Source organism: Tetrao urogallus (assembly GCF_951394365.1).
Source record: "Tetrao urogallus genome assembly, chromosome: 13".
NCBI classification, from domain to species: domain Eukaryota; kingdom Metazoa; phylum Chordata; class Aves; order Galliformes; family Phasianidae; genus Tetrao; species Tetrao urogallus.
Window position 1 is genome coordinate 16,992,133 of NC_136826.1, and position 130,178 is coordinate 17,122,310.

Below are 130,178 nucleotides of genomic sequence, written 5' to 3' on the forward strand. Positions count from 1 at the left end.
AGAGACGTGGTGGTTGGTGGGGGGAGTTGGACCTGCCCAACCAATTACGATTCCTTGGATTTGATGCAATCTTCTGACGCGTTTGTCTCCTCTTACGGATTGGGAATTGGAGCCTTTTAACGTTTGATTTGGGTACTCCTGTTGGTATACGTGTGGTTCTCCCATGGCGAGATTTCCAGCTAGCGAGTGTTGCTCCCTGCATTCATTTCTAAACTGTGCGGACTGAAGGGCATATTTGCTGGTGTAGTCTTTTTTTATAGGTTTTATAAACCACTTGAGCCTATATCAGCCTTTCAATGTTTGACCTCTGTTTTGGAGCTCTGTAATGTGTTGGTTTAGATAAGGACTTCGTTTTTGTTTTGTTTCTAAGCTTCTCCAATAACTCAGCTAATTGGCTTCATGATGGCAGCTCCTCTTCTGTTAGAAAACCAAATTCGATTTTAAATGAATCCTCCCCCAAAGTGTTTGAGGTAAAACACAAACTGGTGCCAAATACAGATCTTTCAGGAATGATTGTTAATTATATAGAGAGGGCGCAGTCCTACGTACTGTAGCGAAGACTTCAAACAAAAAATAAAGCTTTGGTTTGCCAGTTTGACTGTCACGTTTTTGGCTTCCCTCCTCGTGCAGCCAGCAGCGCTGTGTTCTCAGCTGCTGCCTTTCCTTCCATCTTCCTTCCTGTGACTTTTGGTTCCAGTAGCGCTGGTTATTCCAGCAGCGATCACAGCTAAGTGTGGTTCTCAGCCACAGGATGGAAATGAAAACGTTCCGCTGCGCCAACCCACCCGTGGAGGCTGCGCAGGGCTGTGTGCCGAGCTCACAGAGCGTTGGGACCCTTGCACTGATGTTTCCCTCTCCTTTTTCTCATCTCTGGTCCCACAGTGCAGTAATTATAACCGTGTGATTGCTTTTGCGCTGGGTAAACACCGCAGCCGTTAACCGTAGTGCTGGCCGAGGGCTGCCCTTTGAAATCGGCCTCGGCCTTGCTGCTGGTGCCTGTGGTTACCGCTGTGCTGCGGCCCGCTCCGCGTACGCAGGGAACGCCGCGCCGCCCCCCATCACCGCAGCGCCTCTGGCCTTCATGAGCGCCGCACTGCGCATGCGCCCCGCCGCGGTGCCCCGGAAGCGGAAGTGGGCATTGGAGGCGCGGGCGCTTCGAAGCGGAATGGCGGCCTTCAGCACCCCGCTGGGGCCGGGCCGGCGGGGAGCGGCGGGGAGCAGCGCCAGGTGAGGCGGCTCCTGTCCGTGTGGGGAGGGGTTGGAGCTGGTTAACCGATCGCCTGAATGGTTTCTCTGGGTTATGTTCCCGTGCAGTTCTGGCTCAGGCCACCCGTCTTCAGAGCGCTGCTCTGCGCGTTGCGTATTTGTCTTGTAGATGTGAGCGACACGTGTAATTAAAAGAAGCCATCTTCACGTTGCTCGGCAACCGCGCAGTGGGTTTTCCGGGTGGATAATTTCTGCTTTTTGTCCGAAAATAGCATAAATCGGCCGGCAAAGCAGCGTTCTGAGAGCCTGGAAGCACAGGTCTACATTAAATCCCCCACGTGAGACCGGAACCCAGCTCTGTTCCTTCTGATGCCCATCACCAGCCTGAACTCAGCCCCACACCTCGCAGAACTGATGCTTCCAAATGCTTCCAGCCCTCAGATACTGGCAGCCATCGATCACTACACGACTATTTAACACGTTGTTACAGACTTTAATATCCAAGTTCAGCTTCTCAGCCTATTTCAGACATCTGGTGTCTTTTCACCATATCTTTGCTGTGTTTTCAGGATGTGTTTGGGATCTCAGCCCAGCAGAGCTGCAGATCTGTGTGTTCCTGATGTTCCTTTGCTTTTCATGTTTTTCAGCCATGCTCTGCACTTCTCATCCAGCAGCGATGATGAATTTGAAATGTGTAAGTAACAGCACACGTTGATTTGTTTGCTGGATGAGTGCAAAAAGGAAGGATCCATTTCTATCTGGGTGCAACAAAGTAGTATTTTAAGGAGATTTTTCTTCCGAGAGGTCACTGCTTCTTTGCTACAGTGCTGTGCTGTGTCAGTGCACCACAGTGACAGCTTTTGAATCTCCTGTCTCAGTTCTGGATGCTTTTTGCCTTGCGTTGTGTGTGAGGCTCTTTTTGTTCTTCTCAGCTGTTGGCTGTTAACAGCTCCTAGCATGGAGCTTTTTGTTGCCCCTGTTCTGTCTGTCCCCTGCCTCTTTCCCAGTCTGTAGTGTGTAACCATTTTCTCTGAACATTATCTGTTCCAAGCACGTTCCTAAACTGCTCAGGATTCCCTCAAGTCACAGAACTTGTGTGAATCTTAACCACTCAAAGGGATGTTTTTGGCTAGGGATGTATTTTGACCTATATACGCTGGGTTCCACAATGGTGCCTTCCTAGCTTTATAGCGTGAGAGTGAATAATGAAAGAAATTCTGTCATCATCTTCAAGGGTTTGAGAGGTGGTTGGTTTGGGGTGGGTGTGTTTTGTTTTTTGGGTTTTTTTGAGACTACAGGCTGAATTTTTACCAGCTGTAAGCTTTCCCTGGTAAAAATGCATAGCAGAATTATCACTGGAATGTCGTTCTTCATTAATTGCTTATCGTTTCAGTTTTAGCAAAAATGAAAACTCCCAAATCGGTCTCCAAAAAGGAGGATTCAAGGTGGGTGCTGCAATGAAATGCTTTCCGTTTTCACTTCTTGGTTTTCTCATTATGTCTACTATTCTGAGCATAGAAAATCAATCAGAAGTTTTAGTAATTCAGAGGCTGATAAATCCATGGGAGTGAGAGCAGACAGAGGAACTGGTACCTGTTCCATCTGTGTGCGCTCAGGTCCTGTAAGATGGGATGTTTGGAATTGTCCATGTTCTCCTGTTCCTACTAATGGGATTAGTTGGTAACTCTTGTGAGCAGCTGGTGCTGTTTTGGTGTTAGGTGGCCTTTCTGGTGGCTGCCTTTCTAATAAGGCAAAGTTACTCCCCTATTTTGCTGCTTATGCCTACCGTTGTTTTATTATTGCTTGTTTTACAGTTTGAAGGACTTCATCAATGACTCGATGGATGATTTCTTCTCGGACTTTAAAATGAAAAAGAGCACAGCAAAGAAGGGCAAGTAATTGTGCAGCAGCAATACAGAGTAGGACTTCTCCTGGGTCAAAAGGTAGCATTCATTGCTGAGGTCATGACTGCTGCAGGCTGTGAGAAGCAACGGAATGATTTCTGAAGGAACAGCCAGGGCAAGGGAGAAGGGGGAGGAAACAAAATGGCCTGGAATCATAAATAGTCATCTGTGTTAGATCTGATCTGAGCTATTGCTCTTGATTAGTCAAAGCTGAGGTGCCAGAAGCCTCATTGGCAAGCATGTGCTCTATGCTGTAGGCTGTGTTCTGATCAGCTATAAAGGTTGAGCATTTCTTAAATCACTTGAATTACCTGTTTCTTGTTCTTAATTTCATAAGGCTTTAATATTCAAGATCCAGCTATATTCTTACATGCATTTTATTACCAGGAATAAAGATGATGCTAATGCTTGCTATTTGCATCTGGCAGGATTGCCAGGCCTGATGGCAGATGTGTTGGAAAAATAAAAAGTCACAGTTCAGTTTCCATGAATTTACATCTTTCAGTGATGTGCAGCATGTAATAAAGGCACTGCAAACTCTGTCCTCTGTTTTCCTATCTTTCAAGAATTCTTTTAGTGCTAAGGCAGAGTCAGATACCTGACGTGCCAAAACCTTGAGCAGTTTCTTTTGAATTACAGCACCAAAAGATCTTCAGACCCCAAAGAAGCTGACGACTTCAGAGAAGGAAAATGCTTGCTGCAAAGAGCTGCAGTATCCAGAGGTTCTGAGCGACACTGATGATTCTGTGTTTGTGGACAGCCCCTGGCAGGAACACCGACATGGAGGAGTGAAGGACCTGAAAGAGAGTTGGAAGTGCCTAAAAGTGCCACCTCCACAAAGTGGGGAAGAATCGGCAGCCAGAGGGAGTGTGGGCTTCCTTGCTGGGAGGGCAGAAAGAAGCTGTGAGGGGAGCACAGGAAATAAAACATCAGCCGCGCCACCCCGACAGAGTGCAGAGTTACAGTCAGATAGCTCAGATGGTGAGTTTGAATCATTAATAGAAAGGATAAGGAAACGGAATACGCCCCGGAAACCCATCTTAAGCACAAGTAAAGCTGTCTACCAGCCGAGCACAAGAGGTAAGAAATGGTTCCTGGCTGACTTGCAAGCTGTCTTTTTGAAGCAATGATTTCTTTCATCAGTGTTTGTCACTTGATGGCTGCGCTCCTGACTCTGTGGCCATGAGAAATGTTGTGACTTTTCCCTCTGAACTAGAGAACATCAAGCCGCTCTGTGAAGGTGCCCAGTCCTTGGATGGAAAGGGAGTCAAGATACCAACATCAAAATCTGTTTCACTTCAAGAAACGCCTTCCAAGATAACGGCTTCTGTCAGAATTCCTAGGAGCGAATCTGTCGGTCGCTCACAGTCAGAGAGAAAGTAAGTAGTTCTCCATCTTTCCTATAATCTAGGACCATTATAGATGGATGACAAGGTGCTGAGTGCTTTGCTTAGAGTGGCATTCTGGTTTTTCTAGTAATTACAGACTTCTGCTACCTGATCAACATTTGTTAATTGGTAATTAAGTGGAAGCCGAGGCCATTAGTCTCAGGTATGACCAGAAATAATGAGGTGTCTCCGACCTTCAGTGCACGATGGCATCTTTTCTTGCAGGCTTAACGTGTGCTCAGTGCCTGGCTGCTTCTTACAAGATCTCTCAAGTCCAGATTCCCAGTATGTGAAGTATTTCAAGAAGAGTAAAGAGGAGCTGACACAGAAGCTTTACCGTCTCTATAACAGCACCATCTTTGAGCAGAAGGTTGGCTTTAAAATCAAACAAAAAGAAACGCAAAGTAACTTACATTTTTATAGCTAGGAAAACCTAGTCAGTGTTGCTCCTCACTTTCTGATGCGATTGCTCTGTGCCTTCTTCAGTTAATAGAAGTTCTGTGTTACAGTAATGGCTTCTGATTCTGTTAGTTCAAGCAATTTCTTTGAAAGGGATTTTTCAGCACTGTGATGCAGCAGTTTTCAGCTTGGCTCACTTTCCCAGCTGTAACAGTGCCCCATCCTTAAGTGAGCAGATTGGGTGGTGTCCAGCAGGATCCTTCCTTGATGAGACAGACTGCAACATGAGGCTGCCTTGGATGAGTTTCATCTTGGAAGAGGTGACTGATGTTTGCGTATTTTGTAGCACCTGCATGGTCGTGATCTCCACCTGCCAGGAACAGGCAGCTGTGTCCTTATGCTGCTGAAAGAAGCTCAGAGCCACCTCCCATCATTGCTCAGTCAGCCCGTGGTGAAGGAGCACGTGCTGGCAGACTGCAGCATTGCCACATGCTAATAGCTAGTGGTAGCACAAGCAGGTCTGCTAGCTGTCATCTCTCTTGCTGTTACATTCCCAGCTTCCCACCATGTACTTGCATGGTGCTCAGCTGAGCTGCTTCAATCTGCTCAAAAAAGTAGAGTGTGAGCTGGAGCTGGGAGACAAGTCTGCAGCAGGCAGCACTTCGTGTGGCTCGAGCTGCTTCAGAGCTGCTGCAGCCTCTTCACCTTCCCTAACATGGCTGTAACAGTTCCCAGCCACAAAAGGAAGAAATGCTGTTCCTTGCTTGCAGCTGACCATGGGCACGTGCTGGGGAGCAACCACCAGAGAGCTGAAGGATAGAAGCACTTCCCTTTGGTGTCAGGGCTGTTGCCTCGTGGTTAAGTCATGCTGCATGCATTTCTATGGCACGTTCCTGTCTGCTATCCCAGAACAGACTGAAAAGCTGCTTATCAGTTCCCATAAAGCTGAGCTGAGCTGGCTCACCGTTGCTGAAAGACTTCCAGTGCTTCAGCCCTGTCCCTGTGCTGACAGGAACCACTTACTTAAACTCACTTAACTAATTCAGATGTGAGAAAACTGTCAGCAGAAGAAAAAGAGGTAACCAAGATAGTTATGATGAAAGCTTCTAAAACCAGGAGCAGCACAGAGGATAAGCAGAAGGTGATTATTCATCCTGCAGTGTGAAGGTACACCAAGCAAAAATAGCACCTTGCAAGTTCAGAACAATCAAAGGCAGATGGTACTTGACATGTAAATTAAGCTCCAGAACTTCTGATCACACTATTATGGATGCTACAAATTCATGTATATTGAAAAAGGGCAATGCACAAGAAAAATCTGGGAGGCTGTTTAATGCAAAAGAGCCACCTCAGGCTCAGTGAGGCACTGCATTGCAAGGGGCAGCAGCTGGGCAGAGGCTGGGAGGGGAAGGCCTGAGGCATTCCTCACCTGTCCCTGCGTTCCCTTTAAGCAGCATGTTGGCCACACTTAGAGGCTGAAAGGGGGACCCAAGGGACTCTTGTCTCATCCCACATTGCGAAAGTCCCCTGCTGGTTGTAGACATGCAGATGAGAGAGGAAGAAAGCCATGGAGAGTAGATGTCAGCCACGGCATTGTGAAAGGCACGAGTAGAGACGTACTGTGCTGACCACGTAGTACATATGAGGGGAAGCCGGAAGGCCTGAGAAAGAGAAAAGAGGTAGGAGAGGGTGAATTATACATGTACTGCTTTGTCTTTCAGTTACCAGAGAAAATGGTAATAAACTGGAACAAAAAAATGAGAAAAACAGCAGGATACTGTGTGACTGGGCAGACAAAGGGCCCCGAAGCACAGCGTTACGCTCGGATCGAGCTGTCAGAGAAGGTCTGCGATTCTGCAGGTAGGTAAAAGAAAATCGGTGCTGATTCATCTTTAGGAAAGCGTGCTGCAGAGATTAAAATGTGAATTGGAGGAGACTGAGCCCTGCTATGAAATGCATTGCCTTAAACATCTCCACTAATGGTATTGCTTGTCCTCAACACCCTTCTAAAAGCCTGGGCCGATTTCAGAAATGTGAGAGCAGAGATGTTTGTGCCAACCTCAGTGGTTTGTTGATCTTATTGACTTAAAGGCATCCAGTAGATGTTCTGTAATGTCACTCTAAGAAACTGATGTCACCCATCAATGCTAGGCACCTCTCCTGTGCTGTCATCTAAGACTGAGCTTTGCTAGCTGCGTTTCAGCTCAACGCATTTTACCTGTTATTTTTAGAGAAGGCTCTATTGTGGGTTTATTCTCGTTCTGGCAGCTACCAAATAACATCTGTCAGCAAACAGAACATGGAAAGCTGCAGTTTGGGGCTCTGTGCCTGTAGTTCCGTACTGAATCTGCTTCTTTTCCTTCACCTCTGAAGGGAGAGGCCCTGCATAAGAGAGGCAGTGTCAGAAGCGTGAAGCAGCGAGGTGGGGATGGAGGTTCAAGATTCCCCATTCCTGGCTGACATCCGTGTCTTTTCTTCATCCCAGATCGCCTTCGAGACACGCTAATTCATGAGATCTGCCATGCAGCCACCTGGCTGATCAACGGCGTCCGCGATGGGCACGGCCGGTTCTGGAGGTTCTATGCCAATAAATCAGCTGTGGTTCACCCAGAGCTGCCTGTGGTAACACGATGTCACAGTTATGAGATCAAGTACAAATTCACGTATGCATGCGTTGTGTGCAAAGCCACGTGAGTAACATTTTGATCTTGCATGTGACTGTGCATTAACTTCTACCTCTAATTTGTTTTCTGGGCCTACAAGTTGGTTCAGTTGACATTGGGTAACCTTGTGAATTTATTTGACCAGTTGTCCCTGATGATCAACACCGATTCTGTTACAGGCTTTTTGTTAGAGGATGCTATCTCCAACTCTGGGCATGTACTGAGACAGGAATAATAACACTTATGGGCCTGCACTGCCTGCGTGTGGCTCATCCCTGTGGAATGCCTGTCACCAAACCCTATGTCGCTGCAGCAATAGGTAGAAACAAGGCATTCCATTTTTCACTTACAGGGTGGTGAGGCACTGGCACAGGTTGCCCAAGGAGGCTGTGGATGCCCCATCCCTGCAGGCATTCAAGGCCAGGCTGGATGTGGCTCTGGGCAGCCTGGGCTGCTGGTTGGCGACCTGCACACAGCAGAGGGTTGAAGCTGGAGGAGCATTGTGCTCCTTTTCAACCCAGGCCATTCTGTGATTCCAAGCTCTTCTGAAATCAAACCGCTCTGTGTTTAATTAAGTCTGATTCTATGAAAACACAGAGACCAACCTCCTGGTGTCAGACTCTAGAAAACTGCCTGTAGCTTTTATAGCACTGCCTGTAGCTTTCATAGTGCTTCCTGCACGTGAAATCCAGGCACTTCTTCCTCTGTTTCAGGATTGGCCGCCACTCCAAGTCCTTGGACACGGAGCGCTTCGTGTGCGCGTTCTGCGGGGGGCGGCTGGTGCTGAGCCAGCCCAAGGATGGCACCCCTGCCAGGACCAACCTCACACCCTTTGCAAAGTATGTCAAAGAAAACTACAGTCTGACTAAAAGAGAGCAGCAGGGTTTGAGCCACGCCGAAGTGATGAGGAAACTCAGTGCTGATTTTGCTTTGAAAACGAGGCTTGAAGATTCCTTGTAGTGGTGTGCTACATTTGCTGCTTTGATGCCACTCGGTTTTTCTGTGTGGCAGGAAATAGATGAGCCTATTGTGGAACCTGTGAGTGTGTGTTGTAGAGGCTTCCAGACCACTTGGATACTTTGGATTTCGAAACCTCCAATAAAGACCCCGAGGCCTTTTCTAAACTGGGCAAAAGTGAGTAAAGAGTAACGATGATGATGATGGCAAGTCCGTGGCAACGATGCACAGATCAGTCAGGCTCCCCCTCTTAGAAGGTGGACCCTTCCTTGGACACAGCTGTTAATGTTTGTGGTTTTCTGATCAATATTTATGCTCAGTGCTTCACAGCACGTCTTCCTTGTGAGCCATGGGTTTATTTTTTCACCTGCTCCGTGGTACAGATGCTGTACAACCTTCTGTGCGCTGGCCTGCCTGGGGTCTGCCAGAAGAAAACCCAGGAACCTGAGCAGCCATCTGATTCTGTCTGGGTGACTTCTGGGCAGGGTAAGAGGCAGACCTGAAGAAAGCTTCAACATGAGTTCAGTTGTCCTCCCAAGGAGAGTTCATCTGAGCGATCCTTGGCTGCTCTTGTTAAAAGCCATAGCTAAGCAGTGCCTTGACTCTGGTAGCAGGAGGTTTTGCAAAGTTGCCTGGTTCCTAGCGAGATCAAAATGCTCTGATTAAATTTAGACTTGAGTTTTGTCTCTGTCACTATTGTTTGTTTTTTTTTTAACCATAGAATGTGAAGATCCAGTCTGATGATGTAAGTTTTCATGCAGAGCATGATTAAATTAGTCACGGTGTTTGTGTGTGCTGTGAACAAATCCCTCAGGTGTTACTTTGGAATAATCAATAAATGGCTTTTCGTAACGACGTGTCAAAGTGAAGTAGGCTCTTCTGTTGCAGTTTAACCCAGGCTGTGTAGCTTTGCTATGTGAGGTTTTTTTCTAGGTCACCCTGCTAGCTGAGCTGGGCTCTGACTGCCTCATGTGCTCTGTGAACACCCTCATCTTGTGTGCCTGGAGGGCTGCAGGAGGACAGAAAGCAACTTCATTCATGCTTGTTTCTGGCAGTGCCTCACCTTTACTGTGTGTGTATGGGATTCAGGGCCTGAAATACATCTGCCAGGTTGCACTTCCTTCCTTGGAGGCCAGGACAGTCCTTCCCAAAAGCCCTGAATACACCTGAGCTGTTGCCCTCTGCCATGCAGCAGTGGTGCTTAGGGCTGTGGCTGGAAGGGGGAAGCCACACAATGGGACACATGCTCTTACCAAGGACTCTAAGCTATTTTGGGCAGAAATTTTGCATTGAAATAGAAATGTGATGTACAAGTTGGGGGGTGCTCTGAACTCCAGCACCAAGGACATTTAAAAAACAACAGCGTATGACAGCCTTGTACATCTAGCAGTTATCTTCCCAGCACCTTCATCACCTTCTCTCTTGGAAAGAACCACAATCTGTGCCCCTGAGCCAGCAAAAAGAATCCATTTTGTAAGAAGGTTCTGTGCTTAGTGTGCAACAGCACTACATGAAATAGAAGAAAACAGATCATGGCCAAGAAGGGCAGCTACTGGCACTGAATTTGGCGTAGCAGCCAGTTCATTTCTACTCCAAACAGCTTTTGCTTTGGAATTTTTTATTTGGGTTGAGGTACACTGAGCATAGACCCTATGTCAAAGCTCTTCCAGGTCTGTTCCCAGGCTTCCCTGTTACCTAACCAGTAATCCAGAGCCATTACTAGCTGTACAATCGTGGTCAACTGAAGCTACTAAAAGAGGGCATAAGTTGGCAGCATCAGATAGAACAGCAGGGACATTAAGTCCTTCCCCCCTCTGTTCCTCCTGTGCTAGGCTTCTGGAATACAGATAAAGCAGAAAGACTTCTGTCAAATTATAGGAGAGGGAAACAACACGTTCCCTATGTCTGTGCCCTCCAGAACTGAAGTCTTCTCTACCAAGAGATGCTGTCTAACCCGAGCGCAGAGCTAGACTTGTGCTGCACGATGCAGCACCCACAGAGGTATTGCTGCTCTCCATCAAGCTGGAGTAACACAGAACCTTTATCCCACAGAAGTGCTCTTTGCTGCAGGGGGCAAAACAAGAGGTACAGCCTCGTATCTTCATTGAAAGGCAACGTGAGGCCACCCTGCAGCCACAGGTAGGTCCAGTGGAGTTGATTATTCGTGTCTTTTTTTTTTCCCCCCTGAAGGATCTGTATTTCTTCCTTCAGTCCAAAGCGGCCAGTTCCTCCAGGAGCTGCTCCTTCTCCTGCTGCAGCTCCTGCACCCGCTGCTTGTTCTGCTCCAGCCTGTCCTCCAGCCACTGAAGGAGGGGCCCACTGATGGCAGACATCTGGCTGCAGAGGTTCTTCGTGAACACTGCAAAGAGCGAGAGCACACCATGCCAGTGCAAGCACAGAGTCCATGCTACAACTACCCCAAAGCCAAGGGTGCTACAGAGAGCCAACAGAGCTTCCCAGCATCCTGGCTAAGGCAACCACTGATCCCCACAGGAGAGGGTCAGAACCAGCAGCTTCTGACTGGGTTATTTTACAGCCTTTTACATCTTCCTTTAAGATATCGCATTATTTTTTTTGACCTGACTTTATGCAACACAGAATCCATTTGGTTACACGGAGTGTGTGACTGAAAACGAACTGCGTGGCAAAGAAGGAGAGAGAAGTTTGTGCTCTTCTATTTTTGTTTTGTTTTTTTTACAACTGCTCTTTATGCCAAAGGAAGCACTGGAGCTCACAAGGACTGTTATACAGCTGTGGTCTATTCTCTCCTGAAAGCAATGCCAGAACAGCCACTCCAGGCTCTGCTGTTCAGCTCACAGAGCAGCATCCTGCACTCACACAAAGGAGGAATCCTTACCTGAGCCGTTGTGAATCTTGGTTACAGAGTCTAGATGGGTGAGGCTAAGAGAAGAAAGACGTGGGTTAGTTACAACAGCAGTGAACGGCGCATTAGGCAGTGCAGAACCAGCCTCCTCCAAGCTGCTGACACTGCAGGTGCTTTTAATCTCTTCACTTGTTAAGAGCCCCTGCACATTCATAATGATAGCAGACTTTGCTCCAGGTAGGAGTAGAGGTAGAGCATCAAAAACCCCAATGCTGGTACTTTTCCTCATTTTTCAGACTTCTCAGTACTGGTGCCCTAATTGAACACGGACACAGCTGCACACATCACCATCAGCTCACACACACTTCAGTTCCTTTTCTGCACAGCAAAGGAGCAGATCACTGGGCACACGGAAAAATACGAGGTCAAGAGCACCTGCAATCCATCACGTGAAAGTAATCAACCCATTTTTTTTACAAAGGCATACAGATTACAGATGAGATGCTTCTCATTTTCTCTATCTCTGCCAAGGCTGTGCTCTTGAGGTAGAACATGTCAGCAAAGACAGGGAGGCCTCAGGGAGGCCTGCAGCCCCAGCGTTACCTGTGAATCCTCCTGTAGGCATCTTGTTCTTCTTGGCACAGGATCTTGGGCAGCTCTACAGCTGATTCCAGACACACTTTCCCAATAGTTTCATGGGGGACAACGTGAATAGGAATTTCAATCCTTTCGTATCTAAAAAGGTATCAGATACAGTTAACTGCAAAGCAGCAGAGAAAAAAAAAGGAAAGAAAGCCTTTACCAACCTACAAGAGTCTGTTAAACTCATGGGATCAAACAGGTTTACTTTTGAGAACATGTGCTACAACTGACAGGCAATGGGAATCCTTTTATAACCACGCTCTTCTCCCAAATGCCAATGATAGAAATGCTCAAGTAACGAAAGCACCATAAAGCACCAGCACTGACAGCACAACACACGGCACGTGCAAAGCTGGTGCAGACTGGATGCCATGCAAGCTCAGAGCTTTGAGTGCTAGAGTTGAAAGCAGAAGGGTGAGCCCTTACACAACAGATTACAGCACAAGTTCATCTGCAATCTGTAGTGCTCCACATCAGATTCTAAGCTGTTACTAAGTTCTAGACAAAGTCAGTCAACCTTCTTCAAGCAGCCTGCATTAACAGAGAACCAGATCAGGCATCTCTGTACAACATCTGCTGCTCTTGACGAACCCACAAACCACTTATTTGAGACAAATAAGAAAGAAGGGATTTAGATGAAACAGAAGAACATAAAATTCTTTCTTTGTACTCACTCTGAGCTCTTCTGGGCCTGAATGGACTGGAAACAGGTGTAGAGAATCCTACCTGTCTAAGAGAGACAGCACAAAGTCAGATTTCAAGTACCAAAAACCATCTGGAACTCCAAACTCCTTCAGGAAGAAGAATGGGCTTTCAAAGAGCACTCGAGCACTTTGCAAAGATGTACACTTTGGTGCAAACTCCGACTGGTATGCTAGAACTGTTTTCAAGCTCCAACAGATCCATTAACTATGAATAAAAAAATCCCAGACCAGAGCTGCTTGGGAAATCTGGACAAGACACCACTATCAGCTCATCCCACCCTGTAACAGCCTCATGAGGCTGCAAAAATGAGCTGGGCAGAACAGCTGAAGGGCATCTGAACTTCGCAATGCAGGCACGTCTCTTAAGTTACCTACCTTTGTGTTTTTGTCCTCAATGAAACAGGAGAAGATAAGCCCTACAAAACCCTGGTCCATCATCTGATACATAGCTTGCGTCCGGACATCTGTGGACAAAGAAACAAGATAGTGAGAATTGCACAGGTCACCTGAAGGTCTGCAAAGAGATTTTCCATCTTTTGGAGGCTGATGCCGGAATTTGTAACAGTCACAAGCTTGATCTTAAAGTACACACTCCAGGACACAAAGTAAAAATCTTGCTCCTACTTAAAATATAATTAAAGAGCGTGTCTTAAATATACAAGATGAGTTAACAAAACATCAGCACATCCAGATAGTCCTCTCCTACCAGAGGGAATTTGGGAAACCAAACTTTGATAGCTGGGATCTGCAGCTCTTAAGAGTCCAGTAAATTAAGTCATTTCTTTGCCGAGCTGCAGGCTTTTGTACAGAACCAAGACTGCTCTTACCCACATGCGATGGCCAGACGGTGATGTGAGGGTGAGAATGGTACCAACCCACAACTCTCATCGGACGTCCTGTCATCTCAGCCAACCTGTGTGTGAGTCAAGGTGCTTCCAAAACCAAAGGAGCAAATGCAAGAAACCCATCATACAAAGGCAACAGCAAGCACGGGGCAGAGCTTAAAAGTCTCACAGCTCAACAAAACCTCAGATCCCTGCAGAGAGGTGACAGGACACTTGGCAAGAAATGGACAGACACTTGAGGCAGGATACCACAAACTGGATTTTGCAGTTCCACCCCCACCCTGCCCATCAGAAGCACGGTTCTGCCTCACTTGTGACTAAAAAAGAGGAAACGCAAACGCTGTATCACAACTCCGGCACAAATGCAGGGCCGAACAGCAGCTCTGGGGAATGACGAGCGCCAGCTGAGCCCTGCGGCACACAAAGCGCTCCGGGCTGAGGCACCGCAGCGCTGCCGCCAAAGGATATCTCTGCTTCGGTGGACGCGGCCGAGAGCTGCTCGGGAGAGATCTCCACTCGGTCCTTCCTCTTATCCGAGCGGCGCAGGATGATCACGGAGTGGATGTGGACGATTCTGCTGGTGTCGACCTGGTAGAGAGAAAACGGCTGTTCCTCCGCTACAGGAACGGCCGCCTCAGGAGGGGGGCGCTGGGCAGGGCCGTGGCGGGACGCCGCCCGCTGCAGGCGGCGCTGAGGGTGACGGCGAGGGCCGAGCGCGGTACCTCTCCGATGCAGAGCCCCATGACCTCCTCCTTCTCGGTACTCAGCGCGTGGTTCAGGCACACCAGGAACGCGTCGGCCTCCAGGTGCACGGCCTGCACCGCCATCTTGCAGCCTCCCGTCTTCCCCGCCGCCGCCGGAAGTAGGCTGGCCCCCCCCCCCCCCGGAGCGCTGTGCGGACCGACCAATCCTGGAGCGGCTCCCGGCCTCCTTCAGCCAATCGGCGCGGCTGACTTCCGCTGCTGGGGGCGGGCGCTGCTTCGCTACGGAAGTTCCGTGTGGACCACGCGAGCGGCGGTCCCGGGGTTCCGCGCGGCGTTCGCCGCCCGCACCGGGGCGGGGCCCGGGGCGTGGGGGGCGGGGCGGGGCGGGGCTCGGCGGCGGCGGCCATTGGGGCCCGCGAGCAGGAGGGGGGCGGCGGCGGGGTCAGGGGGGAGGGCGGGGAAGGCTTCGCCGGGCGCGCACGGCGAGGGCTGTCAGCGGCGCGGGGCCGCAGGTAGGTGACGGGCGGGGGGGCGGTTGCTACGGAGACGCGCCGCGCCCCCCTCCCCGCACCATCGGCCTCCCCGCGCTTCTCCCCCCGCCGCGCTCCCGGCCCCGTTTCGTCTCCTTCGGATCCCGCCGAGCCGCGTCCCGGCGGGGTACGGGTTGGCCCCGGCAGCGGCCTCCGCGGTAGAAGCTCGGAACGCGGCGCCTTCGTCACGGGACGCGCTCCTCCCGCACGCCGCTCCGCGCTCGGGGCCGGCCCAGCTCCGCGCTGCGGCCTGCGGGGAGCGAGGGGGGAAAGGCGGGCACCTGGCGGGCTCCGGAGCCCCGAGCCGCACGGCCCGGCACCGCCCGGGTTGCTGCGTGGTGCCGAGAGGAGCGGCGGTGCCGTCGGAGCGTGACGCTGCATTCTGGGTGCTGCCCGGGGGCTGTTTGTAGGTGCGCGTTACGAACGGGGCGCTGGAAGGAGCGGTTTGTAGCGCTTGTTTGAGGGCTCAGCGAGCTGACTTTGTTTTTTTTTCAGCCCCGCCTTCCTAAGGGCTCTTTTGTTGCTTGCTGATAAAATCGGTGACAAAGTAGGAATTGGAGACGTTTTTCCCTTCCTGGAGTTGCGCTGTGGCTCTCAGCCTGCATCTGGCCGCGGCTCCCCTTTCCTCGCTGTGTTTGGATCGCTGATATCCCCGTCCTGCTCCAAACCAAAAGCGGTTTTGCCTGACCTGCAGCTTGTCTGGCAGCACAACATTGAGCCTTCCACCCTGAGCCCACAGCTGTGGAGTTTGGGGGAGGTTTGGGTCTGATGGAAGGGGTGAAGGCTGAAAAGAACACTGCAAACTGCTGCCTGTTCTGCTCCGGGTCCTCAGGGTGAGACCTCACTCTGTGCACCCATCCCACCACCATGTGTGTGCACAGGGGGCACAGACATACAGTTGTGCTGTAGTCCTCTTGCCTGCAGCCTAATCAGCAAGCTTGAAGCAGGCCTGTGTTGGGATAGGAGAGGTTACCTGCTGTAGGACATGGTGGTGTTTGCTGACTGATGTTACTCTTCCACTGCTGAATCAGTGCTGAGCTGACGGCGTCTCCTCTTTCTGTAGAAATTCCAGCTTCGAACAGGCTGTGAAAGCAAAGTTGTTTTGGGGGCATGATGGAGCTTTTGGCATTTTACCACAGAGTAGGAGAGTGTCCTGGCCAAATTCCAACCTGGGTAATTACATTCTGCTGACTGAAAATGAGCAGCGGCGATTGCTGCCTTTCACTGCCGGGCAAAGCACACATAGGCTTGAATTTGTGAAGCAAAGTAGGGTGAAGCAGAATGACTCGGGCTTACAGAAACATCACTGTAACTCTCATAGCTCGTTCCTGAAGGCCTTGTGAGGTTTGTTTGGCTGCTGTTGCATTCCTGCTGATGCCAGTGCTGGGGCACTGCTTGGAATGGCTGTAAGGCATTGCAGGATGGCAGCGGTGCTCTTTGCGTCACACCTCCACATTCCCACACATCAAGCAGGGGAACAAACAGAACAGGAGAAAAAAGAAATATTAAAAGAACGTTCCAGTCCTAAATTGCTGTGACAGTGCTGCTGGGGCTGACCTGTGGTTGGTGTTTTGTTTTCAGAAAGGCTGAGTGGCCCTTTGGTTCCAAAAGGTAGAGAACCACAAGTGTACGGTGTAGAAGGCAACGTGGAAGTGTGTTTCCTGTTCTGTCTGTATAACAATATTTTTCTCTCCCTGACCTTCCCTGCTTTATTTTGTACCCAGATGTTCTTGCCTCTGTCTGAAACATGCCTTGTAACTTCACACGCTTTTGGAAGATCACTGTGTTTCGCTGGGATAGGAATATTGCATCTGCTTCATAGCAGGAAGATGTTACATGTATTGCAGCTTAATTCTGTTCTACTTTAAACCTAGATAAAGAATGAAGACTGTCCGTACCATTTTGATTACCTCTTCTAGGGTTCAAAGAGAGAATCATTTTCCCAGACCTCCGCTTGCTAATGGCTCAGCTTGATCTAAGCCGTGTACAGACAAACTGGCTGATAAACCAAAACCCTTTTGGGAAGAGCCACCTCCATGTCCCACATTCAACTCCTGCTGATGTTGTTGGCTCTTGGTAAGCACCTTGAGTCTGAACCACACGACGTGACGAGAGCTGCTCATGAGAAGATGGTGTGAGTGCGGACCACGCTGCCGTGCCCATAAGGGATGAGAGGAAGGACCTGCACAATGACAGCTCCGCGAGTTCCCAGCGTGAGAGTCCAGCATCTGGAGTCTCATGCTTTATCTCCAGATTGATCTCCGTTCTCTTTAAGCTGTCACAAGTTTTGCTTTCGGGATTCAGACCGCCGTTAACCGCAGAACTCCTGCCTCAATCACATCTTTATTTTTCTTCCCTCCCCCCCCATCGTTTTACGCGAAGACTGTTAATAGGACCGTTAGCGGAATAAGCAAAGCCAATACTCACAGGGTTTAACCTACGGCACCTTTTGCCCCAGAATGCCTTACAAACGCCGCTCAGCACACGCCTCCCACAGCACAGCCCGCCCAGAGACCTCCTTCCACCCGGCCACCACCTTAATTTCCCAGAGCCACTTCTAGGGACGCTTCGGCGCGTCGCATCTCCCACCGTAGGCCGGCCGCCCCCCGAGGTGCCTTTCAGCTCCCAGAGCTCTCCCCACGGATGTCCTGGGAACGAAGGAGCTGATGCCACACGCCTGACGGAGCGCAGAGGAGTGACGGGGGATGGCTGAAGGAGGGCAGGCCGGCGCTCCCCCCGTGCGGCTGTGGGTGCGACGCGTAGGTGTGTACTGCGATGAGCACCGCAGGACGTGGCTCGTGGCTGCGGAAGAGGCAAGTGTCCTTTGGGCTTCGCCGGGATTGTAGCTTTGCTGTCGCAGGTGCCTCTCCTGCGTTGCCAGTAACTGCCTCCTCTCTTTGTTGCTTTCCACCAGGAGGAAGGTATGCTGAGGGCTCGGATCCAAAGAGTTCAGGTTCCCCTGGGTGAGGCGCTGCGACCCAGCCAGCTCCCCCCATCCCGGCTGCCTCACATGTGGCAGCTGTCCCAGGGTGAGCAGTACAGGGATAGTAACTCTCGCGTTTGGGAGATAGAGCACCATCTCATGGTAAGGATGGTGGCGACAATAGACCATAGTCATTCCTGTTTGTGAAGTCATTTGAGATCCTTGAGGGACGGCAGAGGACTGTTATTGTATTGAAGTCCAGTAGCTCTCAGCCACAGTAACTGCAGCCGTATTGAACTTTTCCTTGTCGCTTACAGCTCGGTGGTGTTGAAGAACTGCTGCTTAAACTCGTGCCTGGTGATTAATCTGGTATGTGGAGACATTACCCCCGCTTTGTACTGTGCTCTGTTTATTCCTCGTCATTCTTTAATATGAATTTTTGTCTTTCAGGAGCAGTGGCTCTAGGAAGATGTCCTTGTATGTTTTGTACAATAAATGATTCTCTCTCCACTGAAATGCGGCCACCCCTGAGGTGGAAGCAGTTAAACAACACACAGCAACATCACATGAGTTTAGGACAGGCAGTGAAGAGGAGTATCGTGTCCAATTGAAACGTCAGGGGGAGTTCTAGGTAGGCAGAATGTAATTGCCCTACGTGGAGCTTGGCCAGGATGCTGGAAATAGGCAGTAGAAGTGCCGTAGGGCAGAGGCTGGGCAGGAGGCTGACAGCAGCCCCAACTCCGGGCAGGGCTGAGCTGTGGCACTGCAGGGACTGAAGTCCTGTGCTGTGTACGGCCACGGCAATGCTTTCATTCCGGGCTCTCCTCCCCTCTGCTGCTCCCCCCACTTTTTGTTTGTCTGGTGGTTTCTCATGAGATCCCGGTGACGGGTGGGTGCTGCAGCTGCAGAAAGTCAAACTGATGGCCTGATGTCCGCTTTCTGGGAATCTGATAATGGCAGAGCTGTTTCTTTTGGGGGAATCCCAACAGGATTTCTCTTGCAACAAAAAATCCCCCCTTGTTGTTTTTCTGGGACAAACATAACGATGCTGTTCTGCTGTTTTTTCCCCAAGTTCCTCCTCCAGATGCAGTTGCATGGCTGTGCCAAACTCCGGGATGCACAGAGCTCGCAGAGAGGGCTCATCTTTTAGCAACAGGTTTAAAGGCATAGAGCTGTTAAAAGAGAGCCGTGTTCATGTGAGTCATTGTTGGAATCTTTGTGCTTCCAAGTGGAAAAGGACACACACTGCAACCAGGGGGCAAAGGGAAGGGCCTTCAGGCATAGCTCCTACAACTTCCCTGCGCATATGGCCAACGTTGATGGCCTCCAGCCAGGCCCAGGGGTGCATTGGGAGGCAGCTGGCAGGTTGCTCCCCAGGAAAGGAATGCTGTGAGCATTTTATATGTTCATTGGGAGTGTGGGGAATCCCATCTGTTGGCAGCAGGTGCATCCTGACCACCTGCAGTAGGGAGGGAAGCCAGGAGCTCTTTGCTCAAAGGCGCAGTTTTGCCCCCCCGCCTTCCCCAAACATTATTTCTACAGTAACATTTTCCTGTCGTTTTAGTTCTCTGAACATGTCCCAGAAGGATCCCTGCCAGAAACAAGCCTGTGAAATACAGAAATGCTTGCAAGGTACCGAGCATCATTTTGTCTTTTTGGTGTCTTGAGTTTTGGTGGAACCGAGTTCTTTTCACATCTCCCTGTTCTCCTTTCACTTGAGGAGGAAGCAAGCAAGCGCACGAGCGTGACCTGAGCACAAAGCCAACCAAATGGCAGCGACTGGTTTTAAAAGCATTCCTTTGTGCTTGATTGTAAGGAGCGAGGCACCCTGAGCAGAAACACAGCGTTTCTCACAGCTTTTCCAAGCTGAGCATTCTCTGTGCCGGAGCGAGAGGCTGTGTGTAGTCTCAGGACTGAGCTGTAGGCGGGGAGAGCCAGACTTGTGAGCTGTGTTGGAGTGGGAGGTGAGGCTGTGGGTGGGTGGAGCGAGGACACACAGAGCTTGGAGCTGTGGGCACAGAGATGCGTGCAGGAGCAGCCAGGTATGTGCCTGGCCTGGGGGCAGCAGGTGGGCTGAGGGCCTCTGGGAGGCCTTGACAGCTGTTTCATGTTAATTGAGCAAAATAGGCAGTGGGAAAATGGAGGTTTGGTGATAACGTGCTTCAGGTGCTTGAGCTGGGGAAGGCCGGTTGGTGACTCGCAGAGACAAATATGCTTCTAAACAATGCAGTTGCTAAAAATGGGATGAATAAGAGAAAGCATTTCTGTGTGTGCGTGCAGCTCGGGCACGTTGGGAAGGGTGTTTTCTGAGTCACCCAGCAGAGCTCTGTGTGTGTGAGGAGCTTTGCTGGAGGGTGACTGGCTGAGAGCCCAAGGCTGAGGGTAACAGCAGTGCTAGCAGCAGCTGGGCATGTTAGCCAAAATGGAGCAGAGGGATGGCTTTGCTGCCTGCAGCAAGTGTTGTGGTGCAGCTGGTGTGGTAACAGCCCCCGATGGCTGGGGGATGGCATGGGAGGAGAAACACGGGGAAGAAGCAGGGAGAGGCAGAATTCAGTCAGTGGATATCTGTGTTCTCCAGGATTGTTTATTTGGAAGCTGGGTTCAGCTCAAAGGAAGGGCTCCGATAATCCTCTCCTTGTATCCCCAGCACTTGTAAACAGGCTTTGCTTTTGGTGTTTGGCCCTCTGCGGGTCCTGTTACAACAGTGCTGTTTTCATGGCTTTCACAGAGGTTATTCCAAGTGATGCACTCTCACAGGTCTGTGTACAGATGTGATCTGGATGGCTCAGTGTTACCAAAGGGGCTTTTCCTCTGCTGCATGCACACCTCGCTGCGCCACCACTTCTGTGGCCAACATGTTGGAGAGTTGTTGTTTGTGCTGTGATATTGCCCGAGTCGCACAGATGAAGCAGCTGAGTTGACAGCAAAGCAGTTTTCCCTGCAAGAATTAATGCAGTAGAGGAAGTAAAGCAGAGCCTGAAGTGACCAGTGCGCACAGATGGTGTGGAGGATGAGGGAGGAGGAGGGCAGGACAGGGAGGTGCAGCTTCTCAAAGCCATTTTGCAGAGGATGACTGTTTCAAAAGATGTTGCCTGCTTTCTCTGTGAGACTGAATGCCCACTGTAAACCATAAACTTGATCTGTGTTTTGCCATCCATCGTATGATTGCCTTTCTGGAGTGATCCCTGATGGGTAGCAGGGCATAGCTGTGGAAACAGAGCTGCACAGGGATGGTTAGGAGAACCCTTGGAGCACGTGTGGTAGGAACATGATGAGGTGTCAGCTCTCCTTCCCAGGTTTGTGCCTTCTGGGCTGCCAGCTTCCTCCTGAACCCCCCCCCCCGAGCAGCTGGGGCTTTGGGCAGCAGGTGGAGCTGAAGGTGTTCTTCCCAAGGCACCAGCTCTGTTGGCCCTGCTTTCTGAGGGCTGGGCAGAAGCCCCGGTGGGGCTGAGCCCCTGCTGTCACTAATCAGTCAAGATGGGCGTCTTCCCCAGGACAGGGCTGGCAGCTCATCCCATCTCATAGGGTCTGAGAGCATCCTCCTGGGAAGGAAAGGAGAGGTGAAGGCAGCACTGAGACGTGGCTGAAGGCCTCCCCGAGCCGGAGGTGGGAGCTCAGTGCAGGAGGGCTCCCGTTGGTGCTTTGGCTGCTGGCAGCAGGATGGCTTCCTGTGAGCAGCGCGTGCAGAGCCGCATCCTGCCCACAGCAGGCTGATGGTGGGAGGGCTGCAGCCACACGGCCCACCTCTTCCTCCCAGCCCTCCGTAGGGAGGTGCACTTGTCCCCATTTATATCAACTCCACTTTGCAAGCTCTTAGTTGTACTGCTGTACACCTTGCAGTGATGAGGCAGCTGGGCTGAGCCAGCTGAGAAGCACTCAGGTTAAAAAAAGTACGGAGCAAAGGGACAGCAGATAGAGAAACCTCATTGCTGCTGTAGTGATGCAATAGATGCAAAACCAGGGGACTGAACGTGCTCCTGGCCGTAGCAACAGGGCTGACAGCTTCCTATCCAGTTGACAGCAAAGGGAGATTGTAGAGCAGGGGAAGTGGTGGAGCATCGGTAAGCAGGGTGTGCTTTTCAAAGCAGGGCACCACCCAGCATCCCAGGGTCAGACACATCCCCTCGGGGAACGAAAGCAGCTCTCCTGTGTAGACTCGGTGTCTCCTTCTTATTTTCCAGCGAACAACTACGTGGAGTCTAAGTGTGAAGCTGTGCTTCGAGAGATGAGGAGGTGCTGTGCCCGGTACCCCGAGGGCAGATCCATCTGTTGTTCAGGTTTTGAGAAAGAAGAGAGAGAAAAGCGTAAAGCTACTTCAGGAGGAATTCCCCCACCACCTCAGTAACACAAAGCAGCTCCAGCAGGTGCCAGAGCACGGACTCACCTACGGAGCCCAGGTGTGTGTTTGTGAGCCTTCTCTAGACTTTCTGGAAAGCCAGAGGGCTCCTAGAACACACCACCCCGCGCACCAAAAAGCAGTACCAAGAGATGGCCTGGTTGACAGACTTCATTTTCTGTACCAAAACATCATCTACGTTGTCCTCGCGTTGCATCCGTATCTGTGAAAAATCAATCTGATGCGTTTAGAATGCTTACCTTACTCTAACCCATCCCTGCTCTCAAAATGGAGGGCTGGAACCAAGTTACTGTGGCTTCTGGAGGGGGAGGTACAGGAAATGTGCTTTTAAGAATGAGTGTAAGTGTGACACATGAAAACAAAGCCCATTTTGACACAGCAAAGGTGTTGCTGCCGTCAGGCAGCAGTTCCAGGCAACATTCACCTGTCCAGGGGTTCAAGCTCAAGAATGGGAATCAGGTCTGGGGTTTGGTCCCAGGTCTTGCATAGCTCACGGTGACCAGGCGTCACTCTGCCTAAGTGCCTCACTTTCCCCCTGGACAGAGTTTAGATGACTTTCTATTTGAATTGCCTACACGCTGCTATTTGCATGACAATAAAGATGTTACAGGAACATTATTTCAGGGATTGCTACAGGAATAGGATCTTTTTTTTTTTTTTTTTTAAAAAAAAAAAAAAAAAAAAAGAAAAAGAAAAAAGAAAAAGCAATATTCGTTTGGAAATCCTGACTGTTGATATAAAATTTATAAATTTCTGTATAATTGAAGACCTTTAAGCAATACGTTACCAATCCAGCATATCTGGCTGTGCTGGAACCCAGAGGCCTATCACAAAGCCCTGGGCTAGATCCAAGAACCGATTTAGGTGCCACTTCTGAACACACAGTTGTAGGCACCCTCTGTCAGTACAGCACTTCAGACTCACACACAACCCGATCCGTCTGCGTCTGGACCCCAGGGAGAGATGGCTCTTCAGAAACTCTCACCTGCGCAGCAGAATTTCCTGTGACCTGTAGGAAGAGCTCAGTAGTCAGGTTCCTGCATCACCCTTCAGAGCTGCCTCTGTCTCTCCGTCCACTGTAGCAGGAGTCCAGGCACCTCAGTGGGTGCCAAGTCCATTGCAGGGCCCAGGCACCGAAATACCAGACTTCGAACCCACTAGGCTCCTAACTCTGTCATTAGATCTAGCCGTAAAGGACTTTTGTGCTGTGATAATTAACTACAAAGTACAGCTTCTATAAACAGACCACTGTAGTCTAGGCACAATAGTTGAGTGTATTGAAGCCTAGAACGGCAAACCATCTGTACCTGCTGCTCTGAAATACCATAACACAAAATAAATGACTGGAACAAACTGCAGTCTGTGTGGTTGTTTACTGAGAGCAGCTGTAAGCTGGGCTGCTTGGCTATGTGTGATATCATCAGGTTGAAATAGAAGCTGCTTGGTATTTTTATAACTGGGACTCGGGCTCAGATTAATTCAGGGCTAACAAATGACAATGACAGAATGGGGGTGATGGGGCAGGAGGTGCTTGGAAAGCAGAGGCAAAGGATGACAACGATGAGAAGCAGCTCAAACACTTCACTAGTGGCTCATTTTTCCCTCCTGCCCTAGGAGCAGCAGGAAGAAAATCATTTACTGTACATCAAACAGTTGTTCAGGCTTCTGTTGCACCCACTGAAAGGAAACCTCTGTCTCTGTGCCCAGTTCTGCTCAGGTGGAACGAACTGGGTGAGCTGTGAGATGAAGACATGCAGGTCCCCAAGGAGTCAGCAGATCTCACACAGAAATTAAAGCAAAACCGTTTAATAAAATATCACTTCAACAAGCATTTACATGTAATATATAAAAAGACTTTAAAAAGCCTAGTGTGCTTTAAACCCTCCCTTGCTGGCATGGATGCCAGAAGTGGCTGACACAGAACAAAAGGGACGTGTGGGTTGGCGGGGTGGGGTGGAAGGACCTCACCTTGGCACCTGCAGTAACAGAACTGCATCCCCAGGGGCTGATGGGGCACCAGAACTCGCAGTGTGGGCACACAGCATCCACCACCACCAGCCACGAGTCTCACAGTGGCACAGCAGAAAAGATCTGCCAGCTCCCAGCTGCTCCCTGCCCACCTTCACACCCACCAGGATTTGCCTCAACTGCCCTCTTCCCCTTGCAGCAGTTGCTGAGATGCTCTGGCTCCCTCTCTGGGCCATTCCTCTCTGCAGCAGCAGCTGAGGACCCCATGGAGCAGAACGCAACACCTCCCACCCTGGGCAGTGCCTGACCAGAGGCTGGAGGGCAGCCCTAAGGCCTGTTAATGATTTACCTTCATTCTGTCCCTGGAGAAAGGTTTGTAAAGAACAGTGCAGCCAGTTGGGTTGCTCAACACACCAGGCAGAGGGGAAGCAGCACTTCCCCTGCAGGAGCAAGAGATATCCTGCAACACAGATGTGTTAATTCACACAGTTCAGCTATGCAGGTTTCCTACAAACACCTGCTTTTTGGTTTTTTTTGTCACTCCACTCTCAAGCATGAATTTATTGAGGACCTATTTGCTGCATCGCTTCACTCCTGCAGCTCCTGATGGCTTTCCTAAAAGTCATCATTAAAAGGATGCGAGCCCAGCTGCTCCTCCCTTCACCCCAGAAGCAGAGATACCAATTTCTGCTTCTTGACTGCCTGCAGTGTGAGAAAAACACCAACCAGACCAAAGCATCGCCACAATCACACTTCAATCAGAGGCGAAACGAAGCTAATGGCTGTCAGTGCTCATCCCAAAACCTCTGGAGGCTGACCCCACACTCCCAGCTCTTTCAGCAGCTCTCTGGGGACGAGCCCCCCTTCTACCCACACCAGAAGCAGCCACGTATGTTCAGAATGGCGTCACACAGCACAAGAGATGGGCTGGGGCACCTCCTGGTCACTCACACACATCACTGCTCTCCAGCTTGTTCCCTGTGAAGGCTGAGCTGACCCACATCAAAAACGTTCTGGGGAAGAACACCTATTTGTGCCTGCTGAAGGACATCACCCCAAGGTCATTCAAGTCCCCACGCTGTGCCAAGTGCTAACGCCAATCCAGCATGGCCACTGCAGAACACCTCTAAGATACATAGATTTCATTTTTCTTGAGGGTTCGAGTTCTGCTCTGCACACAACTGCCCCAAGAACAGCTGAGCCCTGCGCCAGGCTACTGCTGGCAGAAATATACAAGGGGATTAAGCAAGCAGCTTTTTTGGGAGGGGGAACAGTAAATTCAAAGAAAGGAGGAATACAACCAGGGCAAAGAGCATGGAAACTGCCTACTAATACAGGGGAGCCATACCCTGGTTTTCCCCCCAGTTTTTATTGTTCAGGCACAAGCACCCTGCTTCTTGTAAGCAGAAAGGTCAGAGATGGTGCTCAAAGCAGTTCTAACCAGATTCCTCCTCCTCCCCCTTCCACTCCAATGGAGCTGGCAAAAAGGAACCCGGATCAGTGCGACGTACCCTAAACAGGGATGCAGTTCCTACCTGCAATCCCACCCCAAGCAGTTACAGCTTTAAGAGCATCAACATTGAAGCAGCCTGAGGTCACAGCAGACCTCAAAACACTGCTCTGAGCCCCAAGGTGGCTTACAGTAAGTGGCACAGCAGAAATACGCACTGCTCGTGCCAGCCAGCCTGCCACAGGCAGGGGAGCAGCCTGGGACCAGCCCACCACAGGAACAGAGCACCTCAGCACACCTCAGAAGCTGGCAGCCAGCAGCTGAGCAAGGTGCTGTATGGAACAGGAAGCTGGGAGACTTTCAGAACACAGCAGGGCCCCGAGTGCCACAACACCGCGCTCAGTTTCCATCAGCAGCACCAGAGCTGCACTTCCAGTAAGGGCTATAAATAACAGCAGAGGGAAAGCCAAACAGCCACCTACGTGCAGTGCAGAGGCAGGGAAAGGGAGAGAACCCCCAGCACACAGAGTGTGGATGTGCTCCTTACCCACCTGCCCTGGGCACAGCCCACGCCGTCCCTCAGCACCTCTGCGGCCGCACCAGGACAGCCAAGCACACCTGCACTTCACACACCAGTTCTGCACAGATGGAAGCTCAGGCTTTCCAGAGACCAGGGCAGAGAAAGTGCAAGATAAATAGCAGTGAAGAGCTGACAGCTGGTGTACAAATATACTGGCAGACAAACATACAGGTCCCAGGCACTGGGGAAGAAGCATGTTATAGAGATTTCTCTGCCATTACGTGTTTATGAGGCTGCAACTCATCCAGCAACTCGAGGCTAGGCATATTCAGTGAGGAAAGGAATCACTATGATACACTGAAGTCAAAAGCTTTCAGGCCAATACAGCACCCAGACAGTCCAGACAGGTAAAAGTTGGAAATCCAAAGCAGAGTTGTAAGAAATAAGGGCTGGGACCTGCGAGTGTAGGGGCTGCAGAGGCCAAACCTGCTGGAAACTACCACAGACTTCTACATGAGAGGAAGAAGAGGACAGGGGAGGCTGGGCACGATGAGTCGACTGTAGTTCCTAGGAAGCCATTCCAAGCAGAAATCCTCCAGCAAACCCTCCAGTCAGGATAACATTCTTCTTCAGAAATATGATCACCTAAGCATGGGAGAGAAGAGCCAAGAGTGTTACCCCCAACAGCAGCAGTCTCTCATCCACCCTCCCCACAGTAAGGCACCTCAGGCTGCTCTCTGTGGTGGGTAATGCTTGGAGCAACACTCAGCCCCAGTGAAGTCCCCCCCCCAAGCTCCCCACTGTACACACAGCTCCTGAGCTGTGACACAGCCCCAGCACAGCCCAGACCCTCCAACAGCTGTCACACAGCTGGAGCCCACTTGCACCCCATATCAGACATGTGAGGCTCTGCCACAGGCAGCACACTGTGACAATGGCAGAAGGGCTGCTGACAGCACACGCATGCTGCACCTCGGTGCTGCAGAGCCCAGTGCAACCAGGCCACTCTGCTGCTAGACCTGCTTAGTTTTCCCTCCCCACCCCTGCAACTCCAACACATTTTCTTTTAACCCCAAGGAATTTCCACAACACACGGTGAGCTGGCATCACACCGACATGCCTCAAATACTGTTTGCCATCTCACTAGTTTTGTTTTTACACAAGCACTCCCCCTTTGCACGTGCGTAACAGAAGAACCCAGGAAACCATCCCATTTCTCGCTGTCCCTCCCTGCTGTGCAGGATACCTGCACACACCTTGAAAGAGTTGTCTCACCTCATCCACTTTGCTTTTCACTTCTGGCGACATTTTGTTACTGCTGCTGTGAAATTTCAGCTGCTGCTTGGCTTTGTTCACGTCGCGTTCCACGAGCTTCCAGTCAACTTTGATGTATCCTGTATGGTTTGCAATCTAGAATTTCGAGAGGTGGAATGAAAGACTGGAAGTTTTGTCAGAACAGAACCCTCTTGGCTCACCCACCCACCCCTTCTCACACCCTGGACCAGGAGGTCAAGAGAGGATGAGCACACAAGCTTAAACAGCAGCCCAAGCATCACTCGTGTGGCTGTATTAACTGTCCTGCAGCATCTGCCTCCCTCAGTAATCCTCTAGAAGGAGGGCACGCTGCAGCTCACCCCGTTTCAGCCCCTCCTCTACCACAAAGCTGGCATCCCCTCCCCCTCACAACTGCCACGTCCGCTGCTGGGACGCTCTGCAGCTCTCCTGCTGCTGTGGGTGGACTCTGCTATTAATAGCCAGTTCCTCCCTAAGTATTTTATCTGGTCAGGATGATTCAAGGGTGAAGCTCTCCGGGCTCAGAGCAAGCTTCAGGCTTTCAGCAAAACAAGCAGAACAGGAGGAGCGAGATAGAGCTCCTCAGGAGCAAACAACCAAAGATTGCTGAGAGAGCCTCCTGTGGGAGCTCCAAGCTGCATTTCAGGATATCCAACAGGTTCCCCTCAGTTCCAGAGTTCTTAGAAACCAGAAGGACCAGAGTTTCCTCCTCCTCCTCGGCACATTACAAAGATCCTCATCTGTTTTAGCCTGACTCCTCAGGTCAGAGACACAAGTAAATGTTCTAATTAACTTCATAAGCAGCATCTCAGCACAGCTCCAGTTCTAACAGGCTGTGGTTACAGCACCTGCGGGGATGGGGCTGCCAAGGAACGTGTGCCCACAGCATCCAGAGCTGTGCAGAGCAGGGAATGCCCCACACGGCCCAACAAGCAGCCATCAGACACAACCCATCCTCACCACCAGCACTTTCCAGGAGGCCTGGCCCACCCTTCACACCCACCTGAAGCAGGAAAAAACCGCCTCCCACCGCCGTTGCTGCCAGCTTTCCAACCTTCTGGAAGATGAATCCAGTACACCTGCAAACCAACCAGGATCCAGTGAGAACAGGACACCACTCACATCCCTCAGAACACATCCCACAGACAATTCTGCCTTTGGTGCCAATTGCTCAGTGCTCAGAGACAGCCTGACTAACAGCACAAGCAGAGAAAAAGGGAAAGAATTTGTGCCCAGCCAAGTGGGACGCTTTACAACTTTCTACTCCTCACTATGGCATTTCAGGCTTTCCACAGTTGTGACTCTTCTCTCTTCAACACCAGTGCTCTCCCAAAAGCAAACTGCAAACACGTGATTTAACCAAAATCAACACGTGATTTTGGCAGGGTGCTTTTTGTTTTTTTGAGTAGCAACATTTGTGAAGGAATTTCTTCACGGTAACGGAGCACTGGAACAGGCTGCTCAGGGAGGTTGTGGATTCTCCTCTGGAGATATTCAAGACCCAGCTGGATGCCTACCTGTGCAGCCTGCTGTAGGGACCTGCTTTGCAGGGGGGTTGGACTCAAAGATCTCCAGAACCCCTTCCAGCCCCTACAATTCTGTGATCATCTTCAAAAGGAGAGCTGGCAGCACGCCTGCTGCTGCTCCACAGAAGAGCACAGAAAGCAGATCACAAGGCTACAGCTTCTTCGTTGCCCAAACAACTTTTACTTTCATTTCTCAAATGAGAAATTTCTGATGCAATGGTTCAAAGTTACACTAGTCTCAAACATGGTTTTACACTTTCAGCATTGCTGTAGCCACCAGAGCTCCAGCAGGCAGCACCCTGAGTGCAGAGCTGGGCATATTGTGTCACACAAAGCAGCCTTTGCTTTGACCACAGTTCCCCCATCAGCACAGCAAAACAGCACAGCAAGCTGCTCTTGCTCATTTTTGAACAGAAACACTTGGTGAAGTTACCGAAGAAGCCACCAGCTTGGATATGCTAGGACAGAACAATCCATCACACACTTTTATTTCTGTGTCACATAAAGACGGTGACAGCAAGATGCTGTGAGCAGAGCCACAAGCTCCAGCCAGAGCACCCCGAGCCCCAAGCAGGCAGCGTGCCCACAGCACCAGCGTGCAAGGCACGGCCAGCTGCTCCCAGTGAGGCATTGGCACAGACCCCACAGCCACCCCTCAGGGAGAACGCTGCTGGAAGAGCGAGGACTGCCTTCACCACACAGAACTGCCACTCACCATCCCGTCACCCCTCCGATCACCAGCTGCGTGGCCACGTTGTACTTCTCGGCGCTCGACCCGGAGCTGGGAGCAAAGACCTTCTTCCACCACGGCCGGCTCTTGGTGTACTCGGCCAGGTCCAGCACGTTGAAGGCGTCCTCCTTCTTTCCTGCGGGAGGGCAGGCACGGAGCTGAACGACGGAGCCGCCAAGCCTCCCGCCTCGCAGGACTCGCCCTCACACCCCGCCCAGGCCTCACCCCGCCGCTCCCGCGCTCCGGGCCCCTGAGGGAAGGCGGCGGGCTTCTGGGCCCGGCTCCTCAGCGCGCACAGGCGCAGGCCGCACCGCCCGCCCGAGGCGTCGCTAATGGAAATAGCGCCTCATAGACCCCAAGGGGAACGCCGAACCGGACCGCCCAGCCGCCGGGATATGGGACCGGGAGGAGGAGCCGCCCCGGTGGGACGAAGCCTGACACCGCCGCCCACCTCCGCCCGACGCAGCCATGGCGCCGCTCCGCTCTGCCACCGGGCCGGCCTCACTACGCATGCGCACCGCCACGCCCCCTTTTACGCCTCATCACGTGGTTCCGCCCACGTCGTAACCACGCCCACCTCGTAACCACGCCCACCTCGTAACCACGCCCATCGCGTTGCTCCACCCCCACGTAGCCCCGCCCACTCGCAGGTCCTGATCTCCGGGGCACCCGCGTGGATGCGGGGCACGTGGCTGTGGCGTGGACACGGCAGTGTGGGGCTCACAGCTGGGGGTCACAGCGAACGTCGGCTTTCCATAGGGCACAGCAGGTCTGGCTGAGCTCTGAGCATGCAGTGCCGAGGGCTGGATAGGGGTTGGGTATAAATTTAGCCCTGTCTGGGACTCGCCAGGATAGGGATTGGTGGCTGGGTAGGGTGGCAGTAGCCCCATGCCCCCAGTGACCGTGCTCTCATGAACACAAAGAAAAGGAGACAGCACTTTGTGAAGGTTTATTGACTGTCTTGCAAACACAAAGTTCCCGTGTGCTCTTCGGGTTGCCAAACCCCGCAGCACTGCTCGGCATCCCCCGCCATGCTCCCAGCAGCTCCATTCATCCCATGTCCAAGCGCAGATCCTGTGCGTGCAGCATGGTGGTGGCCCTTTGGTGACCCAGTAATCAGATGTAGCTGTTAGTGAGACTGTCGGACAGATCCTACACCGACTACTGAGTGGCCAAGGGCACCGTGTCTCCGCTGGGGCTCCATCCTCCGGGCAGGGCTGGTGATGAGCAGAGGGATGGCTGTGGCAATGGAACAGCTGGCTGCCCTCTAGCAGATTCTATCTTGGAAATCCCACACCAACACTGATGTCAGGCAGCGTCGGGCTCCTCTGCATGTCTGCTAGCTCTGTATCCCTACGTGCAGGGCCTTCCCTCATGCCCCCCCGGTGCCAGCTGGGTCCCCCCTGAACATCTCCAAAGTCCCCACTGTCCCCAGCATTGATGACATGGCCACGTCCTTCCCCACGCGCGTGCACTGTAGCCTGAGATGGGCACTCAGCTTACTCCTGTGGTGGGGAAGGAGCAGTGCTGCCAGCACTGGGGGTCCCTGTGCTCCAGCTCAGAATGGAGGGTGGCACCTGTGCAGCCTGCAGCCATCAAGGCTCCACTGCCAGGCACCAGTCTCACTCAGCCCAGGGAGTGCAAGCCCAAAAGCCGTTCCCTGTCTCAAATACTTCCTGTCCCTCCCAGTGCAACTGCCACCTCCTAGCCCACATGGCCGGGTGACCCAACGCTCAGTGTGACCTGCACCAGGCAATGAGCATCCAACAAAACCATCTTCCCCCAGCAAGCCCCCTCTTGCAGAGCCCCTCCAAAATGCTGGGACCCCCCCTGGGTGCCCCACTGCTGCACCATACCTGGCCATCTCCACCAGACAGCGTGGTCCTCTGCCAAAAGCACGTGTCCTTGGTGCATGGGCCATGGAAGGCTCCAGGCTGCTACCGTGGTGGCTCAGGGGGACATCTATGTGCCACCACCCTCATGGCCATCGTTCACTGCTGAGGCTGCAATGGAGAGATCTGCTTTTAGTACGGCGAGAAGCGACGGCTGAATTCCCCTTCCCCTGGCTGGGACGTCCGTGGTGGTGTCACACAGCTGTGCTGGGACAGCCCCAGCACCGCGGCTGCTCAGGGACACGCTGCAGTGCTCAGAAAGGAAATTTGCAGCCCAGCCCCGTCAGAGCAAGAGCACGGGGATTTTCAGCGGGGTTTCTCTCTCTGCCCCTGCCTCTCATTCTCTCTTCTCGTTTTCTGGAAATGAAACAAACTCAGGCTCCGGCTTTTTGTGTCGCTTTGGTGGGGGTGACGGCCCTTCTCCTTCATTCCCCTGCGGCTGCAGTGGGGATTTTTGTCTCTGGATGGCTCCATCTCACACGGCTGCTCCCTCTCTTGCCGACCCCACGGGATGGGATTGGGCAATGGGGATCCCTGTGGTGCTGCGTGCTGCATCCCAGCAATGGGCAGCAGCTTCAGGCTGCGCGGGAGCTCTCTGTACATCTGTTTCTTCTCTGCAATGATTGAGGGAGGATTTTTCTGGGACAGTTCTGAACCAGCCATCCCCGTGGAGTGACGCTCAATTGCTGTTGTTAAATTTAGCCCTGTCTGGGACTCGCCAGGAGCTGCGCTGGTGCAGGGATGCCTGAGCTGAGAGGTGGGGGACGGGGAGGAAGAGCAGTGTCAGGCCCTGAGTGCAGCCATTGTGAGGTGGAGAGGATATGTGTCTGAGTCCAATCACCTCTGGAGGTCTGGGGTTTACTTCAGCCTCCCATTTTGGCATCTGAGATGATAAGCTGGGCACCAAAACCTGCTCAACTCAGTGTATGTAAACCCATCTCCAGGCTGACCCAGCAACAGCATCCTGCAAAGCAATTGCTCCGAGCTTCATTTAATCAACCAGGGTAATTAGGTGATTTAGGAAGGACTGCGTGCCTGGAGGCTGCTCTGCTTCTCCCAGAGCTGAACTCTTTTAGCATCGCCCCTGCAAAGGCAGTGGCTGTGGGAGCATCCTCTGGCAGTGGGCCCCCCTAAATGCACGTCCCCCCTTAAATACATGTTCCCTCTAAATGCACATCTCTGCCTAAATGCACATCTCCATTCAACTCCACAGGTGCATTTTGGGAGCACAGCCACAATGCTCCACCATCCGAGCCATCCAGAGCTGCCTCCAACACGGGAAACAGGAGAGGAGAGCCGCCTTGCTGCCCCACTTACTGCAGGGAGAGGAGGAGGGGGGGGGACCCGCTTTGGGACCTACTCCACGTTGCATTTCTGCTCTGGGGCTGTGCTGAGAGAGCTCAGAGCTGGGTACATGAGCTCCCACAGCCGTGGGTGGGATGCTCAGTGTGGGGCTGCATCCCTTTTTTTGGGGGGTTGGGGCAGCAACTGCACCCAGGAGGGCCAGGTGTTTCCCCATAACCCAGAGCTTTGGTGCTAAAGGAAGAACTTTTGCCCACAAGGACGGAGGAGGTCGGAATCCCCAACAGCATCCTCTGCTTTGGCCGAGGGACTGGGATCCGCCGTGGTGTGCAGCACCGTGAGTCAGCATGGCCTGGCTCCAGGCAGGCATGACCACTGCATTGGGTACGTGCCAGCCAGCAGCGTGTGCCTGCGAGCCCACGTGGCGAGGCTGTGCCCTGGGCACACAGGAGGAGAGATGGGTATCACAGCCCTCATGTCCCTCGTTGTCACTGTGCCCTCTGCCCATGCGAGTGCTGGGAAGGGCGCACTCCATTCTCTGCATTCCTGAGAAGCCACTGTGAGTCACTCACACACACACACACACACACATAGAGACACACACAAAAAGTCCCAGGAGAGATTAGACACCGTGCACCGTGTTCTGAGTCATTTCTACCCGCCCCAGCCCTGAGATGTGAGCAGTTCGGAGAAACAACTGGCGCTTTCTGCCTGCACGTGGGTCCCTGGCACACCCCAAGCTGCATTCTTCTGATGCCAGGAGTCAGGCCTGGCTTTCCCACCCCATCTGCACTGCAGGATGCTGCCCTGGAGCAGCTTCTGAGGATGTTTGGGGTGGGTGGATGTGCCCAACAATGCACCCCGGGCAGGATGCAATGCCGATGCCATTCTCCAGCATCACCCATCCCAGTGCAGGCGATGCTGATACTCTGCAGTGGCGCTGTGCAGCTCTGCAGAGCCCTCAGAAATGCTGAGCAGTGGTGGGGCCGCTCCTTTGCTCCTTCCCCACATCGGCCAGGTGGTTCCTAGCAACTCCCTGTCTAGTGCCCCTGCATTACTCATGGCAAATAGCAGTGCTGTTTGCTCTCAGACAAACCCTCCTGGGGCTTTGTCTGCAGATCACATAAACCATTTGGCAGCAGCAGAGCACCAGGTGCCCTTCGGTTTCATTTCTGGATCCTCTTTTGATATTACAGATCATATTCCTTCTGCAACCTCTTATCGGACCCCATATCCTGCCCACTCTTCCATCCCTGGGACAGGAATCTGGGGCTGCATCCTGGTCGCTGGAAACGGTGAAACCCAGCAATCCATCAGCACCTGCCTGTGCCAAGAATGTAACTTCCGTCGGTGCCTGGGCTGCTGCCACTGCAGCCCAATCTGTGATCTGAACGCCCAGAGCGTCCCTTCCCATCCCTGACCCCAACCTGCACTCTGCCCCCTCACCGTAGCTCTATCTGCTTGGTGACATTGTTCCTTTCCAGCCTTTCCGGGAGCACACAGTCCTGCAGCTCCAGGAGATTCCCAGGCAGGGACGACTGGAAGGGAGTCACGTCCATGCAGTGGGGAGCGGTGCCAGCAGCACGGCTGTCTGCTCTCTGCCCATCTCTCCCAGACCTGGCTCTGCCCTTTCTCTCCCAGCACGGGGTGATATCCCTTATAATTCCTTGCACTGAGCGGTGTGACAGCTCCCCTGTGTGAGCAGGGACCCCACGTTGTCTTGCTCCAAGTTGTGGGGACATGAGCAGGGGTGAGCAGTGACCAAGGTGATGGAAGGATGGGAAGAGTTTGTCACGGAAAGCCACAGCTCCGCTCAAGGACGTGGCTGTGGGGCCAGGTGCAAAGCACCCATCTGTGACACACTGCTTGTTTTGTCCCAAAATATTGTCTGGGGATGGATTTTCCCCTTGGAGTTGCCATAGGGAGCAGGCAGGATGAGAGGGGATGTCCCCATTGAGAAACAGCCCTGTGCTGGGGATGAGGATGGGAGGAGACCCCAGCCCTGTGTGGAATGGGATGGGGCTGGGATGGTGGAGGTGCCAGCAATGGCAGTGGGGATGTGTTCCCCCAGCCTCACCCACTTGGACTGGCCTTACCCAGGGCACAGCTCCCAGCTCCCATCCCATCCCTTCTCAACCTCATGCCAAGCATTCCCATCCAAAACCCCAAGACACCCACACCTCCATCAGCCCCATCTGCATGCCCCAAACACCAGCCTGATCTCAGAGCCATCCCACAGGCGTTTCTGCAGTGCTGGGGCTGCCATTGCTTTCCTCTTACCCTGCAGTGATTTATAGGGTGCTTCCCACCTCTCTTATCCCACAGCTGCCAGGATGGCACAGAGCACTGTTCCTCATCTTCCAGCTTTTCTGGGGGATTCTGGGAACAGAACAGAGGGAAAGGAGCTTCTGGAAGGGGTGTCCCGGGTGTCTCCCCATCATTTCCCTCCCATGTGGCTCAAGGTGAGATTATGGGGCCAAATCATTGCCCAGGGGACAAAGAGACAACCATGCATGATCATGAGCATCCCTCACCTGCTGTCTGCAGGACACGGAGCCACTGCTGCTTCTCAGCAACAAGTCACCTAGAGCTGCATCCTAATGACAAACCTTAAATTGCCATTTGGGATCTTGCCCTAAATTATCTTTTCCTCGAGCACCGAGGGCTTACAGGTCCAGGAGGCAGCTGCCAGTCCCTCGGGCTGCCTGACCCATACTGACCCACGGGGCACACACGGCCCACAGCCCCAAAACCACTCTCCTTTCTGCCCCATGCGGTGAGAAAGAAGGTGAAACCAGGCAGGGACCGCACCTAAATCTCCCTTCCTCTGCAACCCTCCCTTTCCTCACCTCGCTGCCGGCTGCTGGCCAGGACGTGGAGCCAGCTGGGTCCTGTGGCCGAACTCCGCGCCGTGTTTACCCTCCCTTTCCCTTTGTTTTTTCCTCTCCTCCTGTCATTGCCACCCTGGAGGAAGAGAGGGAGAGGCCGTGCTCACACGCTCCGTTAACCCGCGCCGTGATTCTCCCCCTGATGCCTTTGGGAACGGCTCCAGCACGCTGACGGAGCGCTGCGGGTGCCGCCTCGGGATCACCTTCTCCTGCAGATTCCAGCTGTTGGATGAGCATTTCACCACTCGGCTCTCTGCACTCCAAGATGCTGCTGGGAGCCCTGCGCTGCCTCGTGCTCCTCTCCCTGCTCAGGGAAGGCATCGGTGAGGTCAGGAGGTACTACATTGGGGCCGTGGAGACCACCTGGGACTACGTGCACAGCCAGCTGCTCTCCACATTGCAGGCACCTGTGGGGTAAAGCTCTTTCTGTTGCCATTCTACGCAGGGCTACTGGCTTACACGGGTCTGGGTGGGTGTACATGGGGCAGAGCAGGAAATCCCTAAGTGCCATCCCTTTGGGATGGGATAAAGCTGCAGGGAGAGCACAGAGCTGCCCTGCTTTGCTTTAACACCTTGTGCTTGTGATGTGCTGGGAGCTGGGAGCCGCCTTTCCAGCTGCACTTTCTCTCACCCCTGCTCTCTATCTCAGCTGCTTTGGGGAGATAGAAGCAGAGGTGGAACTCCATTGCCCTCTGCTCTGGGAGCAGTGTTCCCACGCTGCAGCTCACAGCATGAAGGCTCTGTGCTGTGCCTGTCCTCACCTTCTAGCTCTTAATCTCTGCCTGAACTGCATTGCTGGGGCTGAGGCTTTTTCCTTTAGGGAATGAATAGAATTTCGAGTGTTTGGGCATAAAAAGGTGTTGGTATGCAGCAAGAGGAGGGAGGAAGGCATGGTGGCTTTGCCTAAGTGCTTTGCAGTGGGAAGAAGTGGCTGTCGTGTTGTTTGAGCATTGAGATGGTGGTATTTGGAGACAGAAAGCTATGTGTCCTCTCACTGGATGGGCTCTCTGAGCCTGGGGTGGGGAGTGGAGCTGAGAGATGCACCACTGTGGGTCCATCTGTACCCCTTGGAGGTGCTGTGGGGGGGTCGAGCTGGTGTCTGCTCTGTTTGCTTGTGTGATACTGATGGGATGAGTGTTTGGAGCTGATGGGAAGCCAAAGCTGTGGGTGGTAGGGGGCTCTGCCCCATGCTGCTCCACCAGCACCCCTGTACAGCCTCAAGCCGCTCCCAGGCATGAGTCTTTCCTCACCGATGAGAGAAGAAGAGGGACACAGGAAAATACCCAAAGTGCAGAGAAAGGGCAAGCAAAGGAGAGCCATGAGCCTCTGAGCTGTGCCCCGCACATCTCTTACTCCACTGCTTCTCCCTCGTGGGATCAGCACTCCACAGCATCCCTGGGAGTGCACCTCCAGGAGGACACCTGCTGTTGCTGTGACCCACCGGGCTGAGCTGCTTTCACCTTCCCAATGAGTTCCATTTCTCTTCTTCCTCCCAAGCACGAGCACAGTGGCCCCGGGGGTCCCAGCTCCGGCTCTGCGCCGCCGGCCACGTAGCACCGACCTGTCTGAGCGCTCCGGCAGCACGGGGTGTTGCCTTTGGCCGTCTCCTGGCTCCCAGAGATAGTGCTGCTAACAATGCCGCTCGGCCGAGCCAGGAACCTCTCTGCTCCTCGGCCGCCCCGGGGTAGGAAGTCGGCTGGGACTGAAGTGCGGGGAGCTGCCAAAGCGTTCCGGCCACACGTCCCTGCGCTGAGAGCGGCCCTTTCGGTCCGTGCAGTGGTTCTGTCACCCTGGCTGGGATCCCGTGCTGAACCGTGGAGCCTCAGATCACAGAGAGAGCTCCGTGCTGGGCTTTCCGAGAGATGACTGAGGATCCAGCCCCGGGGCGGGCAAGGAAGGGTCTCCCGACAGCAGTGTGGGGGCGAACGCATTGCGCTGTCCTCAGTTTCTGAGTCAGTCTGGCTCCTTCCTCTTCCCCTCGAGGAATAGTCAGGCAGGGAACTGCTGCTGGGCTCAGACCTTGCTGTTTCTTCAGTGGAAAGAGAACACCACCTGGTCTTTGCTCCAAACAAAGCAGGGCTGGAGGCGGTCTGTCCGCTTACTGGAAATGGGCTCAGTGCTGGGGCTGGGGCTGATAAGCAGCCTCTGAAATCCCTGGAGAGAGGAGTGGCTTTGTTATCCTGATCAACGTGCTGGACTCCTTCTGGAAAATGAATTTGTGAAGCTGCTTACAGATCGAAAGTGGCCAGTGGAGATAAGTGGGGTGTGAAGTACACTCAGGCATCTTTCATCCTCCAGCTCCAAGGAGTGTTTTCTCAGGGTCTGGCTGGAAATGCCACTTTGGGCAGAGAAGAAAGGCATGTAGGGATGTTGCCCTGCAGTTTCTCTGAGGGAAGCTGAGGAGGAGGGGAAAGTGGCACACATACAGGTGCTGGGGATGTACAGAGCACAGTGGGCTGTGGGGCAGAGCAGCCCTGTATGGCACTGTGCCATGCACCACCGTGTCTTCTTCCCCTGTGATGAATGCCACGACATTAATCACTGCCACGTCGGCATCCGTGAGCTGAGAAAATCCTTTCCAAACACACCTGTGGTTGTCATCAAACAGAAAGGATGCGACAGTGAGCAATCCCAGGCGGGAAAGGGAGGAAGAGGATGGCTGCAGCTGGTCCGTATACTCAGCTTTTCCTTCCTCCTGCAGTGTGTCAGGGCCCCAGGAACCACAGCCCACTATGCCCGGTGCCCTCCCAAGGTACAGGAAGGCAGTGTTTGTGGAGTACCTCGATGCATCCTTCACACAGCCCAAGCCCAAGCCAGCGTGGATGGGTAAGAAACACCTACGGTGTGCTGAGCCCAGTGGCCAGACTCATGGTGGATGCTGGTGAAGGCCATCAGCTCCTCATCCAGCAATTGGATCTCAGGGCCCGTGGGTGGTTATGCCAGCCCTGCTGCTTGACCTCATCATTTTTCCCCTCCAGGTCTCCTGGGTCCCACCATCCGTGCAGAAGTCTATGACACAGTGGTCATCACCTTTAAAAACCTGGCATCCCACCCCTACAACCTCCATGCTGTTGGGGTGTCCTACTGGAAGGCATCAGAAGGTAAGTTGGGCGACAGCCACGTGCTGCACCTCCTGCTCTGTGCCTGCCTCCCAGGAGGGGACACGTCCCTCACCAGCATGGAACTAGATGATCACTGAGATCCCTTCCAACCCAAGCTGTTCTATGATTCTATGACCCTGCTGCCCACCTACTCCAAGAGAAAGGGCTGGCACAGAGTTGGCTTATCTTGGGGAATAGCAAGACAGTGCTCAGCCCAAGGCGAGCCTGTATCGATTAGAGAGGTAATATGTTGGTTAAACCTAAGGTTGGATGCTTAGGACCAGTAGGACCATGTATCCTCCAGCAGTGGGGCAGGTGGTGGTGTATGCCCCCAATAAGCATAGCTCTGCTCACTGCCCTGAAACCAGCCATTGCCTGCAGAAGTTGGGCTAGCTGAGGGCTTGGGGTGGGGAAGAAGCACTTCTGTAGGCTCTTCGTGTTGGGGATGATGCTTTGGAGAAATCAGACTGTTATTCTGGCTGCAGGTGCAGGGTATGAGGATGAGACCAGCCAGCCAGAGCAGGAGGGGAACAGAGTGGATCCAGGGAAGACGCACACCTACATCTGGGAAATCCAGCAGAACCAAGGCCCCACAGATGGCGACTCCCAGTGCCTGACCCACTCCTACTCCTCCAATGTCAACAGTGTGAAGGACACCAACTCCGGTCTGATTGGAGCCCTGCTTGTGTGCCGGCCTGGTAAGGGCAGCACGGGATGGGGATGGGCCAGGTACAATCCTGAACTGAGAGGCAAAAATACCAAAGATGCCTTCCAGAGGCTGTGTGGCAGTGGGTCAGTGAGCTGTGCTCAACGGCAGCACTTTGGGGGTTCGGCCCTTTCCCCAAAGAGTCTCTTACTGGTGTGGTAGACAAACACTCAGATTTCCTTGCTGGAGAGAACCTGGTTACTTCTTTTCCTTGCGAGATTTTAGACTAGAGATGAAATTTTGCCCTGTAGCTGAACCTCATTTATTCATAAGATGAATTTCTATGGAAGCGTAAATGTTTGTTTTTCCTTCAGATCTCCAAGCTATGATCATTTATTGCCAGCCAAGGCACTTTGCCAAACAGGATTTAGTTGGAAGACCTAAAGGGAAGTTTTATCAGCAAGGGGAGAGGCAGAACACCTGGGGCACTGCCTCAGCCACACTAAAGCTGTCCTGTGTCCTGATGAACACGGAGATGACATCTCAACTGTTAACACTCTTTAGGGTGTAAAAAAGTGAACTTGGTGTGGGATTGGCCCTCTGTGGCTGAGCAGTCTCCCATAGGTAGTTGTCCAGACCCCTCTGTAGTCACCAGAGAGGAATGAGCACCTGTGGGGTGCGACTCAGCTCCCATGTGCTGTCTGCAGCCCCATGACTCGCCACGAGCAATTCCTCCAGCGACAGAGCGATGTCTAGACAAGCAGTGCAGACAATGGGGATGATGAAGGGGATGGATGAAATGGATGAAACGGGCTCTTCCAGGTGACTAAGTGATGTGAGAGCCAGCGAGGGGAAGGCAAGGCAGAGTGACCTTTTAGAGCCTGCTGGAGGAAGCTACTGCATAGCCACTGGGCTCGGGGGACAGCCTGGTCTTGATTTAACAGTTCTTGGAGGGCAGAAAGCGACTTCCCGTGGGAGATGGGCATGCTACTTGTTGACTTGTAAAGAGACCCATCCCATGTCCTGTTGCAGGGACCCTGGTGAGAGATGGGGCGCAGAACATGCGGCAAGACCTCGTGATGCTCTTTGCAGTGTTTGATGAAGGTAATTCTACGCTAAGTGAGCTGAGCACATTGGTGTCACTGCATTCAGCCTGCTCTGAGGCATATGCTTTGGCCACGATGTATGTGCAGCCAATCGGCTCCTACACTGAGCTCCTACATCTCCTTCCTCCATGCTCCAAACTTGCACCCACCACTCATTCCCTTCACATGGGCTGAAGGAGTAACATCTTGTTGTGTGCGGTGCTCAGTGCCACGCTCATGCAAAACCATGGCCAGGCCTGCTATGAACTTCCACCAACCACTACACCCCCTCTGGATTTTGGCTTTCAGACTGTCTCACCATGGTGGGAAGGTTGCATTTTTCTTTGGAATACTCTCAAGCAAGAGCTAACTACATCCTCCTCTCTCCACAGGGAAAAGCTGGTACTCGGAGCCCGACTCCCCAGCCCACAACAGGACAGAGCTGCATACCATCAATGGTTACATCAACAGTTCACTGCCCGGTGAGCGCTGCTGTGCTGGGGACAAAGGGGGAAAGTGGCACTTGAAATAGCAGATAGACCATCATATCTCATCTTCTTTACCTTGTCCAGTCAAAGTGAGGCAGGACCTGCTGCCTGTGTTCCAAGTGCAGCTGACCTCCTTGGATTTCTCCAGGAGTGGCACTGGTGGCAAAGTTGCATCTCTTATAGCTAGGCTGGGGGTAGCACAGAGGGCAGGATCCAGCTCTCACTGGCCTGGCTCTGGTAGCACCTCTGTAGGGTTTGGAAAGCTTCTATCAAGGGAAAGCAAAGGCTGTCCATGGTCTCAGTGAATGTAGGAAATGGCAGTTTCTGGTGTTCTTCTGGAAGGGTAATAGAATCACAGAATCGTTCAGGTTGCAAAAAAACACTAAGATCATCTAGTCCAACAGTCAAGAAGATCTAGAGCTGCCTGATAGTGAGGAATCTCCAAGGGAAACTGGGAAATATCATCAGGAGACACATTACCATCAGCAATCACTCCCTGATGAACCCTTCCCTGAAACCTCCCACCTGGATCTGGCCTTTCTCCAATAAAAGGCAAAAGCTAAACTCCCCTGCATTCCCTGGCATCATGGACACATGGAGAGCTGAGCAGACCTCATGGTCTTCCCCTCATGAAGGTGCTCACCTTCACCAGCAGCCCCCAGCTGATGGGCAGGTCACGATGGAGAGGTGACAACAGAGAACTGGTGGCCTCACGACAGAGCCTCCACCCTGTCCCTCCTCTGGCTGCTGGGATCTATTCCAGTCACTTGAGGTGCTCAGTGCTAAAACTGTTTGACTCTGGTTGACTTTGTTTGGCTTCAGCTTCCAGGAACTCGTTCTCATTATTCCCTTCCCCATGAGATTACTGAGCTCTTTGGCAAACGGTGATTTCTCTCCAGGAGAATCCTTTTACAAGTCATTTTTTTTTTCCCATTTCCTAAGTGTGCTCAGGTCTCTGAATCTCTCCGAAGAAGGAATTTTCTCCAGCCTTCAAACCATCCTAGTGACCTCTCTCTGCCCTTTCTGGGGTATTTAAACTCTGCTGAAGACATGCTGGAGCCTTGTCCCAGCTGTCCTGTTGGAGCATCAGGATTGCTGGTGCTATGATCGACAAATATGTCCCATTTCCCAGCTCCATGCTTCTCAGAATCAGGCTCTGCATCCTTGACACCAAGGGTGTGGGGTTAGGGCTAGGGTTAGGGACATGGAGATGACTGCTGAGTGCTGTCCTTCCCCCTGGCAGGTCTCACGCTGTGCCACAAGAAGCAGGTCCATTGGCATGTGATTGCCTTGGGCACTGGGCCAGAAGTCCACTCCATCTTCTTCGAAGGCCACACGTTCCTGGTGAGGGGCCACCGCCTCAGCAGCCTAGAGATCTCCCCTGCCACGTATCTCACAGCCCAGACCACGCCAGGAACAGCTGGCTCATTTCGGATATTCTGCCAAATGCCGTCCCATCAGCAAGGTAACCTCAGGGCTTAGGGGAAAAGAAGTTCAGGGGACTGGCTGGGCTCTGTGCAGTGCTATATCTCCAAGGCCATCCCTGTTCAGCCATGTTCCATTGGCGTGCAACCTGGTCCCTGGCCAGTATGGCATGGTTGACCATGTGATGGTACATTTGATGGAGATAGCAGTGGAGAGATCATCTCCCAGAGGGCCTGGGAATTACCTATGCAGGTAAGTCAATGCGGCCCTTCCTATCCAGCTGGCATGGAGGCTGTTGTGAAGGTAGAAGAGTGCCCAGACGAGCTCCAACAGAAGATGGGGCACCCCTCAGACGAGCCAGAGTACATGGATGAACCTGAAGAAGAAGAGGAGGAAGGTTATCATGTCATCCAGGTGCGCTCTTTCGCCAAGAAGGACCCTGTGACGTGGACCCACTACATCGCAGCAGAGGAAATGGACTGGGACTATGCCCCTGTGAAGCCACCATCTCTGGATAGGTGAGAGTGAGCTCCTGTGGCCATGGGGCTGCTCCTCAGGGAGGCAGCTCTGCCAGTTCTTCCCCTTCTCCCCAGAAGTTTGTTTTCCTTCCCTGCACATGGGCCCATGTGCAGCCTAGCTTAGACTTTCTCCAAAGAAGCACTGGACACTCCTCTAAGGCACTGGGGTGTCTTGGGGTGATGCTGTAAGAGCATCTAGGTAGAACAAGATAGAACAAAAGGCAATGGCCTTATGTCATGCCAGGGAAGGTTTAGGTTGGATATTAGGAAAAATTTCTTCTCAGAAAGAAGAAGAGGTGATGCACCGGCCCTGGGGCTCCTGCACTGCCAGTATCACTTGCAGTGTTATTCCCCAGTGTGGTGAGATTGCAGGGATGGGTGTCCCACTCCATGCACCAACAGGTCCTGGGCAGCTGGTCCTTGGGGAGTGGAGGTCTTGATGAGGTTCTGGCAGCATCCTGCATGTGGCTATTTGCTCCTTCTTGCCTTCAGAAACACCAGCAGACTGTTCCTGGAGGCTGGCCCACAGCGGATCGGTTCAAAGTATAAGAAAGTGATGTTTGTGGAGTATGAGGATGCAACCTTCAAGAAACGCAAGGTGTCATCCCAACCAGGCCAGGGAATTCTGGGGCCTGTCCTAAAGGGTGAGGTTGGAGATCAGTTTAAGGTAAGACAAATTGCTTTCCATGCAGAGATTGGAAAGGGTACTCTTCCTCCTAACAGCTCTTACTTGCTACTGGTAGCTTTCCAAGAGCTTTGCATTGCTGCTCCCTGCCCCTGTGTGTTTGTGGGCATGGAGGTAGAGGTAACACCTTTGGCAAAGCCCTAAGAGAGCTATTTAGGGAAGTAAATGAAGGGCTTCACGCAGGGAAGTGCTTTGAGGCTGTTGCCTGCTGTGTGTGTGCTGTGCCCTGGTCCTCTGGGGCCTCCTGGATTGACAGAGCCCTTCTGTCTCATATGGAAAGTTAGACTAAGGATAGTAACCTGCCTTTTATAAACCTGACATTTTCATGCCCTCCCAAAATGTGCAACGAGTGGGTACCTCCTGGAAAGATGGGCAGAGCAGATTGGTAGAAAAGCAGTCATTTCTTCTATCCTGCCTCCTGCTTTGTGGTCCTGCACATATCCAGGCTCCTTTTAGGTGCTGGCAGATTCCAATCCCAGTGCACCAGGGTCCAGAACTTCACCCCTACACAGGGCTCACAGCATCCAGACAGAGCTCAACATCCCCAATGGCTGTCTTTGTTTCAGATTGTGTTCAGGAATCTAGCCAGCCGACCATACAACATCTACCCTCATGGCCTCACCAGAGTAAACCCATACCATGCCATGAAGCCCTCACAAGGTAAGGCTGTAGGCAGGCGTTGGGAATTCAGGACATCAGTTGATCAGTACCATTTTCCTGGGCCAGGAGAGCTTTCTGCAGCCCATGTTAAGATGAGCTGCCCAACTAACCCATCCATCCAAGTGCTTGAAGCCTCCAGACACAGTTCAGGACCTTCGTCGTCAAGCTCCCCCGGACTGCTCAGAGACCAGACAAACCTTCCAGTTTCTGAGGGTCTCAAGGGCTTTCAAAGTCAGGCACATGGCTCTCCATCCTCACTCGACCCAGGGTTGCTCCTGGGTTGGCCCTGGGTTTAAGAAGTTTTCTATGCAACTTGTGCCATCCAGAAACCTTTCTGAGCTCTTTTATGAAGTGGGATAGAGGAGCAGCCTGGAGGAGCAGCCCAGAGCTAACAGACCTGCCCTTGGCTGTGTGTTGGCAGAGAAGGATGTGAAGGACATTCCCATTGGCCCTGGTGAGTCCTTCACCTACAGGTGGAGCATCACAACAGAAGATGGGCCAACGCAGGCGGATCCTCGCTGCCTCACCCGCTTCTACTACAGCTCCATCAACCCGGTGCAAGACACAGCCTCAGGCCTGATTGGGCCCCTCCTGATCTGCTTCAAGAAATCCATGGACCAGAGAGGAAATCAGGTGGGTACTCCCTCCAGGTGTGGCAGAGAGAGCATCCCATTTCCTTAGCAAGCTGGTGCTTTGTCACTTTAACAGGCTGAAATAACGCTGAGAGGAGAAATACTTGGGTAAAACCAAATGTGACTGTCCTGTTGTCTTCAACCCTAACATCAGTTCCAACCCTCTGCCTTCCTCACTCCTTCTTTCCAATCCTGGATCCTACTTTAGTGTAAAGCAGTGAACGGCTCCCCAGGCACCCAGACCAAGGGGCCGATCTGGACAGACCCCACTCTGGGGCTGATCTGGATGGACCAGCAGCATCCCCTTCCCTCTCTGCTCCCAGATAATGTCGGACGACATGAGGCTGGTGCTGTTTTCTGTCTTCGATGAGAACCGCAGTTGGTACCTGGAGGAGAACATCAGGCGGTTCTGCACTGATGCAGCCCATGTGGATACTCAGGACCCCCAGTTTTATGCCTCCAACGTGATGCACAGTGAGTGCAAAGCAGGGAGACCCAAGCTGCTCCCCACCCCAGGGAAAGGGAAGCTGCATGGTCTTGACGAACCTCTCATCCCATGCTCTCTTCCAGCTATTAATGGCTTTGTCTTTGACAACCTGCAACTGCAGCTCTGTCTGCACGAAGTCGTGTACTGGTACGTGCTGAGCGTTGGGGCCCAGACAGATTTCCTCTCAGTTTTTTTCTCTGGAAACACATTCAAGCACAACATGGTCTTTGAGGACATCCTCACCCTTTTCCCATTTTCTGGAGAAACTGTTTTCATGAGTGTGGAAAAGCCAGGTGAGTAACATGGGCTATTCTATAAACCATCCCAGCAGGGTGGATGGAGCACTTCCAGCAGGGCCCTGCTGGCCATTGGGACCTGACCACGTTTTGGCAGCCCCAAAAACAGAGGGATGCACAGCTGCTGGAGCAGCAAAGTGAAAGGCAGTGATCAGATTTCTCTGGTGCTGCTCATGGCATCTCATTTACCCACACCACTTTGCAAGAACAGCCGCTCCGGCTGCAGAGCAGTCCAAGGAAGGTTTTGGGAGTTTGACTCCTTTGAGGTTCGATAATTTCCCCCTGTTCAGCTTTTCTTTTCCCCTCGGCATTTGCAAAGTGGTGCCGTTAACCATTTCCTTACCAATGGAGGAAGCAGGCTTTACCGTGTGGCCGCACGCTGCTCACGAGCGCTGCGCCAAGCTAAGTCACAGCCAAACACTGCATCCATCCGAGCTCTGCTCATCTGAGGAAGGCCAGCAGCAGATGATAGCTCTCTCCAGCGTCGGAGCTGCGTTATTGCACGCTGCTCGGCGGGGATGTGAGCAAAGCACAGCCTTTCCCTTTGAGTAGGAGAGATGTGATGACTGTGTCTGGGGGAGAAGTGTAACTGCAGGCACCATCGCGTCTTTGGGGGCGGATTACGGTGATGGCTGTGCTGTCATCATCCCGGGGGTGCTGTGGGTTCTCGGTGCGTCACTTCTCATCAGGCCTTGTGGCAGGAAGCACCAGCCCTGCTGATGGTGCTTGTTCATTTCTGATGTCACCTGCAGTCCTGATGGCTCCAAGATCCTCTGGGCTCTGTGAGATCACTAGCATGGCCTAGAGGTGGCCTGAAAATGAGGGTCACACTGTCAAGGGATGGGTTGTGGTGGGTTGATGGTTGGACTAGATAATTGTTCTGGTGTTTTCCAACCTTTATGATTCTATGTAATAATCTATTTGATTCTCTTCTGATTCCTCACTGTGAGGGCTGGTGGTTTCCTTTTGTCTTCCCCTGAGACAGGCATTTGGACACTGGGGTGCATGAATCCTGATTTCAGAGACCGAGGGATGCATGCCAAGTTCACGGTGACGCAGTGCCAGCTTGAGGGAAGAAGTGGTGAGGAAGAGTATGAGGATTATGAAGAGGAAGACTTTGAGCTCCAACCCAGGGGTTTCTCTAAGAGAAAGAACAAGCTCAGGCCATGTGTGAGCGAGCAGCCCAACAATGTCACCTCTTCCAAAAATGAGACAAGGAAGCCAGCATTGTGCTTGACAGAACCCAGCCATGGGGCCCTGCCACACAATGGCACGAATTCTGGACCCTCTTCCAATGGCACATCAGCATTCCCAGAGAGCCCACATCCAGATGATATTTCCACCTCCCCTCTGCCAGAGATGCACTATGACGTAGTGTCATATGAGTCCTTCCTGGCAGATGAAGAAGAACTGTCAAAAGCCATCAGCCAGGACCAAGGTGCTGGGGCACTCCCATCTGGAAAATACACCAGTGGAGAAGTCCATGGCACTGTGAGCTCAAAAGAAGGTCTGCACCAAAGTAAGCCGGCTCCAGAAGATGCTGTGGTGGAAAAGAAGGTGACAAATGTCTTAGAAGTACAGGAGCCAGTAAAAGCAGCAATGGTCCAGGCTGGTGGTACTTTACAGATGCTGGAAACAGAGACTCAAAAACCAACGGCTCACACAAATGATCTGTGGAACAAAACTGTGTTTGCTGCTGGCAAAGGCCCTCTGCAAGACAGCAGGAGCTCATTTCAGCAGGATGACCTGGAGCGCAGTCTGGGACTTCAAGTCACATCGTCAGAGGGTGCTGATGTAGCACCCTTAAATCTCCATGAGTCAAGGGAGGCAAGCAATACAGGACGAACGTTAGGCAGCGACACTAACTCCTCCTTCACACCAGACAGCCCTTTGGGACCCTCAGCCAGGACAGAGGACATCAGAACTTCTCAAAGCCACCGTGCAGAAAGCAATCACTCCTCCAACGAGTTAGATGCCAGACTGAATAAAAGACTTCACAAAGTGGTTTCACAAGGTTTTAATGAATCTTTGGGAGGGGAAAATGTTTCTTTCTCAGACCTACAACCTGTACAAGAACAAATCCTTACAGACATGAAGAATTCCTTGCCTGCAAACAGCAGCATGGAAGAAGCCAAAGGACTTGCCAAAGGCACCTTTGCATATAGCAATGACCTGGAGCCTTCCAGATACTTGACAGAAGAAAGGGATGAGTTAATCCTGGAGGCAGTGTTTCAGGATGCTACAGCCACTAAGGAGTTGCCAGAGACAGACAGCCTTGTCCTTCCTGAATCAATCATGGCCAATGACACAAGACAGTCCCCAAATGCACTGAGCATGGGTGTCCCCAGCTGGAGACCCCGACAAACTAGGTCCCTGCAGAGCAGAGGCTTTGACCATGGTCTGAGTCTTCCCAGTCCCACTTCTGGCAGCAGGGAGTCCCTTTCTGTGGGTAATGGAGCAGAGCAGGATCAGCAAAGCAGCTCGCTCCCCACACAGGCAGTGATGGCAGCCAGCAGCTCAGCACTGCAAGATGCTAACAATGCTACAGATGTGGCCTCAAACTGGGACCCAGCCTCACCAGAGGCAGCAGGGCGTGCTGTGGGCTTGCAGAGCCCAGCTTTGTCTGCCATGCAGCCAAGTGGAGGGGCTGCCTGGGGGGATCTGAGGGACAAGCAGGCACAGGGGAGAAGCCAGTTGGAGGAGGAGACAAATGCTGTGGAGCAACCATATCGAGAGAAGGCCTGGTTCAGTCCCCAGGGTCTGGAAGCCAATGCCACGAAGGACACTGTGCCTGAGAGCAGCTCTGGGCAAAACCCCAATGAAATCCCTACAAAAGTGGCTCCTAAGGAGAACACTTCCCTGCCTCTGAGCAGCCCTGCATTCAACCATAGCACTTTTGAGAAACCAGACAAACATGTGCAGGCCAATACAGATGGACAGCAGGTGTTTGGCAGGAAAAATGTTCCTGGAGAAACTGGGAGAGTGGAAGAGCCTGAGGAGGATGGGGAAAGTGGCAGCACAGTGGGGAAGAGGAACCATGCAACAGAGCATGGGGACAGCCTGAACAACAAGACCCTCTCTAGCCTCTTGATGTCAGAATCTAACGTCACAGATTACGATGACTATAGCGAAACAGAGCAGGATTTTGACATCTATGAGGAAAATGAGCATGACCCACGCTCCTTCCAGGGGCAGATACGACAATATTTCATTGCTGCAATAGAGGTGATATGGGAATATGGGAACCAGAGACCCCAGCACTTTCTAAAAGCCACGTAAGTGTTGCTGCCTCTCATGTGTTCCCCTAGCACTGCATGGCATGGCTCTTTATGTAGTCAGCAGCTTGGGATTGCCAGGAGCTCAGGCCTGTGACTACGTGACCCAGTCAGGTAGCCTAAGAGTAGGATGCTCCCAGCACTGCATCCCCAGTAAGAGGTTTGATACCTCCAGAGTCCTTGAGCATCTTTACAAATGGCTCAGGGATGCGCTAGGCTCTGTAGAGCAGATCTGCTCCCCTCGTTGCCAGATTGCTCAGCATAGGTGCACGTGGCTGTGCCCTGGGGACAGTGTCACCTTAACTGTTTAACTCCAATCACTCCTGCAGGGACCCCATGAGCGGCAGGAGGAAACCTCTCCGGCAGTACCGCAAGGTGATTTTCCGAGAGTACTTGGATGATGCCTTCACTCAGCCGGCGATGCGGGGAGAGCTGGACGAACACTTGGGCATCCTCGGGCCGTACATCAGGGCAGAAGTTGAAGATACCATCATGGTGAGTTCTTCCTATAAACCCTGACCTCTCCCCTTGGTTGGCACTGCTCACTGAGTGGTAGGATCCTTTAGGGTAAAGGGATTGTAAAAAGAGTAATGAGCTTTTGCTTCCCATCCCCTCCGGTGCAGGTCAAGTTCAAGAACCTTGCCTCGCGGCCCTTCTCCTTCCACTCCTCCCTGCAAGGCTATGAGGAGCTGCAGGGAGGTGAAGCGGTGCAGCCCGGTGAGCTGCGCGAGTACTCCTGGAAGGTGCTGCCCCAGATGGCTCCCACCACACATGAGTTCGACTGCAAGGCCTGGGCTTACTTCTCCAATGTGGACCTGGTGGGTGGAGAATTATTGGCAGCATGTCTGGGATCTGTATGTGGGGTCAAGGCTTTTCCTATGGTGCTGTGCTTAGAACAGCTGGTGGCTGTGTAGATTCTCAGCTGGGTAATATAGTGATGAACTTATGCCCTTCCCTTCCCTTCCCTTCCCTTCCCTTCCCTTCCCTTCCCTTCCCTTCCCTTCCCTTCCCTTCCCTTCCCTTCCCTTCCCTTCCCTTCCCTTCCCTTCCCTTCCCTTCCCTTCCCTTCCCTTCCCTTCCCTTCCCTTCCCTTCCCTTCCCTTCCCTTCCCTTCCCTTCCCTTCCCTTCCCTTCCCTTCCCTTCCCTTCCCTTCCCTTCGTTGTGCCTTTTCTTTGAAACTTGTAGGAATTTGCATCCTGGAGTCCCATAAGCTTACAATTTAGATGAATTTTGTCCCTGGGTTCCAATGCAAGTGGAGCAAAGTTGGACACTTGCATTGGACACTTGGGATACTGTTTCCCTTGCACGTGTTGTGGAAAATGGCACTCCTCATGCCATGTCCTGTGTATGGGTTAGAAACCAGGTCAGGGATGTGGACAGGGCCATCACTTGCATAGAACTATAAGATCACAGAATCATAGAATGCTGGGGTTGGAAGAGACCCCAAGGATCAGCAAGTTTCAACCTCTCTGCCACAGGCAAGGTTGCGAACCGCTAGATCAAGCAGTAGATCAGATTGCCCAGGGTTGCCAGATTCCAACACAAATTTGTCTTGCAGGAGAAGGATTTGCACTCGGGCCTCATCGGGCCGCTGATCATCTGTCGCCGTGGGGTGCTGAACTCTGCTTTCAAGCGGCAGCTGGCCGTGCAGGAGTTCTCCCTGCTCTTCACCATCTTTGATGAGACCAGGAGCTGGTACTTCACAGAGAACATGAGGAGGAACTGCCGCCCACCGTGCCGCATCCAGCTGGACAACCCTGACTTTAGGAGAAACCATTCCTTTCATGGTGAGGAGCTGGCCCTTGCCCTTTCCATCACACAACACATTGGAGTGGAAAGGCTCATGGGTTCCAGGCCACTCCTGACCGCTGTCTTCTCCAGCCATCAACGGCTACATGGGGGATGCTCTGCCCGGACTGGTGATGGCTCAGCAGCAGCGGATCCGCTGGCACCTCCTGAACATGGGCAGCACTGAAGATATCCATTCTGTCCACTTTCATGGGCAGATCTTCAGCATCAGGACGAGCCAGGAGTATCGCATGGGAGTCTACAACCTTTATCCTGGTGAGATGCGGCATGTCGTGCACACCCTGGCTGCATGGCTTCATGTCTGCACCCGTTTGGATGTGCTGAGGGACAGCAAGGATGGGGAATGGGTCCGACAGAGTCAGGCTCTGCGTTTGCACAGCATTTGGCACCACTGCATTGTGCTATGACTGGTTAATTCCCTCTGCTCTGCTCTCCATTCCTGGACAGGTGTCTTTGGGACGGTGGAGATGCATCCCTCGCATGCTGGGATCTGGCGGGTGGAGTGCAAAGTGGGGGAGCACCTGCAGGCTGGGATGAGTGCCCTCTTCCTCGTGTACAACCAGGGTGAGTGACCCCCTTGTGCCCAGAGCAGCATGCTTTGAGCTCCCTGTCCCCATAGGTTGTCCAGCCAGCATCCCCTGAGTTCTCATTCAGTTCATATATTGACTTCAGCTCTTGCCAACTATAACACATCCCTGGCAGAGGTCTGTTTGGGGTGAAGGACAGAGACCAGCTTTATTTGGCTGCAAATATTTTCTCCCAGAGCACGTGCCAAGAGGTAGACTGAGGCACAGAGTGCAATGCTGCCCGATGGCAAGTCGCTCTGATGGAAACATCCCTGAGAGCAACTGCCAAGTGCACAGGAAACCTCTGGCTCCACTTCCTCCAGAACAACACATTTCTCTCTCTCTGTAAATGCAGGGGGAAGCAGTTAGCGAGGCTGGTGCTTTATCACACTGTGACAGCCCCTCTCCTCTTCCTAAAGGAGCAGTAAATGTCAGCCAGAAAACATTTCCATAACTTAAAAATCTGCTTAAGATTTCAAAATGCATGTTTTTCCCCAGAAGCATTTGCCATGCAGCGGTGATGCCAAGATGTGACAAGTTGCTAATAATAAGAGCTATTATAAGAGGCAAGCAGCCCTGTGCTCAGCAGAGCAGAAGAGAGACAGGAGTGTTAGGCAGGTTTCCCTTTAGCAACGTGATATTTGTTTTTTAAAGATGCTGCCTAGCAACAAAAAGGCCCAGGGGTGAGACACAGGTGTAAGGAAGAGCCACTTGTCAGCATTGCTGGGAGATAGAGACATGGGGACAGGAGGTCATGGGCTTAGGGATGGAAGAGCAGCACTAGCACGGCCAGAGATTGATGATGGGACCTTTGCTGTGGCCTCTATCAACCAGCCATCCCTGTTTTTCTCCTTGTTTGCCTGCAGATTGCCAGAATGCCCTGGGCATGGCCTCGGGCTACATTGCAGACTCCCAGATCACGGCATCAGGGCAGGAAGGTGAGTTTGGGGTGGTTGTTGGGGCTGGGTCTGATTCAGCACACACAACACAAAGGTGGTCAAAGCTGGACTTAAGCAAGTCCCCTCCATCCATGCCCAGGTCAGGGTCCCCTGAAGAGACACCAGAAGGTGCCTCCCCATTGCACCAGGGCCGTGTCACCCTGCTTGAAGCTGCTGACCCCTCAGGAGATGGGCGATGCTCAGGGCCCATCCTGCAGGTGGGCAGCTCACCACTTCCTGCTCCTCATCCCTGTGCACTCTCCTTGCAGGTCCATGGGCCCCTAAGCTGGCCAGGCTGCACAACTCCGGCTCCATCAACGCGTGGAGCACTGGTGAAGGCAACCCCTGGATCCAGGTGAGAGGGGATCTGTGGCCATGGGTGCTGCTGGGGACAGTGCCAGGGCACGCACTGTCCGGTGCACCCCGCAGGAGGACCCACGTACACGGCCATCAGAATTGAACCTTGAATTTCATTCCCAGGTGGACCTTTTACACCTCAAGATCATTCATGGCATAAAGACCCAAGGGGCTCGACAAAGGCTGTCCAGTCTCTACGTCTCTCAGTTTGTTGTTTTCTATAGCCTTGATGGGCAAAGGTGGAAGAAATACAAGGGCAACACAACCAGCACACAGATGGTGAGCAGGATCAGTAAAAGGACTGATTTAAAAAAAAAACAACAACTTGGTGAATATATAGAAAGTTCATTTGCATAGACCCTGAGTTTCTCCCCCTCCGTTTCTCAGTGGTTTGCCCTGATTTGCCCCATTCACATTTCTTTGGTCTGAGTCACACTTCAAAACATTCCCTGAGCTGTTGTTCTCTTGCAAGGATGGTGATAAGATACAGAAGCGCCAGACTGAAATGATCTTGTCCATGCTAATCCTTGTCCTGTCTAGCTCGTTCCACCCACACAACTGCCCCTTTTTAACCCCTTCCCTGCAGATGTTCTTTGCAAATGTGGATGCAACCACAGTGAAAGAAAATCGCTTCAACCCTCCGATCGTAGCCCGTTACATCCGCATCAGCCCCACTCACTACAGCATCCGCACCACGCTGCGCATGGAGCTCATTGGCTGTGATCTCAACAGTAAGTCCCACCTGGGACGCCCAGCACCGGTGCTGGGGGCTGATCCAGATGGCTGCTGAGTGCTCAGATTTGGGATTCCCTTTGTTTCAAGTCCCCTCAGGTGGGAAGGAGTTGGCAGGAGATGGTGTTGGGGGAGCCAAGCTGGAAAAATGGCTTTGTGTCTTTAGAGATAGCAGTAGCAAAAGCATGGCAGTGGGGCCCTTGCCACTTTGTCCTGAAGCACAGGAAACTTTGGGCAGCAGCTGAGCTGATAGCTGAGAAGGTTGCTGCCTCAGCCTGGGGAGCAGGGAACAAACAGAGATGTGCTATTGGCTTTTTGATCCGAGACCCTTTAGCTTTGCACAGAGCAAGGCAGATCCTTACAGGTAGCAGCTCTGTGATGGCACCCCACAGCAGGCAGGCGCACATACACACCAGTTCATGTGTGTCCAGTGTGTCTCTAGTCATCCTTCCCCTTGAAACGAGTTTGTCCTGGCAGACAAATACTCCAGATTCCCCCTAGATAATATCTCCAGGGAGAAAAGAAGGTGGGAGGAGTGGCAGGTGTCATTTGTCACTGCCCAGCCAGAGCCATGCTGCAAAGGCACTGAGCAGCACAGCAATGGTGCTGCAAAGCACAGGAGATGCTGTGAGCAGGAAAGTGCGTGGAGGGCAGAGGGAGGAGTGTGCAGCTAGGATGCATCTCCATGTTGGATGTCTGTTATCCCTTCTGACAAGTTGCTTCTCTCTTCCAGGCTGCTCCATGCCCCTGGGAATGGAGAGCAAAGGGATCCCTGACCAGCGCATCTCTGCGTCATCCCAGAGCTCCAACATCTTCTCCAACTGGTCACCCTCCCAGGCCCGCCTGCACCTGCAGGGAAGGACAAATGCATGGAGACCAAAGGTAGCCCAGCAAGGAGACCCCAGGCAGGCAGCCGGGGCATGAAACAGGCAGGCTGGGTGCTCACTCCTCTCCTGGCCAAGATACCAGGGTACCTTGAGTAGTGGTTCAGCTACACATACCAGATGCAGACAGGTTGCCCCCAAGCAGCTCTAACCCTGATGGGGTGGGTGAAGCCCAGGATGGCATGCAGGGTCAGTGTGGCTTCAGCTGCTAGGATCTTTTTTCTCATTGCTGTGGGTGGTGATGCTGAAGAGTAAAGGCAATGTGTCTTTCCTCAGAGCAACAGCCCCAATGAGTGGTTGCAGGTGGACTTTGAAGCAACCAAAAAGGTGACTGCAATCATAACCCAAGGTGCCAAGTCTGTCTTCACTCACATGTTTGTGAAGGAGTTTGCTGTTTCTAGCAGCCAGGATGGTGTCCACTGGAGCCCAGTCCTGCATGATGGCAAGGAGAAGGTAGGCAGAACTGCAGCAGCTCTGGGGCAGCAAACATGCCCACAGCATTTTTGTAACAGCAGCTAACCAAGCTGTGCTTTTTTCCACCCTCAAGAGTTCCCAAGAGGCTCTTGTCCATGTTGGTTGTGCCCTCAAGCCATGGGCTCTCTGCACCAGAGCTCAGCAAAGCAACCAGCACCTCACAGACTCCTCTCTCCTTTCCAGATTTTCAAGGCAAACAGAGATTACACCACCACAGTGCTCAACAGCCTGGAGCCACCGCTCTTTGCCCGCTATGTGAGGATACACCCCCGCCACTGGCACAACCACATCGCCCTGCGGATAGAGTTCCTTGGCTGTGACACCCAGCAGGAGTACTGATGGGCAGTGCTGGCCCACGGACCCACATCCAGCAGGACACTGAACTCTCACTGGGGCCGGAGCTGGCCCTGTGTGTCCAGGAGGTGCTGGTGGCATCAGCAGAGGTTTCTCTGCTCCCATTGCTGTGCTAATGGCTCCTGCTGACAGAGAGGACTGTTTGTCATCATTCTCTTCCTGCTCCTCATCTACCCCATGCCTTATAGTCAGACGTAATGCTGAAGAATTAAACAGTAATTTTCCAGTATCTCTGCACTTTCTCCTCTTCTCCAACCTTGGAGTCTCCAGGGGCTCAGTCAGCATTACCAGCAGCCAGTAATTAAATAATGAGCCCTAGTGATCCTCGGCTTTGTTTTCCACCAGCACAGCCCTGGAAGAGGCGGTGCAAAGATAAGGGCTGGGGGCAGAGGCCCTGCTCCCCTCCCCAGGGCACATTTCACAACCAGTGGGGATCTGGATGCCTTGCCTAGAGGCAGTGCTTGCACAACTCAACTCAGCACTGGGCTTTGGCCCTCAGTTCCCTTAATCTCCTTCCTATGCTGTGCTGACATGGCTAGATACCGCCCTGGGGCTTTTTAGGGCTGGCTGCAGCACTGTTCTCCTTGTTTCTGACTGGAAGAGCTCTGTTGGTGCATTGGTGGCTGTGGTTGGACATTGCCCATGCCAGTATGCCCAGCCCTGGGGAACACAGGAAGGTCCTGGCCAGATGGTGCCGGCTGGAAAACTGGTCTCACACCCCTCTTCCCACACTTGTAAGCAGTGAAGCTGACAGCACTGCTCTCTGCACAGCACCAAATCCATTCCTAGAGGCCCCAGAAGGACCTTTGCCTGCTTCTTGTCCTTTCTGCAGCTTTATTTCAGGAGGAGATGCCCACAAAGCCTGCCCAAGCCCCAGTAGGACTCAGCTCCTTGCAGCACCACGGGGCAGGTACACAGCGGCAGCGCTCCTCTCCATAGGGCTCCGTGGGCTTCAGCCCCCTTCCCACGCTCACAGCCCCGTGGATATTTCTCCCCCTCCTTATTACCTGTTGGTGGACATCTCCTGTCCCAGCAGTGCTCAGGGACTCCGTGAGTTTTCTGTTGGTGCGAACCTTCTGGAACGATGCTACCTCAGAAAGGTCCAGAGCATTGTGGGGCAGGTAGGTGGTGGCCATGGCTTTTGGGGTGCCTACCTCTCTGCAGCGGCAGCGTTGCCAGCGGCTGTGTCCATCCCTCCCCTGTGCTGTGAGTGCTGGGGGAAGGAAGGGACCCGGCTGTCCCCAAACCAGTGGAGATCAGAAGCTGATGTTTTGATGGAAGCAGTGCTGGAAACCCCACGCATCCTCCTCGTGCATTGCTGTACAAGGAGCCTTTGCTGTGGCCCTGACTAGTGATTACATTACAGCCCCAGACATGAGGTGTAATTACCCTTTGGCTTAATTGCATTCTGACAGTAATCGAGCACATATGGAAGCAGACACTGCCTGGTGTGAGCGAGCCTGAAGGGAGGAGCTGGGACCATAAGTTCCTCAACAGGGAGCACTCCCACCAGGGGACCTGGTGAAAGGTCTTTCCTTCAGCACAGCAGGGCAGAACCTGCTGCATCAGGCCCTTCTCAAGGAAGCACAGATCTAACCACGGCTATCTCAGTAGGCCAGGCTGGACCTGACCAGCTGAAGCTTAAATGCCCTCCCAAAAGCAGGCTCAGATGCAGTCCTATAGCAGCAGGACTGGCTGCTCTCTATGATGGGAACATGGTCCCTGGCCCCTCCATTGCATGCTCAGCTCCTGCCTCCAGAAACAAGCAGCTCCGCACAGATGTCTGGTGAGGATTAGATGAGAAGAAATGCTGCCCACAACAGGGCCTTCTCCGGATCACTTTTCAAAGAGGAAACAGCTGAAGCCTCTGTGGGCAATCCAGCAGCCTTTGCTGGGCAGCCCTCAGGATGTTCTCCAGCCGCCCAGCACACAGTGAGAGCGCTGGGATGGGGCTGCAGGGAGCTGTGTCAGAGTCTGCCAAGCTCTGGCATGCATTACTGGAAGTGTCTCTTGACATTTATCTTGTGAGGAATGGAAACCAGATGCCATTTCCTCCTGGCGCGACGCAGCTCTCAGCTGCACTGTAGCTTTCCCCAACCCACAGATGTTTTTGTGCAGAGGAAGGACTGGAGCAGTGCAAAGTGCTCTGCGTTGTCCCATGCACTCTGCAGCTGCTTCCAGGCCAGCTGAGCAGGGCTTGGGAGAGGGCAGTCTCAGCAGAGCCCTCCAACCTCCTGAGCACATCTGCGGGTGCTGCATGCTATCAGGGCACTTCTCGAGGCCCTCAACCTAGTTTTTTTCTCACAGTGCTCTGATTTTACAGGCGTCCTCCCAGGCAGCCCTGCAGACAAAGACCGAGACCCAGGGCCCAACAGAAAGTCACTGCTCAGCTGCGTGAGGCCATGGTCCTGCGAGCTGTCCTGTTCCTGATCGCTGTGCTGACCGCCTTGTTCTGCCAACACGTCTCCAAGCACAGGATCACCTCCCAGCTGGGTGGGGTGATGCAGAAGATGAGGCTGGCAGGCCACCAGGGGAGATACTTGGATGACACACGGAAGGTCCCTCTTCACGCACAGGAGGGGGAAAGCTCCAGCCAGGAGATGCAGCGTAAGTACACTGCAGTGCTTTGTGCAACACCTCTGCACAGCAACACGGGGGAAGAAGGCCCTGACCCTGCTTCAAAATACGCTCAAATCCAGGGAAAATGCACTGATATTGCTCTGTTTCTCTGCTCTCTGCCTCACAAAGACACGTCTCTTCTCAGGCATCCGCCGGTCCTGGCTGGAGGATTACCTGGGTGACGTGTGGTCTCACTTTGCTGAGAACTTCCCCATTGCCGTCCTGTACATCTTCCCCATCACCGTGCTGATCCTGCTCCTCCTCTGCTGCCTCACGTATGTGTGTGCATTGCACACACCCCGGTGCTCCTGTTCTCAAGAGCTGTGTTTGCTGGGTCGCAGCTCTGCAATGCCTGCTGTCCCAGCACAAGGCAGCAGGGAGGAGGTGCTCCTTGGGCTCCTCATGTTTTTTAGGGTAAGTATGGAGTGAGGTGACCTGGAGAAGCAGCGTGGCTACACTGAAAGAAATTCTGGTGCCTCGATGGAGCACAGCTCAGCAAAGCCTCCAAAAGAAGCTCAAAGGAGCCTCCAAAACTCCAGGAACCCCAAAGTGGTGTGGAAGGGCCAGGAGCAGAACCACCTTTCTCTTCCTTTCAGATGATTTTAAAGGTTCTCCCAGACTGAATTTCCCGCCCCCACATAAAGTTCAGACTTCACCTGAGGCTCTGCTCTCTGACTTACAGCCAGAACACAAGAGGTTCACTGGGGTTCATAGAATCATTAAGGTTGGAAAAGACCTCTCAGATCCCCGAGTCCAACCCCAACCCATCCCACCATGCTCATAACCACGACCCTGAGTGCCACATCTCCACTGTTCTGGAGCACCTCCTAAGACGATGACCGCACCGCTCCCTGGGCAGCTGAGCCAATGCAGCTCTTTCAGAGAAGCTTTCCCTAATATCCAACCTGAACCTCGCCTGGTGCATCTTGAGGCCATCACCTCTCATCCTATCGCTGTTAACTGGGAGAAGAGGCCAACCCTCACCTCACTACAACCTCATCTCAGGGAGTTGGAGAGAGCAAAGCATAGAATCGTAGAATTGCTTGGAAAAGACCTTGAAGATCATCAGTTCCAAACTCAACCCAATCGTACTACCCTAACTCTAACAACCCACTGCTAAATAACGTCCCTGAGCACCACATCCAGATGGTTTGAATTCAGAAGATCCAGGTTAATGTCCTGTTGGCCTTAGCAGGTGTTGGAAACTGGGAGTTTAACTCTTATTTAAGGCTCTGAAGGCCTTTGGTTTGGGCAGCAGTTTAATCCAAAGTTTCTAGGTTATGCTGAGGGGTGGTAGGGAGGTTGGTGGTGCAGCTAGGATGGCAGTAGTTGTGTTTGATGCTTTGTTAGGGGGCCATAATTTTATCACAGAATCACAGAATTGTAGGGGCTGGAGGGGATCTCTAGAGATCATCAAATCCAACCCACTGCAAAGCAGGCTTCCTACAGCAGGCTGCACAGGTAGGCATCCAGCTGGGTCCTGAATATCTCCAGGGAAGGAGAATCCACAACCTCCCTGAGCAGCCTGTTCCAGTGCTCCGTCACACTTACCATGAAGAAGTTCCTTTGCATATTGGTGTATATCTTCCTATGCTCAGGTTTACGGCCATTTCCCCTTGTCCTGTCCCCACAGACTGCTGAAAAGAGGTTGGCCATGTCTCTTTGACTCCCACACTTAAGATATTTATAAACATTAAGAAGATCCCCTCTCAGTCTTCTGTTCTCAAGGCTGAACAGAGCTTGATGAGAGAGCTTGAACAGAGCAGGGGGAGATGCTCCAGGCCCTGTATCACCTTTGTGGCCTTCTGCTGGACTCTCTCCAGGACATCCCCGTCTTTTTTGTACCTGGGAACCCAGAACTGGATGCAGTACTGCAGGTGAGACCCGACCAGGGCAGAGCAGAGAGGGAGGATCACCTCCTTTCACCTGCTGGCCGCGCTCCTTTTAATGCACCCTAGGAACCCACCGTCCTTCTTGGCACACAAACCACATTTTATGTATGCGTTCAGGAGAGTTGGGGGAAAGTGTAATAACTGAGCAGCACGAGTGGCAAAGGCAGAACAGCCAAAGAGGGACAGCACTGTACGGACTGCGGCTGTCGGGTCACCTCCTGCTTGCATGACGGATCATTTGGGGCACAACCCACGGCCCTCCCGCCCCCGGGGCCCCCACGCTCGCCGCCCCAGCGCCGATACGGGCTCCTCGACGCCCGGCCCCCAGGCTCCGCCCGGCGCTGCGCCGCCAGCCCGTCCTCGTCCCGCCCCGCGCCGGGCGGAGCGTGCGGCAACCGCGGCGCTGCTGGAGCCGGCTTGGTACGGCGGGGCCGGGCCGCTCTGCTGGAGCCAACGGAACCGGCTGCGGCTGCTGGCGGCGCGCCGGGCCGGGGGGATGACGCTCAAATCGAGCCGCGGCGGCGGAGGGGGAAGCGGCAGCATGAGGACGGCGCTGTCCGACCTCTACCTGGAGCACCTGCTGCAGAACCGGGCCAAGCCCGAGGTGAGCACCGAGCGCCCGCGGACCCCGCCGGAGCCCCGAGACCCTCGGCCTGTCCGGGAGCCGGCTTAGCGGGGCTGGGGGCGGGGAGGGAGCGCAGCGTCCTGTGTGCTTGTTTTGCTGCGAAGTTGCGGCTGGTCTGAGCTGGAAACGGGAGCGGGAGGGGATCCGGGGCTGCAGCACAAACAGCGCAGGGTCATTCCTTGCTGCTGTCATTTGGGATGAAGGGAGAAGGGCAGAGCGGCAGCCCGTGGCTGAGCCGTGCTGTCCGCATAGGGACGGGGTTTCTGTGCTGCCTCGGAAAGCAGACGAGAGATTTCCACCAAGCTGCTTTTGGCCCATCCAGCGCTTCCAAAGGAGGTTTGTCCGGTCTGGCCCGTGCTCGTGGTTTGTTTGTGTGCTTTTTATGGCTCAGCGCTGGCAGAGTGCTGCAAAAAATAAGTAGAAGATGCATTTGGAGCAAGTGCTGCTGAGAGGCGCTCTCCATCCATCCCTGGAGCAGGGATAAATCAATCCCCCACGCAGTGCAGCACGGAGAACATAGGAGCTGGCCTGCAGCTGCCCACTGCCACGGTGCATTTGTTCCAGCAGGGATAAAGAGGAAGGTGACCAGCTGGGAGCTGTTAGGAGGTGCTCCATAGGGCTGGCGCCCAGCTGGGTTGTGTATCTGGTTGTGTGCTCATTCCTGCAGCATGCTGGCCACGCAGGGTGGCAGGGACGTGGCAGCAGTTCTCAGGGCTCTGGGTCAGGCTGGCTGCTTCCCAGCTCAAATCACAGAGAGGTTCCTCTTCCTGCTGCTCCTGATGCAGCAGGGATCCCAAACCCATGTGAGTGGAGGCAGTCGTGGCTTGAAAGCAAGCAGAAGTGCAGGAGGCTGCAGCCCTCTTCCCTTCAGCCCCTCCACGCGCCCGCCTGGCTTTTCTTTATCTATGAATGGCAAATAAAGATTTGCCAGGGAGAAGTGGGTTTTGCTCCCAGTGGTGCTGCTGGCTTGCAGGGTGACCTTGGGCATGCCACCTAATCTGCTGTGACTCAGTTCTCCAGATGTAAAATGGGCAGCGGGTCTGTGGTTTGGGAGGAGGGTCCTTCTCAGAGCTGAGGGTGTGGAGGGGGACAGCGTGTGACCCTATGGCAGCATCACATGGCATCAAACCAGTGCCGTTTCCAGCTGTGGTCCCTCTTCTGAAATGACTGTGGGTGAAAATAGTGGTTGGGAGCTGAGCAAAACTCCTCCTGGGTTTGACCAAAATAAATGATGGGGGTGTAGGACTGGCTTTGGCTCTTTAATCGTGAATGCGGTTTGTGCTGTTCCAGGCTGTGTGGCTGCAGGGAAAATGCCACTTGGAAGGCAGGGAATGGAGTGGCTGCGCCGCTCCTCAAAGCCCCATCCGTTTTACTGGCTGTCCCTCAGAGGTGGCAGGTTTCACTAACACGTCTGGAGGGCTGCGTTGGCCTTTCCTGCTGGGAAAGCAGTGCCTCAGCAAAACTGATGGGGCTGCTTGGGAATGTGGCCCTTCTCTATCACAGCACTCAGTGAGCTGCAGTGAGGGCAGCATCTTCTGCCCTCCACAGCCGCTTGTGTTCTTCCTGCTCCTTTGTTTCCCATCCCCTGTGACCTGTTGACATAGCTGTGTCTTTTCCCAGTTTCAGCAGCGTAATTTTGTTTGATTTAAGTGGGTGGGTTTTTTTTTTTTCCTTCTTAAAACAGACCATTTCACTGGAAGAGGTCTTGAGTGAGGTCTGCTCCAGGCTGACCTGAGTGGGCAGCAGCCTCAGACCAGAATGAATTACTACTAAATATCCACATGCCCACCTCTCCCCCCATTTCGTATTTGCTGGTTTGCTTTTGTTTGTTGCTGTGCTTTTTAGGCACCCCAGTGCATGCATTTGTTGTGCAGTGGTAATGCTCTCAAGCAGGAGGAGAGGCTGCTGGGCCAGCACCAAGCAGAGCAGATCCAGGCAGAGCCACCCCAGGGCAAGGATGTGCCCAAGGCTCGTGTCCTGGCCTCCCCTCCACACCCACAGTGATTATGTCCAGATGAAAGGTGATGGTGCTGGAGGGAGCTGGCATTTTGCTGCTTGCCATAGCTGGGACTGTTCTGCCCTTTTTCATCTCTCTGCTGCTGTGCTTTGAGGGCCCAACCAGCAAAGCCAGCAGCACCTGACCTTTCTCCATGTGCTCTCCACGTGCTCTTCTGAGACCACCTGATACTGAAATCCCCTGGTGAGGACAGCAAGAAGAGCCCAGAGCCAAGCCTCCAAGTGTGCCCTTTGCTCCAGAGTGCTGCTTCCCCAAAGTGCTGCTTTGCTCTCCTGTAAATGAGAGTTAATGTTTGATTTCCAACCTTCTGACCCAAGTCATTCTATGATTCCCCCAGTGGTGTGTAGCCCAGCCCAGCGGCAGGAACAACCCCAGAGGGCGACACTGACCCTGCCCAGGATTCTCACCAAGGGTTGCTTCCCTCTCACCGCATTCCCTGCTGGCACGCGTGGCCCCAAGGGCTGCTGTCCTCCCATCACCCTTGTGCCTCTTGCAGAAGAGGAAAATGGTGGGCTGTGCCTGCATGGCTGCGGAGCCAGTGGCTGTGCCTCCCTGCACCTCCGTGCCCTGGCTGAGCCCAGGGCTGCGTGGAGCCGGCGGTGTTGGCTCCTGGCAGCGTGCACAGATGCTTCCCGTGGAGCAGTGACTAAGTAGCAGGGGTTGGCCTGTGTCCAGCACGGCTGCAAAGCCTCCAGAGGTCACGGGCTGAGCTGGCCAGGAGTGTGACGGCTGCCGGGAGGGTTCATGGGAGGCAACGTGGGCAGACAGCTTGTGTGCACTGAGTGTGAGCCGTGCATCTCCCACCTCCTGTAGCCCTCTGCTCAGTGCTGGGACTGTCACGTGCCACTCTGACCCCACCTGTGAGCCGGGCATTTCCCCTTCCTTTCTCAGCAGCCACTTAGTGCAGTCACTTTGGGGATGAATGGGCTGTGCCCAGGGTCCCTGGAGGTCCCTTCTGGGACAGAGGTGCCATGGAGTGACCAGGGGCTGTCTGTGGTGACAAGGCTTGCTCTCCAGGGCAACCAGGGTGACATTGGTGCTGTGTCAGCGTTGAGGGCTGGGTGTTTTCTCCAGCTCTCAGCAAAATGCAAAGGTCAGGGCCAGGAGGCTCAGCAGGGACGGGAACTCCCAGCTGTGGAGCAGACTCTGCCATGTCCTGGGTCAGCAGGCTTTGCTGAGCCCAGGGTTTGAGTCTGGGGACTGGGTGGTGTAATGCTTTTCCAAGGCAAGAAGGAGATAAGTGTGATTTGTGCTGACTCAGATCACCTCAGAGGCACTTTGGCCTCAAGCAGGGCTGGAGGAGTTTGTTCACTTCCTCCTCCTCTTCCTCACACCCACTCTCCAAGAGCAGAGAGCTGAGGGCACCAGCACTACTGGATGCTGCCTGCTAGCAGCTCACCTCGCTGGGGCTGGCAAGATGAGAGCTCTTTTGCCCTGTGAGCCACTGGCACTCCTCTGGGCCATGATTCAGCCTCCTCCTCCTCCATGGTTAAGCCATAGGCAGCCAGAGATAGTGTGCAATGTTGCCTTTTTGCCCTGAGGAGGAGGCTGTTGGGCTCTGTCAGAAGTAGCTTAGAAGTATAAAGGTATATCGCACATCCTCACTGGTGCTGCACAGCACACGCAGCTCCCTCTTTGCTTGTCCCTTTCTGCCATTGCCTGTCCTGGTACAGCCACAGGCCCTGTCACCCCTGGCCCGTGGGGACGTGGCTCAGCACCGTGCTGGTTGCACACTGACCTAGATGAGGAAAAGCAGAGTTTGCAAACCGAGCGAGAACAGAGCCTGATCCCAGCGCTGTCCCTGTTCCTTGGGGATGAGTCCCTTACTGCTCTGTTGGCTCTGAAGCTGTCCTGGGCTGTGTGCTCTGCAATGAGCTGGCGTTGGGCTGAGTGCTGCTGCGACACACAGCAGTATTTGGGACCTGCTGCTGCAGAAGATGACCGGCTGTGGACTCCTGACTTCTGGTACCTGTAGCTTTCCCAGACTTTTCTTGCCTCCTGTATTTCCCAAGCTGGAGAACTACTGATGAAGCCCACATACACATCTTCAAGGGTGAAGCTTTTGTGCTCTCTGTCTGTCCTTGCTCTCGTTGTCCTCTCCTCCAGCACATGGGTCTCTACTCTCCCTGCTGTGCCCGGAATGCTAACATTGCCAAGTGGCTCAGCCCCACACAGGTGGAGTTCCTAAATCCCACTCTCTGTTTTGCCCTGACAGGCCATCACTCAAGCCCCGAATGCTATGACTGAGGACATTTACACCAATGGCTCTGCCACCCTGGGCAGCCCTTCCCACAGCAATGGCCGTGAGGTGCGGAAGATTCGCCTGGTTCAGTTTGAGAAGGTGACAGAGGAGCCCATGGTGAGAGCTGGCAAGATCCCCAAGGCTGGTGGCACCGAGGGGGGCGGAGGGCAGGTGGAGCTGCACCAATGGGTTGGCCTTGGGGGAGGCAGGAGATCGCTGGAGAATCGGCCGTGGGAAGAGGGTGCTGGATGCTGCCTGGGATCTGGAGTGAGCCCCCATCAGTGGGTGATGCCCTGTGCCAAGAGGAGCAGTCATGGGTTTTCCTGTCTTCCAGGGAATCACACTGAAGCTCAATGACAAGCAGAGCTGTATGGTGGCCAGGATCTTCCACGGGGGCATGATACACAGACAAGGTAACAAGCCAGCTTTTCCCTGTGACATGGGCGTCTGTGTCCTTTCCTCCACCAGGAATATGTCAGGAACTTGGGACTCATCTCTCGGCATGGCTGGCATGTTAATGCACTGGAGGCTTTAGAGAGAAATGAAGGGTTGGGGGCAGGGCTCTCCCAGAAAGGAACCTGAGACCCATCTGTCTCCATCCTGTGATGGGGTGACTGTAACTGGAGAAGGATCATGCCCCAGAGTCTGTGGGGGAAACTCTTCCCGTTCCTAAAGTGCACAGATGGGACAGGCTCGCTGTGGATTGGCTCTGCAAACCAAAGGGCCAAAAGAAATTAATAGGGGCCATTTTGTGATTTTGGTTCTTGCCAAAGGAGCGTGGAATGAGATGTTCTGTGCTTATCTGAAGAGGCCCATTTTCCAGCTTTGGGTCCAAATGGGAAGTCTGAGCTTATCCCTGCCAAAATAACCCAGGAGCCGTTCCAGTAATGCTGCTGGAGCCTGATTTATAGCAGTCTATCTGAGGCTGCAATCTGGCTTGATATATAAACTGAAAACACACAAAGTCAAGAATGTCTTGTGTTCAAGGGCCCTGAAAGGAGACTGTCGTTTGGCTTCAGGTAAACCTTGGGGTTGGGTTTGAATAACTGTGGAACAGGTGATTTGACCAGTATAGATAACCTGATGACCTTTGGAGTGGACGAAGTGTGTGTGTGTGGGGTGGTGGTGCAGAATTCATTCCCCTTGTGCCTCAGTGGTAGGTGATGTGTGCAGCTCCACAAGCACTGCTCAAGCTAGCATCATGGTTACAGCTTGGGTTACAGCTTGCTCTGGGTGTCAGGAGTGAGTGGCTTTTGTCCAGTCCTTCATTTTCATGTTTCTCCCATTGCTGGCAGGCTCCCTTCATGTGGGTGATGAGATCATAGAAATCAATGGGCAGAGTGTGAGCAACCACTCAGTTGACCAGCTGCAGAAGATGCTGGTAGGTATTTGTGTTTGGCAGGGCTGTTCCAAAGGAATGACCCCTTTACCTGCAGACATGCATGTTGGCTGAGCATTAATTCCCACCTATACATCAGAGCCAAACTCATTGCTGCTTGTAGCAGGAGCTGGGGCTGCCATCCTGGGGTGCTGTACTATGGCCAAGTGCTCAGCCCCTCCACACAGCATCTTGTCTTTGCCTCCTGAGAAGGACAGTTGACCCTGGAGGCCCCACCTTGTCTACAGATGTGCTCATCCTCATAGAACATGCAGGATTTGTGAAGAAGGAGCAAGGGTCCAGCACAGAAGGAAAGCTTGAGGGAAACATTTCCATCTTGCTGGTCAAATGGGCCTGTCCTGTCAAGCTCCTTGCTGGGGCTGCTGGGCTGGAGATGGTTCATTCTGGTGATGCTTGGCACAGTGCCTTGCTCCGTGCACAGGCTGCTGCTGTTGGGCTGCATTCAGGTCTACATCCTCCAACTCTTCTTTCTCCCCTTCCTTTGTTCACTAGAAAGAAACCCAGGGGATGGTCTCAATAAAAGTCATTCCCAACCAGCAAAGCCGCCTCCCTGCTCTCCAGGTAAGTGCAGTTTCCAGACCTGTGGCTGTGGGGTGGGACCAGAGCAAACCATGGGGATTGGTGCTGGTCTGGCTGTCCTGTTCCCTTCCCTGAGCTACTGAAGGAGAAAGGGACGTGGCCTGTGCAAATGAGCAGATGTGTTAACCAGATGTGTGTGTAGAAGCATGCGCCAGAAGTACCTGTGTGCAGTCTTTGGGAATGCAAAAGCAGCTGTGTGTGTGTGTGCATCGGGGAGCACGAGAGCCTCCTGTCCCCTGTGAGCACTGCCATGACGGCCTCGCAGCCGCTTTCTTTGGGGGGTTGGACTTGATGATCTCTGGAGGTTCCTTCCAACCCCTATGATTCTGTGATTCTGTCGTTCCCTGCTGCGGGGTGATGGCAGAGCCTCCAGGTGCAGCACAGTGCCTATGCTGTCACTGATGCTTAATGCCTCAGCTGCAGGCCGAGTGATGCAGTTCTGGCTGCTGCCAGCATGTTGGTAGGAACCGTTAGCAGTGAGCAAGTGGGAGGAAGGAAGTGGTGGGGGAGAGGAAGAGAGCTGCTGCTGCCACTGCCCAGGAAGGGGTGACACACTGCGGCAGGGGGTGACATGTTCTGGTGGGTGCACTTGGCTGGTTTTGTCTTTGGAGCTCTGATATGGCTGAAGTGCTCGGGTTGACAGGAAGGGCTGGGATGCCCAGGATGTCAGGTATACTGACCTGCTCCAGGTGCAGGAGCAGAGCTCAGCACGGCCCCTCCATTGAGGACAGGCAGGAGTGGGAGAGGAGGTCACTGGAGAGGTGGGGGTGCCCCCAGCACGTCGATGGTGCATGGATATGCTCAGGGAGCCCGTGCCTTCCTCCCTCCATCCACAGTAGTCCTTTACCCAGAGGAACTGAAGTCGCTGGTTGTGGTAGCAAGTAAAAACTGCCTTTGTTCCCTCTTAGCCTTTGCTGTCCTTGTTCCAGCTCAGCCAACCTTGCACTTGTTTGTGTATTAAGTGCTGGCCCTATCTGCCCTCCCTGGTGGCCAGGCCAGCTCAGCACCTGGGGAAAAGTTACCTCTGAGTAAAAGAACGTGGCTGCTGGCTCACCTGTGGCTGCTCCGGGTTCAGAGAAGGACACGGGGACAAACTCTTGCCCAGCAACAACTGCTGTACTCCCTTTCATTGCATCCAGGCTCCAGAACCACAGGTCACATGCTGCCTGGGTCTCTGCTTGTTGCAATCCCCTGCTGGGAGCAGTGTAACTCCTGGTTTTGTTTCACCTCCTCTGTCCCCACACTTATCTTAATTTCACAGTGTGACAGGTAGGATGGAGCAGATTCCAGCACCACGCTGCCCTGGGCAAAAGCAGCACCCAAGCCAGCCCCAGCTGGCCCCGCAGCTTGGTAGCTGGCCACTTTGAGGCCAGCCACAGACCTCTTGGGGCAATTTGGTTTGGGAGGATCCTAATAAGAAGCACCACGTCCTCAGGTCTCTTAGGGTCACCTCCAACTGCAGGCTTTCAACTATAAACACTCACTCCTCATGCTGGATCCCGCTTGGTATTTAAACTTCCAGCCCCAGAAATGGGACTGGCAGATGTTTGGCAAATAGTCTGCACTGGGATCTGACCCAAGGTGATGTCTGTAGGTAACTCATGCTGATGGGGTCTTCCCAAATGAGGAGTGACCTGGCTATTTCTAGCCTGGGGCACCAGGGCTGAAGGAGAGGGCTCCAAGCAGAGGGCTCCAGGGCAGAGCTTGCTGTGTGTTCCTCACGGGTTTGTGTTGATGACCATCTTCCTGGCACTGGAGAGTGCTTTCAAAACAAGCGTCAGTCTTGAACAGGTGGCTGGATGGATGGATCCTGGAAGGACATTCCATTTTTGTTGTTTTCCTTGAGAGGTCTCAATGCACAGTGTGATCCATGTGCTCTGCTTTTCTGGCAGCAAAAGAGAACCACGTTTGTGTTGTGTTGGTCCTGTGTGTCAGGCAGGTCACAACAGCACTGCTGGAAGGACATACTGTGGGGAAATTGTTTTGATATGGCCCAAGGACAGCATGGTCTGTCCTACCCAGGGAGGACCTGAGTACAGATGTGTGCTGTACCTTCCTCCCAAGGAGAGGTGATACTGAAAAGCCAGGACAGTCTCAGGCAGGGATAGATGTGACACTGCTCTGGGCTAGCAGAAGGCCCCATGCCATGCAGGGCTGCCATGCTTGCTCCTGGCTGCTCACTACAGAGCCCAGGGCTGCCAAGGGGCTACAGGGACACTGTACTGACTGTGGAGCACATAGTCCTGCAAAGAGTTCTTTCATCAGCTCCCATTGCTCAGCTGGTGCTGGGAGATGCAGTACGGGGGCCAGGAGCTGGATACAGCCATACTGACTCCATCCCTTTCTTTCTTTCAGATGTTCATGAGGGCACAGTTTGATTATGACCCCAAAAAAGACAACCTGATCCCCTGCAAGGAAGCAGGGCTGAAGTTCCAGACAGGTGATGTGATTCAGATCATCAACAAGGATGACAGCAACTGGTGGCAGGGCCGTGTGGAAGGCTCTGGTACTGAGTCAGCAGGACTCATCCCTTCCCCTGAACTGCAAGAATGGTAAGTCCTTTCACAGGAAATCCCAGTCTGGGCACGAGGTGGCTGTGGGGCTATGTGCCACGTCCCCATCTCGTGGCTTTGGTGCATGGAGGTCCTGTGTCATGCATGGCAAGCATCGGGAGCGTTCTGACAAGATCTGAGCTGTCTCACCATGGCTCATCATGACCCATCACATCTCACCATGACCCATCACAGCCCCACATAAGGATGCGTTCACTGGGTTTGGCTGGAAGAATTGGATTTGGGGCTCACTGACCGTATTGGGTAGTACCAGTGCCACTGCTGGGAAAGGAGGCGCACCTCACCTCATTTGCTACGGGATGAGTCTTTGCTTGCCCCGGCAGTCACCCCACTGCATGTCTGAGGGATGATCCTGCTGCTCCCCAGGGCCCCCAAACACAGTGGTGTTATTCTGTCTTGGCAGGCGTGTGGCGAGTGTCACCCAATCCAGTCAGAGCGAAGCCCAGAGCTGCAGCCCTTTCGGGAAGAAAAAGAAATACAAAGATAAATACCTGGCCAAGCACAGCTCAAGTAAGTGCAAGCAGGGTGCTGGGCCCCCAAACCCTGCAGGCTGCCAAACACGGGGCAGGCGCTGGCCCTGCACGGCCGGCAGTGTCACTGTGGGGGCACGTGCCTGTCATCTGCTTGTTTAAACCCCGTGCTAAGCAGTGCTTGGCCTGCTCCAGGCCAGCAAAGGCAGTGGCCTGAGGACGTGCTGGCTCCTAGCCCAACCTGCAGCTCTGACCGGTGGCAAACAAGGCCGTAAATCAGCTAGATAAATAAAGCTTTCCCAGCAACAAACTCTCTGCAACTTCCCACTGCCTCCTCGCCCGGCTCCTGGGTCCTACTGTTCTAAATAGAAATAGAGTGAGAAAACATCTAACTTCTTTAGAGGCTGCTGTTCCAGCCTCCCAGCACCACGCATGTGCCATGTACTGTTGCTGCTGGGGCTGGTGCTCTTTCCCAGGCCAGCCAAGCAGGAGATGCTCACAGCCCATCTTGTTTGCTCCCTAGATTTTGCCAAAGGATCTGACTTTGCTCCAGCATGCACAGCCCTTAAGAGCACGGTCTCAACAGTAGCTGAGACAGCTCTAATTACTTTTATTTCTCCTTCACTGCAGTTTTTGACCAGCTGGATGTAGTTTCGTATGAGGAGGTGGTGAGGCTGCCTGCCTTCAAGAGAAAGACACTGGTGCTCATAGGTAGGTCCTGCTCCTGTCCTCCTGCATGTGGTGGGGGCTGTGGGGAACCAGGGCTGGGGCAGTGCTGCCCTTCAAAAGCTGGTAAGCACTGGGGAGCATTTCTTCTACCTGCAGCGATTGCCAGGCAGGGTAATATCTGCCACGTGGTATTGTGCATATGGTCTGGCACCTGCACTCCAGTGCTGAGGAGTTATTTCAGGAGAGTTTCTGGCTCCTAAATGTCTTTATGGTCTGTGCAGCTGCACCAAAGTCAGCACTTCCATGCTGAGGGTGTAGCTGCTGATGGAGCTCCTGGTCTAAGCAGTCCAGCCTGCAGGCACTGTGAGAGCACCTAGAGCAGGGAGACCCTTCTCCAGGGCTGGAGAACAGCACAGAGGTTTGCAATTCTCTCAGGCACTCCTCAGCCCAGCTCATGTCCATCCCTCTTTCCCTGTAGGGGCCAGCGGAGTGGGTCGCAGCCACATCAAGAATGCTCTGCTCAGCAACAACCCTGAGAAGTTCATGTACCCCCCACCATGTAAGTAGCACAACCAGGTGAGGGCATGCAGCACTACCCCAGCACATTTCCTCACCTCCTCCTCAAGCCACCAGGTGGGATGGGAGGTGGGGAGATGTTCTTCCAGCACCATGAAACCTTGATGTCACAGGGCACTAGACAAGGCCCTGCAGGGTCTCCCTGCCTCCTGCCCCATGGGCTGAACTTACCCAGAGATGGCCGGGCTGCTACTGCCTGCATTGCAGACACCCCATCCCCATCCCACTGCAGCACCTGCAGCTCTCCTCACACTGCCCACATTGCCTACTTGTCCCATTTAGATGGAGTTCCAATGGGATTGGTAAGCCTCATCTTGAGGTACATAGGTCTTCTGTGCTCCTCCTTACCCCAGCCCCGAGCTCAGAAAGGGTTCATAAAGCCCCCAGGTTGGCTCCCTGGCCTTCTGGAGGTCAGCACCTGGCTGAGGGCGTTGTGTATTTTTCTCCCTCTGCAGACACCACACGCCCCCAGAAGAAGAATGAGGTGGATGGGAAGGACTACTACTTTGTTTCCACTGAGGAGATGACCCGGGACATCTCAGCCAATGAGTTCCTGGAGTTTGGAAGCTACCAGGGAAACATGTTTGGCACCAAGTTTGAAACAGTGCATAAGATCCACCAGCAGGACAAAGTCGCTATTTTAGACATTGAACCCCAGGTAGGAAGCAAGGGAAGTGGTGGGCAGAGCAGGGACTGCTGCAGAGCGGGCAGCCCTTGTGTGTGCTGTGACCGTCCCTGCACCCCTGCCCTTCCCCAGGCTGTACTATTGCCCTTACATTGCCTTACTGCCCCCAGGCTCAGGGGTCCACAGCCCTCGCAGCCCACTGTTGCACCACAGACACCAGTGAATCTTGGCTGGGGGAAGTAGGGGCAGCCACCTGCCAGCTTGCCACGTTCTGATAACTGCCTTCTGCTCTCTTTCCAGACCTTGAAGATTGTCCGCACGGCAGAACTCTCCCCATTCATAGTCTTCATTGCCCCAACAGACAAGGCAGAGGAGGTGGGTTGGCACAGTGGTGGCTGCAGCTCCCCAGCATGGGGCAGGGGGTGGCAAGGAGCCCATGGGGGACAAAGCCTTGTAGCAGCCCAGAGTAGTGAGAATCAGCTTCTTCCTATTCAAATTGGTTTCTGTGGACCAGGAGAGCAGTGTAACTTTATCAGCCCAAACCTAAGAGACAGGACTTGGGGATTCCTGCAACCTTAGGCTCTCTCCCATAGGGAGATCCCCAGCAAGCACCATCCCTAGAGGAGCACAATTAGTCCCAAACACACAGCTGGATGCACAGCCCAGCACCAAGGGCTGCCTGTAGCTGCAGCAGTGCTGCAAAGCAGCTGTGCAAATGGGACACAAACAGCAGAGCTTTTCATTCTTTAGCTCATTGAGATGCTCACCCCTCCACAATTAGGATGAAGCAGTACTAATGCTGCACAGTGCTGAGCACAAAGCTGTTGGCTGCATACTTCTGTTTCTCAGAGACAGAGCAGTTCTGCCTCTGCTATGCCACCTCCACCAGGAGAAAAGGGGAGACAGGCAAAGCCCCAGAGCCGTGCTCCTCCTGGATGCACAGCCAGCCAAGGCATTCTCTTCAGGCTGGGCTGGCCCAAGCCAGTAACTGGGGGCTTCATAAAGCTTGTAGTACAGGCAGCAGCTGGCATGGGGAATATGTGTGTAGCATATGAACATCATGAAGGTAGTTGGAGACACATCAATATGTCAAGTATAGTAAAGCCAGATGGAGCAGGCAGGTTCCAGGTAGAAAAGGCAGTGAGGCAGCCCTCTCCCTTACTCCATGCCCCATCAACAACTGCTGCCTGCAGCCCCAGAACATTGACTCCTGCCGCAGTGGGCAGGGCCAGCTCTGCTGCTGCACACTATATATAGCAGGCTGCTGCAGCTCAGGTAACTGCTCACTGGAGGGGACACAGCAGTGCCAAAATGTGACTTAGCAGAGCTCACATGACCCAGGCAAACTGCTTAGTGCTCTCCTTCCTCTACTCTGCTGACAACTGAGCAGCACCCAGCAGTACTGCAGTGAGCACATCCCCCCCCCCCCCAGGTGCAGAAGCTGCAAGCAGTCCAAACTCCATGAGGGAGATGCCTGGAATTGGGTCTGGACCCAACTCCCAGGGTGACCCTGTTAGCTACAGAGATGAGCTGCAGGAGATGAGGAGCAGGCACCTTTGCTGGGCCACGCTGAACACTCCCTACTTTTGGGGCTGTTGTGGTGGAGAGGGATCGTCCTGCAGGGATCCTACCTTCAGCCCAGCCTCTTGCCATGCAGTAGCAATGAGCAGCCTGCTGCAAGGTGGATCCCAGGGAGCTGCCACGAGGTATTTTAAATTAGAATACAAAACCAAACGGCCCTGACCTCACTAGCATGTAACCTGAGGCACCCAGCATTGCATCAAAGTCCAGCAAAAATCCACTTCAACTCCTGTGTTGCCACATGACAGCTCTCCTGGCCTGTTAGATGAGATGAGGGTGTTCTGTATTCTGGTACTTGGTAGCTGTTCTGGGGATGGGACAAAGCAAGCCTGTTGGGATGTGCTATGAAATCCTCCTCCTCCTCAGCCTTCTGAACTCTTTCGCTCTTTTCTTGCAGTCAGAGGCTTTGCAGCAGCTCCGCAAGGATTCAGAGAGCATCCGGAGCAGATATGCACACTACTTCGACCTCTCAATAGTCAACAATGGAGTGGAGGAAAGCCTCAAGCTGCTGGAAGAAGCCTTTGAACAGGCCTGCAGCTCCCCGCAGTGGGTGCCTGTCTCCTGGGTTTACTGAGGGCTTCCAGCCCCCATTGCTTCCTATCAAAGCATCCTGCAGCTGTGGGGAGCAGAGAAACCTCCTCAGCTTCCCCTGACCTACACCCAGCCCAGCACAGCTCCCTTCCTCTGCTGCTCCATGGACACAGTCTCAATTGGCCAACACTCACAGGGTCTTGAGAATGCCCCCGCCAGGGAACGCAGGACAGAGGCTGCCCAGTGACATACGGTGCTATAAGTGAGAGGTAGGAGGAGAGCCCAGGGCATCCCGACAGCTCAGAGCACAGCCCCACCTTGCCTGCTGAGGCAAAGCACAACCCTCCTGCAGCACCCAGCCCATCTTATTCTCTGCATCATCCCTGGGGAAGCAGTACAGCAGCCACCTTCCAGGCAGAGGTCTCCTGCCTCTGCAAGAGCATACATGGCCCCAAACACCTCGAAAGCCTAGCAGCTATCAGCGAGGCTTCCCATAGCACACCAGAGCTCCTCAGCCTAAGGGCTTCCTCTCACAAACCAGAAGAGGCAAGCATGGGTTTGACAGAAGCACAGAGCACGCCATCCCAAGGCATGCTTCCTGCCTGCATTCTGAGGTTCAGGTGGTCTGATTCACCCTGTGCAACTGTAGTTGTAAGAACTCCCTGCATTTAAATTCTCACCGTGCAGCTTGGATTGTTACCAGCTGGCCAGAAAAACTCTGCAGCAGCTGAGCAAGTCCTGTGGACCAAACCTCTGAAGGACAGTTCGATACGTAGAGTAGATCCAGCCACAAGCATCTGTTGCATGCAGTACAAACTGTCTCTTCAGTGATCATCCAGGCATGTTTCCTAGAGTGTAGGCTGTCCCACACACTGTATGCTAATGTAAAAACACAAAGGAGTTCCTTAAGCTGGAATGTAGTGACACACAAGCTCCACCAGGACCAGGAAGCATCACCGTGGTCCCTGGGCAGACCATAACCACGTAGGTGCAAGAATGTTATGTGTGTTCAGCAGTCAGTTGGGGGAAGGGGTTTAACAAGTCTCGTGCAAATTGTTTTCTTTTTTTCTTTTTTTTTTTTTTAAAGAAGCCAAAAATAAAATCTGTTGATGTGCAATAGGGACCTTTGTTCTGATCCACTGCAGGGAAATGACGAGCAGCAATAAACGTGTGCTGAAACATTGCCACGAGTGGTGTGTTACCTCAGCCTGAGCACAGGTGGACAGCTGCTCCCACCTCCCTGAGCTGGAGGCACCAAGGTAAGGCAGGTAGGACCAAAAAACTCTCCAGGTGCTGCCAGACTTCTCCAGGACAAGTAAAGCAGAAAAGCAGTTAGCTTGCAGGCACATCCCACTGGGTTTTACCCCCAAACACCTCCATTGAGTGCCCTATGCACCTACAGCCTGTGCACGTTTACTGACTGCCCTCCCCCTGAACAGACCTGGTGGTTTGAGAACAGTTCCCTTCTTGAGGAGTCAGGTAAGCAAGAAAGTCACCCGTTCAAAAATAGGGCTTTTATTTTTTTTTTTTTTAATGTAAAAAAAAAAGTGAATAAAAATTAACTTTTTTCAACCCAGATTCTGACAGCCATTGGTTGCTGTCCACGCTGACTGCATCTCTAGCATTGAAGGGAAAAGTCAGATGATTAAGACAAAAGCAATTCAGGAGGCTAAGACAGATGTTATAGGATCTCTGCAGAGAGCTCAGAACAAAGCAGCCAGGATCCTTCCCTACTAAAAGCAGCTAAAATCCTGGCTCAGCACTGTTCCTCTAAGAGAAGTAACCTGCTCCCACCGAGCCATCCCAAAGAAATAGGGAGAAATCATCCTGAAATCATTCAGGCTCCACACTTAGTGCCCTGTGCATAGCTGCCAAGCCTGTGCTCACCAGCCTTGTAACATGCCCACCCACTGCCTCTGCCCCTGCACCCCCACCTACTGCCTCCAGAGCATATTAGATACCAAAAATCAGCAGGCAGCTGGGAGGGCTGCAGCCCCATTCCAATAATTTGGTTGGAGCCAGCACTGGCAACATCACTGGGGGACCCTGGGTCTGGGATCAGCTCACAGCTAACAGGCAGGTCCCCACACTAAAAAGCAAAAAGCAGGAATTTCATGTTCGAATCCTTTTATGAGAAAGTTGGAAAGAGGTACCAAAGAATGGACGTTTGTTCTCAACTAGCTGAGGATCAGGCCAAGTATACAGCCACGTTAAAATCAACCACAGCCCCTCAAATAACCGATTCAGCTGTCTCCAAAGGTGCCAAACCCAGATGGGCCATGGCAAAGCCAGTCCTTTAGACACAAACACATTCTGTAACTGTCGGGTAACAGTTTCGACCTTGGAAGAGGAGGAAGAGGCAGGAGAAGAGAGAAGGGAAAGTGCTATTCCTCTCTTTCACGGTGAAAAGAAACCCCAAAGAGCAAGGAGCCGCATCTTCCCTGAAGATACCACTTCAGTTGGCATCGAGGTGTCCAGCTGTACAGAGCAATTCAGTGCAGGGGCAGTCAGGCACCACTCTCCTCTGGCTACCCTTAAAACAGGATGAGGAGGGGTGCTGGAGCAGGGCATGTCCTGGGCAAACAACTTCTCACTCATACGCACAGCAGAAAAGGAACTTGGAACTTGCTGGCCCCTCAGCTGCACAGGCAGTCCTCTTTTTCAAGGCCTCAGACTTCTCCCTCCCTAATGATGAGGTCGCATGCTTTGGACAGATCCAGTTGCTTACTCTGAGCTCTCTTCTACCTCCTTCTGTTTCTTTTTCTTCTTCTTCTTCTTGGTGCTGGTTTCACTGATCTGCAAAGAGAATCGAGTTCAGGAATTAATCAAAAAGGCACCACTCACTGCTCATTTCAGGAAGACAGTCCAGCCCACACACAGCTAATGCAGCACTGACAGAAATCTCTTTCACACACAGCCCCAGGTGCCCAAACACCACACACACACTCTTATCCCAGGTGCACAACAGACAGCAACTCTTCCCAATGCTTGAACCATTCCATGGCAGCACCATTACATACCACTTCGATTTGTTCTTCCCCACTCTCAGATGCTTCTTTGGCTTTCTTTTCTTTCTTCTTCTTTTTCTTCTCCTTTTTGCTCAGCTCCTCTGGTGGTGGAGTGGCTGGGGATGGTGGGGGGCTCGCAGCCTCATTTTCACTCTCTGACTCTCGCTTCCTCTGTTAGGAGAGCACACTGTCAGATCATTTTCCAAACGAGCTCAAGTGATGGAAAAGCTGTTTACAAGCCCATCACAACTGCTTTTTTTCCCTGATTGAAACTTCTCAGTAAGCAACACTTTGAACAGGAGTGTGAACTACAGACTGCCAGAAGTCCCTAACAACATACAGCATAAGGATTCCTTTCTGCCAGAATTACACCCCAACTTCTTAAGTGTTCCCTGTACCCCAAATCCTTTTATTTGAAACACTGCTGCACTACATGCAAGCCTTGACTTAGACCCTTACATCAGAGCAGAAGTCCTAACTCAGGGAACTCTATATACAGTGTTTGGGTGGACTCCTGAGATGAACGTTCAGTCTGTAATCTCCAGAAAGGCTCTCTGGCACAATGACCTGGCACTGTAGCTCCATCCAGTGTATTTCTTTGGATGCTGCAGCTTTTACAGTACTCCTCATTCCCACTTATGGTGCTGCAGTATTCATATACAAAGACAGGGACCAAAAGGACAGAGCAATGGAAGCACTCTCTGCCCTCACAGAGATAGGTTCTACCACAGAAGCACAAGATCCAAAGCAGCCTTCAGAGCCCAAACAACCTCAAACCAGAGAGCAGCATTACTTACTTTTGGAGCCCTTTCCACCTCTGACACAGCCTGGGGAGCTTTAGCTGCCTCTTTCTTGGACGACTCCCTAAAAGAGAAGAGACCTCAGGCTGAGTGGGACTGCTGCTGCCTTCCACAAGTACAAAGGCCCCTCCACAAGGGCTCCCTTACCCACAACAGGCATTGGTTAGGGGGGGGTCAGTGTGGGGACGACCTGCAGCCTGCACCAGTGCCAGCTGGACAGGACAACAGCAAAGCCTCCCCCTCTTTCATTTAGCAGACTGACTCCCTCCAGAGCCACAGGCACAGGCTACAAAGGGATAACCGTCTGCTCGGGGCCTTTCACTCCAGCCTGGCAGAGCATCAGCACATTACCCCAGTGACTTTGAGAAACACAGCTAAACACCAAGGGTCCAGATAGCAAATTCACCTTGGACCAGGTCTGACACGCCAAGCACAAAAGGCAGTGCCCAGAACAGTGCCCACAGCATGCAACCCATCACTGCGCCCACCGCTCTGAAGCTGCACACCCTGTACCCACCTGTAATCCACATACTCCTTCTTCCAGGAATCTGGTGTGCACTCATTGGGCTTTCCATGTTTGTCCAGCAGGCCCTTCTGGATCATCATCTTCTTTTGACTGGCCTGACAGCAAAGGGCAGAAGGTCAGACCCCAGCTCCATGAAGGAGAAAGCATCCCTTGGGCTTCAGCTACCCACTCTAAGGAATAACCTAGGAACAAGCCAAGGCAACAACTGCACTGTCACCGGCTTAACCATTCTCTGAGGACCTTCTGACAGCTCACAGGAAACACCCACTGCACAGCAGCCTACAAGTCTCAAACAAGCAACAGGCAGAAGGCATCGGAACTTTAATTAATGGCTGATTTGTGCGAGAAGTAACAGCAGCAGACAACTGTGTATCAGGGAACTCAGATCCTTGGCCATAATCATTCCTCCAGCTTAATGACCCACTACATTTCAGCTGAAGCACTGCAACTGCACAGCTCCTTGCCCCTCCAGAGCCATCAGCATGGGGTGATAGATGAAGGTCATCTTTGCACAGAGTGCTAATGCCAACCAGTTGACATCATTTGGCTCTTGACCACAGGAGGGCTCAAGCACAGACCTGAGGTGCCTGCAGCCCCACACCTGGGCACCCACCAACACCACTGAGTCCCCAGCTGCTCACCTTGGGACCGAGGCCCCATTTGCGGGGATATGTGTCTCTCTCCATGATGACTCTCTTGATCTTTGCTACCACGCCATGGTCGCAGGTAGAAATGACAGCAGTGGTCATCAAGGCAATGGCTGCAGAAACAGGCAGGGAGCTTACAAACACATTAAAGCAGCAAAACTGTGAGAGTACAGATGCAAGAATGTGCTGGGTTCAGGCTGTTCCTCCTTTGGCAGCACAAAAGAGAGACAAACCACCGCCAATGCCCTATCCCCCTGAAAACTCACTGGAGGAAACTTTGGTCTAAAACTTCAGAAAGATGTCCTGCTCAAAGGCAGCGAGCTGATGTGACCACATCAGAGGCTGGAAATGCTCCTGCAGCTGCCACTGAGGCACAGCTGGGATTTTCATCAGGTGGCTGTATGTGATCAGACGTCATCCCTCGTCTCAGTGGGGACAGAGCCCCCCAGAGAGGGGCCCTGACCCTGCCAGCACTGCTTTGCTCCTGCAGGCAGCCAGCCACACACCACAGCAGCCCCCAGCAGGACACTGGGACACTGCAGGGTCTCTGGAGGCTGCACGGCACCCAGACCCTAGAACAGGAATCGGGGTGCTGCAGGAGGGCAGAGCCACTGCACTCAGAGAATGGATAAACTTCATCATCACCTCACACACACCTGAGCTCTGTGCAGCTGAAACACTGAGGAACACTCCAAACCCTGCCAAATGATAGCTCTTAAGGAAGCACTACTTGAACTTCCATGCATGCTGTCTAATCTGCTACACCTTCACTGGAAAGTAGTTTGTTATTTTCGGACGTCGGTGGGCACAGGAATAAGCAGCTTCATACCTAGGCAGATAGCTTCTCCTTTTGTGGTGATGACTACAATCTCCTGATTAAGCTCAATACCGTCTTCATACCTCAGGACACCAGGCAGCATGATCTTGGCTCCATAGCAAATGGCATTAACCTACAGAGGAAGGGAACAGAAAGGCTCGTAAGCGACTTGAGGACAAAAATCAATGCAAGAAGCACCACTAATATTTTACCTTCCCATTGCCACTACTAACAATAATACTAACATGTTTCTAGCTGACTACCAATATCAGGTCCTGCACAGCACATGACACAACAGTGCTGTGCACCACGAGGACCCCGATCCCTCATTTATGAGCTGCACAAGACAGGACACAACCTCTGCTTCGAGCAGCCCTACCTCAGGAACTCACCGCACTGTCTTTCATGACGAGCCGCTTGTGTGAGGTGAGCAGCTTCTCCAGGGGCAGGATGACACGCCGCAGGTAGCTGTCATCCTTGTTGTTGTCGTACTGCCACTGTGCGTCCAGCACGTCGTGCATGGTCACCATGTTGTCCTGCAAAGACACAGCCCCTCTGAGCTCCCCCCTAAGCAGCAGCCAGCTTGAAACGCGCACAAAAGACACAGCTGAAGCCTAATGGCAGATAGCGTGCTGGAAGGGAGGGAAAATTGGTGTCCAATTCACAAACATCTATAAAATCCCCATAGAAAAGGCAAGAACAAACACATTCTGCTGGCAGCCCGAGGGCAGTCGCATCTCTGCTGCTTCAGGCTTCTCCCTGCCCAATGTCACACTGCACTGGGGTCAAGTGTGCAAGCCCTGTCTACATGAAACACTTTTCAAGTGTGACCAAGCTTAAATATCTAGGACTTCTAGACAAAGTAGATGAGTGAGTAGAAGCCTGAATTAATCAGCTCATGAATCTGTAACACGGGATAAGTTACTGAAGCAGCTGCAACCATCCATCACCTTGGGTTCACTGTCAGTGAATTGCATCTCTGTTAAGAGCACAGATAGGGCAGCACCTGCACTCTGATAATCCAGCTTTGCAAGGAGAGAAATTAATCCTAGAGTATGAATGGGCAAGTGGGATCCAGGAACAACCAGGTGGAAAACTGCAAAGCGTTGAAGATCACACAGAACTGCACAGCCCGAGCGCCCTTGGCTAAGGCACACTGCCTGCACTGCACCCTGACACAAGTGATCGTGCTGCTGAGCAGACAGCTCATGTGTCTGAACTCCAGACACGTGCGTGGTTTGTAGGCTGAGAAACACAGGTGGCATAAAACAAGCTTTCAGTCACCGGGGTGCACTTCCCAGTCGTTTCTGTCCCAAAGCTTAATTACCAGAACAGGGACAAGACCCTGAACTGAACTCAACGCTTTGGTTCTGGACTGCCTATGGCAAGTCCATTGCAGGTCCATTCACAGCACCCCCCGGTCACCGTGCACCCATACCCTTCCCTAACACCAAAGAAGAAAGACCATTTTGGGGAACTCCTACAATCTCCCATGTTCTAGTTTGCTGGTTACAGTCACAACCATCACCCTACCATCTCTCCCAGGATGCCCGACCGCACTCTGCGGAGCTCCTGCATTTGGCCCCCAACACCGAGCAGCAAACCAAGGTGGACACAAAGCGTTCGGATGTACGTGCCTGCTTCACAGCTCACCCAGAAGATACCTGAAACACCAGAGAATTTACATGTATGGCTGTAAGCGAGCCACATCTGCAGGCTCCACATCCAGCCCCTCACAGAGCCATCAGCATGGGGTGATAGATGAAGGTCATCTTTGCACTGAGTGCTAATGCCATCTAGCTGGCATCATTTGGCTCTTCAGCGAAGGGTGCAAAACTAACAAAAGAAAGTAGCTGAGATTTGTTTCTCAGCATAAACAACTGCTCAGTGGGTGCAAGGATCTGTATCTCAAACATTTGCAAAGAATGGGAAGCAGCACACTTGAGTGTAATCAAAGGCAGGAGAGCTGTATTTTACCTAATCTTCTCTCAGGATCATACTCCACCAGCTTGCTCTCATAGATGGTTCTGACTCTCAGCTGTCTCTTAACAGCAGCGATGAGGGGCGGTCGCTGGAAGAGCGCTCCTGTCAGAGTTTCTATTGCCTGAAGGTAGAAGCAGAAGAAAGAACACCTTAAGCTGGGCCATTGGCACAGCTGACATGCGAGCACCTCTGGGTCTCCAGGAACAAGAACCTTTTTATGGAGTGACAGGCTCATCACCATGTGGCTGTTTCCTATTTAAGAAGGCTGTGTGAACCACTGATGTGGTCAAAACGCTCCTGCAGCTGCCACTGAGGCACAGCTGGGATTTTCATCAGGTGGCTGTATGTGATCAGACGTCATCCCTCGTCTCAGTGGGGACAGAGCCCCCCAGAGAGGGGCCCTGACCCTGCCAGCACTGCTTTGCTCCTGCAGGCAGCCAGCCACACACCACAGCAGCCCCCAGCAGGACACTGGGACACTGCAGGGTCTCTGGAGGCTGCACGGCACCCAGACCCTAGAACAGGAATCGGGGTGCTGCAGGAGGGCAGAGCCACTGCACTCAGAGAATGGATAAACTTCATCATCACCTCACACACAGCACACCTGAGCTCTGCTCCTACCCCCTCATCTCCCAGAGAAGCCAAACTCTTTGCACAGAGTGCCAGCGTGGCCAACAGTGTGCTGAGACTTACCCTGGCAAGCTGAGCCTCACTTTCAATTGCATTGTGCAGCCGAACAATTCCCACATACTCTTTGCCTGAAAGAACGACAAGAGCAGTCAGGAGCGGCCACTTGCATTTAATGTTGACCTCAAGGCACGCACTGCCACACAAACAGCTCTCCTAGGAGGTGCACACCACTCATTATGCAGTAGGTTATTCCCCCCCCCCCCAGAACAATCTAAGCTGCGTGTTTATTTCTTCACCACAATTTATTTCTTGGGATTTGCAGACTTGTGCCTTAAGTTCAGTTAGCACACAAAACCTGTCTTTTCAGACCTGTTTTCATCGACCTAAAAGAGCACAAATCCCAGACAGAAAAGCAATCAGAAAAACCAGTTGAGACAGCACAGATGTGCCCTCAATGGCCGGAAGCAAGATGGATAAGCAATCCTTGAGCTCAAGGCACTGAAAGCTTAGGGCAGGTCTCCCAAAGACAAGAATGGAAACCTCCCTGCCTCCAAAACAACTCTGCACCTCCTCAGCCTCTCTGACCACAGTCCCATGGCAGTGAGCCTACCTGCACTCTGCTGAGACTTGACGAGTCGTGTTGCCCTCTCAATGCACACAATGAGGCACCCAGTCACCTTAGGGTCCAGGGTGCCACTGTGCCCTGTCTTCTCTACTCGAAGGATGCGTCGGATCCACGCCACCACCTCATGGGAAGATGGATTGGAAGGCTTGTCCAGGTTGATGAAGCCAGACCTACAGAGTGAGATGACAGATTAAGAGCTATACGCTGGGGCTAACAATGGTAACGTGAAAAACAGGATGAGATCTGTCATGGTAAGATTGAGACATTCCTGAATAAACAGCTGGACAGGAGCTGAGCCACAGAGCTGCTCCACAGAGCACACACAGAGCTGTTCTGCACTGCAGCTCACATGCCCCATGATTAAACAGTACTCTCCAGAATGCTACCACTGCTCAGTGTAAAACGCTGCAGCCGTGCTCCAAGCAGACCCAAAGCCCCACGCAGACTGAATGGCTCTCCAGAGAAGCACCAGGTCTCCCCTGGTGTACATCTACCTGCAGAGAAGCCACAAAACCAAACCAAAGCCAAAGAAAACGGCCAGCAGGTCCCAGGCAGACATTCACTCGTGAGCAGCAAGACGGAGTCGAGAGAAAAGAAAAAGGAATCTGGAACAGAATGTGCTTGTGAGATGCTAACTGTGGAAGTGAAATAAGTCACTCTGGATTGTTACACTCACCGTACATAGTCAGAGATCTCCCTCTTCAAGGGATTAGCACCGGAAGGGAGGGGTGTGTAGTGTGTTGTCAGCACGTTTAGCTTGTCAAAGTTCTACAAAAGCAAAGCAAATAAATGACTGTAAGTATCATGAGACGGAGGACAGCAGCTTTGCCTCAGCACAGCTCTGAGTTGCACAGAGGACGCTTTGCATTCAGGTTAATGAGCTTCTTTGACTAAAACCGCAAAGATGAGGGGCAGAGAAAGGAACAGCACAAATAAACCCAGCAGAGCCTCACTGCTTTCAGGTCACGGAGCAGAAACCCGAACGAAACCCAACAAGAAAGACGGGGAGTCACCGCCCCTCCGTGCTCGTTACCTTCAGCAGCAGCGGCCACTGGGACGTGTCCAGCTGCGCCACACGGGACTCGGGCTTGATGAGGAACTCCTCGGTGTGCTGGATGTCCTGCGGAGCACAACGAGGGCTCAGCGTGTGCCGCGCGGTTTCGCTCACACCGCCCATCCCCCCCTTCTCTGCCCGCCCCCCGCTCCCGGGGCGGCCGCACGGTGCCGGGCGGGACACGTGGAGCCCATCGCGGCCCTCCGCCAGCCCCGCACCGCCCTCACCGCCACATCCTCGTCGGGCAGCGATCGCTTGTCCTTCTTCCGCCGTTTCTTCACGGAAGAACCTACGAGAGAGACGCGTTTAGCGGCCCGCTGGTCCGATAAGGCGCCTTCCAGGCCAGCCCCGCCGCCGGGCACCCCCCCACGGAACGCCACGCGACCGCAAGTCGCACGCAGGATCCGTCGGCCCCCTCCCGTCCCACTCCGATCTCCCTTCCGCCGCCCCGCCGCGCACCGTCCCCGTCCGCCATGGCCACGCCGCGTGGTGCAGCCGCCGCGCCGAGAGCGGAAAGGCCGCCCCTTCCCGACAGCCCCCGCGTCACCACGTGACACCAGGTAGGCGGAGCCACAGCTATCCCGCCACGCGTGACCACGCCCTCGATGGCCCCGCCCACTCCACGGCCCCGCCCCGCGCCCCGCGAACCAATCGCTGCAGCCAGGGAGCGCGCTAGCACCGCAGCTTTATTTCAGACGCTGAGCTCGACCGTCACACGGCATTACGCTCCCCGCCGGCGGGGCCACGCGACCCGAGCTCGCCCCGCCGGCAGCTCCCCGCGCACGCGAATTCCGCAGTCCCGAGGCAGCAGGGACCGTCCGGGCACAGTCCAGTGACAGTCCGAGCGGCTTTCAGAGCCCGTGTCCCGCGGGGCTGAGCATGTCCTGCAGCACCAGGTGCAGCAGGTGGTTCTGCTCGGCGCTCAACAGCGGCCACAGCTCAGCCTGCAGAGCCCGCAGCGCGGCCGCGTCCTTTTCCTGGCAGGCCAGTACGGCGGACTGCAGCAGCAGGAAGAGCTCTGAGGGCAGGTAGCTGGCGGCCGCAGGCAGCCCTCCTCCCGCCGTGCCTCCCTCGGGCGCCTCCCAGCAGTACTGCTCCAGCGTGCGGGCGTGCTCGGGCGGCAGCTTGCCGGGCGGCGGCTGCAGGAGAAGCAGCAGCAGCACCCGCGACACCTCGCAGCTCACCAGCGCGTCCAGGAAGGCTCCGCCGGGCGCGGCCCCGCCGCTCCCCCCGATCCCGGCTCCAGCCAACGCCTGCGCCCGCGTCAGCGCCGCCAGAGCCCCGGAGTAGTCACGGCCCAGCAGCAGGCAGGAGGCGCGCTCCGTCAAGCAGCGCAGCGCCTCCAGGGGCAGCTTAGCGGCCGCCAGGAGCTCGGCAGCCCTCTGGAAGTGCGCGGCGGCGCGGGCGGGCCGGCCCGTATCGCGCAGCGCTGCCGCCAGCTCTAGGCAGAGCCCGGCCGCCAGTGCCGGCTGCCCCCGCTCCAGGTGCAGGCGGGCGGCGAAGGCCCCACAGCTCTGCGCCGCCGCCAGGTGCTCGCCGAAACCGCCGCGCAGGGCCAGGCGCTGCCGCAGGTCCCGCTCCTGGCGCAGGAAGAGCCGCGCCGCTTCGCCCAGCGCCGCCGCCTCGGCGGGGCCGTGGAAAAGGCTCTGCGCGCAGCGCGCCACCGCCAGCTGGCACCAGGCCGCGTAGGGCAGGCTCTCCTGGGCACGCAACTCCCGCGCCAGCGCCGCGAACTGCTCCGCAGCTTCCGCCACGTTCGGTTTCCGCAGGAAACGCCGCCGCAGCTTGGCGGACACCAGCCGGTACCGCGACAGGAAGTCCCCATCCCCGCCGCCGGGGCCCGGCCCGGGCCCGGAGCCGCCCGCCCCACCGGGCCCCGAGCCACCCGCCGCCGCCAGCATCGCGCGTCGCCAGGAAGTGGCGCAATCACGTCGCGTCCCCCTTGGAGCCTTATTCCGCTGACCAATCAGCATCCACTACCGGGTCAGGCGGGGAGGGGCGCAGATGGGGGTGTGGCCTAACCAAGCCCCGCCCATCTTCGAGGCGTGGTCACGTCGTGTAGGCCCCGCCCCCTGGCCGGCGGGCAGCCCGGCGCTCGGTGCAGCCCGGTGCTCTGCGGCTGCCCGGCAGCAGCGGTCCCGAGGGCGCGCAGGCCGGCCCTGCGGCGGGGCTGGCTCCTCCCTGTCCCCAGACGCTGTGCTAAACAGGAGGTGCTCAACTTTCTGCCCCGTTGAACCCACTCAGAGTGCCGTGCGGATGCTGCACCCTGGGAACTTCCCTGCGTGGGTAAAAGTTCGGTCCCAAAGGGCAGTGCAGGTGTTGAGGTCTGAGAGCGAAGCTCACGCTCGGTATTTCACGCGGGTGGTGAAGTTCAGTGCATGCAATGAGCACCCCCGGAATTCTAAGAAAACCCCTGTCTGACCTATTGACTCTCAGAGCGTTCCACAAAGCTGCTGTCTGAAACTGCAAGGTGGATAATGTAACTCATCCCTCTGCAGCACAAAATCCCCCAGGCTGACAGTGCTGTGGCGTAGCGCTGATCCGCCTCCCCCCCAAACACCCACCGTGCGCAGGCAGCGCTCTTCCTGCACTCAAAACCGCAGAGAGCCCACGGGATGGCAGTGTGCAGTCGGGCTGCTGCCACCCAGCAGTGCGCGTTGGTCTCAGGAAGGCTGTCCTCCGCACAAGCCGTGCCTCGCTTCTCCTCCTGCTGCTCTCTGGCTGCTGCACAAGGTGGCGGAAACCAGGAGTCTGCTGCTTGCTGCTCTGTCCTTAAGCACTGCCAGGAGCAGATGTGCTCTGTGCCTCCGTGGGTGCAGGTACCCAGAGGTACACGTTGCAGAGTGACTGACAACAGCGAGCTGATGCTGTAGAAATGCCCTTGAAGATCCCCAGGCTTTCTCTAGTCACAGCTATTTCTCTGCTCTCTGTCTGACAGGTTGGGTTTATCTTTTAGATTGACTCAGCGAGGGCAGGAGGTGAGGCTGAGCCAGCACGACTTACCGAGACGAGGAGAAAATGGGCTCAGTGGCCTCCGCTTTCCTCTCACCAAGCTCTGAGATTTCCGTGGATGGAACAAGGCACCTCCTGGCACATTTCCTATCCTGCCCACACTTTGCTGAAGTTTGTGTTCTGTTGGGGTCGGATGTTGGTGCCAGGTACCCAAGGAGCATAGTCATGGGTTCAAATCTGAGCCCTCTTTCCTTCTGCCCTCTCACCCCCCTTCTGTTGGGCATTTTCACGCCTCCTGCACCATCAGCCTATTTGTGTCCTGTGTACCTGGGTGCACTGCAGAACTTACCTCCTGCACAACCCCCTCCACAAGGGCCAGGAGGGGAAAACCAGGCAAGCCCATGTGGGAGGGAAGTGGGGTGGGAGGTGTCATCACCAGCCAAGGGCTTATAGGGGCCACGAGGAACAGGAACTTCTGTCACAGCCGGTGCAGGAGCTGAGGAGTGCCAGGTGAGGTGGGCAGCTCCGGGTCAGGGCTGCCAGCTGGTGGGGGGCCATGCTCAGAGCTGAAAGGGAGAGCCTGGGGCTGTGCAGGGTTGTGGCATGGGATCATTTGCAGGTGGTGGCCACGTTGCTGTGCCATACAGACACGCAACGCGTGCTGCAGGGCTACCTTTACATGCAAACTGTGCTGTCTGTATGCACACGGGCTGTGCTGGCCCTTGCGAAGTGTATGCAGAGCACTGTGATGGGTGTCAGGCAGAGCATGCTGCTCTCAAACCATCAGGTGCTTGGTGGCAACGCTGCTGTGCAGTGAGCTGTGAGCGGTGAATGAGGGGCACTCAGTCCCCTGCGGCTTTTTACCACTGTGAGTTGCAAGCAGCAAGCTCATGGAGCTCTGCAGCCTCCATCCAGGCACGCTGTCCTGCCCTGCTGTCCGGGTACGCTGGGCAGGTGTGGAGGGAACAGAGAAGGGCATTAGAGAAGTTGTGGTATGTGGGAGGGAAGCTGGAGATTTCTGCAGCTCTCCATCACTCAGCATCATGGAAAGTGGAAAGGGGAGGGAGGCACTGGGGCACGCAGGAGCTCATGGGCGTGCAAAGGGTTCTGCAGGTGGTCCCAGTGGGGCAGGTGCTGGCAGAGGATGTCCAAGTGCACAGCGTTGGGTCCCTGGGCTGCACATATCCCAAATTCGTATTTGCTGTACCTGTTTTGTCACTTGTGTGAAATCAGAGCTTGGGGTGGGCTGACCCCCCACTCCAGACACTGTTAAGCAGCTCACCTCACACACAGCCACAGTCTCATCTGCCCGTTCCCAACCTCCCTCATGGCACAGAGCTGAGAGAAGCTGGGACAGGCAGGAACGGACTCTGCTTTGCTGCCAGTGTTTAATGGGCACATCCTCAGTGGACATTTCCCTACAGAGAGCAGGCAGAACATGTTCTTTGCCCAGAGCCATTTTCCCATTGCGTTTGGGGCACTGGGTACCACAGGTGGCTGTGCTCCCTGTGCATCCCAATGCCCGCATGCCTCCAGCTAACCCCAATACCCCTTGCAGCTCTCCCTGCACATCTCATTCCAGGTCCGAATGCTTACGATGGACCCTCAGAGCACCCCCCCTCCTGCCATTGAAGTCGCTCAGCAGCTCCTGGGTAACTCCTGCTGCCAGATCCACGACGGGTTCCTCTCAGTGACGCTGCCTGTGATGTACTCACTGATCTTTGCCGTTGGGCTGCTCAGCAATGTGCTGGCATTCTGGGTGTTCTCATTCAGCATGCAGCGCCAGACCTCCATCACTGTGTACATGAGGAACCTGGCCCTCTCCGACCTCCTGCTGGCCCTCTGCCTGCCCTTCCGCATCGCCTTCCAGGACAGGAGTGAGCCCCGTGTCTTTTGCAATATTGTTGGGGCCTTCTTCTACCTCAACATGTATGTCAGCATCACTTTCCTCAGCCTGATCAGCCTGGACCGCTACCTGAAGATCATCCGGCCCCTCCAGAAATACAGGATTCACACCGTATCCTGTAGCACATTGGCCTCTGGGATGGTTTGGGTGGTGAACTTCGCCTTCATGCTGCCTTTCTTTTTTGAGAAAAGAGGGAAGGGACCCTGTGACCATAAATGCTTCCACTTCAGGAGCAAAAGCACCATGGCAGCAGCCTTCAACATGGCCGCAGTAGCTGCCTTCTTCATCGTGCTGTTGCTCTTCCTCTACTTCTACAGCAAGATATTTGCCAAACTGCACCAGGTCTCCTCAGTGAAAGCCCAGCAGCTGAACAAGAAGACCAGCACGAGAGCCATCACCAAGACCTTTGTGGTCCTGATCATCTTCATCGTCTGCTTCACCCCCTACCACACTGTCCGCATCCCTTACATCCTGGCGCAGATCGGGGCCATTTCCAGCCTGCCCTGGAAGCAAGGTCTGCACCTAGCTAACGAGCTCGTGCTCTGCGTCTCAGCCCTCAACAGCTGCCTCGACCCCATCATCTTCTTTTTCTTGTCCAGCAGTTTCCGCAGGGCCGTGCTCTGCACCATCCAGGGCAGGCTGAAGGGAGCCCTGCTGAGCAACCAGGGCAGGCTGACCCCCAGCAGGTCTGTGACAGAGCTGTAGGGTCAAGGTCCAGAAAATGGGATTTCCTCATTGCAGATTGGCTCTGGCCACTGGTATTTATGGGACAAGACTTGCTGGGAAGATGGAACCACTCCATGAGACATGGCTTAGAGGGCATGGTGTGATGGGTCGGGGTTGGGCTCGGTGATTCATTGAGGTCTTTTCCAGCCATAACGATTCCATGACTCTACGACTCACGTAACACCACCAGGGTCAGAGCCTCCATGGGAGTAAACAAGGAGGAAAGGACAATTGGGACCTTGCTTGTTCCTACCACAGCTGGCATAGCTGAAGAGCATATTTCCGAGCACAAATGAAGCTGGAAGTGCCAAAGGAGATTTGGCCTTGGCCTGGGAACCCCAGGCAGCCCAGAGAGCAGGAGCAGAGCTGCAGGCAGATGGAGGAGAGGAGAGGAGTGAGAAGGGGAATGGGAATCATTACTAAGGACACATCGTCTTCTCACCAAAGAGAGGAAGAAAGGGATGGGACAGGAGAAGGTGCAGTGCAAAAGCATCAGGGAAGGATGAGGAGACATCAAAACATCACTTATGGAGCAGGGGAATATTTTGCTCCATGATGGAGCCCAGAGGTGAGCGCTGCCAGACTTGCACTACAGACCTGCCAGGAAATGCTGCAGCCCTGCAACCTCAAACCATGTCAACAACAGCTATATTCTCTTATTACTGCAGCCTCTGTAACCTCAACTCAGCCCCACATCTCTGTGCACCAAGCTCAGGATTTCCTTTAGCTCTTTGCCCCTCTCACCAGCACATTTGCAGGGGCTGGCAGCTCTCCTGGGCACAGCACAGCTCGCTTGGGGCCATTGCTTCAGGAAGATTGCAATGGGCAGAGGGGCTGCGGTGCCCTCAAGCCCCAACAGGAGCAGCTGGCTCTGAGTTTCTCAGCTCTGCTGCTCTGCAGCAGCTCCAAAAGAGAAACCCATGAGAGATGTGCACGAGTTGCTGCCTTCATCAGCGCCTGTTTCCTTCCTGCAGAAGATATTTCTCTGTATTTTTATCCTGTTCTATGCCCACACCTCATTTGTTCCCTTATTCTTAGGGCAGTGCAGAGGTGGAGCAGCAGCATGCACTCCCTATTGGGCAGCAGAGCTGGGCAGTGAGGGGTGGGGGTTCATTAAGACCAAAGTGCCATAGTGACCACAAGACTCCAACACCTGAATAATACTTGGGAGAATAAAATGTTTCCTTAAAGACTGATTGATCTGATTTTTCCAATCAAGGTATGAGCAGCTTCAGTCCTCTTTTCTCTTTGTATGATGAGCAGGAGAGAGGGATATTTCACACAGGGTGGTGAGGCACTGGCACAGGTTGCCCAAGGAGGCTGTGGATGCCCCATCCCTGCAGGCATTCAAGGCCAGGCTGGATGTGGCTCTGGGCAGCCTGGGCTGCTGGCTGGTGACCCTGCACACAGCAGGGGTTGGAAATGATGAGCATTGTGCTCCTTTGCAACCCACGCCATTCTATGATTCTGCGATGATCTCTTTAGCAGAGGTGGGGGGAAAACACAGCCAGCAAAGCTTTTCCTATGGAAAGCTGCATACAAAGGTCACAACGGTGTTTTTCTTTTCCGATCAGTGCTGACGAGCTGCAGCAGTGTGCGGTTCAGAAGCCTCAGCACTGCAACAGCGGTGCCTGTGTGCAGTGCTCAGCGTGCACAACCCCCCCCCACAGCCATCCTCCTCCACAATGGAAGCCGCAGGGCTTGCAGGGCTGCGCTCACTGCTGGGTGCCCCATATCTCACCCCCCGCCCCATCCCCAGGATGAAGGCGGTGGGATGCAAACCGACATCCTTTTCATTTCTAGCTCAAAGCAGCGCACGGATCATTATCTCTGGCAGGCAGGAGGTGACGCGCAGCCGCGGGGGCTGTCGGGAAGTGGCGGCGGTTCCGCCACGCTGTGACCCCAGTATGGCCCCGGTGTGATCCCACTGTGACCCCAGCACAGCCCCATGACAGCACACAGCCGCTGCTGCCCTGCACCCGTTGGATTCTGCACTGCCATGGCTGCAGCCTGCAGCTTGCCCAGGTGAAAAGCAATTTTTCGTTCCCTTTGCATGTAAGAGGGGCCCCCCCTCCCCGTCCTCACGTTACCCCGGGGCTGTTATTGCCTGGATAAGAATTTTAGCTGATAGATGCTTTAATCAGAGATTATTGTTTATTGTGTAGTTAAACTGGTGATGGATGTGTCACGTGGTGAAGCAAAAAATAAATAAATTCATGCTTCAAGCATGCTTGAGACCGTGTCCTTCTCAATCCTGATCCATTACACTGTTGGAATATTATGCTGTAAATTATTAGTAGAGTGTTATGTGGTGGTTATGCAAAGCAGCAGCCGTTCTGCTCTGCCTCATTACGGTAACTGTAATGATGCCTATGCAATGTTAATCCCAGGCCTGGGATGTCTTCAGGAGGTTCACATGAGCCCAAATCACTGCACCAGTAGCTCTGGGTCACTGCTGAGAATCTTTGCGCTGGGAAAGCTGAGCGGTCGTGCTCTGATCCATGGGGAATTCATGGCATTCTCTATGACACTCAAATCTGAGGATGGAAAGGACCGCAGAAGCATCACGCCTGTTGCTGCTCTATTCCAGGTGCAGTCGGGGCTCACAGCTGTGACATCTGCTGTGACACCACGGGGTGCACAGTGGGCTGCAGGGCTCTGGGCAGCCCCTCTGCTGCCTGCCATGGCTCTGCCCCATGCATCCATGCTGACTCGCCGGTGCCTCCGCCTGCTGACCCCACAGCCCGTGTTCCTGAGCAGCCTGCCTGGGTGGGACTGCCGACAGCCGACAGGGGAGAGAGCAGCCAAGAGGAGAAGGAGGAAGGATGGGGAGGGCCGCAGCCTGCCAGCATCCTCCTGGGAAGAGAGGTACGGCAGTGGGAGGTGTGTGCTGCGTGTGGCGGGGGAGCATTTGGGTATGGAGGGCTGCCGTTAGGAAGGTCTGTGTGTTGTACACTGCATGCACAGCTCAGCTGTCCGCTGTCAGAACCCTGAGCAATCGTGGTGTTTATTGCCCTCAGCAAGCACCAGCCTGGCTGTGATTGTCAGTGCCAGAGCAAAGGGCTGCACTGAGAGCTTAAAGGTTTCACCTCCATCCGCTTCTCAGGTAGAAATGAGAGTCTCAGCTGTGACAGAAGTAATGGAAAGGGCAAACAAAGAGGTCTAAGCAAGAGGGAAGGAGCTGGGACAGAGCAACTGCCCTGCTGGCAAAGAGGAAGTACTCACCCATGTGATTCACAGTTCTGTGCTTGAAATCAGCTGGTGATTTGGATGCAGCTCCCAAAGCCCCACTAGGGAAGAACAGCAATATATCCAGCTGAGCACGTGATAGACACTTAGGACAGCTTGGATATCCATCTTGCCCCATCCTCCCTTATTTTCATTGCAAGGCAGCTTTGTGCGTTGCATTCCTGCTCTCCTTGGCTTGGATATAAGTATCAGTGGGTTCCAAGATTCATCTCCCAGCTGCTGCTGGAGGGCTGGCCATGTTCATGAGCCAGTAATTCCCCTTATGCAGCACAGAAACTGCATTGGTCCACACTGAGCTTCATCCCATGCAGCTTTCACAGCAGTGACCAGCAATGCGAGCAGGCAGAGGGTGCAGTGAGCAATGAGAGGAGTGTCTTGTTCTTCTATGGGAAACCTCCAGGGAAACAGGGCTGTTCTTGGCTCTGTCTTCTAATGGGGGCTCATCCAGGACAACGGGGGCCAGTCTGTCCTGTGCTCGCTGTGGCTCCTGTGTTTGTTGTGGCTCCCGGGTCCTCCCACCCCAAGCAGCTCTGAGCTGTTGTGCTTTCCAGGTTGGCAGATGCAGCAACACCGCTGTGGAGACTTCCATACCAGGAGCAGCTGCAGGTAAGGTGTGCAAAGCTGGAATTTCTGCATCATGTTGCCCCAACTGTCCCTTTCCATGCCCTTGAGCAACTGCCCTTAGGATCTGGCACAGCAGCTGGTCCAACTCCACCGAATCATTAGGATTGGAAAAGACCTCAAAGATCACCAAATCTCACCCCAACCCATCCCCACCGTGCTCGCTGAGCCAAGTCCCTAAACCCCACCCTTTGCTGCCTTCATTCCTGAGTTATTCTAAAGCACAAAAGATGCCCAGGTCCTGCCCAGTGCAGGACAGGTTAATGGAGGCTTCATTGCTCCAACACCCCAGACCCACCCTTGGGGCCACGGTGTCTCCATTGCTGTGTGGTACACAGAGGCTGTGTGGTCTTGTGGGAGTGTTCCTGGCTTTGGACTGCTCTGTAGGTGAAGTATGAAAGCCTGAGGGAGGTTCTGCAGATCCTGACGTCGCATCTGTTGGAGCTGGGAGGAGGTGTGCAGGATCCTGGAGGTCTCTGCTGTCCCTTGCAGCCTGTGGTCCCCTCGGTGAGTGCCCATGGTTGGTTCCAGAGGAGCTCCCTTGCTGCCTTCTGCTTTGCAGACTGCAGAACAAGAGCTGTATGCTGCACTCATACAAATCTGCACCAGAAGCAGTCACCGCTGTTGGTGTCACCGCTGCTGAAGCACAGCAGCCACTGTGCTGCATCCACTGGTTGGGCTCCACAAATGCCCAGCAAGTGCTGTTGAATGGCAACGGGTGCCACTTTTTATGCATGGAAGAATTTATTGACACCCCTTTGCTTCATCTGCACTCCCACGTCAGACGGCATTCTGTCAGACTGTCCCTCTGCTGCCATCTGTCACACGGCAACAAAAGGAATCGGGATATTATTGGGAAGCTTCAACCCCTACTGCCATCCCCGCAGCGTCTGCCTCTGACATTGTGGGCCAACATCATAAAACAGGAAGCATCACTTTTGGAGCAGCCCTTGTGCAAGGCTTTGATTTCCTTCTTTCCTCCCTCAGCCCACCGTCAATGGGTACCGCAACAAATCCACGTTCTCCGTGAACCGAGGGCCGGATGGGAACCCCAAAACAGTGGGGCTGTATGTGGGGACGGGCAGAGGTCAGTATGGGACCAGGGGTGGTGCTGGGTGAGAGCTGCTGGGCTTACATATCCCCTTTTTTCTTCTCTTTTTTACAATGGGGTGATTCAGAGGAAAGGCTTTTTTTTCTCCAGCATACAGCACTGCACGCTGCATGGTTTGCAGTGAAACAACCCCCTCAAATACCCATCTCTCTCTCCAGCAAGAAATATTGTCTGCGTGAGAACTGACCACATGAAGAACATACCCCTAAAGCACAAACAAGTGGCCCAGGTAAAGTAAATACCACGTCTGTCTGCAGGTGGGAGAACAGACAGGGTGCTGTCGCTCCTTCTGGGGGAACGCTGCATTGGTTGTGTGTTTGTGTCCATCCAGTGTGTATGTGTATGCCTATGGATGTGTAGTTATGTGTTGTTCTTGGATCTGTTTTGATTCTGGCCAATGGAAAAAATGCCTTTTGAAGCACAAAAGTTAATGCCGGAACCTCAGAAGCGTCCCCTGGAGTGAAGTTAATGAAGCAGCAATTAATTGCTATTTAAAACAGATGAGAGGCACCAAGTGGGACGATTGAAACGTGTTGTTTTCCTCGCAAAGAGTTTTCTCTCGACCCGAGATAGCACAGAGGGCAACGGTGGAACAGTCGCTGTTTGGGGCACGGCATCACATGAGGATGAGGCCGTGTCCCTCACTGTGCTGTGCTCCATGCAGTGCTATGAGCAGTTCATCCGCCGCTCCCCGCTGGGCTCCTGCATCCTGTTCCATGAAGGTGGGCACTGGAGGGAGCTGGTGGTGCGCACCTCCCAGCACGGCCACACCATGGCCATCGTCACCTTCCACCCCCAGCAGCTGGGCCGGGTGAGTGGGACTGGGCCAGCTCCAGGCCATCCCAATGGCTGTCACGGAGCTCTATGGGCATATTGAAGCGACCGTTCCTTCCTTCTCTTCCAGGAGGCTCTGGATGCTCAGAAAGCACTGCTGAGAGAGTTCTTCACCTGCGGACCTGGAGCAGCGTGTGCCCTGACGTCACTGTACTTCCAGGAGAGGTATTGGTGCTTGGGTGGCTCTTGTGGACGTGGCTTTAAGGTGGCTGAGCCTCGCATTCCTTGTGAAGTATCAGAAATACTTGGATTTGGTTCTGCCCCATGGGAGTGTTGAGCCTGGGGAACAAAAGGGAAAACCTAAAGTGCTCTTAGACATGACCTGGGTACTGCCAGGCTGATGGCTGCACTCAATGGTCTTAGGGATCTTTTCCAACCTAAATGATCCAATGGTTCTATCATTCCCAAATTGCATCAGCAGCAAAAGTGGGAATACATCCCAGGGCTACAACCCTCTACAAAGGGCCACAACCCCGCTACGTCGTTGTGACCCGATTCAATTCTCAGTTGCAGATCCCTTAAAAGTGTCACAATTCCTTGATCTTGTTGAAATGCTCGTATGGAATAAAAGCAAACGTGCACCCCAGGAAAGGGGCAATGAAACACCGCCCCCCCAGCAGGGTGTCATTTTATGTGTCCTTCCAGCACCATGACACGCTGTTCCCATGAGCAGTCACCCTTCCAGCTCCTTCATGGAGAGCCACACATCTTCGAAGACGTGCTGGACCTGACATTTCGCATCTCCCCAGATGCCTTTTTCCAGGTGAACACGAGAGGAGCAGAAGTGCTGTACCGGGCAGTCAGGGAGCTGAGCCAGGCTGCCACAAACACTGTGCTCCTCGATGTCTGCTGTGGGACGGGTGAGCAGCATGAATCATAGAACAGTTGGGTTGGAAGGGACCTTAAAACCCACCCAGTCCCACTTGTGTTGTGAGCTGGGTGCCCCCCACCAGCTCAGGCTGCCCACAGCCCCATTCAGTCCAGCCATAGGGATGGGGCACCACAGCTCCCTGGGGCTGGTGCTTTCCATGCCAAACATTATCTCCAATGCTGGTTTTCCTACACTGAAATGCAGTGTGTTTGTGCATCCCTGATTTCCAGGCACGATTGGTCTCTCTCTGGCTCACCATGTGTCCAAGGTCATTGGTGTTGAGATAGTGCAGAAGGCAATAGAGGATGCCAGGTGGAATGCGGCATTCAATGGTAAGTCCAACCACTGCCATTGCTGAGAAACCTGAAGCAAAAGTGAAAGGTTGCTCCTAACTACTCCGTCCAGTCAGCAAAGAGTGGGATTTTGTGTTAGGGTATCTGAGAGTGCACCTTGTTCGTGTGTCTGCTTTCGCTTTGCAGGAATTTCAAACTGTGAATTTCACAGTGGAAAGGCAGAGGCTGTGTTACCAGAGCTGCTCTCATCGTGGGAGGATGCCCGACCCCTTGTTGCAGTGGTGAACCCATCCCGGGCTGGGATCCGTAAGGATATACCATTTATTTTCACCTTGAAGAGAAAGTTTTGAGCAAGCTGTGTGTGAGCTGTTGTGCTGGCTCCAAGCCCCCAGCTCACTCATTCTCTAGACGTTCACTCTGGCCCTACAACCACCCTCATGGCCTCTACTGGTTTGGGCCAGTGTTGGGAAGTCTCACAGTGGCCCTAGAGCCCAGATGCTGCCCACTGCAGTGGGGTGTCCCCAGGAGCTGGAGTGTCACCAGGACATGGTGAGATGGTGCTGTGCTGTTGCAGATCACAGGGTTGTGAGGGCCATCCGGAGCTGCGGGGCCATCCGAAGGCTGCTCTACATCTCCTGCAAGCCAGAAGGTGAAGCCATGAGGAACTTCCTTGAGTGAGCAGCCTCCTCTTTTCTTTTCTGCTGACATTAGTGACACTTGCGTGCCCTGAGAATGGGGACCTGAGGATCTGTCCTCAGCACATGGGGGGGGTTTGTTGTTACCTAATTTCACAGGGTTAATTCTGCAGGTGGGACCCCGGTCAGTGTGTGGCCAGAAGTGGTTTGTGCTTTTGCACTCCTTTGGGTTTACCTGCAAGCTGCACTGGTTGAAGCAGTGGGTATTCCTGATGCTGAGTGCCAGCAGAATGCATCATTCAGGGGTAGAAAAAAATGCAAAGGTGTTGTAATGACATTGTGCACAGCCCTTCCCCAGCATAACACGGAGGGTGGTGAGGCACTGGAGCAGGTTGCCCAAGGAGGCTGTGGATGCCCCATCCCTGCAGGCATTCAAGGCCAGGCTGGATGTGGCTCTGGGCAGCTTGGTCTGCTGGCTGGCGACCCTGCACACAGCAGGGGTTGGAACTGGATGAGCACTGTGCTCCTTTGCAACCCAGGCCATTCTAGGATCGCATAATTCTATGATAACAGTGCAGCAGGGTGTGGGACACCACATCCCCACGCTCCCTGCAGGAAGGCGGGCCTCCAGCCAAAGAGCAAAGCCAGCTCCTGGGATTAGCCATCACCTCCTTAGGGTTAATCACCCAGCCGAGGGCTGACGGATGTTAGCCAACCTAAAGATACTCTCTTAATGCCTCCTCCGTGAAGCTAATGGCACAGGAAGGCTTACAGGGCAGGTCTGAAGGTCGCCCTTCAATGCTGTTCTTCCTGCAGGCTGTGCTGCCCCCCTGACCCAAGGAAGAAGCTGGAAGGAAAGCCGTTTACCCCTGCGCTGGCCGTCCCTTTCGACATGTTCCCTCACACTGCTCACTGTGAGCTGGTGCTGCTGCTCACCCGCTGACAGCAAGGAGGTTTGCAGCTCTGCGAGCTCAGGAAGCGACCTCCTGATGTCCTTAAGGAGCGGATGTGGCTGCAACCTGAACTTATTTTTATATGAATCTCAAGAAATGAGTTATTTTCCATTTGCTCTTACTGCGGGTTGCCTAATCTATATGGAAACATAATGATTTCTGGAAGTCGTTTTCTCATTGGGTTGCTCTGCAATAGCTAAATAAATAGATAAACCAGGCTAATTGCATAAATGAATAGAAGGTATTTGTGTGTTATGCTCTTCTCATTGGCTGGCAAGCTGCAAGCCTCAAAGGTGCTTGAAACTCTCTCCAGCTCTTCAGAAAATGAAACTACTGCAAATTGGAGGTAGATCTCAGTCCGCAGAATGTTTCTACAGTCGGGTGTTGAGTTTCCTCAGAAAGAGGAAATTGGTTGAACGGAGGTTGGCAAACTTCTAAGGAAACAGGGAGAGCTTCTGCCCTAAAGGCTCTACCTGCTGCTATCTCTCACAGCTGTGATTTGATCCTAAAGAACCCTAAGGATCATAGGATCATTGAGAAAGGAAAAGACCTCTAAGATCAAGTCCAACTGTACACCTACTGCCAGTATTCCCCACTAAGCCATGTCCCTAAGAGCTTGGGACAGTGCCAGCCATCTTCACTGGGCTCTTCAAATGCATAGGGTCAGGACCTGGGGCTTGTTAGAGCAGATCCTACAGCAGAAGGGAGGTGATGGGCACACTGCTGGCAGGTTCCCTCGTGTTGCCCCTTTGCATGCTTTCCCTCTCGTTTTCAGCTCACAGCGAGGGATGCTGTTCATGGAATCATAGAATGGCTGAAGTTGGAAGGGACCATAAAAATCACCTAATTCCAACCCCCTGCCATGCACAGGGCTGCCAACCAGCAGCTCAGGCTGTGCAGGGCTCCATCCAACCTGGCCTTGAATGTCGCAAGGGATGGGGCACCCACAGCTCTCTGGGCAGCAGTGCAGGGCCTCACCACCTGTAAAGAATTTCTTCCTAACCTCTGTAGTCAACTGAATGGGCTGGGGCAGTGGCCAGGGTCCACAGGGGCCCCTCGGCCCCTGGGAAACCATGGCAACAAACGTCTTGAAGATAAGAGAGAAGAACAGGTTAGACCAAATAAGGAGGAAACAAGACATGCCACATGTCCATTGGTCAGAGATAGCGGTAGTAGCCCTAAGGCATGGGGAAAGTTTTAAGAAGGGTGTGCTCCTTGCAATTAACGCCATTTTGCCGCTCACCACATTGGTGTCATGAAAAGAGTGTGAAACTGACCGGGGCTGTCGGAACACTTTCACAAAGGGACTTCAATCAGGGTCGCCGAAACAAAGGCGACAACCTCTAACCTAATCCTCTCCCATTTTAGTTCTCCCTCTTTCTGCCACTATCTGCCCCTGTAAAAAGTCAGTCCCCACGCTGCTTATAAAATCCCTTCAGGAGCTGCACTGAGCTCTCCCTGCAGCCCTCTTTTCCCCACGCTGAGCTGCCCCAGCTCACAGCCCGGCTCCAAAGCAGAGGTGGTTCTCCAGCATCATTGCTTTGTATAATTACACCTCGACTTCTTGCTGTAAGGTGGGAAACAGATCTCTGCTAGGCTGTCCTTCTGCCAAAAGGAAATCGCCCGCAAATCAAAGGAGGGGAGAGAGAGAATGACTTCACATCCAAAAAAAAAAAAAATCCAAAACCAAATTAGCACGGGATCAGGAAACGGTTGCTGTGGAGCGCTACACACACGGGGAGGAGCTGGCAGCGGGGTTGCTCCGTCCTTATAGGGACGCGGGGCTCCGGGAGCGGCAGCCCGTGCCCGGAGTTGCGGGGTGTTGCGGGGCGGGCGTTAGGACCCGGCGGCCGCGGGGCGGAGAGGCCGCATCCCTGCCGCTGCCTCTGCAGCGTTATTCCTCGGTTCCCTCCATGGTGACCGCAGCCCGGAGGCCGCGTTAGGACCGCATCCCGGCGGCTCGATGGCATCCCCCAGGACCATCACCATCGTCGCCCTTTCGGTGGCCCTGGGGCTCTTTTTTGTCTTCATGGGGACCATCAAGCTGACCCCGCGGCTCAGCAGGGATGCCTACAACGAGATGGTGAGGTCGGCGGAGAGGCGGCCGTGAGGCTCTCGGGTGGGGACCGCGACCGCTGCGGAACAACGATGGGAGGGAGGGAGCCAACCGCTGGGTACGGGAGGAACCGAGCGAGAAGATGCGGGCATCCTCCTGCGAGAAAGCTCCGGTGCGGGGCGAGGAAGATGGGATGGCACCGCTGGTCCCTAAAGATGGGGGAAGGATGGATGCGGGGTGCGGGGTCTGGGGAGGGGCTGCGGGTCCGGCCATCCCTGGGCAATGCCCGCCTCGGATCACACTCGATGTGGGTGCTTTCCTGCAGGAGCAATGGCACTGAGTGTCCCCACCTCACCGGGCTTGTGTGAGATTAATTCCCATCCGTGAGATGCTGTGGGAGTCTTAGCAGGCAGAAGGAGATGTGAAGAATCCCCTCATTATTCCCTGTGCTCTGGGAAATGGACCTCTCCCCCATAGGGTGCTAAGGAAGGGGATGGCACCGCATGCATTTATCAGCTGGGAGAATCCCAGAGCAAGAGCAAGGGCTGGCCCTCTGCTCCCATCCGCCTTGGGTTATTCTCCTGCCCTCCTCCATTTTCATTTTATTCTTTGCAGTGGTGGAAAAGCGCCGGTGTAATTCTTGGGCCCGTAAGAAATAGTGATGGAAGTTTCCAGCACGTTCTGTTCTCTCCCATCGCTGCACCTGCTTTTCCTTAGCTCTCAAATAACATCTGAATGGCAGTGCTGTGTCTGCAGACCTGCACAGGTCTCTGATAGAGGACAGTGTTGCAGAATAACTCAGGACTGAGAAGCGAGGAGCAAATGTCCAGAAAACAAAGCTCTCCAGCTCCTGCTGCCTCAGTGAAGTGTAGGATTAAGGCACTGAGGCTTTGGCAGCATTGCAGAATGCTCACTGCATAACACTGGGCTTCTCTGTGGGTTTATGCTTTGCCAGGAGTGAGGCCTACAGGTAGGGATGATCTCTGTTTTTATTACAAGGAGGAGGTGGAGGCATTCAGAGATTGGGCAACAACACCATTCTTAATGCCCTGCGCTGTGATGAGGCTCGTTAGGTTTCTATGCTTTTGCTGCACAGTAAACCAGGGTGATACGTTAAATAGATAAGATGGGGATGAAAGCCTGATTTTGCTCATCGGTGTGTGACTTCTTGCCCCAAGCAAACACAGAACCGCTGCTGTTTACCCAAATGTGCAGTGATTTCATTAGTTTTATTTTCCCACTCAGCAAAAAGCACGCACAGCTGTTTGTTTATGGCAATACCAGAGTGCTGTAGGGCGTACCACCAACCCACTGCTTTATCTGTCTGTTAAAAACTGCTGCCTTGAGGAGAGCTTTTGTTGACAGAAGTCTCAAAGCACATCCTGACCTTACATCCACTTGGTCAAAGGATCTTTGTTTGCTATCAAAAATGACAAAACTGAATATTGTTCAACCACAGCATCATCAGCTTCTCTTAAAATTCACGGAGAAGTAGAGAAGTTCTGTGTGCCCACAACGCAGGTTTCCAAAACTGCTTGGGAAGTAAATGTGCAAACCCACCTGTACCTCATGTTCAAATGCAAGAACTTGAGTGCATGTAAGGACAGAGGTTGCTTCTCCCCTGAAACAAGGAGGCAGCTGTGGAAGGAGGCCGGCAGCAGCTCACAATGCTTCTAAATCCAGCATAAATCAGAGGGCAAGGATGTCAAGTGCCTGCTTGCTTTTATCTGAGGAAAGAAAGGATCACAGAGGTGTGTAAGAGCAGGAGCAGGACTCACAAAGGTGAATCTGAGCTCTGATGCGTTGTCTGTCCCACCCTGAGTCTGTCCTGCCCACAAACCCAGGGGTTCTTTGTGTTGCTTTGAGCTGGGAAGTGATTTCTTCCACCTGTGCCCTGGCTTGGCGGGGATGAGGTGTGTTATTTAAGGGCATGATACTCTCAGACAGTTGTTTTTTTTTTAAAACATGGTTCTGCATTGTTGATCGTAGCAATGGTAACTTCAGATTTTGGGAGAAGGAGTGCTTAACACACTCCTAGCTCCAGCATTGGGTGCTAGTTTGCACAGCTGTCCTCCAGCTCCTGAAGGAGCATTGCAGGTTGATGGAGTGTTAATATCCTTCCATCAGAAGCTTTATGGCTATGGAGGGGTATCATACCAGTGGGGTTTGTGATAACTGAACTGATCTTGGTTTCCCAAGGAGGCTGTGGATGCCCCATCCCTGCAGGCATTCAAGGCAAGGCTGGATGTGGCTCTGGGCAGCCTGGGCTGCTGGTTGGCGGCCTGCACACAGCAGGGGGTTGGAACTGATGAGCATTGTGCTCCTTTGCAACCCGGGCCATTCTATGATTGTATGATTGTATGATTCTATGATCTTTACACCATACCACACTTACCTATGCCAATGAAAGTCACCTCTCCCTTCTCACATCACCGCATGATGCTTGGTTTCAGAAGCGAGCCTACAAAAGCTACGTGAGAGCCCTCCCCATGCTGAAGAAGATGGGAGTCAGCTCCATCCTTCTCCGCAAGAGCATCGGAGCCCTAGAAGTGGCATGTGGCATTGTCATGACACTGGTTCCCGGCCGCCCCAAAGACGTGGCCAACTTTCTGCTCCTCCTGCTCGTGCTGGCTGTGCTCTTCTTCCACCAGCTGGTGGGGGACCCGCTCAAGCGTTACGCCCATGCTCTGGTCTTTGGGATCCTGCTCACCTGCCGCCTGCTGATTGCCCGCCAGCCTGAGGAGCAGCCACCAGAAAAGAGGATGCTGTCGGTGAATGGGGATGAGCAGCCGCTCCTCCACGAGGCAGCTCCTGAGAAAGGCAAAGTGAAGGTATCTTAGTGGAGTGAGTCTGAGGAATACGGACCCTCGAGGCAGCTCTCTCCAAAAGCACCCGGAAAAAATCCTTTTTTTTTTTTTTTTTTTTTTTTTTTTAATTTACCTATTTATATTTTTCAGCTGTCTAAATAAAGTTTCACTTGGGGTCTGAGAGATATATGGTATGTCTACACTGTAGTCTTGCTTTTGCTGCTGGCCTGCAATGTAGGAAGATACAAGCTAGCTTCAAGCAGGATGGTTTAAAGGCAGTTAGTACCTGGCTGGAGGAACACTGGCCTCAGCAGGAGCTGCAAAACCAGAGTGTGGGCAGCTCATCATGCTAGATTGGCACTCCTGAGGCGGGGGTTTGTCCCTGAGCATAAGACCTGAGATCCTCAGCAGTGTAAAGTTGGCCTGGATGCACTTCTGCTATGTTACAGCCTCAGCAATCAACTGCTGGGTAGAACATTACCACTGCCCTGCACTGGCTCGTGCAGCCCAGCCCATAGAGTCACCCCAGGCACAAATGTACATTTTCTTTTATGTTGTCAGGCAGGGAATGGACCCTACTCAGCATTGTTGTGTTTGAGGGAGGTGTCCCATAGCCTTTGCTGCCTGTGACCAGTCTGTTGTGTGGTCCAGTGATGCAGGGAAAACGTGATGCACTACTTACATCTTGGATTTCCATGCTTTGCAGAGGCTTTAGAACAGGGCAGCGGCCTCTTAACAGTAACTTTTTCCCTATTTAACATGAAGCAATGGTATCTGTTTACCTCCCAACTGAGAATAAGGCTCCCCGCTGAGGGGATGGGAAGCAGCACTGCCTAAAGAATTGCTTTTATCCATTACCATATTCCCAAATAGTTTGCTGCTGGCAAAGAGCATCAAACTCTCCCTTTCAAGAAAAAAATAAAAAGAAAAATAAATCCCTTTTTCCAAAACTGCTGCAATTTCTTGGAATCCGTGGTTACTGCTAATAGATGAGGGTCTGAACACGTCTGGGTGTCACACTGTGCATCCCATACTTCAGTGGGAACGTCCCACTGGGGGAGGTCCTCTCACAAGACCCCAAATCCCTGTGTGTCAAAGCTGAAATCTTATGGAGTGTCACGAGAAGTGTGTTTTACCTCTGAGTTCTGTTTGCTTCTGTCGATGTTTGTCTGGGTTTTTCCTTATTCGTTATGGATGAAAATAAACTTCTTTTTTTTTTTTGAAACTTGGAGAAAGATGGTCCTTTTGGGAGATGCATCTGGAAATAATCTTCCCGTGTGCTCCAACACTGCATCCAAACCAGGCAGAATCACATTAGGGAGATTTCAGAGAAAGACAAGGCAATACAGGATGGAAGCCATGGGAACATTGCTTTAGAACAGAATGGCAGTGAGAAAAGATATTAAATCCACAGTAAAACATCAGTGTTGTATCACTATAAGCATCGGACAGATGTTTGCATGCAGTCTACCCCGTTTTGCTCGTGCAGTTGACTCAAGTCCTCTGCTGCAACAGATGCAGCCCAAACACAGGAATTGTGCAAAATCCCCCTCCTGGAGCCCCAGAGAGTGACAGATTGTCACAGACAGAGGGCACTGCCAACAGGGCACCTCGGTGGGGCAACCAGAGACCATCCCAAGGTCACCCCAAACGTGCCCGCCATTTGCTTTACTTCCTGAGAGGCACTTCTGCCATGGCTAGGCCTGAGCTATTAGCACTTTGAGTTCCAAAAAGGCAGGTAGATCCACCACCAACCCCACAGCACCACCACAACGCGTGCCCTGTGCAAAGCGCTGTGGCATGGCAGCCTTCCCGCAGCCAGTTCCCACATCTCCAGCTCAATATTTGGTGTTTGCCACTAGCGCTGCTCCTCACCACAACCTGCACAGACACCACGAGGAGAATTTAAAGCAGTGTGCGGCGCAGACCGCTGCTGTGGGCTCTTTAACTAGATGCAGACAGCAAGTGGATTCCCCTTTCTGTTTCTCTCCTTCAGAAGAAGGCTGTTCCTGAATCCAATGATGGCTGACCTCCATCACTAACCCCAGCGCCAGCCTGTTTTTGGAATCCCATTTTTGCTTGATGGTGGTGATAAGGGGGCAGGAACTCATTTATCCCTTTCATAACATATTATGTTTATACCGTGACTTGTAATTCTCTGGGCCGACTGCATTTTTTAAACCTGTTAATGCGTTTCCAAACGCAACTCATCGACAGAGCACAGCGACTGCGCATGCTCAGAACGGCCGGGAGCGCCGTCGCCGCTTTGCGCACGCGCATACCGAGTAAGACGCGTTCACTGAGGCGCTGCGCAGTGCGCGGTGCGCATGCGCACACCCTTTAAAAGACGGCCCTCAGCGCGCATGCGTGTTGTGTGGCGCGGAAGTTTGAACTGCGGGCGGTTGGAGTGAGGTAATGGTGGGGGGCGGGCGGGCTGGGAAGTCAACGCCGGAGCCGTGGCTGCTGGGGGAGGCTGGGAGCGCTGTGGGAGCTCGAGGAGAGCCTGTTGGGGAAAGGGAGTGCGTGCTCGGCTGAGAGGGAGGGGGTTTCTCCTGATAGGAGGTCTTGCTGCTTCCGAGCAGTGCGATGAGCTCTGTGGGCGCGGCCTGCCGCTGCGCTCCTCCTGCAGCAGCTGTCAGCTGTGGGCACGAGTGCCCCGAGTCTGTTCGGCGGCTGTCACGGTGCTTCAGGTGGGACCTGCGAGGGGATCTGATCGTGGGGTGCTGCAGCCAGAAGTGAGTGACAAACCTGAGGGAAAATGGGGGCTCTATCAGCTCCAGAGCTGATATCACAGAATGGCCTGGGTTGCAGAGGACCACGATGTCCTCCAGTTCCAGCCCCCTGCTGTGTGCAGGTCACCAACCAGCAGACCAGGCTGCCCAGAGCCACATCCAGCCTGGCCTTGAATGCCTGCAGGGATGGGGCATCCACAGCCTCCTTGGGAAACCTGTTCCAATGCCTCCTCACCCTGTGTGAAAAACTTCCTCCTTGAAGAGGGTGTATGAACTGCAAGCCATCCTGCTTTCTTGTGGCTGGGAAACAAAACCAATTGCCCCAGCAGTTCAGGGGTATGCATGTACATACGCACTGTGCCTAAGCCAGGAGCTTGTAGCAGTGTTCTGTGTCTTCTGGGTAAAGGGCTGATCTTGATGGAGAGCAGGGAACACCGCTTTTCACTGTTGTATTTTAGCCAGAGCTTGGCAGTGTTGCAGTGCTGGTAGCTCTTAAGCTTCACTTGGGCCCTTATTGTTTATACTTTTTAAACCCTACCTGTTAAATAGAAGCAGACTGTAACATCCTAATTCCTGTAGAACAGGAAGAAGGCTGTTAGGATTCTTTAAAATCTGGACACCAGCTTCCAGGAAGCTGCTGTCTGTTGGCTGACTGTGTTGCCGTGTACAGTAATAAGGCTGTTCACAGTTTTCTTATCCATTTAATTTATGCACTGGATTGGCTTTCTTTTTATGTTGTGTTTGCTGTCTGGTTATGTTGGTTTTGGATCAAAACATGATCATCAAAAGAGCTTTATTTAAAGAACATTAGTGTTAGGTCTCGTGGATTTTTATCATCCCTTTCTTAATTTTAAGAAAGTTTCTCAATTCAAAACACCTTTCTGCATGAATCGTTCAGTGACTGACAGCTATAAATGATTTGCTGTGAGAACTGCTCTTACCTTATCCAGTATCCCTATAAAATCTGTTTGTCAGGAAAACACCTGTTTTCTTTTCTTGCAGGAAACTTGCTCTTCAACTCTTGGAGGTTGGCCTGTTTGCTTCCCCCTTTTCCGGAAGGACTGGAACCCACGTGACAAACGAGTGGGATTCTCCCATCTCAACTGAAAGGCTGAAAAGATGCAACGAAGGCGGAGTTCTAAGCACTCCAAGCAACCTCTGCAAGTTCACCACAGCAATCAGACTGATCTCTCTGCTTGGAGAAAAGGAGGGACAGTTGATACTGAAGAAAGTGCCCGGAATCATCAATCTCTGAGTGATCAGAAAAATGACAACGAGCAAGACTCCCTTGAGCAAGCTCTGAGCTACTTTGAGAAAAGTAAGAGAGCAGATTTAAGATTGGCTGCAGAGACTTGTAAAGATTAATGTCTAATGTTCCTTATTCTAACATCTGAGCTTTATAGTAGCTTGCCTTGTTAGTGTATTTAAAGGTTTTTTCTTTTGCTTGCTATAGGAAGCTCGTTTAGCTTGGAAAAGAGAAGGCTCTGGGGAGACCTCATTGTGGCCTTCCAATACTTGAAGGGAGCATATGAACAGGAGGGGGAACGGCTGTTTGTGAAGGTGGATGGTGATGGGACAAGGGGAATGGTTTTAAACTGAGACAGGGGAGGTTGAGGTTGGATATGAGGAGGAAGTTTTTCACACACAGGGTGGTGAGGCACTGGAACAGGTTGCCCAAGGAGGCTGTGGATGCCCCATCCCTGCAGGCATTCCAGGCCAGGCTGGATGTGGCTCTGGGCAGCCTGGGCTGCTGGTTGGCGACCTGCACACAGCAGGGGGTTGGAACTGGAGCAGCACTGTGGTCCTTTGCAACCCAGGCCATTCTAGGATTCTATGAAGAGCCCAACAAGAAGGACTACCTATAGGAGCAATTCAGAGAAGTTTAAAACACTTCAATTTAACTTCAGAAGTTGTTTCATTGTTTGTCTTTTTTTTTTTTTTTTTTTTTTTCCTAGTTCAAGACCGAGTTTCACTGAAAAAGAGTGAAGTTCTGCAGAAACATTTGTCTACTGTGGAAAGCATTGCCTTGAAAAGAGGTTTACCCCCTGAAGGGTTTGATGTATTGCTAGATGTGGCACTCAGTGGCAAACTTGGTAATATGTTTATGTATTGCAGGCATGTCTTCAGTGCATGTCTGCCTCCCCTCTGAACCTGCTGGAGGTGGTACATCTATAGAGGCTGTAGGGTTTGGCATAAAAATAATCTTCCTTGCACGCTCCAGAGTGAATTCTGAGTTCAGATGCCACGTGGTATGGAACATCCCTTTAGCCCCTTTGGGTCAGCTCTCCTGGTTCTGTCCCCACCCTGCTTCTTGTGCACTGCCAGCTTTGCTGATAGGAGAAACTGAAACATTTTTGAAACAGTGTAAGCACTGCTCAGCAGCAACTAAAACATCAGTGTGTATCATCATAGTTTTTCCTCTTGAATCCACAGCATGGCACTGTAGCAGCCACCACGAGGAAAATTAACTTTATCCCAAGCAAAACCAGGACACTTTCATAGCTGTGTTAATGAAACTCACTAAAATTAGAGCATTTGTCCTGCCAATCAATTCAGCATGTCATTGTGCTGCTCTCCTGGTGGTGGCCATCACTTGTATTTCTAAATTAATGTCGTATTAAATAAAAAGGATGACCTTTCCCTTTCTCACATCCAAGAGGAGCATGCAGGATTCTTTCCTTATTATGCAAGTAATTTTGTTCTTTTATTGATTCACATTGCTTGGCTTATCTCTAAGGCAGTAATTTGCTGATGTTTGGCTGGCACTCATATACTCTTCTGGTGAAGGAATGGGTCATTAATATTACCAGAAATGTGCTACTCTTCTTTGTCTTGCAAAGAGTCTCTTGGTGATGCAGGCAGTCCCTAATGGATTCTTGTGCGCTGCTATAAGCAAAGAAGCTCTGAATAATTTTGTCTGGGGTGATCTTAACCTTAAAACCATATCAAAGAACCTGGTACGTGGGCAGCATCTGATCTTCAGTGCTTTGTTTTGCAGCTGATACAGTGAACACTCGTTTACTGAAGAGCCTGATCCCAGCCTCAGCAATACCAGAAAGTTCTGTTGTTTCCTCTGTGTCTTGGCTCTGTGTCAGCAAATGCTCAAGCAACATCCAGGTAACTTCGTGCATGTTTGTTATGTTTCTGCACAGGATTGATGAGGACAGGTTCAGGAAACAGAAATGCTGTGGTTTTAATGTCCAAAGTTATTGCATAAACTGCTGCCATTTAGACTGATGGAGCAGCCTGTACCTGAAATGGCAGTGGGAGCTGAGGGACACTTTGGAGTTGAGTGGGAACTTGCACAGTTTCCACTTGTCTTGTATCTCTGGTGTGGAAACCTCTAAGGACAGTCCTTCTGGCCTTCATGTAGGCTGAAGGTTTGCATCGTTTTCTAGAGATCAGCACATCCATTACTGATGGTTTTTCTGTTGCATATGGCAGCAGATGTTCTGGCTGGCTTTCTTCCACAGCAGGAGTAGTGCTGGTTGTTTACCTGAAGCTGTCTGGTTGTCTTTGAACGTGCTGTAATGATTGTTCCTCTTAAGCTGGCTACTGCCTTGTCTGTCCTGGTTTTGCCTGTTAACTTAATGTAAGATGGCTGTTTTCTGTCTGCAGCTGCTCTTCCTAAGATGGCTGATCACGATGTTTGACTTCATTGATCACAAGGAACAAGTTCATGCCCTCTATGGCATCTTCTTTTCCTTCCTGAATAATGAGAAGTTGGTAAGGAGAACTGAATACACAAAAGCTAACAAAATAAGTCTGAATTAGTAGTCTGCGTATTAATGACAGACAGGAATACCTATAAACTAGAGATTATTTTTGGTGGAATTTATTTTCCTTTTCTCCTTTTGGATTCAAAGATTGCTGGGTACTTCAGAATCAGAAACGGGGAAGCTCTAAGTTGTTTCAGTTTGAATAATGCAGTCTGGTTGTTACAATGATTTCAAGAATTGATAATCTCATACACAGACGGAGCTACAGTGTGTGCTGCAGTGCCTGGAACAGCTTTTATAGGACATCAGATAAAGTCCTTTACTCCTGAGAAGGAAAAGCTGACTTGTGGGGCAAAAAAGAGCCCAGCAACCTGCTGGAGAAATGTTGATTGAATGATGAGAAACTCAAAATGCTGTTCTTTGTTGGTTTGCAGCATAGCTTAAATAAGAAGAGGTACTGAGGAGCTTTGTGCTGTAAGGTATCTGTACAATCTGGGTGCTGGGATGCTGAAATAGCTAGATTCAATTCAGGTTCAGGTGATAATGGAATCGTGTTAGCCATGAAATTGGGAACTCATCCAGTTCAGAACACTTTGGGGTTAAGACTCAAAGTTCTGCTTATGCTGTCAGCCAAACGTTCAGTTGTTTAACATCAGATGTAACCTTTTCAGGAAACTGGATTTAAGTTAAATTTTCAAGTACAGCTGAGCCAAACTTAGACCATTGCAGGCTCTGTTGCAGTTAGCATTAATGTGTCATTTTCACCTAAGGGTCACTTTTTGCTTTGGAAACTTTCCTTGCTAGTCTCTGAGATACACAAATGGTTCTCAAAACCAGGGCAGGAGGTCACTGAGTGGTCTGACTGCCATGGGAACTGCATGTAATGGACATGTGTTATCTAAACAAAGTTGCTACATGTGACGTGTAGGAACGAGGTGCTTCCTATGGGAAGTGAGGCAACCTGCCCCTCAGTGGGGACGCAGTGCTGACTTGAGGCAGCAGATGGAAAGAAGCACTGTTAACTTGTGAAGCCCATTTTTGGAAGGGGTTGTTGCCTTCAGTGCATCCTGGTTAGTGGCTTGCATCAGTAAGACAGGTTCATTGCTGCCTTCTCTTTGCAGTGTCCCTACATCTGCCACGTGCTCTACCTGCTGACCAGGCAAGAAAACGGTGAGATCCTCATTTGTGTGAGATGAAATACCATTTTGTTTCTCATTCTGTGTGCTGGTGCTGCCATGTCTTCTGATGGAGCTTGTACAATGGCCAGGCACTGCAGTCAAGGAGGCCTGAGCTACAATTCTGTCTGATTTGTATCATACTTGATGAAGCAGAAACCTGCCTCTTAGCCCAGAAATAATACTGGCTGTTCCTGCTTTCTTTGCCATACCAATAGAAGTTGTATCTCATTTTCACTTAAATGCTGAATAAAAGTGGTGTGTGTTTTTTTTTTTTTTTTTTTTTTTTTTTTTTTTATTTTCTCATGTTCCCAATTGTTTTTCCAGTCAAGCCTTTTCGGGTCAGGCGACTCCTTGATCTCCAATCAAAAATGGCAAGTTCATTTCAAATCTTGTAGAGGCTGAAACTGTGCTGAATGGGGCAGCTTCTGAGTGTCCTTACGGAGCGGAGAGAAGAGGCGAGCAGCTTAAGATGGGGTTGGGCTTGGAACAGTAGGCTGGCATCTTCCTGGCATCCAAGCTTCTCCACCTGCATGTGCATCCTGAGTTCTCACATTGTGGTTTTTTCTGTTGCTGTGTGCAGTGATGTACAGAACTCTGCATTATAGAGATCTGCTAGAGCAACTTAGTTTCACTTATCTGTTACCTTCTTTAATTTCCTGTTCCAAGCTTTATTAAAAAATAGTGGGGAAATATAAGGCTGTGTAGTACCTGCTGCCTCTTTGTAAGAAACTAAAATTGCTTTAGAGGTAATTGCAGTTGCTAGAGAAGTGTAAGTGGTGCTGTGTGGTTACAGTAACACTTGGAGCATTTAATCTGCAGAGAGCCGTATTTTTTTAATAGTTTTTATGTTAAATTTCTTATTAGAGCTGTGACGGTAGGAAGTCCTTTCTCCTGATCCCTCCCTACAGTATTTCACTGACAGTTTTACTCTATTCATTATATACCTCTGGTTACATACTGATGTGTCCCTGTGGAAGCTTTCAGTAATGAGAGTTTTTCTGCTTTGTAAATACAATATTTGATATCTATGTTAAAAGCATATCATATCTTTTTCCTCCTGTTCTCTTGACAGGGTATGCAACCTCATCTGCAGGCTCTGCTATCGCTTTATAAGCTTTTCTGTCCTGAGCTGATATCCATAAGCCTTCCTCAGAAGATGAAGGTGAGGAGTCAGATTAAATCTATCTGGAACTGGTACTTATGACAGTAATTTGATGAGCTTTCTGCTTGTGCTGTAGCATGATGTAGTGGTGAAGATTAATTCTATTTCCTGGGTGTTCCTGCGGTAGTTTGGGACTTGATCGGAGTTAAATGTGAGCGAAGTGACAAAAACAAGTTTTGTGCAGAGAAGATGTTGGACCTAATTCATTCAATTTCATTTTGGCCTGATATCTAAGAGCTCAGTTACTCACTGAGTTGTTTGGTTTGACTGAATTCAAGAAGTCTTCCCCGTAACTTGTACAAGCATTCCTTTGCCATAGTTTTACTGTAGTGTGCACTTGAGATTTACTCTACGAACAGATGATTGATCTTAATAAGAACTATAAATATTGGAATTCCCTTATGACAAAGGGGGTGTTTCAGAGGAACATGAAAGTGGAACCACTGAAGTACAGTTGCAAGGTGGTGAATCCAAAGAGTGAGAGTTACTTGCTGTCAAATCCCAGCCTCTTGGTCTGTCAGGTAGAGATGAGTGCATATACATCACTGTGCTGTCTGCTGGAATAGAACCTCTCTATTGCTTTGTCTCTCTGTTGCTTTGTCGTAATTTGGCTTCTTGCATACATGTCTGATTTTTGTTTCCAGGCTTATTTCAAGAATGCAGACAGCCCATGGAAAGCAGCAATCAACGCTGTAAGGCGAAGAAACCAGGCCAATTCCACTGTGCCCCAACCACTGCTGTTAGGCATAGCTCAACCTCACTCACGGAAAAGAGTAGGTTTTCCTCCCCAGGAAGCTGCCAAATGGCTGTTTTGATGACAAGTAATGGCAAACAGTGGGAGCTGGGTTATACTTCAGAGCTCTGCAGGGTGGGATAGATATATGGAAGTGCAGCATACTGCTGGAATGGAAGCCCGGGTGCAAATTCTTTTCTCATAACAGGATCTTTGTGAACAGTGGGCACAAGTGCACAGCTGAGTCACTGCTGTTTGTTTGTTTCTTTTCTACAGAAGTGGAATACCCAGTTGATTGTACCTGCAAGCAGTGCCAGCGCACAGAATTCAGCAGTGGGTGGGAAAATGAGCCGCGTTGATTCATTCGGTGCTAACAGATCTTTTCCAGTGGAGCAGCTGCGGACCTTTCCCCAGCTCCTGCAAAATATCCACCGCCTGGAGGTGAGTGGCAGGAAGGTCTCAAGCTCTGTGCTGGGAAAACAAAAGACTTTGGTCTGTGACCTTACAGGTATCTGGTGCGTGGGCAACCTAATTCAGAAAGAGCATCTAGTCTTGAGGCTGGTGAGCAGGAGGCCTGGAGGGTGATCTTCCTACCAGTGAAGGATTGGACAGCTCTGATGGCACGAGAGCCTGTGGCAATTTACAAATATGAACACAAAAGAACTAGTTTGGTTTTGTTTATTTACCTTGCCCCTGTTTTTGCAGTTTCCTTCCCAGATGGGCTCGGTGCTAACGAACCCATTACTGCTTCACTACATGAACTGCAGCAAAGATGCCTCTGTTCATCTGAGGCTCTACTATTGGATGGGACAGACTCTTCAGCAAGGTAGGAACTCAATATAAGCTCTCATAGTGGGGTGGTTAGGGTTGTCTGAAGCTTTTTACCATTGATCATAGTACTTTGCCATTTGGATTTGTAGTGCTGATTGTGTAGTGCTGAAGCAAATACTGCAGAAGAGTTAAATTTTATTTCTGGCTTTGCTTTTTCTGGCTGCGCTCTTGTTCAAATGCATTCCTCTCTCCTCTTCAGAGTGCACCTGGTGTGTAGTTGATAATAACCAACATGAAGAAGAATTCAAAGGCTTCCTGGAAACCGCCTACAAGGCAGAATGTTTCTTACAAGTGAGTGCCTGCTATGTGGAAAACAAGGGTTTCATGAAGTTCTTTAAAGTGCATTTGGGACTGATGTGCTTCCTGGAGTTTAAGTGAGAAATGGCAGTGTGTGAAGTCGCCCAAAGACGACTTAAAAATACACTTTTCCAATATTCTATGGTAACTGATTTCTGCAGGAATGGTAACTTGAGTGTCCTGGAGAATTGCATGAAGCAGGTGCAAACCTCTTCCTTCTCCAGGGTGATCTGGAGATAAATTTCTGAATGCTCACCTTCTGCTTTCTAGGAGGGATTTCCTTCCTGTGAGGAGTTCCTATACAGGAGTCTTCCTCTCTGGGATGGCGTTTCCTGCCGATCACAAATCCTCCAGCTTGTCAGTTGGATCCCCCTCAGTACCTTCTGTGGTACGTGTTGCAGATCTTTTGCATGAACTTGGACAGTGTCTGATCCCAGGGGAACAGTTTAAGCACAGATAGCATGCTGCTTTCTCCTTTATTCCAGAAACGAAGTCACAACTCTGCGATCCCCTGGCACAGCTCTTCTTCACATCATCCCTTTACTTTAAGGTAACTTGAGTGAGTGGCTATTTGCTTCTAGTTGGTACTGCATCTGTATTTGTGTAAGGTGTAACAGTCTGAAGGGCTGTACAGGGAGAAGTCTGTGCCCAAGCACAGGTAAAATGTTCTTATGATGTAACTTTTCTGGGAATTTGAGTGTCTTTTAAGGGATTTTTTTTTTTTGCCTGGAGCAAGTGGAGGCACTGGATTTAGAAAAACTGATAGCATGAAAGGCAGTAGTGGTTTCTTATTGCAGTTCTAACAGAACTTGAAACTCTCATTCTCCAGCAAAAACTACATAATGTATACCTTCAGTTTGAAGGGAGACCACAGATTCTCTTCTCTTTGAGAAACTCTTGGTACATTTCCTTGTATGCTTTAATTCTCAGGGCGTCCTGCTCAGTGTTTTTCACTTCTGTAAATTTGCAACAATCTGTCTTTTTTTAAATCCTGCAGTGCAGCGTTCTGGAGAGTCTGAAAGAGCTGCTGCAGAACTGGTTAAACTGGCACGTGGTGCAGCTGGATTCAGAGCCTGATTCCCAACTCGGTTCTTTGTAAGCTTGTCTGAAGCGTATCTTGATATGCCTGTTACCTAATGCTAAGATCAGGTGGCACTGCTGTAATGCTTCTGCTGTACTGCAAGCTACCTTGTGGGTCCTGGTTTTTACTTCTGATTGAAAAATATTTTTATTGGCACTGAAAGCTGATATGTCCAGAAACTCAGGATTCTTGTAACACTGACAGCTGGGTCATGTTTGTAATCGTGTGGGTAACAATCTATTGCTGGATAGACTTAAAAAAAAGTATCATACCAAATAATTGGGGGGGGCAGGGCAGAAAAACAACTTAGCTTTGCATGTTTCTACCTTCTGTGAAGAGGTGTGTGTGGTAATATTCCCTGTGCACTGCTGCAGGAATACCACCCTTTCTGGGCTAGTGAATGGGGTGGCTGAACTCATCAACTTCGTGGGACGGATTTCTGCTGCTGCACTGCACTTGGAGAAGAGTCATACCTTCCTGCTGTACTTCATCCTGGATTTCTATGAGACTGTATGTGTTCCCTCTGCTTTGTTCTTCAAAATGAGGCCGTTTGCTTTTTTTTTTTTCTGGCTAAAATATGAAGTCACCTTCCCAAATATGGTTTGCTCAACTGTGATTAATTGCCAGAATGTTCTTTAAATGTTCCATTATAGTTTTTCTCCCAGCACTGAACAGTGTTAAATCCACTCTCTAGCTTCCCTGCATCTTCTCTGTAGATGTTCACTGCCTGAACTCAGCCATGCTGTTATTGCTCTTACAACCTGGATGCCATTGCAGAGAGCTGAGGGAGCAATGACAGGGCTGGGAACTTTCCTTGTAACTAAAATGTTCATTAAACGTGCAAAACAAACAGTTTTAGAGGGGTCTAAGCAAATGCTACCCAACAAGCAACCAAACACCACCGTTATGGGATACTTCAATGGTTGAAACAGAGATGGGAGCTGAGAGTGGATAAAAGCCTTGTACCTAGAGGAAACAAATAGAAGGCTGGAGTGAGACAGTTCCTCCTAGATCAAGTTGATGGAGCTGGCTAGAATGCAGCACTGTGCTCTCTTTTGCTCCTGGATGTTTGAGGGTTTGTTAATGGCAGCAATAATCTGCCTAGATCTGCTGGTTTCCTGCAGGTGTGTGACATATATCTGAAGTACAAACTGCCTTTGCTGATAATGCCTCCTGCTGGAGTTTTCTACCCAGCATTGCTCAGCATGGATTCTGTCAACTTAAATCAGCTCTGCTACATCATGTACAGGTACTGCAAATGGTGGGGGCTGTAGGGCTTTCTCTTGTTGTCTTTTCTGAGTTTTTGAAAATGAAATTATTTGGGTCTATAAATCTGCAATTGAAATCCATGCTCTTCATCCTTACGTGAGGCAAAGATGAAATGTTGCGTCCAGCTTTCATGGTAAAACATTTTACAGCTTTAACTTGCATTCTGTTCCCTGCTCTGTTATCCTAAATGGCAGCATTCTGACCTTTCCTAGTGTTATCACTAACATGTGAAGGAAGGAGTTTGGTATAATTCTGAGAGGATTTATGTTGCCTAGCAACAAAGAGCTTGCAATCATTAGCAGTTAAGCATTAAACTTCTTAGTCCTGTGCTCAGGCCAGCAGATTGGGGTTTTTCCTTGCAAATACTGTGCTGAGTAGGAAGCACTTCTGCCACCCTGAAAATGTGTGGCAAATTTGGGCCTGCCTCGTGCCCGCAGGTCTCACAGAAGCACTGCTTAGCTCTGTAGGATCCACTCCTACTGGTTTTGGCCCTGTTAATTCCAGTGGCTGCATCTGAGAAGAGGAGTAGCCGCCTGCTGACAGCTGGCGTAGGGCTCTCCATGTGGCTCTTTTCTCTGAGGAGTCTGCGGGGTAATTAACGTGACAGGATGCTCTCTGGGAAATGAGGGGAGCTAGTGCTCATTATATGGAACAACTGTCAAGTTGTGTTACTTCCAGTGACTTCCGTTTCTCTGCTCAGTGAATGAAAGTCTCTCATCTTAAAGATACACTGCATTTTTCTGCTCGTTTCAAGACTGCGCTGATTCTTGTGTTTGGGCTTTCTGAAAGCTCGTCTCTGGCAAGCTCAGCTGTGTGTTACTCATCCAAGACACGAACCTGATCAGATTCATCCTTTCTCCCTCAGGGAAAACAGTCTATACCAAGTGATCAAGTCCCTTTGATTTTTATTTCTTCCTTCTCTTTTGATCAGAAGAGGAAAACTTGGTGGTCTCTTGTATTAAGAAAACCTTCCTTAAGGTTAAGAAGCTGAAACACTTTTCTCCAGCGTTTTTCTAAGCACTGATAGATGTCAGTAGAACTTACCAACTCTCTTGTTATTTGTTTTGTTTTAGGTACAGAGCCAACTTGATAGCTGCAAAAGAGAACGAGCTGAGTAAAAAGGTATCTGTTGAGTTCTAGGATGGACCTTGGTGAGGAACTGGGCTCAATAGGAGGAAGGCATTTTGATAGTGATCTTAAGGACTGCAGGGAATGTGCAGCTGCTCAAAGATTCTTGTGGTTTGACCTGGTAGGCAGCTGAGCAGCCTTTCATTCACTCACCCCAACCCTCCCAGTGGGACAGGGAGAGAACTGGGAGGGGGGGGCAAGGAGTGGAATTTTACAGGAGAGATGATAGAAACTATTTGCAAAGACAGAAAAGGCACAGAAATAACAGTAATGATTTTATATATTTACATATCTTATGCACAGCCAGCTACTTTCCACTTGCTGAGTGACACCCAGCCAGTCTCTGAGCAGCACCAGGCTTCTTTCAATGCCACCCCTCCTCCCCCACTCCAGCCAATTCACCCCACGTGTCAAATGATGGCCAACTCACATGATGTCATGTGGTGTGAAATATCCCTTCTGGCCAGTTTGGCTCAGCTGTCCTGGCTCTGTCCCATCCCATCCAGCTCCTGTACCCCCTTGGTAGGCACAACACAAGAAGCTGAAACATTCTTGGCTCCACACAGTATTGCTCAGCAGCAACTAAAAGATCAGTATGTTATTGACACTGTTCTGAAGCCAAGACATAGCATCATGCCAGAAGAAAATCAGCTCTGTCCCAACTGAAACCAGGACAAGGCATTTTTGACTGTTTGTTTTTTTTCTTGTCCCTTAGAAAACACAGCAATTCAAGTTCAGTAGCCAGACGTATCAGGAGTATAACCAGTACATCACAGCCATGGTGGGCTGTCTGTGGACATCCAATGCGTTCCAGAAGGATAATCATCCTCAGGGCATTTGTCTGGATGATGAATTGCTGAAGAAAACCGGAGTGCAAGAATACAAAAACAGCTTCAATATTGTCTACCACCCAGCTCTGATGTGCTATGCTGTTGACTTCCTGCAGCAGGTAATGTTGTAGGTGAATGCCTCAGCCTTTGGCAGCACCAAATAGTGCAGTGATCTTTTCTCTGAGCAAGTCCCTCAGTGTTGGCTGGGTAGAAACAGCTCGATGTTGATTTGTGCATTCAGTTGCGTCCTGACAAATGGGTTAATAATGAAAAAATGAACTAATCAGTAACCTGCTTCAGAATACAGTGCATGGCTTAAAATTCTAGACTCCCAAAAATGCAGAAATGCACAGTTCAGTTGTTTGGGTACTCACAGCAGATCTTGTAGCTGTGCTTTCTGCCTTTGGCTTTGCCTTTTGAGAATGGCCTGAACAAATACATGTAGCTGCTTCTGAGTACAGGATGAATCATGATGTACTCTAACATCAGTGCAAGTTCTGGTAGCTGAATCCCAAATGCCCTCACGTTCCTGCTGCTAACGAACAGTGGAGGGAGCAGCTTGCCAGAGTTGTGGCTGTTTGAGAGGTGCACGCTGCTCTCAGAGATCAGGCTTTGCAGGCCATCCAGGAGGTGCACAAAGCTGCTGTTTTGTTGCAAGGATTGCTGGCAGACTGCAAGCATGCTCCTGGAGTGAGACACAGCAACCCTTAGGTTAAATATGCACTGAGGAATACTGGTTAGGTAGACTAAAAATTGCCTTGGCTTACGTGCTTAGTGTCTTGAACCTGGGTACTTTGTTACTGCTGGCTTACACCCGAGTTTTCCCTTTGCCAGATGATTTTTTTAATACAGGTTGATGAAACTATCTTTGGTCTTTCTCCTGCCATAGCAGAACTAGTATTTTTTTTATCTAGGTGCTTTTTCCTTGCATTTTTTGTAAGCTTTAAAAAAGCCCAACAACGTAATTCTGAAGAACTCTTCCATTCTCACTGCAATGCCGAGACGAGAAGCAGCTTTTAGGGCAGAGCTCAGCTCTGCGGCGCTGCAGTTCTGAACGCCAGGGGGCGCTGCTCTGCAGCACGCTGTGAGAGCGCGAGCGCTGCGCTGGGTGCCGGTGCGGTGTCTCTGCCTGCCTTGTCTCATTGAGGGCAGTTATTTATCGACTGTTCATGGAAATCATAGAATCCCCAAGGTTGGAGAAGACCTCTAAGGTCATCCGGTGCGGCTGTTTTGCAGGGATGCCTTTTATGCTGTGAGGGTGAAGTTGCTAAAGGCACTGATGTGTGGCTCTGTGACCCAGCAGTGCAGTAGCATGAGTGTCTTGCCTTGCCACTTGTGGGCTTGGCCAGGTGTAATGCTGGAAGCTCGTTCCGAAAGATAATTCGGTGTCTCTGACTGCATACCTAGAATTCCTGATTTACGAGGGGAGCAGGCAGTGGCCTGGCCATGCTGGATGTTCTTTTGCTATACGTACTTGACCCTGTTCTGATGCTGTTTTTTAATTTCTCTCCTTAAGGTCTGGCCAGATGATACCACCTTCAACTTCAATCTAATTAAGGTAAAACACCTGTTTTCACAAAAACAAGGAAACTTTTAGCAACTACTTAATAGAGAATACAGGGGAGTGGGGTGGGGGAAGGAGAAGCTGATCTGCTTCAGAAATGCTGTACTTCTGGTGTGCTTGAAGCAGAATTTCTGTTACCAGTGAACCCACAGAATATGAAATTTGAGATGAATGTGTACCTCTGTACACACTGAGCAACTGTCATGGCAGTTTGTTTCCTTTCCTGTGTCATGGTGTGCTTCGAACCTGATCTGGAAGAATCACCCTGTTAGGGAAGGAAGACTTTAAAATCCATGTGAATTTGGTCTTTCACATCTTTGCTGTTGATCCTACAGATGTTGCTCTCTTAGAATTGGGGTTTATTAACATTGTGAACGTGTTGTGTATTAAATAAGATCATGATTTTTTTTTTTATGTTCAAGCTAAGAACATGAAATATGTAAGTGAAAAGTCCAGGCATCTGTGTACAAGGTGAGACCCATGTACACCTGTCGAGTGTTTATGGGCCAAGATGGTTGTTGTCAAACTGTGGCAGGCTAAATTTGTGTGCTTCTTCAGATTGGCTTCAAAAAGCCAAAGCTGTGTCCTGCACAGCTGACTGCTCTGTTCTGCTTTTTCAGGGGAAGAAGTGGAACTGGTACCTGAGGTATCTCTATGGGCAAGGTTTAGAGGGCCTGAAGCTCTTCATTGAAAGCAGCATCAATCGTGTTTCCAAAGCCTCTCAAAGTAAGCCAGAGGATGAGAAAGTGTGACTCTAGGACTTGTTGGAGCCTTTCTGTCATCTGGAATAGGGAAACAGACCATTAGCAGACTGTGTCGGTAATTCTTGTTTCCTCAGAGGAAAGAAACAGAGCAATTATGCTTGCCTGCATTTTTGTGCTGGCATCTGTGTTAGGAAAGCAGAAATAGAGAAGGAACATCTCGGCTGTTTTGGTTCACCAGCGCTGAACCCCCTTATTTCCTGCTGACCTTCTTTAGCCTGAGGCTGCTGAGCTGCTGTGATCTGTAACATCCCTGGTTTTCATACTCGCTTTTCTTTGGTGGGATATCTGAGGGGGAAAAACATTTTCCATCTCAAAGCTGCATTGGGAAGTGCAGCATCATGTAGGAGACGTGTTGATACGACCTTCCTCTTCCTTCCCTGACAACTTGCACAGTATTCTGGGCGGCTGATTTAATGCTGGACTGGAGGGCTGCGTGTTTCCCAGCTCCGTGCTGTGCCATGTACTTGCTGCCTCATAACAGGAGAGCCAGACTGACCCTCCTGAACTTCACTTCTATGAGTCTTCCAGAAGAGACTGTGATACCTTTGCTTATAATGTAATGCAGTTGAAGAGCTTTGTGCACCACTGGTTTACTGGTGACCTTCAACAGCTGAACAGCACTGCCACTGGCTCGCTGTTTCCTACTGATAAGCTTTCCTTCTTGTGTTTCTAGTTCTATAATGTATATTAAATCTGTGTGTGTATAATGTATATTCTGTAAAAATACTTCAAAAAGGCCATTTTGAAGGATCTCTTCTTTAATAAAAAAAAAAAAGCATCCTCTACTTTCTTTTAACACTAAGAATTCAGATGAAGCTGAACTGAGGTTTCCAGTTATCTCACATTAATGTGGTTGTAGATGCTCAGAAGGTGAGTGCCAGTGACTTCCTTTCAGTTGGGGAAGATGCCTGTGTTCTGAAAGGTGTCTGTAAATGTTTTTAGAGATGCTAGTAGCAAAATGCTGTGTGATCCACTGAACACTGTAGTTATTCATCCTTGAGATCCATTTTCTCTTAACCTTTGTAGGTGTTTTATTCAGAAATAACAGAATTGTGTTAGGAAGGCATTGTGGCACCACCAGTCCTATTTTGTGCTGAGTCTTTGAACAAACTGTGTACAGTTGTGTTGTTCAGGTGCATGGGATGGACTCTTGTAGGTCATCTTTCACATCTGGACACTTTTTTTCTCTTCAGATGTGATTCTTTCCTCTGTGACCTCTCTGCTTACCTGGAAGAATCCTGGGGGAGAATGGGCCCCTCAGAAAAGTGCTGCTCTCTTTATTTTTTCCAGCTCTTACTGTCCCACATGGTGCATTTTGTGGACAACTTTCTATTACAAGCATATCCTTAAAAGTTTGGCTGCCTACAGCATCTGCTCGAGGACTGAACCAAAGGGAGTCAAGCTGCAAGTTTCCTCATAAGTTAGGAAAGAAATGAGTGATTTGTCTCTAGTGCCCTTCTCTGCCAGTCGTCGTGCTTCTGCCTTGTGTGTGCTCTAGGGGACTATAACAGAAACTCCTGTTTCCTGGTAGGAAGAATGAGGGCTGAGCAGTTCTTTCCATCCTCTTCACCTTTCTAACAGCTCGGTGAGTTGCTCCCGAAACACCTGGTTCCCAGAACCCAAGCCCTTCACCTTTGAGGCACGGTGCCAGGCATTACGCAGCCAGATGTGGGTGGCTCAGGCTCAAATGAAGCTGAATTCCTTTAGTGGAGCCTCGTCTGCTTTGTGTTTATATTAATCAAGGTTTGTAGGGAGATGAGCATTTGTACATCTTTCATAGTCTGCTTGCTATGAAGGAGTTAATGATTTCAACCTGTTTTCAGCTGGAATGAGGAAACTGATTCCTCTGTGTCCCTGCTTTCTATTCTCTTGCTGGCCTACTTCCCTCTGCTTGCATTTTGCATTCCTAATGCCATGAATAAATCAGGACCCAAGGATTTAGAAGGTGGTACAGCTGGAGCCACTCAGAAAATTGAACCTCTGAGGCTTGCACTGCAGCTCTAACAACTGCCAGCATGTGTGTTCTGAGCACTTTAATAACATTTAACTGGTACCACAAATAAAACTCACCTCTGTGCAGTTTTCACTAACGTTTGTGTGCTGGTGCCTCTACCCCATGTCTCCTCACTTTGCTTCCTTTGCCTTTGAGTTGAAGCTGAGCTGGAAGCCCTCCAGGCAAAGCAGTCACCTCCTGATCACTGTGGTTTATCACCAATTTTTGCAGCGAGGAGAAGAGAATAAGGGAAACTGAGGACTGTGACCCTGCTGAGAGTTCATCTTCAACTGTGTTGAAGGTTCTGCAGAGAGCTCCTCTCCCTGGCTGTGGTCCTGGATCCTCTGATAGCTTGTTATTAATAATGCATGTTGACCTGCTTTTCTTTGTAGCTCTGTGGCTCCTGGGGGAGAGTGTGTGAGGGGCTCTGTGGGCTCTTTAGGCAGAGGATGCTTCAGCCTGGGAGAACAACAGGTATTGGAAACAAGCTTGCTCTGGAGGATGAGTATCTTGAAAGAACCAAGTCTCCAAATACCAACTTCTAGGAAAGACGTCCCTCATCATGGCTCTGATCTTTAGAACAGCCATGATTTGTTCTGATCAAATGGTGTGTTTGGTTGAGGAGGTCGCTCAGGTGTGTGGGCAGGTGGCATTAGGCTCTGGAGCCCTGAGATCTGCACCCAGCTGTCAGAGCTGTGCCACAACTCCCAGCTTCCTGCCATGGCTGGGGCAGGCACTGAAGTACCTGAGCAGTGCTGGTGGTTTCAGTGAAACTCTGATTTGTGAATTTGTGATGCTGCCTTATTCCTGTTCTTGGTTTTGTGTTCTATATGAGGAAAAGATTCCCGCAGCAAAGGTCTTTTCTTTTTTTAAGCCTTGATAAATTTGCTGTCAGTTTGCTCACCTTCACTGCAAACACAGCAGCTGAGATGGTCCTCAAACAAAGCAGTGGGTACCTTCCACAGCCTCAAAATACGATTCTGCCCCTGGCAGCATTAGAAATCTGGATGCTCAGATGGGAAGCTGTTCTGCTGCTTAACGAATCGACCCCATCAGCCCGCAGTGGGCACCTTTGGAGGTGTGGCTCAGAGTAGCCTTAGTGCTGTGTAGGAGGTGGGGAGCGAAGGTGCAGTTATGTGGTGCAGTTCCTGAGCCCCAGGCACTGGGTTTGGACAAAAAGGTGAATATCTGGTTGTCTGATGCATTTGGGCTCTTCCTTTAAGGAATACAGCGGTGAACTGCTTGTGTGTGTGGCTTACCTGTCAGCCCTGAACGCCCGCTCTCCAGGAATAGCTTTCTCCTTGCAGCTTCATCCCAGCCCTCCTCACACATCCCGTGCCATCCCCGCTCCAGCTGCCTGCACATGGATCACTAAGCAGTTTCCTTTCTCTTAGGGCACCTCTGTTCTGTGTCGAAGTGAATTTCAGCAGCCCCTGCCTGATTGCCTTCCTGCCTCTGTGTGCAGAGCCCAGGGAGGGATTGGAGAGCACGTCACAAATGTGGTGACAGCCTCTGAAGAACAACAACAAAAAGCCCCTGAAAGCGGCCTGTCTGCCTTTTCTCTGTCACGTTTTTGCTTTATCTAGCCCTATCTCCCTTCTGCTGCTTTTTTCCTCTCTCGCATCCTTTTCCCCTGTTTGCTCGCTGCTCTGAACAGATTTCCTCCCTCCTCCTTTCTCGTTCCCAGGCAGAGCTGCTCCAGTGCTGCTGCAGGAACAAACACAGAGGGGTCTGCTCTGCTCCATGCTGCCTGCCTGCACAGCTCCCCCCCTTCTCTCACCCCAGGTATCACGCTTTTAGAAACCCTCCTGCTGCTTTCCTAAATGCTTCAGACAGCGTGGGATCTGTGCTTGGGAGATCTGGGTGTTTATGGATGCTCACAGAGGAGTTAGTTATTTACTTGACATCGTTTTCTTTATGCAGATGGAGGAACAGTAGGGATTGATGTCTGGGCAACCATTCTTACGTTTGTCTCAAGCTGAACGTGGGGCTCCTGATTTGGGGTTTATTTCTTCTCATTGCAATAAGGCCCTTTGTGTTCCCTTTACCTCTCTGATGTCTGGGAATGGAGCAGCTCTGCCCCTTAGTGTGAGGTCCATCCCTTCTGGCTCTCTGAAGGTGGACACTGCGTGACCACTCCAATCAAAATCCCGCATCAAAAAAGCATTGCTGTCAGTTTGGTATGGACTGCTGTGGTCCCTATTCCAGAATTCAGTCCCTTCTGTTGATTCAGGTAGGTGGAGACCCAGAGGATGGAGCTTCCATCTCAGCAAAGCACAGGGTTTGGTGGCACTTGGGAAGAAACAGCATTTCTTTAGGCTGTAAGATGTTTCCCCTGTTTGCAGGCTTTCACAGAACCATAGAATGGTTGGAGTTGGTGCCCAAATCTGCGCACGCTGTTTCTCCATCTTTCTTATATCCTATGCTCATCCTTTTTTCTGTGGGCAGAGAGATGGTGAGAGTGATTGCCTTGAACTGGCTCAGCACCTGCTCTGCTGAAGATGGGGCTGTTAGGTCTGCGGTTACTGCTTAGGTTGCTTGGTGCTACCAGGCACTTTGTGTTATGGAAGGTTCCAACTCCAGAGCAATTTGGCCAAATTAATATTGATTTTGAATAAAGGACGAGCATTAAAGATTTTGGGGTCGTACCAAACACAGCTCCCATTTCCAGCTTTAAAATGATTCAAACTACGAACAGCATTCATAGACCCCGTACGGCCATTATCACATTTGCATTCATGGTGTCCTTTACTCCGTGTTCAGTCAGTGTGAGCGGTTCCAACTTCACCCAGGAGCATCGAACTCTGTTTCAATGATTTAAATTGATTTCTGCTCCACTCTCTAAGACTGAGGATTACTGGTGTAAATCAGAACTAATTGCACTTCTGGGTCACGTCTTATGAACCCCATCTGGATTTGGTCTGTCGTATGTCCGCGTTTCCTTTAGCATTGTGCATGTTGGGATGTCCCTTTGGGGCCCATGGGGATTGCCAGTTCTGTTACTGAGATGAACCTTTGCTGATTAGTAAAGCACGATCAACCAAAGCATGGAAAGACGTGTGTTGGTGGATGGTGGGTTCCTGGAGCTCCACAGGAGGTGATGTTGGCGTTATCTTCAGAACTGGAAGCACATCAAATCCAGCACTTCTTCTCACAAGCTTTCCCATACGCTTCACATGGTGGCAGCAATCATGTGAAGGGCCGTGTTTATGGCAGATCAGCGCGTGTCTCCCTGATTCCCTTTGAGTCCTGACTTGCCAGGCTGTTTGTCCTAATTATGTCCTCCCAGCACAAGGTACCGGGGCCCTGGGACGATGCTCCCAGCCGTGCAGGCAAGTCATCCACCAGAGATTCTGGTTTGTCTAAGAACTTAAGCAAAGCTGACACGAGAGATTATTTCCTGCCTGCGTCCTCCTGTTCCTAAACTGTGTGTTTTGCTGCATCCTAAATTATTGATAGTGCAGGGGCATGTACTGCAAAGTGCCTTATTTTTGCCATTCCTGCTGTCTGCTCGTGTCTGTGTGCTGATGTCCATCTTCCTGTGCATGTGTAACTCGGCTTGATACGTCCTTGCTTTGTTCGTGCACGTTGTCATGTTCCTTACAGTGTTGGTGACAGATGCACTTTGATCTGCTCACATCCCTCTGTGCAGTGGTGGGATGGGGACCGCTGGGCAGCCCAGAGAAGGGCCTGGGTTGCAAAGGAGCACAATGCTCATCCGGTTCCAACCCCCTGCTATGTGCAGGGTTGCCAACCAGCAGACCAGGCTGCCTAGAGCCACATCCAGCCTGGCCTTGAATGCTTCCAGTGATTAGGCAACCCTTGCAGTGCTTTTTCCCCCCTCGCTCTCCTCAGCTAACCTAGCAGTTATTTGTGTGTGAGCATGCCTGAAAATAGCCCAGGAGAAAGACAGTCCTGGTCCGCCTCCCAGTCCACACCCAGGGCTTGGGTTTGTTGTTTGTGTTTTAACTTTAAATACAGCTTTTCAGGGCAGGTTTTGCTGCGCAGCTGTGGCTGTTGTGGAGGCAGATGCTACTGAGGCTTTGAAAGCAGGAGGCGTGCAGTGCCTACCTGTCCTCAGGTTGGTCCCTTCGTGTCCACCTCACAGCAGCGTTACGGCATCAGTGTTGTTCTCAGGGTCCTCAAACCAACTGAAGCATTACCTGAGCTTACATTTCCCAGGTTGAGATCACCCAGCAGTGACAGCATGGGATGGGGATCAGCTCTGCACGGCCAACTCATTGAGCTCGGCTTCTTTTCCCATAATGTGAAAATAACACCGCTGACAGAGTTCAAACGCCTTGCCTGGGAGGACCCAAAGATCCACAGACGATGTTATATGTGGACTGAGACCCAAATTCCAGCTCTGGTCCTACCCTCAGCTTCTACCTCTGCTCTCTGACACCACCCTCGTGTTTAAACACCTTTGGTTAAGGATTTCTTCAGGGCTCTTCCTTTGTCTTCTCTAAGAAGAAAAGGCAGTGTGACAGATATCAAGCTCCCCTCTCACTCTTACTTCTTACCTTAAGAACAGCCCATTTTAAAAAATAAACTCTAAACCTCACTGCAAACTGCAGGTCAGGACCAAGGTGACCATGCCTGGCAATTACCAGCGCAGGAGCATGGCCGTACGTTATACACAATGAGAGCCCCATTGAGCAGTGGGATGCACACCTGAACCTGGCTGTTGTGCGGGGTGTCCAGAGGTCTGAGCACGGTGCCTTTTGTGTTGCTTGCCTTCCAGCCCCCTCCCTTTTTTCTCCCCCTCCCCTGCCCCCCCCCCTTCTCTCTCCATGTGTATTTTGTCTCCTCCTCCTCCTGCGTGTGTCTGCCTTCGCATCCCCGCTGCTCTCCCTCCCCTCCCTCGGGCTGGTGGCCAAAGGACCTCCAAAGGGTCCAAACAGCACGGCGTTGTCCTTGTTCCTCCCTCCAACAGACCCAAGGGTATCTCGGCGTGCTGGAGAGATGCTGCTGGTCCCGGCGATCGCATAGCAACGTGGCGGCGGAGGAGGCTCAGCCCCAGCATGCAGCCCTGTCACGGGCACTTCTCTGCTGATTCACAGCCCCTGCTCCCGGCTGCTGCCCGCCTTCCTGACCTGGCATGCTCGGAAGGTAGGCCGTGCTGAAATCCCACCGTGGAGCTGGGAAGGGGGAAGCAGGGGTGGCTGTCCTCGGGTGCCTTGGGTGTGCGTGCATCCCTTCAGAGAGATCTGCAGCCGTCCGTGCGGGTGAGGGAACTCACAGAGCATAAAAGAAAGGGGTTGGGGACACGCGGGGCACGACTGGGGGGGTTAATGATGCTGTTCCCGTAGGGGAGGCTGGGGGTCGGATAAGGGTGCTGATATAGGCTGCTTTAGCGATAGGGATCAGGATATTACTTTAAGGATGCTAAATGCAAACAAAGCAGAGAGCGTCCCTGCTGTGCCAGCTTTCCTCCTTTCCCTGCTGAAGGCTCAGCTCCCCTTTGGCTGAGCTGCAGGACCACTCAGAGCAGGCTCTGTGCTGGCCTGCCACTGTTCTCCCAGGAGCGTTCTGTAGGGCACAGGCAGGCATCGGGCTGTTGTCCCAGCACTGCCCTTTTGTTCACTGCCTTACCCGGTGCAGCACCGCTCCCTTTATGTCTTGATCCTCCCTATCCCAGCTTCCTTCTCCTCATCCTCCTCTTTCAAGGCCTCATGTTCCACTCCTGATCACCCTGCCATGTGTGTGGAGCCACCCGGGGCAGGCGGGATGCCTCATGGGGTGACTGTGGCTCAGTGCCACCTGGTGCACACCAGGCTATCCCAGTCCTCAGCGCAGTCCCTGAGGTGTTGAGTCTTCCCTTCTGCAGAGTGAGATCACTGAAGCAGGGACTGTGCCACTGCCCTGTGCTGCCGTGGGATAATTGGGCAGCCTGGGTTAGGTTTTTATCATGCAACCAGATCTCAGTGTGGTCACATTTCATCTCTGCCCTTTGCACTTTCTTTCTGCCTGCCACATCTTTGTCTCTCTGGAGCCATGAGTATTTTCTCTTGCTTATTTTTTTGGATGACCTTAATTGCTTGCCCTGAGTCTCCTGCAAACAAGATCCCATGCAAAACCCTTTCAGGATGGGGATGGGCTCCTGCTGTTCTGCCTGCTTAGTTTGGGGCCACCTCCACCACCACCGCCCAATTCCATGTGCAGAATGCTGCCAGGTGTACAGTGTGGGGGGGGAGGTGAAAAGGAAATGAATTCCTGGGATAGATAAATGACACTCATGGAGAGTGCTCAGGACCACAGCTGTGAGTGGGGTTGCCCAGGTTGCAATGGCTCTTCTCAAAAGTACGCAAAGTGGAGAGGGGACGGGAGGGAGTGGATGGCTTCAACTGAAGCCCTGACTTCCCAGGTGCACGGTGAATTTCTGATTATAACTCCATTTTGAGGAGCACGTTCAGGTCCTCCACTCCAGGCTGGGTGCCTCTGATAAAAGCCTGGAAGTCGAATTGCAAATCTCCTGAAAATGCAGGAGGAATTTGCTCTTCCAAAACCCTCATTTTCACAGGTGTTTAAAGATCAAACAGTTTGTCGGAATGAAGCCAAAATAGCTCCAGACCATTTTTCTTTACTGTTTCCTCTAGCATAAAAATGAGGCATATCCAACCCAGCTTGAGGAAAGGAAGAAAAACCTCTCATGGCTGGATAGCATGGAGTGGGGGCAATTGATGAGGATCAGACTTGGGGTGGGGGCAGAGCTCTCAGTGCACAGATCTTAACACCAGGAATGAGAAATGAAGTGTCGAGGAAGCTGAAAGTGGCATGGCAAATGGGCGATGTGTTTCTCACCATGCAGCAGGACTTGTTCCTCTGCTAACGGTGGGGAAGGCAGCACAGGTTGTTGGAGGAGAAAGGCAGGCAGACGACTTGGGGCTTTCGGTGGGTGGAAATAGTCTGGCTGCAGGGCTACAGAGCAGGCAGAGTGCTCTGTAGCCTCCTTACAGTCACTAAAACAGTTATTGCTTGCCTGCTGTCCCTTCTGGGCATGGGGAGAATTCTGGCTTCAGCCCCTTCACCTTTTGTCTGCCAGGTCTGCCCATCCAGCCCTAAGGGGCTGTGAACCCTTGGCTGGGTTTCAAGGTGCAAAGCTTGGTACGCAGTGCCTGCTTAACTGCAGGAGGAGGAAGGATGGGAAGGATCCCTCAGCAAAGCGAGTTTTGGAGAGAGCAGCTTCAAACCCAGCTGTGAGTCAGGAAGGGCACGTGAAAGAGATCTCAGATCTTCCTCAATTGCCACAAGTTATTTCTGTGCAGAGAGGAGCAGTTGTTTGGTACGGCCACCTATGGGCACACACTGTTGGCTGGGGACGTCCAGATCCCCAGTTCCTGGATGGGGAATGTAACCGGTGCTGTTTTCCAGCCTGAGATTTGTGTGTATTCTTTGGCTTGGGAAAACAGAGATGCAGCAGAAGAGACTGTTTCTTTGTTAAGACTTATGACACCTCCGTATCCCTTTCTGGCTGTGAGCTCAAAACCTAAGTGGTTATCTCAGCTCGTGGCTTGTTCGGTGGGAGAGTGCCCACTTAGTGACTAGAGTCCCTTCCACAACACGTGCCCTTCACCACATGCACCAAAGCTTTCATGCAACTTGCTAAGGCCATCTGCTTCACTGAGGGGCCCTGTGCTGCCATTAACCATGGGGAGCTGGCAGGGAGCGCCCTGGAAGGACGGGTTGTGTCACAGGAGATGAAGATTCATGCAGTGTCTTGTTTGGCATCTGGGTTTTGGAGCACTGAGATGATGGGGCTCTCAGTGCCCACGCATATGGGTGGTTGCTGCTGGCCATTGTAGGGCAGAACTACCAGAACTGGGGGCTGGGGGTGGTTTCCATGGAGGGTGGCTGAATATCTGCTCCTGGTTTGTAAAGAGATGGAGCCCTCCATCATGGCGTGGGTCCTTCCTCTCCTTGTGTTGTCTTTAAGCTCAGCCTCAGTGGGATGAGGTCTTCTGTCTCCCCAAGCCTTGACCTCGCGGGGTCTTGGGAATCAGATCCACCAGCCACAGATCTCAGATTCCAACTACTTACTTACAGATGTAGAAAGCCATTTATTATTATTATTATTATTATATTTTTTTTTGGTGGAACAGGATGTGCATCTGCACCACTGAGGGAGTCCTGCTGCCTTCAGCTTGGGAATGCTCCCTTTGTGAGCGGATACATGGGAGCTGAACTTTGAAATATCCGCAAGCCTCCCACCTTTCCCCTTAAAGGACACTGAGCTGAAATGTTATTACTGCTCTGGTACTGTAAGCTAAACAACAACAAAGCCATTAACATTTCCAACAGCAGGGAGTGTGTTTATATTTCCATTCCCCTCGTGGGACAAGGGCTGAGCTGCCCTGTCTCTAAACC

At 52.1% G+C, this 130,178-nt stretch overlaps 13 protein-coding genes across 15 annotated transcripts; 9 read left to right on the forward strand and 4 right to left on the reverse strand.

The window, feature by feature from the left end:
- Positions 1-2,610: 2,610 nt before the first annotated feature.
- Positions 2,611-8,520, forward strand: GCNA (germ cell nuclear acidic peptidase; the record flags this gene model as incomplete). The annotated part of the gene is made up of 8 exons (XM_079541844.1): positions 2,611-2,651; positions 3,021-3,097; positions 3,750-4,190; positions 4,327-4,489; positions 4,724-4,868; positions 6,619-6,757; positions 7,383-7,587; positions 8,274-8,520. 8 exons carry the CDS (start codon positions 2,611-2,613, stop codon positions 8,518-8,520), a joined length of 1,458 nt encoding a protein of 485 aa, XP_079397970.1.
- Positions 8,521-10,724: 2,204 nt separating this feature from the next.
- Positions 10,725-14,359, reverse strand: BRCC3 (BRCA1/BRCA2-containing complex subunit 3; the record flags this gene model as incomplete). The annotated part of the gene is made up of 8 exons (XM_079542076.1): positions 10,725-10,876; positions 11,375-11,418; positions 11,945-12,076; positions 12,658-12,713; positions 13,063-13,151; positions 13,515-13,600; positions 13,999-14,120; positions 14,255-14,359. 8 exons carry the CDS (start codon positions 14,357-14,359, stop codon positions 10,725-10,727), a joined length of 786 nt encoding a protein of 261 aa, XP_079398202.1.
- A 3,112-nt stretch (positions 14,360-17,471) lies between these two features.
- MTCP1 (mature T cell proliferation 1) lies at positions 17,472-18,054 on the forward strand (the record flags this gene model as incomplete). Its single annotated transcript, XM_079542062.1, has 3 exons — positions 17,472-17,579; positions 17,681-17,851; positions 18,007-18,054. The coding sequence occupies 3 exons, from the start codon at positions 17,472-17,474 to the stop codon at positions 18,052-18,054; spliced, it is 327 nt and encodes a 108-aa protein (XP_079398188.1).
- Positions 18,055-19,263: 1,209 nt separating this feature from the next.
- On the forward strand, positions 19,264-22,034 carry CMC4 (C-X9-C motif containing 4; the record flags this gene model as incomplete). Its single annotated transcript, XM_079542063.1, has 2 exons — positions 19,264-19,321; positions 21,871-22,034. 2 exons carry the CDS (start codon positions 19,264-19,266, stop codon positions 22,032-22,034), a joined length of 222 nt encoding a protein of 73 aa, XP_079398189.1.
- A 4,421-nt stretch (positions 22,035-26,455) lies between these two features.
- Positions 26,456-31,397, reverse strand: FUNDC2 (FUN14 domain containing 2; the record flags this gene model as incomplete). The annotated part of the gene is made up of 7 exons (XM_079541845.1): positions 26,456-26,629; positions 27,260-27,394; positions 28,281-28,356; positions 29,519-29,669; positions 29,759-29,862; positions 30,070-30,225; positions 31,390-31,397. 7 exons carry the CDS (start codon positions 31,395-31,397, stop codon positions 26,552-26,554), a joined length of 708 nt encoding a protein of 235 aa, XP_079397971.1. The 3' UTR covers positions 26,456-26,551.
- A 4,360-nt stretch (positions 31,398-35,757) lies between these two features.
- On the forward strand, positions 35,758-55,173 carry F8 (coagulation factor VIII; the record flags this gene model as incomplete). The annotated part of the gene is given in 27 exon segments (XM_079541918.1): positions 35,758-35,784; positions 35,788-36,029; positions 38,317-38,441; positions 38,594-38,716; positions 39,202-39,414; positions 40,395-40,466; positions 40,840-40,929; positions 42,179-42,400; positions 42,641-42,878; positions 43,371-43,545; positions 44,130-44,223; positions 44,645-44,856; positions 45,179-45,329; positions 45,426-45,635; positions 46,624-48,913; positions 49,243-49,408; positions 49,537-49,731; positions 50,473-50,701; positions 50,796-50,978; positions 51,171-51,287; positions 52,156-52,227; positions 52,497-52,582; positions 52,708-52,863; positions 53,171-53,315; positions 54,050-54,198; positions 54,477-54,653; positions 54,858-55,173. Coding segments are annotated over 27 exon segments (6,315 nt in total). The 3' UTR covers positions 55,014-55,173.
- A 4,862-nt stretch (positions 55,174-60,035) lies between these two features.
- MPP1 (MAGUK p55 scaffold protein 1) lies at positions 60,036-73,469 on the forward strand (the record flags this gene model as incomplete). 2 transcript variants are annotated; one of them, XM_079542041.1, is made up of 12 exons in its annotated part: positions 60,036-60,143; positions 64,397-64,540; positions 64,758-64,836; positions 65,719-65,804; positions 66,315-66,383; positions 68,757-68,953; positions 69,378-69,484; positions 70,075-70,155; positions 70,592-70,672; positions 71,145-71,347; positions 71,615-71,689; positions 73,293-73,469. In XM_079542041.1, 12 exons carry the CDS (start codon positions 60,036-60,038, stop codon positions 73,467-73,469), a joined length of 1,407 nt encoding a protein of 468 aa, XP_079398167.1. The 2 variants fall into 2 exon arrangements, with proteins under 2 accessions (XP_079398167.1, XP_079398168.1); XM_079542042.1 differs by having other exon boundaries at positions 68,817-68,953.
- A 2,673-nt stretch (positions 73,470-76,142) lies between these two features.
- Positions 76,143-83,991, reverse strand: DKC1 (dyskerin pseudouridine synthase 1; the record flags this gene model as incomplete). Of its 2 annotated transcripts, none has more annotated exons than XM_079541975.1 (15): positions 76,143-76,222; positions 76,447-76,605; positions 77,232-77,298; positions 77,752-77,855; positions 78,402-78,520; positions 79,237-79,357; positions 79,617-79,760; positions 80,758-80,888; positions 81,202-81,328; positions 81,901-81,965; positions 82,448-82,632; positions 83,139-83,230; positions 83,496-83,582; positions 83,744-83,805; positions 83,976-83,991. In XM_079541975.1, 15 exons carry the CDS (start codon positions 83,989-83,991, stop codon positions 76,151-76,153), a joined length of 1,551 nt encoding a protein of 516 aa, XP_079398101.1. The 2 variants fall into 2 exon arrangements, with proteins under 2 accessions (XP_079398101.1, XP_079398102.1); XM_079541976.1 differs by having other exon boundaries at positions 76,151-76,222; positions 76,450-76,605.
- Positions 83,992-84,202: 211 nt separating this feature from the next.
- On the reverse strand, positions 84,203-85,417 carry F8A1 (coagulation factor VIII associated 1; the record flags this gene model as incomplete). The annotated part of the gene is made up of 1 exon (XM_079541872.1): positions 84,203-85,417. The coding sequence occupies one exon, from the start codon at positions 85,415-85,417 to the stop codon at positions 84,368-84,370; it is 1,050 nt and encodes a 349-aa protein (XP_079397998.1). The 3' UTR covers positions 84,203-84,367.
- Positions 85,418-88,065: 2,648 nt separating this feature from the next.
- Positions 88,066-89,079, forward strand: LOC306951285 (putative G-protein coupled receptor 34; the record flags this gene model as incomplete). Its single annotated transcript, XM_079541758.1, has 1 exon — positions 88,066-89,079. One exon carries the CDS (start codon positions 88,066-88,068, stop codon positions 89,077-89,079), a length of 1,014 nt encoding a protein of 337 aa, XP_079397884.1.
- Positions 89,080-91,783: 2,704 nt separating this feature from the next.
- TRMT2B (tRNA methyltransferase 2 homolog B) lies at positions 91,784-97,657 on the forward strand (the record flags this gene model as incomplete). Its single annotated transcript, XM_079541696.1, has 12 exons — positions 91,784-91,983; positions 92,901-92,955; positions 93,358-93,477; positions 93,958-94,057; positions 94,240-94,310; positions 94,746-94,892; positions 94,986-95,080; positions 95,561-95,775; positions 96,017-96,118; positions 96,266-96,385; positions 96,654-96,753; positions 97,531-97,657. The coding sequence occupies 12 exons, from the start codon at positions 91,784-91,786 to the stop codon at positions 97,655-97,657; spliced, it is 1,452 nt and encodes a 483-aa protein (XP_079397822.1).
- A 1,973-nt stretch (positions 97,658-99,630) lies between these two features.
- Positions 99,631-102,563, forward strand: TMEM35A (transmembrane protein 35A; the record flags this gene model as incomplete). The annotated part of the gene is made up of 2 exons (XM_079542108.1): positions 99,631-99,750; positions 102,177-102,563. 2 exons carry the CDS (start codon positions 99,631-99,633, stop codon positions 102,561-102,563), a joined length of 507 nt encoding a protein of 168 aa, XP_079398234.1.
- Positions 102,564-106,381: 3,818 nt separating this feature from the next.
- CENPI (centromere protein I) lies at positions 106,382-119,806 on the forward strand (the record flags this gene model as incomplete). The annotated part of the gene is made up of 20 exons (XM_079542100.1): positions 106,382-106,580; positions 107,218-107,355; positions 108,261-108,379; positions 108,881-108,988; positions 110,103-110,151; positions 110,484-110,530; positions 111,232-111,321; positions 111,966-112,094; positions 112,331-112,495; positions 112,760-112,880; positions 113,085-113,176; positions 113,453-113,570; positions 113,668-113,732; positions 114,180-114,277; positions 114,638-114,773; positions 115,388-115,512; positions 116,606-116,654; positions 117,376-117,609; positions 119,007-119,048; positions 119,675-119,806. The coding sequence occupies 20 exons, from the start codon at positions 106,382-106,384 to the stop codon at positions 119,804-119,806; spliced, it is 2,256 nt and encodes a 751-aa protein (XP_079398226.1).
- Positions 119,807-130,178: the final 10,372 nt, after the last annotated feature.